The 138498-nt window shown below is 46.2% G+C and overlaps 4 protein-coding genes across 9 annotated transcripts in view; 1 reads left to right on the forward strand and 3 right to left on the reverse strand.

The window, feature by feature from the left end:
- The window catches only part of CAMK1 (calcium/calmodulin dependent protein kinase I), a 61505-nt gene extending 4341 nt beyond the window's left edge, over window positions 1-57164 (forward strand). The window contains 13 exon segments of the mRNA XM_032212034.1: window positions 12703-12878; window positions 12880-12935; window positions 22959-23063; window positions 23065-23088; window positions 35945-36019; window positions 36842-36980; window positions 47761-47887; window positions 50897-50972; window positions 51862-51974; window positions 52091-52169; window positions 54115-54202; window positions 55223-55319; window positions 56434-57164. Coding sequence (XP_032067925.1) covers window positions 12849-12878; window positions 12880-12935; window positions 22959-23063; window positions 23065-23088; window positions 35945-36019; window positions 36842-36980; window positions 47761-47887; window positions 50897-50972; window positions 51862-51974; window positions 52091-52169; window positions 54115-54202; window positions 55223-55319; window positions 56434-56498 — 1074 coding nt within the window. The 5' untranslated portion in view covers window positions 12703-12848 and the 3' untranslated portion in view covers window positions 56499-57164.
- A 3492-nt stretch (window positions 57165-60656) lies between these two features.
- On the reverse strand, window positions 60657-78608 carry OGG1 (8-oxoguanine DNA glycosylase). Of its 2 annotated transcripts, XM_032212186.1 has the most exons (7): window positions 78350-78608; window positions 72886-73259; window positions 70991-71170; window positions 66787-66968; window positions 64938-65085; window positions 62763-62812; window positions 60657-61339 (listed from the first exon to the last, which is right to left on the reverse strand). In XM_032212186.1, exons 1-7 carry the CDS (start codon window positions 78457-78459, stop codon window positions 61235-61237), a joined length of 1149 nt encoding a protein of 382 aa, XP_032068077.1. In that variant the 5' UTR covers window positions 78460-78608; the 3' UTR covers window positions 60657-61234. The 2 variants fall into 2 exon arrangements, with proteins under 2 accessions (XP_032068077.1, XP_032068079.1); XM_032212188.1 differs by having other exon boundaries at window positions 61247-62812.
- Window positions 78609-87733: 9125 nt separating this feature from the next.
- On the reverse strand, window positions 87734-119117 carry LOC116503617 (peregrin). Of its 5 annotated transcripts, none has more exons than XM_032210152.1 (14): window positions 118936-119117; window positions 114856-115471; window positions 112430-113389; window positions 108105-108303; window positions 107111-107245; window positions 105547-105675; window positions 101734-102040; window positions 99623-99928; window positions 96830-97114; window positions 94012-94159; window positions 92438-92574; window positions 92220-92338; window positions 89220-89374; window positions 87734-88601 (listed from the first exon to the last, which is right to left on the reverse strand). In XM_032210152.1, exons 2-14 carry the CDS (start codon window positions 115455-115457, stop codon window positions 88418-88420), a joined length of 3666 nt encoding a protein of 1221 aa, XP_032066043.1. In that variant the 5' UTR covers window positions 115458-115471; window positions 118936-119117; the 3' UTR covers window positions 87734-88417. The 5 variants fall into 5 exon arrangements, with proteins under 5 accessions (XP_032066043.1, XP_032066044.1, XP_032066042.1 ...); XM_032210153.1 differs by having other exon boundaries at window positions 96830-97084; window positions 105529-105675; XM_032210151.1 differs by having other exon boundaries at window positions 92453-92574; window positions 105529-105675.
- Window positions 119118-133979: 14862 nt separating this feature from the next.
- LOC116524030 (N-glycosylase/DNA lyase-like) overlaps window positions 133980-138498 on the reverse strand; it is a 12762-nt gene continuing 8243 nt past the window's right edge. The window contains 2 exon segments of the mRNA XM_032239127.1: window positions 133980-134132; window positions 137515-137588. Of these exon segments, the coding sequence (XP_032095018.1) occupies window positions 133980-134132; window positions 137515-137588 (227 nt within the window).

Below are 138498 nucleotides of genomic sequence, written 5' to 3' on the forward strand. Positions count from 1 at the left end.
CCTCCCACCGGCCAGCTGGTCTTCGGGTCTTTGCCGCGCATGTGCAGGGGGCAGGGCACATGCAGGGGACGCATGTATGCATTTACGGGGGGAAGGGTGCATGCATGGGGGGCTCTCGCATTGCATTTTGGGGCCTCGCGCAGACCCCCATGCCTCGTTTCGGCCTCCAGGTTGGTGCAAGAGACCTTCTAGGCCCAAAAACGGGCATGGAGGTGGGATGTACGATCCCCCTCCCCATGTCCTGTTTGGGTCTGAAAGGTCTATACCAACCTGGAAGCCAAAAATGAGTGAGGGAGGGCAGGGTGCATGTGCAGGGTAGCGCAGGGGGGCACACATAGGAGAGTTGCACACCAATGGGGGGGCACGCAGGGATGTAGGTTGGGCTGCAAGTCCCCCAGAAGTGCCAATCTCAGCGTAACGAGGAAAATCCGACACAGTAGAGATCAATTGGCATCAATGAGTAGGGCTGCCCGACTTGCAGGTGTGACTCTGGGCAGCTAGCATCGGATTAAAAAAAAAAAGCCAAGCCCAGAAAATATCCAGACCACAAAAAGAAAGAAAGAAAACAATATAACAAGCCTAAGGACAATCGTCCCCTTAACCTTTTGTAGAATGGTGTCACATAACACCCTGGCCCAATGCCTGGGTTAAGAGCCAGTTCTTAATACTCACTCTGAAAAAGCAGCAGAGTTGAGTCGTTAGGATATCAAGGCGGAGGGGAGAGGGAGTACAGAGAGTCTTCGACTTACAGTTTGTTTAGTGACCATTCAAAGTTACAACGACACTGAAAAAAGTGGCCCTTTCCCACGCTTATGGCCTTTGCAGCCTCCCCATGGCCACATGATCAAAATGAAGAGGCTTGGTAATGGACTTGTGTTTATGAGGGTTGCAGTGCCATGCGGTCACCTTTGGTGACCTTCTGATCGTAAAATGAGGCCCAACTCCTTGACAACTGTCTCAATCAGCAACAGAAATGTTGGGCTCCATGGTGGTCGTAAGTCGAGGACTATCTGTATACTGTTCCACAGAGACAGAGAAGCCATATATCTTCTAGATCTGGGGTGTCAAACTCAAGGCCCGGGGGACGGAGCCAGCCCACAGGGTGCTTAGATCTGGTCCGCGGTGTTGCCCTGGAAACAAAGGATCAGCCCACAGTGCCTCTGCTGGTGAAAATGGAGCTCAGGAGGGCCATGTGTGCCCCTCCCGAGCTCATTATAGCTGGCAGAGAGTTGCAGGAAGCTGTTGCAGCCAAAAACAGAGCTCGGGAGCCCGTTTTCAGAGTGCTCAGGTCGCCAAAGCCCCCCTGATACAAGTGACGTCAAGCTGGCCATGCCCCCCCCGAGGTTAAACACAACCCTGATGTGGCCCTCAATGAAATCACCCTGTTCTAGGTTCCCTCATATGTCACTCTTTTGTAGAAGGTCGCCAGAGCATATCAACCCCTTTCAGATCTTGTGGGATGGTCGGAGATGAATAGAGATAGGTGGCTCCTCCTCCAACAACTTGGCCACGTGCCGTGAAGAGCTTTACACATGGTAATCCACCTCCTGGAGCCACCACAGATTTGTTCTCTTGTGGCATTGCATGGAACTATGGTGGTGTACCCTAAGGGTGGGTTCTGGCTGGCACTATTGCCGATTCGCTTGTGTGCATGCCGTGTGCATGTGCTTCCTGTGCACCGCCGTGCACATGTGCTTCATGCATGGGTGCATGCGCAGTACAATTACAGTAGTTCTGTGCATGCGCAGAACCCAAAAACAAAATGGCGGCACCTATGGCGGCACCCGGAGACTGATTTGGGGTGTGGCAGGCCTGGGTCACTGGACCCAAGCCGCCAAACTACTATCGGTTAGGCTGAACCAGTCCGAACCATTAGAAACCTACCACTGGTGTACCCATCGCTACCTATGCCACTGCATTCTTGACAAGCTTTGAGGGGTTTTCAAAGGAAGCTCGGTGTAGTAGAGCATGTCGCAACCACCTAAGCAGGAAGTTGTGTCTGTAGATGGCAAGGGCTTGCATAATTCGCTCTGAGCTTGGTCTGTAGTAGCTGACTCAGTGTGGCATGGGGCTGCCTGCCTGTTAATGAGTGTGATTGTGTTTGCCACTATCTCCTTCTGCTGTTGCCACGCCTACTTATACCATCTTATCTCACAGTCTTCTTCTTCTTCGAGTCATATCTGGTGTCAGATGGATAGTTTCTGGGCTCATAAAATACCAGGAAATCTGATAAGATGGCCATAATAAAGGGATAGCTAAATTTCTAGATTGTTTTGTTTTCAATAACAGTCCTAAGAACCACCTACGGCTGCCCGGTGCACAACAAGGTTACTCTTGTCATTAACAATTTGTTCTGAGTATCAACAATAAACGGGCACCCTTCCCCACTAATTTAAAATGCTTTAAAATGTCTTCATTTTGGCCCTTTGAGGAGGGTGGGATCATTTGCGGGCCCCCTTTATTAAGCAGTCCGAGTCAGGGGTGAAATTTAGCAGGTTCTGACAGGTTCTGGAGAACCGGTAGCAAAAATTTTGAGTAGTTCGGAGAACCGGCAAATACCACCTCTGGCTGGCCCCAGAGTGGGGAGGGAATGCAATATCCTTCCCCCAGGAGTGGGGAAGGAATGGGGATTTTGCAGTATCCTTCCCCTGCCAAGCCCACCGCGCCACGCCCACAAAACCAGTAGTAAAAAAAATGAATTTCACCCCTGGCCTGAGTCCATGGTTTATTGTCAGAAGAAGACGATCATAATCAGTGAGGGTCCACTTTTAACTTACTGCTGTAACGAAGCAGAAGCCGAAATTGTAGCTCCATGTTAAAAAATAATTCAATCTTCGGCATCTTTGGTTTTCTTTTCAAAGGATACTATGGCGGCATGATTTTGCCTGAGGCCTAGATTAAATGTTCTCTGATCAGGCAAACAGTAAGTAGAGGCTATTGATACATGGCTACCTCTGTAACAACATACAGAGTTCGGGCTAGGCTCTTGGCAGCTGGTAATCTCCCCAGATCTCTTTTGAGGCGAAGATTCTTTCCTTCCTGGCATATATACAGTACACATTGCTGATTCTGCTCCACACATCCAGCAGCCTGTTTAACCCATTCTATCCTTCTCACCCTTACCTTACCAAACAACTGTTCCCTGCTATATATAGCAACAGCAATAGCACTTAGACTTATATACCGCTTCATTGTGCTTTACAGCCCTTTCTAAGCGGTTTATGTATTGCCCCCAACAATCTGGTTCCTCCTTTTATCGACCTCGGATGGATGATTTCGTTTGGTTTGGTTTTATTGGATTTATATGCTGTCCTTCTCCCAAAGGATTTAGGGCGGCGTACCACATAAAAACACATATGACAAAAGTTAAAAAAGATTAAATAGGGAATCCAATAACCTTCAATTGAGAATTCAAATCAAATTTAGGATTAAATTAAAATTAACAATTTAAAATTAATAATTTATTTTATTCTATTCAGGCCAGGGCGGCTTGCTGAAAAAGGCAACTTTTTAGGGCGCGCCGGAAGGACTGGCGGTCAGGGATTATATGAAGCTCCGAGTGCAGTTCATTCCAAAGGGAAGGTGCTCCCACAGAGAAGGCTCTCCCCCTGGGGGTTGCCAGCTGACACTGCCTGGCCGACGGCACCTTGAGGAGGCCAACTCTGTGGGATCGTACTGGACGGTGGGAGGCTACCGGTGGCAGTAGACGGTCTCACAAGTACCCTGGGCTTAAGCCATGGAGCGCTTTAACACCTTGAATCGCACCCGGAAAACAACCGGCAACCAGTGCAGGCCGCCTAAAAGGGATGTAACATGGGAGCACCTAGGTACCCCCATGACAACCCGCCCGGCCGCATTCTGGATCAGCTGGAGCCTCCGGGTGCTCTTCAAGGGCAGCCCCATGTAGAGAGCATTACAGTAGTCCAGGCAAGAAAGGACAAGGGCGTTAGTGACTGTGCACAGGGCATCCCGATCCAGGAAGGGGTGCAACTGGTGTACCAGGTGGACCCGGTAAAAGCCCCCTCCCCCATTCATGGCCATAAGATGTTCTTCTAAACTAAGCCACGTATCCAGGAAGGCTGACACAGCCTTTTACCAGTCAGTGTCAGAACCTCTCCATTAGATAATTAGGAAAGAAGACCACGAGACTCCGTGGGTAGAAATCAAGTGTACTTTTACTAATTATAAATGATTAAAGGCATAGCGAAGCGAAGACTGATTATTTAGGCGCAAAAGCGATTGATATATAGAATAACCCATTCCTCACCCCTTGGCATCACAGTTACAGTCCAATCATAATTCTCCCAAGTGTCAGGTGTGAGATAACTTCAAAAGGCATCACGAAGATGGAATGTCGGTGCCGTTAGTCCTGGCGGGAATCTCCTACGCATGCGTAGTCCGACAGGCAGCTGAGCTCCAGAACCTTCCTCCAGCACAATTAGTAACCCCTCCCAAATACCATGCCCTCCCTCCCCGTTTCATGGCAGCCGAAGCAACAGCAAAGCAGAGGCTGACATCCGGCTGTCCTCTGGAAAAAAGGCGTTCAGGCCTGGAAAACGACAAAACACAAACAAACAGACAAACAACAAAAACAGAAGAGAAAAAGAGGGGGGGGAGAGAAAGTCAAGGCTTGTCAGGATAAGCAGAATAAAACTGTCGAAGAAGTCGGGGAGCACGGACATGGGACTTGTCCACCCACTCGGTATGAGATGGAGGAAAATGCTTCCAAGCCACTAGGTACTGTATCTGATTCCACCGCCGTCGAGAGTCTAATATTTCTCGAACCTCAAAATGTTGTTCACCATCAATCAACAGGGGGGCAGGTGGTGGGTCCACAGGCGGACGTAAAGATGAGAAACGAACTGGTTTAATGAGGTTAACGTGGAAAACTGGATAAACACGGCTGAGATGCTTGGGTAGCTGCAAACGAACCGAAACAGGATTGATGACCTTGATGATGGGAAATGGGCCCACGTACTTAGGCCCCAACTTCTTAGACTTTTGTGTAGTTTGAAGGAACTTCATGGATAAATAAACCTGGTCACCCACTTTGTACTGGTAAGGTTGTGCACGCTTCTTATCAGCCTGTTTTTTATGAGCGCGATGCACAGCATCCAAAGTACTAAGTGCCAAAGGCCAAATATGGCTCAATCGCTCAATCCACTCAGAGACAGAAGAAACTTGTGGTTGCTCAAGGGGAACTTCAGGAATAGGAACAAAGTCCTGACCAGACACAACACGAAAAGGAGTGAATCCAGTGCTGTTATGGACAGAAATTATAAGCCACTTCAGCTTGCGGCAACAAGTCCACCCAATCATCTTGCTGATAATTGATGAAACAACGTAAATATTGTTCCAGAACAGAATTAGTCCTCTCGCAAGCCCCATTAGTCTGAGGGTGGTGGGTGGAGCTTAGGCCCTGGGCGGAGAAATTCCTTCCAGAAAACAGAAGTGAATTGGACACCTCTATCGGAAATGATGCGATCAGGCACCCCATGCAAACGGTAAATGTGAGAAATGAAGAGCTTAGCAAGTGCCATCGCAGAAGGAATCTTGTGGCACGGAATAAAATGAACTTGTTTGGAAAATAAGTCAGTAACCACCCATATGACGGTGTACCCCTGGCTCTCGGGAAGTTCGACAATAAAGTCCATAGAAATTTCCTTCCAAGGGGCGACAGGGCGGGCTACAGATTGGAGTAGACCTTGCGGTTTCCCTGGTGGTTGTTTAGCGGCTGCACAGACCGGACAACTGGCAACATAAAGTTCAATGTCTTTTTTCAAAGAGGGCCACCAAAACTGCCTCTTCACGAAATGCAGTCTTCACAAATCCAAAGTGACCCGCCAACTTGGAATCGTGAGCCCGTTGGAGAACAATGAGACGAAGAGATGCAGGGACGTAAAGTTTCGCCCCAATCCACGGTAAATCGTCCCTCATTGTGCATTCACCTTGATGCTGCTGGAACCAGTCATCCTGGGGAAGGGCCTGTTTGAGGTCAGAAAGGAAATCTTGAGCTACTTTCGAGCGCGCCTGCTGCTGAGTGACAACCGGAGCAGCAAGGCTGGATGCGGGAACCACGGGTTGAACAATACTCAGCTTAGAGCAGTCGTACTGAGGGAGTCTGGACAAAGCATCAGCCATGAAATTCTTCCCTCCTGGGATGTACTTGAGTGTGAAATTGAATCGATTGAAATGCTGAGCCCAGCGCATCTGCTTAGGGAGAGGCGCCTCGGAGTCCTCAAAGCCTCTAAGTTCTTATGGTCAGTCCACACCTCAAATGGGTGCTTAGCGCCCTCAAGAAAGTGGCGCCACGTGGCCAAAGCCCAACGCACCGCAAATGCTTCTTTCTCCCAGATTGCCCAACGCCTTTCTGTGTCCGTGAGCTTACGGGAGGTGTATGCACATGGTTGTAAATTACCTTGGTCGTTGGTCTGAAGCAAGACGGCCCCAACTGCCACGTCGCTGGCATCAGCTTGAACGACAAAAGGCTTGTCCATGTCCGGATGCTTCAGAACCGGTTCCGCTGCAAAGAGCCGTTTCAATTTCTCAAAAGCAGCCTGACACTCCATGGTCCAATCCAGCGGCTTGCTAGGCTTAGGTTTAGGCCCACCTTTGGACTTCAACAAATTAGTGATGGGAAGCGCAATTTTGGCAAAAGAAGGGGTGAACTGACGATAGAAATTGGCAAAACCCAAAAATTTCTGCAATTGTCTACGTGTATGGTAGCAGCGGCTGAGGGAGGCTCCACCCACCCACCCGACGTAACGCCCTGAGCATTGTGCATGCGCAGAAGATGATGTGCATGCACACACGCCGCGGGTGCGAGCAAAGCGAGCACGTCCGCACGCTCACATTTGCAAACCGGTAGGGAAGGTAAGTGAATCCCACCACTGACTTATAACCATTGCATCCCTGTTGTCATGAGGTTACAATTCAGGATGCTTGGCAACCGACTCATATTTATGATGGTTGCACTGTCCCGGGGTGATGCGATCCGCTTCCGCGGCCTTCTGACAAGCCAAGTCAATGGGGAAGCCAGATTCACTTAGCCACTGTGTTACTAACTTAACAACCGCAGTGATTCACTTAACAACTGTGGCAAGCAAAGTCAAAATGGGTCAAACTCAGCTTAAGAACGGTCTCGCTTAGCAACAGAAATGTTGGGCTTACAATTGCGGTTGTAAATCGAGGACTGTCTGTATCTGGAGAGCCATATATTGCAGCCTAATCTGAACATAAGGGGGAGGGGGAAGCCAGTAGAACAACTCTTGCTATGTTGCTGTAATTAAATGCCATTTGGGTATATGCAAAATAAGCAATATGTGGAGAGCCATATAGGGCTGCTAGCCTGAACATAAAGGAAGAAATCCAGTAGAACTACCCTTACTGCATTACTAAGAATGATTAAAGGCCTCTGGGCCTTTTGGGAATATGTGAATGTCTCGGACCAGCAGCCCATAACTTTGTTTACAGTATCCTGCTAATTTTTCTGCTGGATCCTCGTTGGTAGCTACTGAAAACCGGATGGAAGAAATAAAGACCATTTGGGGGGTAGGGCCAGATACTGAAACTATAGCTCCCCAAAGCCCCACTCATCTAGAGTCAATGATGAGCAATTTGCAAGCTGTAGTTCAGAAATATTGTTACGAATGCAACGGTGGTGAATATCTGTAGCTCGGCTGTAGGATGAGGGTGAAGATTTAGAACAGTGATGGCTAACATTTTTGTTGTCACGTGCTGAAAGCATGCACGCCTGCACCCATAGTGCAATGCACACGCCGCCCCCATGCCCCCCGCCCCCTGTGCATGAGACACCCCCCTGTGCACATGCCCCACCCCCTGCATTCTCCCCCGTGCATGAACCCCCATGCCACTCACCCATTTTTGGCTTCCAGGTTGGTGCAGAAGGCTTTCCAGACCCAAAATGGGGCACTGGGGGGTACATGTGCCCCCCCACACCCTGTTTTGGGTGTCAAAGGCCTCCTACACCAACCTGGAAGCAAAACGTGGTATGGGGGTGCTGTGTGAGCCCCCAAAATGCAATGTGAACACCCCCCATGCATGCCAACCTCCCCGCATGTGCCCCAACACCCGCGCATGTGCGGCAGAGACTGGAAGATCAGCTGGCCGGCGGGAGGTGCCCGGGCCTGCCCTGTGGATCTGGGCTGGGGTGACAGCTGGTGTGCTTGCAGAGAGGGCTCTGCGTGCCACCTGTGGCACACATGCCATTGGTTTGCCATCATGGGTTTAGGAGATGTCAGTTTTCTGATGTTTATAAGATCTTGGAGGTGGGTCAGGTCTTGTGATGATGGGTTAGGGTTGGGAGATCACTTGACAACCCACACCTGAGCCATCACGAAGTCCGTATAAACAGAAGAACGCTGACACTGACATCCCCTAAACGCCTCGCCTGGTAATGAAAGTGGGGGGGGGGGGAATCTCCAAACTAAATCTTCTGACCAGTTCTGGTGAAACGGTAGCAGGAATTTTGAATAGTTCAGAGAACTGGCAAATACTACCTCTGGCTGGCCCTGCCCCTGAACTATTCGCTGCCTCCTGAGTCTCAACTGATCGGCTGGGTCTTCTTTTGTTGCCCTGCATAGGAGAACGGAGCTGAAAAGCAGGTTGGTGGAGTGGGGAGGGAATGGGGATTTTGTATTTGCCCTCCCCTGCCACACCCACCAAGCCACGCCCACAGGACCGGTAGTAAACAATTTTGAATCCCACCACTGACCGGTATAGCATTTTTGGTGAAGATAAAATCGAGAGAGAGTCCCCAGGTGTGTTGAGCCTCTAGAGAAAATGTGAGATATAAAAACAAAATATAAATGAATAACATAGATTCAGGGCCAATCCAGTGACCAACTAGATTTTGTGCTTCAGATGGATGACAGATAGGCCCATTTCAGAGATGGAAACCGACAGTACAAACTTGTTTCCATGTTGGTGGCAGGATAGCATCCTCCAGTGCAGGGGTCCCCAACACCAGATCCGTGGACCAGTACCAGGCTGCAGAATGCCAAAAACCAGGCTGCGCAAATAAGCAAAGGCTCATCTGTGGAATGAAAGCAGCATGCAAAATCACGTCCCCTCCAATCCGTGGAAAAACCCTTCTTCATGGAGCAGGTCCCTGGTGTCCAAAAGATTGTGGACTACTGCCTCAGTCCATTTGAGGAAAGAAGAAAGCTAGTACGGAGGAACAGGGCAGGGTGCCTCAGGGGTAAAATTCAGACGGTTCTGACCAGTTCTGGCAAACCGGTAGCGGAAATGTTGGGTAGTTCAGAGAACTGGTAAATACCACCTCTGGCTAGCCCCATAGTGGGGAGGGAATGGAGGTTTTGCAGTATCTTCCCCTGGAGTGGCAGAGGGAATGGAAATCTTGCAGTATCCTTCCCCTGCCACACCCACCAAGCCATGCCCACAGTAAAAATTTTTACTGGTAGTAAAAACATTTGAATTTCACCACTGGGGTGCACCCCAGTGTAACCTGTAATGCCTTGTCAGATCTCCCTGCCTTCCTGACTTGGAGGCTCCATTCTGTCTCATTCTGGGCACACCCCTGCTCCATCCTTCACTGTGTGTTTTTTTTTAAATCAATACAGTATCTTAGGATATATTAGCTGCTGAAGTGAGAATAGACGCATGGTGGAAAATGGTCATCCCCAAGTTCTTTTTGCCTCTATTTCTCTCCAATTCTTTTGAGATAGAATGGAGCCAGAGTATAGAATAAACCAAGATAAGGAGAGCTAGTGAACAAGCGAGGAAGAGACTGAGATAAACATCCCTCTCACAGATCAAATCCTCTATTCAAATCATTAGCCTTCATTTAATGGGGGGTGAGGTGGGGTGGAAGCACACCCTGGAAGTATCACACAGCTCTGAAAAATAACATGGAGATGCCTGAAACCTAATTCTTCAATACATGCTCAAATCCAAGTGGATTTCATTAAAAATTAGGTGCTTATCAAGAATCTGAGATTCACATCCAGAGAGCTCCGCCGCAGAGGTCTCAAATTATATAATGTTGACTCTGGAGTCTTAGACACTATGGTGCTTTTGTCTTGGAAAATGCTGGTGGGGAGCTTTTTTAAAATCTGCTTTATTACATTCTTTTTATTTCCCTTTTTGAATGGCACATTCACATCTACATGTCTAGATTGAATATGCTCTATTGGTTCTTGCAAGGTTTTCTCTTCTGGATGGGGGAACAAGTTTGAGGTTTTTTACGATGACTGCAAAATAAATATTCACGTTCAGGTGAAACACCAGCAGTGTGGAACACAGAATAGCTTTCTATTGTATGCAGTCTTTAAAAATTGGCTTGTGTTACAAGCTAGTGCTTTGGACTGTGGATGCTGATGTGTGTGTTAGAGAGGCTTTGAGGGAGACTGTCTCTCGGTAAAGAAATGGGAAGTTAGAGATAACTGATGACTAACATTTTACTAGGGGGTTAACAACTCCAGTTCTTTTTCTTCACACAATAGGCGATCATTTCGGTGCAGCATTTTTATTCGGTACCCTCTAACAAGCTTATGTTCCTATGAACTTTCTATTCATAAAAAGCATCATCAGGTTCAGCCACGTTGGGAAAATGACCCATTTTAAAATGCATGTATAAATGTCCCCCTCGTTTCCTTTTTCCTCAAGATCTTCATGGGGATTGTTAGCTAGCATCACTTGGAAAAGGGGGACTGAGGAAGATTCAGTTTCCTCAAAACATTTGTTTTCCGCAGAGAAATATTTCTTTTAGATGGTGGAACATTCTCAGACCAGTGGTGGGATTCAAATTTTTTTACTACAGGTTTTGTGGGCGTGGCTTGGGGGCATGGCTTGGTAGGCATGGCAGGGGAAGGATACTGCAAAATCCCTATTCCTCCCTGGTTAGGCAAAATCCCCATTCCCACCCAACTCCCTTCAGGGCAAGGTTAGTGCAAAATCCCCATTCCCTCCCAACTCCAGGGGAAGGTTAGTGCAAAATCCCCATTCCCAACCCACTCCAAGGGAAGGTTACTGCAAAATCTCCATTTCCTCCTGATCAGCTGGGATTCGGGAGGCAGGGAATAGATTTGGGGTGGGGCCAGGCAGAGGTGGTATTTACCGGTTCTCCGAACTACTCAAAATTTCCACTACCAATTCTCCAGAACTGGTCAGAACCTGCTGAATATTACCTCTGTGTCAGACCTTAAAAAATCACATTTTTGGTTGATCTGTATCGAGCTGTTGAGAAGGTTGTTTCGGATCGAGCTGGGAAGGGACTTCTTTAGGCGGCTGGACATCCTGATTCCTTTAGTCTGAAGGAATGTTATTTGATTACCTGCTTGCGAGTATGTGTACGTGTGTTTGTCTTTTGCCAAAATGCACCTCGCTAACTTGCACTGTGGGAATTTGAGCCAGAGGAACTTTAATTGCACTCACGTGTCAGACCTTGGTTGAGTGAGAAGGGCATGACGATTGTGTCATTACTTTTTAAAATGCTGGTGAACAGCATAATGTGTTTAAAATATTTAAATGATACCCTTGTTTTTTTCCCCCAGCCACAGGCAAAAATTCAGACAATGCAAAAAGCATAACTCTGGTGACCAAACTGTCCCACTCTTAAGATAGCCTTAAGGTAGCCTTTGCTAGAAGCTAGCCAATAGTTGTGGAAATGCTAGCTGGGCTTCTTATGGCAACATGGCACCTCGTCCTTAAACAGTGTGTGTGTGCGCGCGCGTGCGCATGTGTGTGTGTGTGCGCGTGTGAAAATATGAGCAGAACTGACCCCAAGAGACCATGTGGAAAGCACAGGAAGGTGCTGTATTTTCAGTGTTTGCAGGCACTACAGCTGTTTCCATGGAGACAGCTGTAATGTTACCAAACAGGATAAAGTCAGAGCAATATGCTGAAGGGTGCAGAGATAAAGAGGAATTGGGGAAAGGAAGGATGGGATGAAGGCCCAGGAGCTACAGTTCCTCTTAACCTCTGAAAGGTCACAAGGAAGCCTTTGCTGTGGAAGTGTAAGATGGGCCTTTGGGGCTACAACCTCTCAGAGGGACTTTCCAGCTGAGGAACGTTCAGCCATGGGGCAAACGATAAACCGAGGTTATGTGCTGTGCTGATTTTGAGCCTACCCTTCTCAGCCAAGACAATTACCACAAAGGCTGATGTAGCTCTAAAACCTGTTCACTGAAGGCAGAGGGGCATTCAGCCAGTTTCGACAGGTTCTGGAGACACCGTAGCGAAATTTTGAGTAGTCTGGAGAACCGGCAAATTAGGCTGGCCCGCCCCTGCTCTCTCTCAGCTGATCTTCTTTTGTTGCCTGAACAGGAGAACGGAGCTGGAAAGCAGGTTATGGGGTGGGGAGGAATGGGGATTTTGCAGTATCCTTCTCCTGCCATGCTCACAAAGCCACACACGCCCACAAAACCACGCCCACAGAACTGGTAGTAACGATTTTGAATCCCAACACTGACTGAAGGGAAGAGGAAATTCTTGCTTCACGTGAAGGAAGAGAGCCATGTAGTTTATGATAGCTACAGTAAAAAAAAACCAGATTATCTGGGAACACCTTTTCCAAATTCTGTTAAAAGGTAGAAGCTTTCAGGAGCCATAGCAAACTTCATCAAATGCAATTCTCCATATGTATGCGGAGAACTGAGCTGATATGCAGTTTATTCATCGGCCTCGTGTTGCCACCCATTCCTTTCTTCTGCTTAATTTCAGGGTGAAGCCTTCCGATGCCTTTGTTCTAATGCCATCTGCCTGTACTCGGCTAGCTGTACCTTGAATTTACTACAATCCGCCTGTTTCCTCTGCTTCGAGCCAGCCGGGAATTGAACAAACCCAAGCTCTTAGCCTAAGGAAGAACCATGCCTCTGGAAGACGATGAGCTCAGCTGGAAAAAAACCAGCAGAAGACATCCGGGAAATCTATGAATTTCGGGAGGTGCTGGGCACGTGAGTTCTTTCAGCTCAAGGGCAGGGGTCAGCAACCCGCATCTCTGGAGCCGCATGTGGCTCATTCATCCCTCTTATGCATCTCCCTGTCGCCAGTCAGCTCCAATTGATAGAGCTTGCTGTTAGGACAGGTAGAGGAAAAAGGATGCCGCACTAGGAGAAGACTCTTTGGTGGGGGAACCAGACTTCCGGTCGGCTCCAGAATTGAAGGGGGGGGCTTCCAGTTAGGACCTTTGTGGCTCTTTGCCGATCCCTGCTGTAGGGCAATCTGGGTAGAGGCCATTGGAAAGAAAGAAAGAGTTTCATGGGATCCAGTCAAGAGTGCCAGAATTTGAACGTCAGTCCTTTCATCCAAACAAAATTTCCTTTGGGGTTTCCTGCCTGAGTCGTCTTCATTTCAGCAACCTTAAACTAATTTAGAGAAAACCATGATAGGAATAGAATTCTTTTATATTAGGAAGGTATCTTCGTAAATCTTTCCTTATTACCTTATTCCTTATTCCAAATCCCAGCAGTGATCAGCCTGCAAGCTTGTTTATTCAACACGTTGTCACCTAAAACAGAAGCCCTTGTTTCTTGTTTGAAGTTCTCATAAGATTGAAGGGTCATTTACAGGTTATTATATTCTGCGGAACTCTTAACTACACCCAGCAGAAGTAAATACTCTTAAGCTTGTTTACTGGGGCTATCTGAGAGTTAGCTGGAAATAAACCTATTGTTGACTGCTCTCTTGAATTCAGTCAGCTGGCTTAGATCCATTATTTGAAAACTTTTTTTTTTTGTTTGCCAATCCAACTAGAAGCAGATTGGTTAATTCAAAACTGAATCTGTAGAATCTATAGAAGTGAGAAGACTCCGCTTTTTAAAAAGTCAAGCGGGTAATGCAGAACCTTTGGAGCAAAGTGCTGAAAGTTGTAATGCTGGGGAGGCTGTGTGGAAAGAGTGGCTTCCTTTTTAAACAAGGCCCTAGATCAGTGTTGGCGAACCTTTTCGACACAGAGTGCCCAAACCATAATGCAGTGTTTCTCAACCTTGGCAACTTGAAGATGTCCAGACTTCAACTCCCAGAATTCCCCAGCCAGCTGGGGAATTCTGGGAGTTGAAGTCCAGACATCTTCAAGTTGCCATGGTTGAGAAACACTGCCATAATGTGTTTGCAGGCATATGCATGCGTGCGCACATACACCGGCCAGCTGGTCTTTGGGGTTTCCAGCACGTGAATGCATGGCAGCCAGCTGGTCTTCATGCACGCCAGAGTACCAGAAACCCAAAGACTAGTTTGCCGGTGCACATATGCCTTTTTGGGGGCATTTTTGGCTGTTTTTCAGCCCTTTTTCAGGCCATTTTTGGGCAGGCCTTTTCAGTGTTTCCAATGTCTTTCTTCCCACTTGGAGCTAGTCGAACTGCCCCCAAAACGGCCCCCCAAAAGATCTGAAAATAGCCCGAAAAAAATGACCCAGAAAAACGGCCTGAAAACGGCCCCCAAAGGCCTGGAAAACGGCCTGTTCTTTGGCTGTTTTGGGCCCTTTTTCAGGCCCTTTTCCAGCACTCCAGAGCCCGCGAACACCAGCTGGGAAACCAGAAGAGCAGCTGGCAACAGTGCCATAGGTTCGCCATCACGGGAATAGGTAAAAATACCCTTGGGATGCTGGGTTTGAAGCAATTTGGCAAATGTAACGCAAGCAATAGTGCCTTCCTGCCATTGTCTCCTTTAATCTGGCTAACCCTCCCTTTTGGAGTTTGGAGGCGAAATAAAATTGTTGTCGAAACATAAGGCTAAGCCCTCACTTAGTCACCTTTGCCCAAGAATAGACCTCTCCAACTAACGCACCCCAGATATGTTAGAGTTCTACTGTCATATACAGGCAGTCCTCGACTTACGACCACAATTGAGTCCAAAATTTTCTGTTGCTAAGTGAGACATTTGTTAAGGGAATTTTGCCCCATTTCATGAACCAGAGACACGGGAGAGGGTCGGGTATTGCGGTCGTAACAGGGAGGGGCAGATACGGCGGGGACTTTAGGGCAGGCCATTACCGGGGAAGGAGGGTTCGCTACATTGCAGAGATCCCTCCTTCCGGCCCTAGGAGTCCCACTCCAAGACCAGATGGCGTAAGTAGTCAGGACCCTGGTCTCAGGCTGTTGTCGCTAAATGCCAGGTCTGTTGTTCATAAAGCTCCTCTCGTGGGACTTAATTTTAGACGAGAGGGCAGACCTGGCATGTATTACTGAAACCTGGCTGGGCCCAGAGGGAGGAGTCCCCCTTGTAGAGCTATGCCCAGAAGGATTTCAGGTGCTGCATCAGCCGAGAGCCCAGGGAAGGGGTGGGGGTGTGGTCGCTGTCATCCGGGAGTCGTTAGTTCCTCGTAGGGTCCCTGCCCCGGAGATTGTCGGGTGTGAGTCTTTGCTGTTAAAGTTGGACCTCAAGGGTCAAGTGGGTCTGCTGCTAACGTACCTGCCTCCCAACAGCGTTGCAGCAGCCCTCCCCTCGCTCCTCGAGTCGGTAGCCGAGCTGGCAATTGAGTTCCCTAGGTTGATGGTCCTGGGGGACTTTAATTTGCCGTCGCTCGGTGAAAACTCTGATGGGGCGCAGGAGTTCATGGCTTCCATGACAGCCATGGGCTTGACCCAAGTAATTCGAGGCCCAACCCATTCAGCGGGACACATGCTTGACCTTGTATTTCTCTCGGAGCAGTGGATTTGTGAACTTGGTCTGAGGGGGAGTGACATCATACCCCTGTCGTGGTCAGACCACTGCCTACTGAGGCTCGACTTCCGGAGGCCAAACCCCCACTGTAGGGAGGAGGAACCGACCAGGTGGTTCCGCCCCAGGCGCCTTATGGAGCCGTCAAGGTTCCAGACAGAGCTTGGGGTTATTCCTGACACTCTCGCCCACAGTCCGGTGGAGACTCTGGCTGCTGCGTGGCTCGGCAGCGTCGGAGGCCCTCAACCGGATTGCGCCACTGCGGCTCCTCCGAGGCAGCGGATCCCGGAGACCCCCTTGGTTCACCGAGGAACTCCGGGAGATGAAGCGCCGGAGGAGATGCCTAGAGCACCGTTGGAGGTCCGATAAGTCCGAATCGAACCGAGCAATGGTAACCACCTGCACCAGGGAATACACCAGGGCACTCAGGGCAGCAAAAAGATCCCACATAGCCACCCTGGTTGCATCCGCTGAGTCCCGTCCAGCCGCCCTGTTTAGGATAACCCTCCCTACTGAACAAAAGGAGGCGGGGAACCCTTGCAGGGCAGAGCTGAAGAGTATGCCCAATTCTTAGCGGACAAAATTGCTCGGTTTCGGTCGGACTTGGACTCCACCCCCGCAGTTCCAGCCGAGGCACAGGGGGACCAAGTAGAACAGCTCTGGGTTGAGTTTCAGGACGTTACCCCCGGGGATGTGGACAAGGCCATGAGAGCTGTAAGTTCCTCCACCTGTGTTCTGGATCCGTGTCCCTCATGGCTGGTCACGAACTGCAGTGAGGTGACACGAGGCTGGATCCAGGCGGTTGTAACCGCCTCCCTTCGGGAGGGGAACTTCCCCGCCGCACTGAAAGCAGCGGTGGTGAGACCCCTCCTGAAGAAATCATCCTTGGATCCAGCTGTTCTTAATAGCTATCGCCCAGTCTCCAACCTTCCCTTCTTGGGGAAGGTTGTTGAGAAGGTGGTGGCCTTCCAGCTCCAACGGTCCTTGGAGGAAGCAAACTACCTAGACCCCTTCCAGTCAGGCTTCAGACCCGGTTACAGCACAGAAACCGCTTTGGTCGCATTGATTGATGATCTCTGGAGAGCCAGAGATGAAGGACATCCCTCCATCCTGGTCCTCCTTGACCTCTCAGCGGCTTTCGATACCATCGACCATGGTATCCTTCTGCGACGACTGCGGGAGGTGGGAGTGGGAGGCACCGTGTTACGGTGGTTCTCCTCCTACCTCTCGGACAGGTCGCAGTCGGTGTTAGTGGGGGGGCAGAGATCGTCCCCTAGGCCCCTAAATTATGGGGTGCCTCAGGGTTCGGTCTTATCCCCCCTACTATTCAACATCTACATGAAACCGCTGGGAGAGATCATCCGCAGGCACGGGATTAGATACCATCAATATGCGGACGATACTCAATTGTATCTGTCCGCCCCGTGCCAACTCAATGAAGCGGTAGATGTGATGGGCCGGGGCCTTGAGGCCGTTATGGACTGGATGAGGGTTAACAAGCTTGTGCTCAACCCAGAAAAGACCGAGTGGCTGTTGTGTTTTCCTCCCCAAAGATTTGACTAATATTCCACCACTCAGGCTGGGGGGTCAAATTTTACACCCCTCAGAGAGGGTTCGCAACTTGGGAAGTCCTCCTGGATCACAGCTGTCATTTGACCACCACCCTACGGCTGTGACCAGGGGGCATTCGCCCAGGTTCGCCTGGTGCGCCAGTTGCGACCCTACCTGAATCGGGAGGCTCTCACAACAGTCACTCGGGCCCTTGTGATCTCTAGGCTGAATACTGCAATGTGCTCTACATGGGGCTGCCCTTGAAGAGCATCCGGCGACTTCAGCTAGTGCAGAACGCAGCCCGCGGCGAGTGATTGCGGGTGCACCTCGATTCACCCGCATAACACCTATCCTCCGCGAGCTGCGCTGGCTGCCTGTCGATCTCCGGATGCGCTTCAAGGTGCTATTAATCACCCATAAAGCCCTACATGGCAGTGGATCTGGATACTTGAGAGACCGCCTTCTGCCAATTACATCCCTGCGACCAATAAGATCCCATAGACTAGGCCTCCTCCGTATTCCCATCGGCCAGCCAGTGTCGGCTGGCAACCACAAGGAGGAGGGCCTTCTCAGCAGTAGCCCTGACCCTTTGGAACGAACTCCCCGTGGAGATTCGTACCCTCTCCACCGTCCAGGCCTTCCGCATAGCCTTGAAGAACTGGCTCGCCCGTCAGGCCTGGGGATAAGGATAGTTGCCCCTCCCGAATGATGAATGTATGTGCCTACCATTTTATTAATGTTTCTATCTTGATGTCTGTATTCCCCTTTCCCGGTTTTATGTGAGCCGCCCTGAGTCCCCTCAGGGAAAAGGGCGGCCTACAAATTAAACTAAAAAAAAAACAAAAAAAAAAAGAATAATACGTTTCTGCCGCAGTTAAGTGAATCACTGCAGTTGTTAAGTCCTGACCACAGTGGTTAAGTGAATTGGCTTCCCCCCGTGACTTTGCTTGTCAGAAGGTCGCAAAAGGAGATCACATGACCCCGCAACCGTCATTAATATCAACCAATTGCCAAGCACCTAAATTTTGATCATGTGACCGTGGGTGGGGATACTTCAATGGTCATAAAGCATGAAAAAATGGTCATAACTCACTGTTTTCAGTTCTGTTGCAATTTCAAACTGTCGCTGAATGAAACTCTTGTAAGTCGAGGAGTATCTGTATTTTCTCCAATATTCATGACTGCAAATAGATGTGGAAGAGCAGAAACTACCTGCCATATTCTGCAAGAAAAGTACTATCCCTAACTATGCAGCCTTCAGAAGTTACTTCAGATTATTTTTGTGTTAGAAGGTATAGCAATAGCGCTAGCACTTAGACATATACTGCTTCACAGTGCTTTTACAGATCTGTTTAAGTGGTTTACAGAGTCCACCTATTGCCCTCAACAATCTGGGTCCTCACTTTACCCACCTCAGAAGGATGGAAGGCTGAGTCAACCTTGAGCCTGGTGAGATTCGATCTGCCAACTGCTGGCAGCCGGTGATCAGCAGAAGTAGCCTGCAGTATTGCACTCTAACCACTACGCCACCGCAGCCTTATAAGCACAGATGTCTATGGATGCTGTGGGTTTTCACATGTCTCCAGTTGGATTCTAAGAATCCAACCAAGGGTTCTGCGAAAAATCTCAAAAAAATCAAATTTAAACAGATTTTAAAATAAAATCATGCAGGGCCAACTATCTTGTACCAAAATAAAGGTTATACTTAAAAATGTTTTCTCTTCATTTTCAACCTATTACATTATGCAAGCACTCAGCCAATAGGAGTAGATGAAAGAAGTTATGGTTCTTAATAATAAGGCTTAATAAAACCAGGGATAGAGTTAGGGTTCCGTAGGGGGAGAAATGTCTTCTAAAGGGTCCCCTACCCCCCAAAAGTTTGGGAACTACTGGTCCAGGCTTCACGGAATGGATCAGCTTGGAGAAGGTTGGCAAACTGGCCATGAAGGAAAATGGCCGCTGTTCCAGAATACAAAGCTCCTTGTTTTCTTTTGTTAAATTGCCCCACACGTTGCCTCTGGAATTAGAGTCAGGGACTGGTTCAACAACAGATGAATATGAGTTCAGGCTACTCGTGGCCTCAAATATTAGCATAGGATCTTGTAATATTGACAGGAGGTGTGGGCTGCAACTTAAATATGTCACAGTCTCGTCACTGCTGCTATTTTGAGGAAGAGGATTCACTCCAGGTGACTAGTTATTTTAAGCTGGGTGTGAAAAGCTTCACTCTGGAGACAGCAAGGCTGTAAATTCCGATAAGCCGACTGCCATTTTGAAACGGATGTTTCTTCAAAGGAACTGAATATGATCCTTTATGGGTAAAATTAGAGAACAAATCAATATGGCTCCACCTCAAAAAACCCAAAGCCTGTCTGTCCTTTTCCTGTTTCTCTTCCAGCATTGCTGTGCAATAGGGAGCTGGAAACGTGAGGTCCCTATTCACCAATGCTGTTCAGAATAAAGGTGTGGTCAACATACGCATTATTTTCCATAAGATCAGTACACAACAGGCTATTTTTCTCTGACATTGAGTTGTCATGGATCAGAGGTGGGGAACGATGGTTTTTTTTTTATGACTTGTGGACTTCCGCTCCCAGAATTCCTGAGCCAGCATGGAGTAGAAGTTCACAAATCATAAAAGGAACATTGTTCCCTACCCCTGTCATAGACTCTTCTTAAATATGGTGGTCATTTTGAACCTCTATCTTCTGATCCCCGCGTCCAATGGCGCACAAAAACTCATAATTATGGAAATTTTAATGCTTCTGGCAGTTGAAGTTTACAAGTCATAAAAGGACCATTGTTCCCCACCCCTGTCATATATTGTTAGTTGGGAAGTTGTGTCGACCCATTGCAACCCCATGGACATGTTCTTCCAGGCCTCCTGTCCTCTATCATACTCTGGAGTTCCTTTAAGCTCACGCCTACTGCTTCGGTGACTCATCCAGCCACCTCATTCTCTGTCGTCCCCTTCTTCTTTTGCCCTCAATCTTTCCCAGCATTAGGCTCTTCTCCAGTGAGTCCTTCCTTCTTGTTAGGTGGCCAAGTATTTGAGTTTTATCTTCAGGATCTGGCCTTCTAAAGAGCAGTCAGGATCATAGGCTCTGTCATGACCCCTGTCATAGACTCTTCTTAAATATGATGGCCCTGCATCCAATGGCCCACAAAAACTCATGCCATAATTATGAATATTTTAATCTTTTGAGATTTTGGGGTATCTTTTGTTAAATATTCACGAAGTATGGCAGAGTGGTTAGAATGCATTCCTGCAGGCTACTTCTGCTGACTGCCAGCTGCCAGCAGTTCAACAGTTCAATTCCCACCAGGCTCAAGGTTGACTCAGCCTTCCATCCTTCTGAGGTGGTTAAAATGAGGATCCAGATTGTTGGGGGCCATAGGCTGACTCTGTAACCGGTTAGAGAGGGCTGGAAAGCACTGTGAAGCGGTATATAAGTCTAAGTGCTATTGCTATATCACTGATGCAGCAGGGCACAGCTCCTGTTTATTCAGGTCCAGCATTTCCTGAGTTGCCATTGTGCGTATCATACCTTTATGGTAGTTTAAAGAGTATGAATGCGTGTTTAGGGGAATATGGTAATGATCCATATAATAACAACTACGTGTAAGAAAATGAAATGGGAGCTGTTTTGTTTATACTCAGCCAGTCTGGAATGAATGGATGCTGTTGTACCTTACGTGAACTGAGCCCAGCACTCCTCCCCATGTTTCCTAACCCCTGGAAGAGAAAAGTAGGGCGCAGCCCATCCATTAGCGTTTGCCAGCCTTGTTTTTAGCAGTGCAGCTTGTTTTATGTATAAAAAGCATTAGGGGAGCCCCTGTGGATTGGCTCAAAAGCTTATCTAATCCATCATCCTGTTTTCTACACTGGCCAGCCAAGTCCCTCTGGGAAGCCCACCGGCTGTTTGGGAGGTCATGTCATGTTGTTCCCTAGCAAAGGAGGCCTGTTTAAAAGGCTCGTCGGAGATGCCGCATCAGGTCACCATCCTAACCAGATCTTGTTCATTTCCTCATCCAACATAATTTTCCCCAGGCCATAAATAGCAGCTGGCAAGTTGGATTCATCTGGTGGGGCTAAACGGGATGGCGGACATATCAGTGTGTAAATATGGGTGGGTATGGAGATAGGGGTGCACCAGACCTTTTCTCTTCTGTGGTTCTCAAATTAACTAATTTTTCACCCATGTTGTTTTTCCCTGCTGTTCCTCGGGTATCAAATCTGGGCGTGCAATTGGGTCGTTTCCCTTTCATCTTCTTTTTTTTTTTAAATTAAAATTAAATTTATAAATTACCAAGTGAATGAAAATGAAACTAAGGGGGACATGGATGAGGCTAAGTATGGAATAAATTAGAGAGGGATGCGGGAGAAAGGAAGGAAGGAAAGACAGGAAGGAAAAAAGGAAGGAAGAACGGGAAAGACCAGAAGGAAGAAAAAAGGAACGAAGGAAGGAAGGACGGAAAGGGCAGAAGGAAAAAAAGGACAGGAGGAAAGACAGACAGGCAAAAAAGGAAGGCAGGAAGGACAGAGGAAGAAAAAAGGCAGGAAGGAAGGAAAGACAGACAGAAGGAAAAAAGGAAGGGTGGAAGGAAGTAAGGAGAGGAAAGGAAGGAAGGAAGGAAAAAAGAAAGAAAAACAGAAGAACGAAAAAGGAAAAGAAAGAAAGAAAAAGAAAGAAAGAAGAAAGAAAAGCATTTACTCCTGGCTCTTTTCAGTGCTGTAGAATAAAATAATAACATGAGAGCATCAACTTTTTATTTTTGCATTCTTAATAATGTACCAGCCATATCTATAACAACAAACATATCTAATCAGCAAATCCCTTTTTCTCTCTCTCTCTCAAGCACAAAATCCAGAAGAAGCGGTTTCCAAATAGAAAACCGAGTTGTATTTGTATTTGTATTTGGTTATTTGTATGCCGCCCTTCTCCAGGAGTTGGATGTATTCTTTTTCTTTTCCCTACCTCCTGCCAGCACTCCACCAGATGTGATTGCAATCGCAACAGAGAGGGAGATCTGTTTGCTTGCCTACTGCATGTTTATTCTGAACAAAGCACAGACTAGTCTTTCAGGAAAAAAAGGGCGCCTGTTTCCAGAAGAATGAGGGTGCGCGCTTGAATTGTACGCCTCTGGTTTTGAGGTCCAGGTATTTCTCCATCCAAGTGGAAAGAACGCCCTACTTATCCTTGTTCTTGTTCCACTTCTAACCTAGAGGGTGGGATCTCCATCCTATTGTGTGTTTTTCTGCTCTCATCCCCCCCATAGTTTGCAGATTCAGGGAGATCTTACTACCGCTGAGGTTGAAACCGATTGGATCTCTGTGGTTCCATACCAACTTTGCCTGCCAGGTTGATAAGCTCAGATTCCGCTCTTCCTGGCACATTCTCTTTCTCCTTCCTTGCCCAATGCCATCTCTCACATGTTCTCCTATAAATAGCTGAGATTCTGCAGGTTGCTGTGGTGACAGCGGCTGTGTGAGAGATCCAGCCGGGTGTAAGGGGGAGGGGGGAGGTTGGTGCTGAGAAGAGGGCAGAGCAAAGAGTGAGGTCACTTGCTTTGACCCCCCCCTCCCTCCTTTTTACTTTTCTCCCCCCCCCCTTTGCTTTGCTGGGCTGATGGACCTCATTTGCTTCCTGGACTTCAAACATGTTACATCCGTTGGCACTCTGCAGCAGGCGATGCCCATCTAAATGGGGCATCTCCTGGCCAGGGAGGTCTCACTTTTCCTCTTCCCCATCCATCTTGTTTTCCAGAGGCGCCTTCTCAGAGGTGGTGCTGGCAGAAGAGAAATCGACTCAGAAATTGGTGGCCATCAAATGCATTGCCAAGAAGGTGCTAGAAGGAAAAGAGACCAGCATGAAACGAGATTGCCGTGCTGCACAAGTGCGTGGTACCTTCTCCTCATTTCTCATTTTCTTCCTTCCCTTATCAGTCTGGATCGGAAAAATAGATACTGGATCTTTTCCGAACTGGGACCAATCGACCTTGTTTTGGAAAGCTTAAAAGCAAGGCAAACCAGGAGCAACTAATCTCTCTTGCAGGAGTGTCAAACTCAAGCCCCGTGGGCCGCATCTGGTCCATGGGCTGCTTAGATCCGGCCCATGGGGCTGGATTGGAAACAGCGAAGGACCGGCCCACAGTGCCTCTGCCAGCAAAAAGGGAGCTTGGGAGGGCTGCACACAGCCTTTCCCGAGCTCCATTTTCGGCTGCGATAGCCTCCTGCAGCCCTCTGCCAATGAAAACGGAACTTGGGAAGGCTGTGTGTGATTCTCCCGGGGTCCATTTCCCTGGCAGAGGGCCGCAGGAGGCCATCGCAGCCGAAAATGGAGCTCCTTTGCTGGCAGAGGACTGCAAGACATTTGAACTAGCCAAGCTCCTGGCCACGCCCACTCCCCCCACCCAGATCAAACACAATCCTGATGCGGCCCTTAATGAAGTTGAGTTTGACACCCCTGCTCTATTGCATCTGTCCGAGATTTTGATTCTTCACACATCATGAGGAATTCTGGTTAGGAACGTTGTCCTGTTGCTTGTTGCTTCTTTGTCGAGTTGCAAATGTGCAAAGAATGTTACATGTTTGTGGCACATTGCCTTTTTTTATTGCATAAGTGAGCAGCAGGGCAAAGGAGAAATCCTGGCACAGGTAGTCCTCGACTCACAACCACAATTGAGCCCCACATTTCTGTTGCTAAGCGAAACCTAGGCTAACTCCCCATTCTACGACCTTTCTTGCCACCGTTGTAAATCACTGAAATGGTTGAGTTAGTAACCTGGTTGTTCATTGAATCTTGGCTTCCCCGTTGACTTTGCTTGTGAGAAGGTTGCAAACCGTGATCAGATGACACCAGGATACTGCAACCACCATAAATAGGAGTCAGTTGCCAAGTATTTGAATTATGATCATGTGACTATGGGGATGCTGCAATGGTCAAAAACAGTCATAACTTAAGTCACTTTTTTCAGGGTCATTGTAACTTCAAAAAAGTCATTCAATGAACTCAATGAATAAGTTGAACGGTACCCAGTGCTCCGGGCAGGCTCCGGTACGCCTGTACTGGGGTGTACTGCGTGCAACCCATCACTGGTTCCTACCTATTCGGTCCAGTTCAGCCGAATAGGTAGTAACTCCAGCGATCATGTGACCGTACCATTTCTATGATCGGTGGCGCCATCTTGGTTTTCTGTTCTGCACGATCTTCATTTAAAAATGTAATTTTAATTCGCTTTTTTAATGTTGTGCGCCTGTGCAAATTGTTTTAAATGAAAATGCGCACACGTGCTGAGCACGCGAATTTTTTTACTACCAAACCAGTAGTAGTGGCAGCCAGAACCCACCCCTGGGTCTAGCCCTGGAAATTGTATTTCCGGCTGCTTGAAGCAATTTTGTCCTTCGATCAGGCCATTTCTAGCAGTAGAACAGGATTGGAGTGATGGAAAAGCAGGGGTCAGCGACCCATGGCTCTGGAGCCGCATGTGGCTCTTTCATCCCTCTGCTGCGGCTCCCTATCGCCAGTCAGCACCATAATTTTGAGAGGAGCTTCCGGTTTAGTGGGGGGGAAGCAGGGCACACCAGGAGGAGACTCTATGGCAAGGGTGGGTTTTACGGTCAGCTCCACAATTGATAGGGCTTTTGGTTAGGACAGGTAGAGGAAAAAGAATGCCGCACTAGGAAAAGACTATGGTGGGGAAACCGGACTTCCGGTCAGCTCCAGAATTGAATGGGGAATTCTGGTTAAGACCTTTGTGGCTCTTTGAGTGTTTAAGATCACCAACCCCTGGCTTAAAGCATTAAAATACCACAAGGTAAAAAAAAAGGAAAGGGCTAACAGGATTTTAATTCTTTTACTTGAACATTTTGTGTCAAAAACAAATGGGCTACTTTCCTTCGGGGCACGTGAGGAGGGTGCATGAATAAATACACATAGTTGTATCATCACAATTCATGTAGCCCAAGGGTGGGCAGCTATGGCCCTTTTATGGCCTGTGGACTTATTTGCAAAAGTGTTTTTTCCGAAAGTCAAGTGGACTTTCTTGTTTTTTTTTTAATTTGAAAACATTTTGTTTCTCATCCAAAAAGCTTCTTCTGTTCTAACTTTAGTTTCTGTTAGAACTGAAGAAGCTTCTTGGGTGAGAAGTCAAATGTTTTCAAAGAAAAAATGAAGAAAATCAAGTTGCCTTTTTGGAAAAAGCATCTTGGGGATAACCATGACCTGGATGATAGAGAATCTCCATAGAGTCTATGCTGGCTCAGGAATTCTGGGAGTTGAAGTCCACAGATTGTAAAGGGACTATAGTTGCCCCCCTCTCGATCCAGCCCTTTAGTAAAAAGACATTCCTAAATCCACTCCAAGACCTAATGAAAATGTATTGTTTAGGTCTAATTAAATGTGGTCTAAGCCAGTAGTTAGTTCCCAACTTTTTCTAGTAGCCCTAGGAAATGTTTGATTACTCTTCACTTCCCCTATAAAAGTAATTGTGACTTGTAACGTAGTATCCCTAAGGGACCCTCACCACTATTCATTCCACCTGCTGAATTCCATCTCTAATCCACTAAAACATTGAAATTGGGAAAAATTGTCTTACCCAAATGGTAGAGATTAGATTTCTTTCCTTCCTTCCTTCCTTCCTTTCTTCCTTCCTTCCTTCCCTCCCTCCCTCCTCCCTCCCTCCCTCCTTCTCTTTTCCCCCTCCCTCCCTCCCTCCCTCCTGTCTTCCTTCCTTCCCCCTCCCTCTTTTCTTCTTTCTTTTCTTTTCTTTCTTTCTTTTTCCTTCCTTCCTTCTTTCCCTCCTCCTCCCTCCTTCTCTTTTCCTCCCTTCCTCCTATCTTCCTTTCTTCCCCATTCCTCTTTCTTTTTCTTTCTCTTCCTTCCTTCCCTCCCTCCTCCTCTTTTTCCCCCCTCCTCCCCCCCCTCCCTCCCTCCTTTTCTTCCCCCTTCCCTCCTTTCTTCTTTCTTTCTTTCTTTCCTTCTTTCCCTCCCTCCTTCCTTCCTTCCCTCCTCCCTTCCTCCTCCTCTTTTCCTCTCTCCCTCCTGTCTTCCTTCCTTCCCCCTTCCCCCTTCTTCTTTTTCTTTCTCTTCCTTCTTTCCTTCCCTCCCTCCTTCCTTCCCTCCTCCCTCCCTCCTCCTCTTTTCCTCCTCCCTCCCTCCCTCCCTCCCTCCTGTCTTCCCTCCTTCCCCTTTACTTTCTTCTTTCTTTCTTTCTTTCTTTCTTTCTTTCTTTCCTTCCTTTCCTCCTTCCTTCCCTCTTCCCTTCCTCCTCCTCTTTTCCTCCCTCTCTCTTGTCTTCCTTTCTTCCTCTTCCTCCTTTCTTCTTTCTTTCTTTCTTTCTTTTTCTTTCCCTTCTTTCCTTCCTTCCTTCCTTCCTTCCTTCCGTTTGCAGTCCCTTTGCCCAAGGAAGCCTACTTTGAAGTGAGAAGTTTAGAATTGGGTTGAGGAGTGATAGTTCCCCGATATGATATCACAGCCGCTTCAAAGCGAGCACATCAGTGGCCTTCTGCAACAGCCAGATATCCTTTTTTTAGTTACCCTATCTGATGTGGAATATCAGCTTTTCTGAAAATAGTTCAGGTTGGCACCACGCAGTGTTTTCTTGTGACCAGAACAAGCCGTGTGACCATCCATTGCTCATGCTTCCTTAGGGCACCCTATCTGCGTCCTCTGGCAATGACCCCTTTGCTGGCTATTCAACTGAAACTGTCACATTCGCTGTCCATTACGAAGTTGGAGCTCTTCTTAGTGTTACCAAGATCTACTCGTGAGTTTTCAAGTGATCGGTTGCGCTTGCTTGGCATCAACTATCACCAAACGGAGAGCTGAAATGGGCAAGCTGGAAAATTCATTTAAGAGGAAAGAGCTATGCAAATTCTCTGGGACCAATGATTTATTGCTCAAGTAGTTTGTTTTAAAAAGTCATAAAAGAAAACATTAGATAACATGATAAAGGCAACAGTGAGGTGAAAGTACACTTGTTCAGTATCTTATCTGCTGCCTCTAGCTAACAAATGCCAGAGGTGGGTTCCTATTGGTTTGGCCCAGTTTGGCTGAACCGGTAGTGGTATGCCATCCTGGGTCGCAGACTCAGCAGTGACCCAGGCTGGCCACTCCCCCGAACCGGTCCTCCGGTTGCTACCATCGCCATCTTTTTTTTTAGTTCTGTCCATGCGCAGAACAATTTTCATTGAATTGTCCATGCGTGAGCAGGGTGCATCCAGTGCAGAGGTGGGTTCCTACCAGTTCGCACCTATTCGGTAGAACCGGTTCGTCAAATCTACCGAACTGGTTAGAAGAGGTTCCACCAGTGGACCCGGAAAGCAGGCCACACCTACAGAAGAGGTTCCAAATTTTTTTGAAACCCCCCACTGCCCCTCCCACAGAGACAGATAGACTGACAGAGAGAGAGAGAGAAAGAGAAAGAAAGGAATAAATAAAGAAAGAAAAAGAAAGAAAAAGAGTGAGAGAAAGATGAAAGAAAAAAAGATAAAAGGAACAGAGAGACAAAAGGAAGGAGAGAGAGAGAGAGAGAAAGAGAGAGAGAAAGAAAGAAAGAAAGAAAGAAAGAAAGAAAGAAAGAAAGAAAGAAAGAAAAGCATTTACTCCTGGCTCTTTTCAGTGCTGTAGAATAAAATAATAACATGAGAGCATCAACTTTTTATTTTTGCATTCTTAATAACACATGACTGGCAAGCCACTCCCACCAGGTCACATGGGTGGCAAGCCACTCCCACAAAGGAAGCCACACCCACAGAGTAGGTTCCAAAATTGTTTGAAACTCACCACTGATCCAGTGCAAGCATACAAAGCGCGCCGATGAGCAAAGGGCACCCACGAGCGAACTGGCATAGTGCTGGCCAGAACCCACTCCTGGTTAACGCCATATTTAGTTTGCCATTGCTTTTTTCTTTTGTATTGCTGTCTTTCCTTAAAACATCCAGACAAACCATCTGCCAAATTCTTGCAGCTCTATAGATTTTATTCTTTTTTATACTTCAGTTTGGGCACTATTTTTTAAAAAAAATAATTGTATCAGTACTTTGTCCAGTCTGGACTGGTGAAATCTTGTTGAAGTTTTTCAAGATTCTATCTCAGAGGTGGGTTCCTACTGGTAAGAACCGATTCAGCCGAATAGGTAGTAACTCGGCTGGACACGTGACCTTACCGGCTTTCTCATGGGCGGCAACATCTTTATTTTCTGTTCTGGACATGCGCAGAACAATCTTCATTGAAAAAAATGTAATTTTGTTTCCTTTTTAAATGATGAGCACAAGCGCAGACCTTTTTAAGTGCAAATGTGCACGCACAAAGTTTTTTGGGCATCGAACCGGTAGTAGTATCCGCAGGAACCTACCTCTGCTCTAATTATCTTTAATTAAAATATTCCCTGCTCGCTGTATCTGTTTTTATTGCTTCCTGCTAATCATGGTAGAGATGTGGTGGCTCAATGGCTGCTTTGTCAATCAGAAAGGTCGGCAGTTCAGCGGTTCGAATCCCTAGCACTGCGTAACAGAGTGAACTCCCATTATTTGTCCCAGCTTCTGTCAACCTAGCAGTTCGAAAGCACGTTAAAAATGCAAGTAGAAAAAATAGGAACCACCTTTGGTGGGAAGGTAACAGCGTTCCCTGCACCTTCGGCGTTTAGTCATGCCGGCCACAGGACCACAGAGACATCTCCAGACAGCTCTGGCTCTTCAGAAATGAGCACCGCCCCCTAGAATCAGGATTGACTAGCACATATGTGCGAGGAGAACCTTTACCTTTAATCATGGTAGGAGGAGAGCTGATTTTTTTTCCTCCTGAATTGCACCTTGAATAACTTCTAAATGTCCTTAGTATCCATTTCTTTCACTATGTAGCAGTGGTAGTAGAAGTTTTCAATAGTTGCCCCCCCCCATCTCCTCTTTTTCTCATATAAAAATGACTATTGTAGTGTGGTGCCAAGGACTTGGTGAAGGGTGTTTTTTAGTGGTGAAAATCATTTTTAGGATCTAAATTTGCACATTTCATGAATTCCTTTGAGACCATGTATAGGTAGTCCTGACTTACAACCATTCGTTTGTTTAATGACCATTTGAAATTGGAAGGGCATTGAAAAAAGAGACTTGTGGTCATTTTTCACACTGACAACGATTGCAGCATCCCTATGATTACATGATCTAAATGTGGGTGCTTGACAACTGGTTCATAATGACTTTTGTGACCTTCTGACAAGCTAAGTCAACGTGGAAGCCAGATTCCACATTTTATTCCCTTAACAACTGAAGTGATTCACTGAATGACTGTGGTGGGAAAGGTTATAAAACAGAGCATAACTGACTTAACCACTGTCTCGCTGAGCAACAGAAATTTGGGGCTCAAAATATGGCCATAAGTCGAGGACTACCTGTAATTTCCTGCTACCTGGCATAGAAACATATTTATTGTATCATAGAATAGAATAGAATAGAATAGAAGAGAGTAGAGTAGAGTAGAATAGAATAGAATAGAATAGAATAGAATAGAATAACAGAGTTGGAAGGGACCTTGGAGGTCTTCAGTCCAACCCCCTGCTTAGGCAGGAAACCCTATACAGACAAACTGGTTGTCCAACATCTTCTTTAAAACTTCCAGTTTTGGAGCATTCACAACTTCCGGAGGCAAGCTGTTCCACTGATTAATTGTTCTAACTGTCAGGAAATTTATCCTCAGTTCTAAGTTGCTTTTCTCCTTGATTAGTTTCATATTTAGTAGTGATCTTTACACAATTAATGCTTATTTACTTTAGATCGTGGGTGCTTTACTTTTGGCTTGCCTGGCTTGTATTTAGTGAAAAAGAATTGTTTTGGGCTGCATATAAGATATATAATATATTTTTTTAGAATCACATAATAATGTTAAAAGTTTACGATCTTGTGGGGCCACATTATTAGCTGTCCAATCTGCCTGCAACCGATAGTCACAGGTTGGTTATTCCTGCTTTAGATAACACTTCTGTTGAAGTGCCCTTTCAAAAGCAATCAAAACCAAAGCCAATTTGATATCAACAAACAGATCTGCACAACAATGTATTGCCAATTTTTTTTTAAAAAATGCTTGTATTCTTTCCTCCCTTTCAGATCTACAGTGATTTCTCTAGTTCCCGTTTAGCATTTCTATTGTCATTTCTGTGCCATGGCTCATTAATTCTTACCATAAACAAGCAAATTGGGGTAGCAAGGGCAATAATTGTAATTCCCCAGTTGCTTGCGTGGAAAGCCTTGCATCTTGATTAAAGAATCTAAGTGACTTTGCGAGGGAAGGTAAAGGTTTTACATGGGGGAAACAAATGAAAAGATTTGGAGGCTGTGTTCAGGAGACAGCTTGAATCCCAAAGAGATGGCTGGGTTTTCAGTCTGGCATGCTTTGAGCCTTAGCCTTATTCGGTTAATTTATGCAACAGTATTCACACAGAGAACTTTAAGCTAATGGAGTAATCCATGGTTAAGTTAACAACAGGGAAACAAGTTAGAAACAAAAAGGAACTTAATTGGTCATTTAAAAAGCAAATGGAAATCAAGGAGTGGATTCAAATGAGGTTTATATATGTTAGTTACTGTTTCTCAGTGGGGCATCTATTAGTACCAGTCCTTTGTTACAAATCAGTCAAATGTTCTTGATCTTCTATGGGCAGGGGTGTCAAACTTAAGACCCGTGGGCCGGATCCAGCTTCCAACTGGCCCAGGGGGCCAACCTGGAAATAGCCAAGGACCAGCCTGTGGTGCCTTTGTTAGTCAAATGGGGTGTGGATGGGCTGTGTGCTTTTTCTTAACTTATGTGCTTTCTCTCTTCCAAGCTCTTCCAAATCTCATTCTTTGGCTGCTGCCAAATTTTATTAAATTATCCTCCAAACGTGGTCTCAGTTGACAATATGACAAAATCCTGGCCATGGCATTAAACCTTCCAACCACTGAGGAATAAGACTAACTCTAACAATGTCATAGTTTTGTGGGGCAACTTCTCCCCATCTGAAAATAACAAAAATGCATATAGTAACGTGAGTGCATAATTTATTTTTGCTGCTGTGCAGGACAGGTAATCGTCGACTTATAACAATCCGCTTCGTGACTCTCCAAAATTACAAGGGCATCGGAAAAAGTTACCATATTTTTCGGAGTACAAGATATACCTTTTTCCCTCAAAAAAGAGGCTGAAGATCTGGGTGCGTCTTATACACCGAATACAGCATTTTTTTGCCTCCCAAAGCCACATCCCCTTCACCAAAATGACCATGCAGAGCCTGTAGAAGGCTTTCAGAGAGCTCCTGGGCGCTGGTTAGGACAGAAATGAGTGGAAAAAAAGGCTGGTTTTTGCTTAATTTTGCCCCCCGCAGCCCCCAGGAGTACTCTATAAGCCCTAAAGACTATGCATGCAATTAGTTTGAACAAAAAATGGGCCCGTTTTCGTGAAGAACGGGCCATTTTTTGCTCATTTTAGGGGGGCACCCCCAAGAGCATTCTGCAAGTCCCCTAAAGGATATTCATGCCTTTTTTGGGAAGAAAAGCGGGTCCGTTTTTGCAAAAAATGGGCCGTTTTGGGGAGGTTTGCAGAGTGCAAAAACCTTTTTTTTTTTATTTGCCTCTTCAAAACCTTGGTGCATCTTATACTCCAGTACATCTTATATTCTGAAAAATATGGTTTACAACTGTTTTTCACAGTTATGACCTTTGCAGCATCCCCATGGTCATGTGATCAAAATTAAGATGTTTGGCAAGTGGTTCATATTTATGACCATTACTGTGTCTGGGAGTCATGTGTTCCCCTTTTGCGACCTTCTGACAAACGAGTCAATGGGGAAGCCCAGTTTATTTAACAACCGGACTACTAACTTATCAACTGCAGTGATTCACTTAACAATTGTGGCAAGAAAGTTGATAAAATGTGGCAAACCTCACTTCACTAACATCTCACTTAACAACAGAAATGTTGGGCTAGATTTCTCTCCTTAGTTCCAGCAATTCGTCTCTCTTTTCTTCTATACTTTGAAATCTGGGATAGAGCTCCAGTCCATCTATCTCCCCTTTCCATATTCCACTCTTTCCATTTCCAACCACGCTTAGTTCACTGTCAGTATCAACAATTTTCTTGTCTCTTTATTTATTTTTTCCTTCAATTTTTAGAACTCTGACTTCCACTTTCTTCATTTGATGAACATCCTCAATTTTTCCATCAAATTTTACTGTTCTACGATCTATGTTCTCCAATCTCTTCTCAATTTTCTCTGTTACTTCTAATAATTTTTGAATTTCAAACATAATCTTTTGCAATGTAAAGGTTTCTTTTTCATGTTGCACCATTCTTCCAACTTGTAAACACTGCCACTCTGGCATTCAAAACTTTTTATTAAATTTAAAGCAAGTTCATTTAGAATCTTTCAAGACAAGGCTTTGTTTTCACTCCACTCCAGCTGCCAATAAAGATCCTGAAGAGCACCTATATAAACAACCCATGCTCTTCTCATTATCACTCTCTGAAAACAAGTTGAGGAACCTTGAAATGCAAAGTCAAATGATCAAAGTGAAAAAAGAAAAAAAACAATATTTCCAAGCCTTCCAAGCCTCCAGTCTCCAAGTGGCAATGTTACTTCCTTTCCCTCTGTTATTACAGCCCTCTTTGTATTCCTTTTATATCTTCTTTATATTCCAGGCTGAAAGAAAACAAAATTCTTAAATGGAGCAAAAAAAAAACCCATCCAATCCAGCATTATAAAAATAAGGAAAAAGATTTTAATCCATAGGTATAAAAAAGAATATAAAAAGTGGAAGAAAAACTAATCCATTCAATTTAAAGAATAGGAAACATTTGCAAAAGTTCCATCCATAAAAGAATATTTTAAAAAAGGATAACACAATGTCTAATGTAACTTAATTTCGCCGCTTGTTCTCTTCTGTTTTCAAATTTAAGTCCATACAAAACTTACTAAGGAAATAACCAGAATACTAATGCCACAAATGGCAAGAGACATAAGACTGCACTATTACTGGAAAGACACAGGTTGATGTAATGAAGGCTTATAATAAAAAATTAAGTCAAATTTAGTTAAATTTAGAGCATTATGTATAAAATGAAGTGAATGGATATAGTTAAATAATTGATAATGATAATAATTCATATATATATATTGTTTTGATAAGAGGAAATTTGATATAAATTGCAAATGGTGACTACGAAAGGAGGCTTAGAAACTGTTATTAAATATAACCAATTTTTATTTAGAACATGTTATAAAGATGTAATGTTATTGGATGATATTGGGAAGAGCTAATGGAATACCATTATGTACTTTTGCTTTAAATCTGGAATATTTTATATAAAAGGATGTAAAAACAATTATAGTCAAATGAAGGTTGAGGTATGATGATAGTTACATATATAAATATATTTTATTTATATATGATTTGATATGAATTGTAGGTGATGACTGTGGAAGGGATGTACGGACGTTTTTGTAACCAATTGACACACTTTCTACCAGTGACATGCAGTGAGCTTCATGGCTGGTGAGGCAAACGCGATAGCCCCGCTGAAGCCCCGCTGCCGCGGCCGCCATAGAGCGGGACGTGGTGACAGGGCTTTAAAGTGGTGGCAGGGCCCTGGCGGCAGGGCTTTAAAGTCCCGGTGCCACGTCCGCCATAGAGTGGGATGCAGCGGCAGGGCTTTAAAGTGGTGGCAGGGCCCCGGCGGCAAGGCTTTAAAGTCCCGGCGCTGTGTCCGCCATAGAGCGGGACGCGGCAGCAGGGCTTTAAAGTGGCAGCAGGGCCCCGGAGGCAGGGCTTTAAAGTCCCGGCGCCGCATCCGCCATAGAGCGGGACGCGGCGGCAGGGCTTTAAAGTGGCGTCAGGGCCCCGGCGTCAGGGCTTTAAAGTCCCGGCGCTGTGTCCGCCATAGAGCGGGACGTGGCGGCAGGGCTTTAAAGTGGCAGCAGGCCCCCAGCGGCAGGGCTTTAAAGTCCCGACACCGCATCTGGCGGACGCGGTGCTAGGACTTTAAAGCTCTGCCGCCGGGGCCCTGCCGCCACTTTAAAGCCCTGCCGCCGGGGCCTGAGCGGCCATGATTCCCCCTCCCCAGCCAGCCAGCCCACCCAGACCATTCCTTCCCCGGTGCGGCGAGCTCCAGCGGGCTGGATGCGGGTGCAAGGGGCCTGGCAAAAGAAAGCAAGCGCCAGCCCTCCACCACTGTGTCCAACAGGCCAGGCGTCTCGCGTTTATGGCAGACATAAATGCGAGATGCCTGGCCTGTTGGACACAGCGGCAAGAACGTCCCTACCGCTGCCGCGCTTTGCTGCCTCGCCCCCCCACCTCCTCCGACCCCACCGCTGTGAAGAAAGAAACACACGCACACACGCACACAAACAAATTCCTCACAATAAAAAATTACAAATTAAATTACAATAATTTTGAATCCCCCCCTCCCTCCATCCGATCCACATACCTTTTCCAGCTGTGGATTTCAATTCTCCTCTTGTCTGCCCGCTATGATGAAAATGTAAAAAATTAAATAAAAAAGCAACTTACAGGGCGGGGCATAACCTTTTCCTAGGGGGTCACAGCAAGATCGACAGCAGTTTACAACTTCCGCGACACCTCATTTTAAAGCCCATAAAAAACTGAATTGAATGAGCTATTAAATGTTAAATTTGCTTTAAGAATGGCTGGAAAATTCGATTCGGAAGAACAAAGGATCATTGACAGAATAAAATGCATTGCCTTTCGAGAGGCTCGCGATGCTGGAGCCAGATCTCAATTCGCCAGATCTCAATCCGGCAGAGAACATTGGGGCCATAATTAAGGATGAAGTGGAAGCTCTGATGATTCAGGAGCAAGGTCAAAATCGATATTCGGTTGAAACTTTGAGAATGAATTTGGAAACTGTGTTGAAAAATCTGGAAAATCGAACGGAACTGTTTGAAGATTTGTTGTGTTCTTATCCACCTCGTTTGAATGCTGTTCGAAGGGCTAATGGTGGTCATACTGACTATTAAATCGTGTCAATAAACTCAGTTTTTGATGGGCTTTCGAATGGTGTATGAATTATTTGTGTTGTTATTACAAGTGTTGCTGTGACCCCCTAGGAAAAGGTTATGCCCCGCCCTGTACTTAGGCACGATTTGCTGCTCCCAGATCAGGAGGTGGGAGAATCAGTTGCCTCCTTTGCATAAGGAAATTAACTCTGAGCAAGGGTTAAAAGGCGAAAAATTCCTTATGCAAAGGAGGCCCATAGTTCTCTCGTCTCCCCCTGCAGTTAGCACTAAGCAGACTCAGAGTCACTGTGACTCTGGAGTCTGGCAGCAACTACCTTAGCCTTTTTAATTATTTTAATTATTCTTTTCTTTTCCTCATGACACTGGTGAGGCCCCGCCTCCCCTGCCTCCCCTGACTGCACCTCCCCGCTTTCTACAACTTGTAATGGAAGGTGGTTTTGTGGGGTTTTTTTGTGTGTGTTTTGCCTGTTTGTGTGTATTCAAAAATAAAAAAAACCTTTTTAAAAAAAAAAGAAAAAGAAATGTTGGGCTCAGCTGTGTTCGTAACTGGAGGACTATCTGTGTTCAATAACACTGTGTCCCATGAAGAGTAACGTTTGTATTTTACATGGCAAGACATTTCTGAGCTGATCTATAGAGGATTTTTCTTTTCCAATAATATCAACATTAGAACGTATCGAGGCAAAATGAAATAGATTTCCTTAGAGATCTGTAGCACTTCCCAATTAAAATGTCTTTCCCCTCTTGGCAGAATCAAGCATCCGAACATAGTGGCCCTGGATGACATCTACGAGAGTGGAGGGCAACTCTACCTCATCATGCAGCTGTAAGTTGAAAATTTGGGAAGGAGGAAAAACGGACCTGTTTGTTGTTGTTTTTTTCCCAAAAAAAGGGCATGAATAGCCTTTAGGAGGCTTGTAGAATGCTCCTGGGGGTGGGGGTGGGGCAAAAACAAGCAAAATACAGCCCATTTTTTGTCCAAAGAAATGGCATGCAGAGCCTTTAGGAGGCTTATAGAGTGCTCCTGGGGGTTGGGGGGGGGAATTGAGCAAAAAATGGCCTGTTTTTTTGCTCATTTCTGCCCTCCCCAGTCCCCAGGAGCTATCTGAAAGCCACCTAAAAGTTATGCGCGGCCATTTTGGTGAAGGGGGCAGGGTTTCGGGAGGCAAAAATTGTTGTATTCAGTGTAGAAGACACACACAGATTTTCAGCCTCTTTTTTTGAGGGAAAAAGGTGCGTCTTATATTCCAAAAATATGGTAATTCAGCAAGATTCATTTATATAAGAAACTTCTTTATATACAATACCCATTGCAGTAGAAGCCGGAATCAGAACTCAGAATCTAGAAGGACAGACAGACAGACAGACAGACATATCAGTGAACCTAAGCTCTGAACCAAAAAATCCTGATTGGCTGACCTGTTTCCATGTCTATTCCAATTCATGAAGCCTTATACACTGACAAATTGCTTCTCCTTTGTTGGGTGTGGTAGAGATACACCAGCAGAGTCAAGTTAAGCATTTTCTGAATTTTTGATATGCCAAGCCTAAAAGGTTTACCCAATCACATCATTGACCTAATCCATGTTGGAGGGTTGCAAGGATCTGTCTGCATAGATCTTACTTGTATTCTCTCTCTTTCTGGCAGGGTTTCTGGAGGGGAACTTTTTGACAGGATAGTGGAGAAGGGATTTTACACAGAGCGGGATGCCAGCAAGCTGATCCGCCAAATCCTTGATGCTGTTAAATACCTGCATGACATGGGCATTGTGCACCGCGACCTCAAGGTGGGTTGATGAACGTGGCCAGGTGTATCTGCATGTTGTAGTCCTCCTCCCATTTAGAGGTATTCCCACAAGCTATTTACTGAGGGGTAAACTAAGGACAAGTCCTGCAATTGTCAATGGAGATTCTTAAACTTCCAGGTCATGGTGGTCCCAAAGGTGCTTTTTTCAAAAGGCAACTGGACTTTCTTTGTTTTTACTTGAAGATGCTTCACTTCTCATCCAAGAAGCTTCTTCAGTTCTGACTGAATGATAGAGAATGGAAGGATTTATATTCCTTGGAGTCCTCTGGTCATTAGTGCTAAAGGATCAGATGTTGTAATGCTAACAACCAGAGGACTGCAAGGATTATAAACCCTTCCATCCTCCCCCATTCAGTCAGAACTGAAGAAGCTTCTTGGATGAGAAGTGAAACATCTTCAAAGAAAAAAAAAGTCCAGTTGCCTTTTGAAAAAGCACCTTTGGGAATTCCTGCTATCAGTTGCTATATGGGGATTTCTTTTTATTTTTAAAAAGCAGGTAAAGGTATTCTTCCAGTATAAAATAGCCAATGTCCTCCATCCTTCCTCTCCCAATTATAGTTACAGTATGTGTGTGATGTTAACATTCTCCTACACTTAAAGATCCATGCCAAGTTGTATTTATTTAAATATATATTGGCTCATCCCTATATTATTTGTTATTTATGAAAATCCTGATGATAAAAAAATATAAAAATGGCATTTGATCTGGCTGTGAATTGCTCATTTCTGCACTTATTGATCATAAATGCTCCGTACTGAAGAAAACAATAAAACACTTTTCTAAAATAAAAAAAGTAAAAAAAAGTCTCAATTTTCTCCAAAGCACCTGAGGGCAGGACAAGAAGCAGTGGGTGGAAATTAATCAAGGAGAGAAGCAACTTAGAACTAAGGAGAAATTTCCTGATAATTAGAACAATTAATCAGTGGAAAAACTTGCCTCCAGAAGTTGTGAATGCCCCACACTGGAAGTTTTTAAGAAGATGTTGGACAACCATTTGTCTGAAGTGGTATAGGGTTTCTTACCTAGGCAGGGGGTTGGACTAGAAGACCTCCAAGGTCCCTTCCAACTCTGCTATTCTATTCGAAAATCTTCCAGCAGTGATGTTGGAAATGTATAACTGGAGAGTTGACTGTGACGAGCTTAAATAAAAATGTATAGAAATAAATCTTATGACCATTTTTTATTTTCTCAAAAGCTGTCTGGTGGGAATCCGAATAGACATTTCTGCAAAGAAACTATTACTTGATGGAAATCAGCCTCTCTAATTCACCTTGTAGAACTAAATGGTGGTTATTGTGGGTTAATAGCAACCAGATCGATGGAGATAGGGAGTGACTTGCAGCAGGAAATCAGTTGTGATAAACCTCCAACCTGAAAAACCTTCAGATTTATTTTAGGTTTTAATTGGTTTTAATTTGGTAAGTGTGCACATGTTAATTCTGGGAAATTCAAAGCCAAAATGTTTAAACTAAAGTGCTTAGTTCTAAAAACAGATAAAAGAGAGAGGGAGAGAGACGACAGGCGTTGATTAGATGTGGTTATCCATAGATATTATATCTGTAGAAAGAGAGCTGCAGGAATAAAGATGACATAGTGATTGGGTGACCTCCCAAAGGTCAAAGTGCGAGATGGATCTTGGAGTCCTAGTAGATGATCACTTAAATATCAGCCAGGAGTGTGTGGCAGGAGCCAAAATGCAACCCTTGATTGCATAAACAGGCGTAGAGACAAGATCATACGAAGTATGAGTACTGCTTTATAAACCTTATTAAGACCACACGTAGAATACTGCATCCAGTTTTGGTCACCACATTATAAAATGATGTAGACACTTTGAAAAAAGTGCAGGGAAAAGCAACTAAGACAATTAAGACCCTGGAGACTAAAACATATGAAGAATGGTTGCAAGAATTGGGTATGGCTAGTCTAGGGAAAAGAAGGACTAGGACTGACATGATAACAGTATTCCAGTATTTGAGGGGCTGCCACTGAGAAGAGGGGATCAAGTTATTTTCCAAAGCCCCAGAAGTCAGGACAGGAAACAATGGATGGAAATTAATCAAAGAGAGGAGCAATCTGGAATTAAGGGGAAACTTCCTAACAGTGAGGACAATTAACCAATGGAAGAGCTTGCCTTCAAAAGTGGTGGGTGCTTTGTCACTGGAGGTTTTTTAAGAAAAGGCTGGACAGGCCACTTGTCTGAAATGGTATCGGGTCTCCTGCTTGAGCAGGAGGGTTGGACTAGAAGACCTCCAAGGTCCCTTCCAGCTCTATCCTGTATGTACCGTATGTAAATGTGATATAGATTCTAATAAATAAGGAGGAAGAAGCCGTAGGATGCACAAAAAATGTTTACACTTATAACATCCTGTTACTCTCTTAATCTAGCACATGTAAAGAGAGAAAATGAGAAAATGTAATTATTAAAAAAATGTATTTGTGCACTGATCAGATAAATATATTACAGCTCTCGGGAGTTGCAGGCCAACCTTTTCCTTTATACTTGCAGAAATGACAAACGATAATAGTGGTTTCATATGAACAGTGCCAAACAGTGGCTAGAAATGCAAATGTTACAAATTGCTGTACATTTGCCCAGAAATTCTAACCCAATGCAGTTAAACTGAAGGTCAGACGTTGCCAAATATGCAAAGCAAGCCTTACCTGCCACTCGTTAGAATGTGATGGTGCCAATAATTGCTACTTTCGGTGTCTGAAGATTGATTGCCAAGGCAGGATTAGAAAAGCCCCCGAGATTTGTGAAGAAGGCTCTTACTGGGCAGATGTATAGATATTTATTTCATTTTAGAAATATAGCTCCATAAGCTCAGTTTCTTCTCATCTTTGTTTCGGAAGGGATATCAGGCAAGCTGGTCCTTTCCAGATTGAGGAAATGCCCTGCATGTCCTTTCCTTGTTGTTAGAGACATTTAACTATCAGAATGACGGAAGCATAAACTTCTACTGTTTGTTCCACTTGAAAAATATAGGGGTGGGTTTTTCCTTCATACTAACAAGTCGGATGGGATGGGGTGGAGTGGAGTGTGGAGGTATAGGGTAGAGGAGTCTTCACTGGCCAGGTCAAAGAGGCAGACATTCTTAGCTTATTCCTCTTTGATTTTTTTTCTCAAGAGAGGGGAGAGAGAAAGAGAGAGGGAGATGGGAGAGAGAAAGAGAGAGGGAGATGAGAGAGAGCTCAGAGGGGGGGTGCAAGGAGGAAGAGAGAGAAGGAGGGAGAGGGAGATCAGAGAGGGAGCGAGGGAGAGGGTGTGAGGGAGGGAGGGAAAGAGAAAGAAAGGGAGAGGGAGGGAGAGAGAGAAAGAGAGAGGGGCAGAGAAAGAAAAAGGGAGAGAGAGGAAAGGAAAGAGGGAGCGGGAGAGGGTGTGAGGGAGGGAGAGAGAAAGAAAGAAAGAAAGGGAGAGGGGGAAGAGATAGAAAGAGATGAGAGAGGGGCAGAGAGAGAGAAAGAGGGAGAGAGAGATAATGAGAGAGGGAGATGAGAAAGGGGAGGGGGGAGGGAGAGAGAGAGAGGAGAGGGCAGAGAGAGAGAGAAAGAGGGAGAGAGTGAAAGGAAATAAGACAGGGGGAGAGAGGGTAAGAGGGAGAGAGAGAGGGAGAGGAGAGAAGGACAGAGAGAGAGAAAGTGGGGAGGAAAGGAGAGAGGGGGATGAGAAAGAGGGAGAGGGTGTGAGGGAGAGGGAGTGAAGGAGAGAAAGAAAGAGGGAGAGACAAAGAGAGGAAAGGAGAGAGGGAGATGAGAGAGATGGGGAGAGGGAGAAAGAGAGAGGGATGGTGTGTGTGAGAGAGGGGGAGAGAAGAGAGAGAGAGAGAAAGAAAAAGAGAAGGAGAAAGAGAGAAACAGAGAGGAAAGGAGAGTGGGGGGGGGGGAGAGAATAACCTGAAATGATAGCTCTGTTAGCTATCTGGACCTTGGAATCTGACCCTTGTTAAATGTCAATAGTTGTTCAAGGTGATATACATTGTAAAAACCCACACACATAAAAACTGATTACAAGACTAAGAAAAATAATATTATTCCGAAGGGCATTAAAACTGAAAGGCCTCATAAAATAGGGAGGGGCCTTTCTGAGATGTTTGCCACTCTCCCACCCCTTCTGTGGGCACAGCTGCTGCTTATTTGACATGGGCTCACCTGCGGCTCTTCCTCTGGTCACCCAGAGTCATTCCCACATACCCTTACAGGTAATTCTCGACTTATGACCGTTCATTTAGTGACCATTCAAAGTTACAACGGCACTGAAAAAAAGTGACTTATGGCCATTTTTCACACTGCTGCAGCATTCTCATGGTCACATGATCAAAATTTGAATGCTTGGCAACTGGTTCCTATTTATGACGGTTGCTGTGTCCCGGGGTCACCTGATCCCCTTTTGCGACCTTCTGACGAGCAAAGTCAATGGGGAAGCCAGATTCACTTAACAACCATGTTACTAACTTAACAACTGCAGTGATTCACTTAACAAATGTGTCGAGAAAGGTCCTAAAATGGGGCAAAACTCACTTAACAACTGTCCCATTTAGCAACAGATTTTTTTTGGGGGGGTCAGTTGTGGTTGTAAGTCGAGGACCACCTATACAGTGAGTGATGTTTTCCCTGGGTTGTAAATGGTCCTCTCCCCTCACTCATTTCCTTAGGGGCGACTTAGTTCTTAGTTCTTAGGTTCTTCAGCTACATTTGTAATTTCCATAAATTCTGTGAACTTTGGTAGTCGCAATTTGACTACTCAGGGTGGTGGGTTAATCTTCCTCATGGAACTTGCAAGAGATTTCAAATAAACGGTTTCAGTTCTCTTTCTCCGAACTGCAATTCTAGTCCTTGTGACAAAGAGTGCATGGACTGCAAAATACAGGAATTGTGGAATAGGAGAAAAAAGGAACCTGGGTAAAGATTTTCAGCTTTTAATTTTTTTCTTTTTTTTTTTAATGGGAACCTCTGCATGTTTTCTGCAGGACCCTTAGGCAGTGCAGGTTATGTTTTTCTCCTCAGGTGCATGCAGTTTACATAAAGGGATGGCCTGGTCTTTGGCCCCTCACAAATGCCACAAATGAATGAGCACACAGCCAATACTTCCCGGGGGCTGCTGATCGGCAAATGGGATCAGCCCAGATGCCGTATGCAGCTTTCTATATTCTTCATCTATCCTTCACCTCTATGCCCGAGGCTGTCCCAAAAATGAAAGAGACACTCTCAGTGGTAGACCAAGATGGGGAGCAATACAATACAATAGTAGACCTTGGAGGTCTTCTAGTCCAACCCTCTGCCTAGGCAAGAAAGCTTATACTGTTTCAGACAAATGGCTATCCAACATCTTCTTAAAGTCTTCCAGTGTTGGATTGGATTGGATTTATTACATTTATATGCCGCCCTTTTCCCCGTAGGGGCATTCACAGCTTCTGGAGGCAAGCTGTTCCACTGATTAATTGTTCTAACTATCAGGAAATTCCTCCTCAGTTCTAAGTTGCTTCTCTCCTTGATTAGTTTCCACCCATTGCTTTTTGTTCTACCCTCAGGTGCCTTGGAGAATAGTTTGACTCCATCTTCTTTATGGCAACCCCTGAGATATTGGAACACTGCTATCATGTCTCCCCTAGTCCTTCTTTCTATTAAACTAGACATACCCAGATCCTGCATTCGTTCTTCATATGTTTTAGCCTCCAGTCCCCTAATCATCTTTGTTGCTCTTCTCTGCACTCTTTCTCCACATCTTTTCTACATCGTGGCGACCAAAACTGAATGCAGTATTCCAAGTGTGGCCTTACCAAGGCATTATAAAATAGTATTAACACTTGACGTGATCTTGATTCTACCCCTCTGTTTATGCAGCTTAGAACTGTTTTGGCTTTTTTGGCAGCTGCTGCACACTGCTGGCTCATATTTAAATGGTTGTCCACCAGGACTCCAAGATCCCTCTCACAGTTACTATTATTGAGCAAGGTACCCCCTATACTGTACCTGTGCATTTCATTTTTCTTGCCTAAATGCAGAACCATACTTTATTCACCACTGAATTTCATTTTGTTAGATAGCATCCAATGTTCAAGTTTGTCAAGATCCTTCTGTATCTTAAGCCTATCCTCTGGAGTGTTAGCTATTCCTGCCAGCTTGGTGTCATCTGCAAATTTGATGAGTTCCCCATTTATTCCCTCATCCAACTCATGGGATGGGGAGGGGCAGATATGGCGGGGACTTTAGGGCGAGCCATTACTGGGGAAGGAGGGTTCGCTATGTTACAGAGATCCCTCCTTCCGGCTCTATTAGTCCCACTCCAAGGCCAGATGGCGTGAGTAGTCAGGGCCCTGGTCTCAGGCTGCTGTTGCTAAATGCCAGGTCTGTGGTTCACAAGGCTCCCCTCGTCCGGGACTTAATTTTAGACGAGAGGGCAGACCTGGCATGTATTACTGAAACCTGGCTGGGCCCGGAGGGAGGAGTCCCCCTCGTTGAGATGTGCCCAGAGGGTTTTCAGGTGCTCCATCAGCCGCGGGCCCAGAGAAGGGGTGGGGGTGTGGCCATTGTTATCCGGGAGTCTCTAGTACCTCATAGGATCCCTGCTCCGGAGCTTGTCGGGTGTGAGTCCCTGCTAGTGAAGTTGGACCTCAAGGGTCAAGTGGGCTTGCTGCTAACGTACCTGCCTCCCAACAGCGTTGCAGCAGCCCTCCTCTCGCTCCTCGAGTCGGTAGCCGAGCTGGCAGTTGAGTTCCCCAGGCTTATGGTTCTGGGGGACTTCAATTTGCCTTCGCTCGGTGAACACTCTGACGGAGCGCAGGAGTTCATGGCTTCCATGACAACCATGGGCTTGACCCAAGTAATCCGGGGACCAACTCACTCAGCGGGTCACATGCTTGACCTCGTATTTCTCTCGGAGCAGTGGAGTTGTGATCTTGGTCTGAGGGGTAGTGAGATCTTACCCCTGTCATGGTCGGACCACCACCTACTGAGGCTTGACTTTCGGAGACCAAACCCCCACTGTAGGGAGGAGGAACCGACCAGGTGGTTCCACCCCAGGCGACTTATGGACCCTTTGGGGTTCCAGACGGAGCTTGGGGTTATTCCTGATACTCTCGCCCGCAGTCCGGCGGAGACTCTGGTTGCTGCCTGGAATTCGGCAGCGACGGAGTCTCTTAACCAGATTGCGCCTCTACGGCCGCTCCGAGGCAGTGGATCCAGGAGGGCTCCTTGGTTTACTGAGGAACTCCGGGAGATGAAGCGCCGAAAGAGACGCCTAGAGCACCAGTGGAGATCCAGTAAATCCGAATCGAACCGAGCACTTTTAACATCTTGCATCAGAGAGTACATCCACGCAATCAGGACGTCCAAGAGAACTCACATTGCCTCTCTGATTGCTTCCGCCGAGTCGCGCCCAGCCGCCCTGTTCAGGATAACCCGTTCCCTCCTAAATAGGAGGGATACGGGCGATCCTTTGCAGGGAAGGGCTGAGGATTACATCCAATTCCTCGCGGACAAAGTTGCTCGGTTTCAGGCGGACCTGGACTCCACTTCTGCAGAACCAGCCAAGGCACTAAGGGATAATCTGGTAAACCATCGCTGGATTGATTTTCAAGCTGTTACCCCTGAGGACGTGGACAAGGCGATGAGAGCTGTAGGTGCCTCCACATGCGTACTGGACCCGTGCCCCTCCTGGCTGGTTGTTAACAGCAGGGAGGTGACACGGGGCTGAATCCAGGCGGTTGTTACCGCCTCCCTACGGGAGGGGGTCTTTCCCCCCACTTTAAAGGCGGCGGTGGTGAGACCCCTCCTGAAGAAACCATCCTTGGATCCAACCGTTCTAAACAACTACCATCCAGTCTCCAACCTTTGTGGGGAAAGTTGTTGAGAAGGTGGTGGCCTTTCAGCTCCAGCGGTCCTTGGAGGAAGCCAGTTATCTTGATCCATTCCAGTCAGGCTTCAGGCCTGGCTACAGCACTGAAACCGCTTTGGTCGCATTGACTGATGATCTCTGGAGAGCCAGGGATGGAGGCCACGCCTCCATCCTGGTACTCCTTGACCTCTTGGCGGCTTTCGATACCATCGACCATGGTATCCTTCTGCGACGACTGCGGGAGGTGGGGGTGGGAGGCACTGTCTTACAGTGGTTCTCCTCCTACCTCTCGGACAGGTCACAGTCGGTGTTAGTCGGAGGGCAGAGATCGACCCCTAGGCCCCTTACGTATGGAGTGCCGCAGGGTTCGGTCCTGTCCCCCCTTCTTTTCAATATCTACATGAAACCACTGGGCGAGATCATCCAACGGCACGGGATAAAGTACCACCAGTACGCGGACGATACACAGTTGTATCTGTCCGCCCCGTGCCAACTCAATGAAGCGATGGACGTGATGAGCCAGGGCCTTGAGGCTGTTAGAGACTGGATGGGGTTAACAAGCTTGTACTCAATCCAGATAAGACCGAGTGGCTGCTATGCTTCCCTCCCAATAATTGGCCAAGTGTTTCATCTCTCAGGCTGGGGGGTCAAATGATACGCCCCTCAGACAGGGTCCGCAACTTGGGAGTCCTCCTGGACCCACAGCTGACTTTTGAACACCACTTGTCAGCTGTGACCAGGGGGGCATTTGCCCAGGTTCGCCTGGTGCACCAGTTGCGCCCCTACCTGAACCGGGAGGCTCTCACAACAGTCACTCGTGCCCTTGTGACCTCTAGGCTGGAGTACTGCAATGTGCTCTACAATGGGGCTGCCCTTGAAGAGTATTCGGCGACTTCAGCTGGTCCAGAATGCGGCCGCGCAAGCGATAGTGGGTGCACCGCATTTCACCCACGTAACACCTATCCTCCGCGAGCTGCACTGGCTGCCTGTTGGTCTCCGGGTGCACTTCAAGGTGCTGGTTGTCACCTATAAAGCCCTTCATGGTATTGGATCTGGGTACTTGAGAGACCGCCTACTGCCAATTACCTCCACTAGACCGATAAGATCGCATAGATTAGGCCTCCTCCGAATTCCATCAGCCACTTGCTGTGCCAATATGATGTATCCAATAAACATATCCTTTAAGGAACCTCCCTCCCTCAGGGTTTTGATTTCATTACTCGGAACACTGACACCTAGAGCTGGAAGAGACCTAGAGGTCTTCTAGTCCAACCCCCTGCTCAAGGCAGGAGACCTTATACCATCCCAGTCAAATGGTTGTCCAGAAGGCAGAGAGGAGAGAAGGAGAAGAAAAGAAATGTGGATCATAAAACAACAGCAGCAGCAACAACAACAACAACAAAGCAGATGGCAATGCAGAAATGTGCTAAGAATTTCTGGTCTCTCGTTCCCACCTGCTGCCTTCCCAATCTGCCTCTTGGAACAGCCATTTCAATGTGTGTGGAGCATGTAGTTTGCTGGAACGGCATTGCTGCCGCCTATGGGGTAACGAGTAGATTAGATTAGGTTAGAATAGAATAGAATAGAATAGAATAGAATAGAATAGAATAGAATAGAATAGAACAGAACAGAATTCTTTATTGGCCAAGTGTGATTGGCCATACAAGGAATTTGTCTCTTGGTGCATTAACTCTCAGTGTACATCCAAAACAACAAGCGATGTCATAGATCATAAATCATAATATACAATCCTAAATCATAAGATACAAACAACAATTATTGATAAATCATAATATATCAATAGGGGAAGGTAGTTTTGGTTGCCACGATGTAAAAAAAAATGCTGAGACTCTAGAAAGAGTGCAGAGAAGAGCAACAAAGAGGATTAGGGGACTAGAGACTAAAACATATGAAGAAAGGTTGCAGGAACTGGGTATGTCTAGTTTAATAGAAAGAAGGCCTAGGGGAGACATGATAGGAGTGTTCTGATATCTCAGGGGCTGCCACAAAGAAGAGGGAGTCAAGCTATTCTCCCAACTACATGGGTTAATATCTTTAGGCATAAGACAATCCTGAGGAAGTTAGATGTTTAGCAGAGTGACGGCGTGGGGGAAGAAACTGTCAATGCATCTAGTTGTTTGGGCATGCGATGCTCTCTAGCGGTGTCTTGAGGGGAGAGGTTTAAACCGTTTAGGTCCCAAAATATGAGGGGTCTCTAGATATTTCCTCAGTTCCCACCTGCTAAATCTGCCGCTTGGAACATCTGTTTCAATGTACGCAAAGCATGAAGCTTGTTGGAACAGCACTGTTGCTGTCTTTGGGGTAACCAGCTGAAGATGAAATGGCCACTCTTCTGCTGTTGCTTGTGGATGAATGCATAAGAAGTGGGAGGGGGCTCCTCCTGCCTGAGGCTGGGTCTCACTTGTCAGCTGTTATTGACCCGTACTGATACCACTGTTGATTTTTAGAAGCTTTTAGTTGTATATATAGGAGGGTGTGTTTGTTTGCATGTATGTTTCCGGGTACCATCCCTTTGATTCTGCCCTTATCTCTGTTTCCTCTTGGCACTGTTTAGAGGGATGGAATCCCAACCTGTTTCCTTGCTTTGAACTCCATCTTTGGCTCCTTTTAAAAAAACGATGCTTATCTTTAAAGCCAGCTGGGCTCAGGCTATTTTTTTTAGTTGATTTTAATTTTATTCCAGGAACTTATTTTCCACAGTCTGTTTTTGTTTTCAGGTTTATTTCAGGTTTATTGTATTTTATAAGGTGGGTATTTTTGGTTCCCCCCCCCCCCAAAATGTAAAGAATTTGATTTAATAGTCTACGATGGTCTGTTTGTACACAGATTTGCCCTGCATTCTGATAAATCTGTTCAATCCTCCCTATTCTGCCTTCTTGCTTCCTTCCAATTTCCCATCAGCCTGAGAACCTGCTGTATTACAGCCTGGATGAGGACTCCAAGATCATGATTAGTGACTTCGGGCTGTCGAAGATCGAAGGCTCCGGCAGTGTCATGTCCACAGCCTGTGGGACCCCTGGCTATGTGGGTGAGCAACCAGGGTACCACTCTTCATGAAATAATACAAATATTTGGGGAGGGGGGGAGAGCAAAAAGCCAAACTAATAATCAATCTTATGGATCTCAAGCGTTCAGCTTCTAGGGATTGTGTAGGAATATTCATCAAGGTAAATTACTACCTATAACACAGGCAGATGAAATAGTGAAGATCAGAGGTGCTATTCAGCAGATTCTGACCAGTTCTGGAGAACCGGTAGTGGAAATTTTGAGTAGTTCAGAGAACTGGTAAATACCACCTCTGACTGGCCCCGCCTGCATCTATTCTCTGCCTCCCAAGTCCCAGCTGATTGGAAGGGAATGGGTTTTTTGCAGTAACCTTCCCCTGGAGTGGGGAGGGAATGGAGATTTTACAGTATCCTTCCCCTGGAGTGGGAAGGGAATGGAGATTTTACAGTATCCTTCCCCTGGAGCGGGGAGGGAATGGAGATTTTACAGTATCCTTCCCCTGGAGTGGGGAGGGAATGGAGATTTTACAGTATCCTTCCCCTGGAGTGGGGAGGGAATGGAGATTTTACAGTATCCTTCCCCTGGAGTGGGGAGGGAATGGAGATTTTACAGTATCCTTCCCCTGGAGTGGGGAGGGAATGGAGATTTTACATTATCCTTCCCCTGCCATGCCCACCAAGCCACGCCCACCAAGCCACACCCACAGAACCTGTAGTTAAAAAAAGTTAAATCCCACCACTGTTGAAGATGTATTAAGGATACAAAATCGACCACAACATTCCGCCAAAATTCAAAATGAGATTATATTGTTCCATCATCATGGACTGGAGAAAGAAGTCGATGACCCAACCAATAATCTAATTTAGAGGTGCAATAAAACAAATATGCGGGAAACTAATCAAGGAGAATTTTCTCCTGGAATCCAGGAGGAACTTCCTACCAGTGGAACAGCTTGCCTTCAGAGGTTGTGGGTGCTCCAACACTGGAGGTTTTTAAGAAGAGAGCTGGACAGGCACTTGTCCGAAATGGTATAAGGCAGGGGTGTCAAACTGGATCTCATTGAGGGCAGCATCAGGGTTGTGTTTGACCTTAGGAGGGGGGCCAGGGTGGACATGGCCAGGGTGGGCATGGGCAGCTCGACTCCACTTGTGTCAGGTGTGCCTGAGGTGGCCAGCAAAAACAGGCTCCCGAGCTCCATTTTTGGCTGCAACAGCTTCCTGCAACCCTCTGCCAGTGAAAATGGAGCTCGGGAGGGCTGCCTGCGGCCCTGGAAGAGACACTGCGGGATCTAAGCACCTTATGGGCCTGATCCAGCCCCCAGGCTTTGAGTTTGACACCCCTGGTATAGAGTCTTCTTGAACAGGGGATTGGGCTAGAAGACCTTCAAGGTCCCTTCAGCTCTATTCTGATTGAATGATTGCAGGCAGAGGTGGTGTTTTTTTTCTTTAACAGGAATTCTTTTTCTAGTTTCTATTTCATTCTCCATCTAGGCACTTCCATCCTTATAATTAGTATCTTTCTCCTTTGCTCCTTCCTTTTAAAGAGACTTATAATGTTATTTGCCGTTCTTAAATTGCCCCTTTTGGGGTCATTTCCATTCCAAATTAAGAAGGATTTTGTTGGTCTTTTCTTTCTTTCTCTGGAGTCCAAGTAAATTAAAGCATTCAATCTTTCACGAAAGGTTTTCCTCAGGAAGAGTAATTGATAAACAAAGGGCTAATTCAGGATTTTCACAGCCATGCCATTGACTGGGAAGTGGGCAGAGACGGCAGTGGCTTTAAAAGAAAGGGGCAGGAAGGAAGCTACCAAGGAGATATTTCTGTTATAAAAAGAATTCATTTTGAGTAATCCTGTGACAGCAGTCGATTCTTTGAGACAGGAATTGCCAAATAATATGGCATTTGTTCTATTGTGCTATGTTAAGCTTTTAAAGCTTTAAATGTCACTTGACTGAAAATTTCATTTCAACATACCTTAATCAGATACCTGTAGGTATGTTGGACCTGAGATGGGATCAGATTTGAAGGCATGAGCCAGTGGTGGGATTCAATATTTTTTTACTACCAGCTCTGTGGGCGTGGCTTGGTGGGCTGGGCTTGGCTTGGCTTGGCTTGGTGGGTGTGGCTTGATGGGCATGGCAGAGGAAGGTTATTGCAAAATCCCCATTCCCTCCCCACCCCACTAACCTGGTTTCCAGCTCCGTTCTCCTGTGCAGGGCAACAGAAGAAGATTCAGCCGATCAGCTGGGACTCCAATCAGCTGGGACTCAGGAGGCAACGAATAGATTGGGGGCAGGGCCAGCCAGAGGTGGTGTTTGCTAGTTCTCTGAACTACTCAAAATTTCCGCTACCAGTTTGCCAGAACCGGTCAGAACCGGCTGAATGCCATCTCTGCATGAGACCTTCCAATGACCTCCATAAAAAGGACTGAACAAATGTTCCGAGCCAGAACTGAGAATTATCCGGGAGGAAGATGGAAGGTTGAAATAAGTGTTAATAGACTTTTGATTACTAGCTCAATTAATGATATAGCAACTCTCAGAACTGGGTGAGGCCATCTGTGGCTTCCTAGGTGCTGTTGAAGTATCATTGCTAAATACCAAATCTGTAGACTGGGTCTATTGGAATCCAGTATCTGAAGGCCTTCTACCATATCTGAAGGTATCTAGTGCAGGGATCAGCAACCCGCGGCTCTGGAGCCGCATGTGGCTCTTTCACCCCTCTGCTGCGGCTCCCTGTTGCCGGTCAGCTCCACAATTGATAGAGCTTTTAGTTAGGACAGGTAGAGGAAAAAGGATGCTGTACTAGCAGGAGACTCTATGGTGGGGGAACCGGACTTCCGGTCGGCTCCAGAATTGAACGGGGAGTTTCCGGTTAGGACCCTTGTGGCTCTTTGAGTGTTTAAGGTTGCAGACCCCTGCCCTGGTGTAAGTGGTATATTAACCAATAAGTATTAGTGGACATAGCAATATATTTTGGTCTCTAATCGTTGCATTCTTTCTTTCCTGTTGCTCCCTCCTGATGTGGCCCAGCTCCTGAAGTCTTGGCACAGAAGCCTTACAGCAAGGCTGTGGACTGCTGGTCTATTGGAGTCATTGCCTACATCTTGTATGTATCGAGTGGAATTGTGTGTGTGTGTGTGGGGGGGATAAACAGGAAGATAGGGAGGAATGATAATACTGCCTGTTGCTTTTAAAACATCTCTGTCTAGTTGTATTGAACGATTTGCAAACACGATCCTGTCCCTTTGCCCTCCAGGATACATTTGGCATTTGCATAGCTGCTTCACTGGTCCATTGTTATTCTTTTGCATATGGCTTTTAATTTTATATGATTCTCTTTTTTGCAATTTGGAGGACAGGAAATTCCACTCCCTTTGATCACGACGTGGTTCTGCCTTCTTGCTTCCACCCCAATTTTACGGCTTTTGCCACAGTTGTTGATCATAACTTTGCAGTTGTTGTGAATCATTTAGTTGTTAAGCAAATCTGGTTTCTTCCATTGGCTTGTCGTTATCCCAGGATGTGGCCACCATCACATACATAGATGCTGGGTGCCAAGCAACCAAATTTTGATCATATGGCCATTGCAAAGCTGTGATGGTCATAAGTGCAAGGACTGGCAGTGAGTCAATTTGTCAATGCCATTCTAACTTTGAACGGCCACTAAATTGGTCGTAAGTTGAGGACGACCTCTATTTGGTATTTACCTATCTCTACAGCAAAGCTTAATTAACAGCTCAATATTTTATCTTCCTTTGTTCCTTTTCTTCCTCTTCTCCTTTCTGGATCCAGATATAACCAGTTCTCTCTCTCTCTCTCCCCTCCTCCTCCCTCCCTCCTTCCCTCCCTCCCTCCCTCTCTCTTTCTCTTCTCCCATTGAATATACTTCTCCTCCTCACCGTTTCACCTGTTCCCAATCTATATTCCCCTCCCTGCAATATGGACCTCTAGATTTTATAGTCACGCATGGCCTGTCTCCCCCTCTTTTACCTCAGATTGTGCGGGTATCCCCCATTTTATGATGAGAACGATACCAAGCTGTTTGAACAGATCTTGAAGGCTGAATATGAATTTGATTCTCCCTACTGGGATGACATATCGGATTCAGGTGAGGAAGAGATAACTTAAGTTTCTTGGGATGCCCCGATCAAAAATAAAAGTTGGATTCCGCAGCGGCTGTAATGTCAGCGTTTGCTTCTCATTCGCCTTCCTTTTTGCTTCCAGCCAAAGATTTCATCCAGCATTTAATGGAGAGGGACCCCAAGAAGCGATTCACTTGTGAGCAAGCCCTACAACATCCATGGTAAGGTTTATCACTACCCTTGGCTTTTGAATTTTATTTAGGAGTAGCTAGGATAACCCGGCATTGCCCAGGTATGTATTTATCCCTATCTTGTATTAGAAGGAGCCACCTTGTGGAGTACTGTAAAGCTGTTACCATGGTAACTCCACTGTGCTATACAGTAGAAGCCATTTTAAGGCAGTACAGTAGAAGCCATTTTAAGGCACAACAGGCTGTATCTTAACAGAACGTGACTCCACAATGCACACCATCACTGTCAAAAGTACTGTAAGTTGACACTGTAGATATAATTCAGTCCTTTTCATTTCAGTGGCCCAGGCGTTCTGGAGTTATGCTGGAACACACACAGATGAACACACACACACACACAGAGACACCCCGAGGGGTGTTATGGTTGTTTTACCCCCCACAGTATTTGTTTCCAGAGAGTAAGTCATCTGTGTACCAAGTTTGGTTGAAATTGCTCGAGGAGTTCCAGAGTTATGCTGGAACACACACACACACACACACACACACACACACACACAGCCATTTATATATATTTATATATATATTGGCGCAGCTTTGATGCTTTTCTGTGTTTTTATTCCTTTTTTCATATTCAATACTTCCACTGACCTCATCCATGGCCTGCCATCCAGGCCCACATTTTTGCTTCTGATGTTCTGTTTATCGCCATCAAATCTCAAGTAAAATGTGCAGCTTTAAAAATAATTAGATATTCGTGCATCTTTAGTTTGTGCCACTAACAAATTTCTGGTCACAAATAGCGATCACACATGAGCCTGGTACATTGCAATCATCCTCAATACATATTGATTGCCAAGTACCCAGATTGTGATCACATAACTGTGGGGATGTTGTGACGGTCGTAAGTGGGAGGACCAATCATAGGTCATTGTTTTTCAGTGCCATTATCATTTTGATTGCTAAATGAATGGTTTTAAGTCAGGGATCACCTATAGGAGTGATTATATGGCTATTTTGAGCCACGGTGGTGCAGTTGTCAAAGTGCAGTACTGCAGGCTACTTCTGCTGTCTGCTGGGTGCCTGCAATTTGGCAGTTCAAATCTCACCAGGCTCAAGGTTGACTCAGCCTTCCATCCTTCCAAGGTGGATAAAATGAGGACCCAAATTGTTGGGGGCAATATGCTAACTCTGTAAACCACTTAGAGAGGGCTGTAAAAGCACTATGAAGAGGTATATAAGTCTAAATGCTATTGCTATTGTTATTTTGTCCAAAACCAATTTAGAATGTGCTATTGCATACCCATCTTATCACCTGGCAGGAAATGAAAATTTACAGAAGAAATTAAAAGTAAAGTATTCCTTGATTTAAAGAAACAGGAGTACCCATGCACTTGGTTTTTAAGAAGTTGAAAACTTTTAAAGAACTTTTTAAAAAATGTAAACACTTTTTAAAAAGACTTAAAAAGAACTTTAAAAAACTTAAGAGACTGGACAGCCACTTGTCTCAAATTGTTTAGGATCTCCTGCTTGAGCAGGGGGTTGAACTAGAAGACCTCCAAGGCCCCTTCCAGCTCTATTTGGATTGACTTATTTCTTCTCCCTATTATGTCCTTTCTTTGTTATCGGCACAAAGTCTTCTATAACAGAGTTCTCAATTTCATTTGGAAATTGAAAATGAAAGTTTTATATTTATTCTGCTTGCTTTTATTTTGTTTGCAGAAGTTATCTTTGTTGCATAATTTGGTGTATTCTGAGGGCATTGTATATTTAAAAAAAACATACAGCTTAAAGTAAAGTTCTGTAAACATTAAGGCTAAAATGACCCCAAAATAAAATAACCTAATGAATTTCTTTGGGGAGTTTGTCCATCAATTGCGTAACACCATTGGCTTCTCTTTAATAGCTGCTCCTTTTCTTACCTTTCGTGGAAGTGGGGTGTCTGCAAAATAGGAAGGAATGTTTTCTCTCTTCTCAGGATTGCTGGAGACACCGCGCTAGATAAGAACATCCATCAGTCAGTCAGTGAGCAGATCAAAAAGAATTTTGCCAAAAGCAAATGGAAGGTGAGGATGGCCAAAAGATGCTTTTAAAATTATTCCAGTGCTTGTTTTGTTTGTTTGATTTTTATACCCCTTTTCCTGTAGAATAGTATGGACATCAAGTGGGGGAAGGCTGATGAGTTTATAACTGGTGATGTTCCTATTCCCTGTCTTTCCCAGCATCGGTTAAATAAACATAAAAGATATTTGTTGGGTTTTTAAAGAGTGTGGTGGTGAGGTGGTTAGAATGCAGGACTGCAGGCTACTTCTCCTGACTGACAGCTGCCAGCAAATATGATGGCTATTGGAACCTCTATCTTCTGATCCTGCATCCAACAGCCCAGAAAAACTCATGCTATAATTATGAATATTTTAATGTTTTGAGATTTTTGGATATGTTTGTTAAATATTCAGGAAGTGTGGCACAGTGGTTAGAATGCAGTACTGCAGGCTACTTCTGCTGACTGCCGGCTACCAGTTCAGCAGTTCGATTCCCACCGGCTCAAGGTTGACTCAGTCTTCCATTCTTAAACGAGGACCCAGATTGTTGGGAGCAATAGGCTGACTCTGTGAACCGCTTAGAAAAGACTGTAAAGCACTACAAAGCGGTATATAAATCTAAGTGCTACTGCTATTGCTATTGCTGGAAACTGCCCCAGAGTCTTCTGCTACAAGATGGGTGGCAAATAAATTCAATAAATTCAATTGATCAGTCAATCAATGTTATTGACAGCGTGGGGACAGAAACAAAGGAATGAACTATTAAATGTTTTGCTCGCTTGCAGTGGTCAATTAACCATTAAGCAGACTAAGCATGTGCTTAGGGCACCAGGCCCAAAGGGGGCACCACTAAGTTGAGAAAGAAAGAAAAAACACCAAAGATTTGTATAGTATGTACAAAGGAGGGGGGGGGCACCAAGATTTGTCAGTGCTTAGGACACCAGTGAGCCTTAATCCGCTACTGCTTGCTTGTCCGTGACAGAGGACATTTGCTTGGCTTTTCATTTTCTCTCCTCCTTTCTCCCCTCCCCACATCCCGTTCAGCAAGCCTTCAACGCAACAGCTGTGGTGAGGCATATGAGGAAACTACAACTTGGGACCAGTCAAGAAGGACCTGGCCAAGCCATGCAGGAGAGCAACGGTGAGAAGTTACGAGTGTCTCTGTGTGGCCTTTCTCCTCAAAGCCTTTCCTTCTGTCTGTGAGCATTGATGTCAGTCGGCCAGCGGCAACAGCAGTGCCGTGTTTGATCTTTGCTTCTGAGCCTAGTTGTTCTGCTGCCAAAACTTACCGATTAAAGCTGACCGTGCGGGGGACAAGACCCGTGACCCTAGTCCAGAGGTGTCAAACTCAAGGCCTGGGGGCCAGACCCGGCCCATGGGGTGCTTAGATCTGACTCACGGGGTTGCCCTGGAAATAGCGAAGGACTGGCCTGTGGTGCCTCTTCCAGCGCAAACAGAGCTCGCGAGGACCACGCACAGCCCTCCCGAGCTCTATTTTCGCTGACAGCGTTGCAGGAATCTGTCCCAAAACAGAGCTTGTGAGGACTGTGTGTGGTCCCCCAAGTTCCGTTTTTGCTAGAAAAGGGCTGAGGGAGGATTTTGGCCTACTGCCAATTACCTCCACTAGACCGATACGATCACATAGATTAGGCCTCCTCCGAATTCCATCATCTAGCCAGTGTAGACTGGCAACTACCCGGAGGAGAGCCTTCTCGGTGGCTGCTCCAACCCTCTGGAACGAACTCCCTGTGGAGATTCGGACCCTCACCACCCTCCAGTCCTTCCGCGCCGCCTTAAAGATCTGGCTGTCCCGGCTGGCCTGGGGTTAAGACTCTAACCCCACTCAAATTTGTGTGGCTGTTGTGTTTTTTAATATGTTGTATTGTCTGTATGTTGAAAATTGTTTGTCCTTCCCCCCCCTTTTTTTGAACTGTGAGCCACCCTGAGTCCCAGCAGGGAAAAGGGCGGCATACAAATAAAGGGAAAATGAAAAAATGAAAAAAAAAATGAAAAAAAAAATTTGCAGCCAAAAATGGAGCTCAGGAGCCCGTTTTGACTGTCAGAGCACTGGGGCCAATGCAGGCATCGTCCCCCCGTGACATCATGCTGGCCATGCCCCTCCCTGGCCACGCCCCCCCTCTCAGGTCAAACATAACCCTTATGCAGTCCTCAATGAAATCGAGTTTGACATCCCTGTTCTAGTCCACCTGGTCTTGACTGTCCTTTTCTCTCTCCCTCCCCTTTGTCTTCTTCAGGCTCGGCTACTAATAGCAGTGAGGAATCCTTGGGGAATGGCTCTCACTGCCAAACTCAGGACTGAGTGTTCAGCAAAGGACAGAAGACTAGATGGCAGAGCCAGCAGCAATCCTAACTGAGTGGGCAGCCCCAAGCCCTGTTGCAAGAGCTAGGGAAGGACCTGGGACCACCCTCCCATCTTCCCAGCAAAGTATGGCCGAGTCCCGCTGCAGGGGAATGGAACCTGCCCCCCCTCCTATTCATTGGCATCCTCCACAATCCGGAAGTGGAGGGTAGTATTTTCCCGAGTTCCACACTTCCCTGGAGATGCTTTGTCCGCTCCCGTTCCACTCCTCATCCCAATCCCACCTTGTTGGTTGCACCAACAATATCCCTCCTATCTCCCCCATGCTCATTCTTTACCTGAAGACAGCAATGATGCCATCCTCTTTGGCCCATCATGTGAGTGGCTTAAGTCTTGGAAAGAAATATTCAAGACCCCTCTCTGGCTTCCTGCAGCAGCCGCTCAAGTGGGGGTTTGCTCTCCAGCTGTGCACACCATCACATCGCTTGAGGAAACCAGTGAGAAACACCACCCCCCTGCTTCTCCCACATGATCCAACCAAGCCAACCCCAAGGAAAATGAGGACATAAATATACCGTAACTGGCCCTTGGCTCAGTTGCGTGCAGTGTTGGAGAATAAAGATGGTTTGTTTGCAGAGAGAAGTGTACGGTGGCTTGTAGCTTTCCACTGAGGTGATCTATTGCTGCTTCTAAAGAAGGAGAATCTGTTTTTCTACAGTCAAATAAAGGAGCCAAGGCAGCTTTCCTCTGGAGGTTGAGAGGCCACGGCTATCCTGAACAGTATCTACAGAGGTTGTCTCAACCATCAAGCCAGGGGTCCTCAATCTTGGCAATTTCAAGACTTATGGACTTCAACTCCCAGACTTCCTCAGCCAGCCATGCTGCAGGTTGGATACCATGCTAGCTGGCTGAAGAATTCTGGGAATTGAAGTCCATAAGTCTTAACGTTGCCAAAGGTGGGGATCTCTGATCCAGGCCATGGTAGTCCTAAAGGTGTTTTTTTCAAAAGGCAACTGGACTTTCTTGAAAACATTTCGTTTCTCATCCAAGAAGCTTCTTCAACTTGAGAGAACGAAACATTTTCAAGGGGTAAAAAGACCAAGAAAGTCCAGTTGCCTTTTGGAAAAGCACCTTTGGGAAATCCTGAGCTCCCTCCTGCCCCAATCCCTTGGGCCAAGAAAGCCAACAAGAAGAGAAGGCGGACAGGCCCAGTGAGAAGAGAGGAAGGAGGTTGGGAGGGGAAGGGAGGCAGAAAAGAGCACAGACTTACATACCGCTTCACAGTTCTTTACAGACCTCTCTGAGTGGTTTACGGAGTCAGCCTATTGCCCCTAACAATTTGGGTCCTCATTTACCCACCTGGGAAGGATGGAAGGCTGAGTCAACCCCGAGCCTAGTGAGATCCGACCTGCCAAATTGCAGTCAGCTGGCAATCAGCAGAAGTATCCTTCAGTACTGCACTCTAACCACTGCGCCATTGTGGCTTCAGCAATACTAAAGGGTCATGGCTTCCTTGGCACCAAGCCCTGCCTCTTCCAATATCATTTTGCCAATTCTGGAAGAAGACTGGTGATGTTTTAAGAGTGGTGATTTTGCTGTCCTCTTAAGAGTTATCCAAACGAGAGAAAGATGGTAACAGTTTTTTCAGGTGGTCACAGTACAAAGTGGGGGAAAGGCAGCTGGGATGAGATCTTTTCAATACTTCCTAGCAGCTGTAAAATTATCTTTAATATTTTGGGGCTAGGAGAGGGAGGGTGGAATTTAAAGTAAGAATAAACTCATACATTCATGTATGTCTCTTTGACTTCTCTCTTAAAGTTGCATGAGCTAGGAGGGGGTTAGTGGAAGATTTAATTTGGCAATTCTCTCTTTGAAAGTAGTGGAGAAACTTTCTAGTGAAGATTCCACTCTTAAAATGCTTTACCCATCTTCCTCCATGGCAGACTTGGTGCCATTTATCTGATACTAGCTGATAACCCGGCATAGCCCAGGTATGCGTTTATCCCAATCCTGTATTAGAGGGAGCCTCCTTGGGGAGTACTGCAAAGCCGTTACCATGACAACTCCACTCTGCTGTACAGAAGCCATTTTAAGGCACAACAGTCTGTATCTTAACAGAACTTGAATCCAAAATGCACACTATCACTGTTAAAAGTACTATGACTTGACACTATAGATATAAATCAGTCCTTTTCATTTCAGCAGCCCAGGCATTCCGGAGTTATGCTGGAACACACACACTCTTACCCCCACAGTATTTTTCTCAAAGAAAGTAAGTCATCTGTGTACCAAGTTTGGTTGAAATTGCTAGAGGCAGTTTCAGAGTTATGCTGGAACACACATATACATACAGAGAGAGACATTTATATAGATTAGATAGATAGATAGATGATAGATAGATAGATAGATAGATAGATAGATAGATATAGATGATAGATAGATAGATATAGATATAGATATAGATAGATATAGATAGATATAGATAACCAGGGCTTTCCCCATGGTTCAGTCTCTTCTCCTGCCTGGTTTGAAAGCTTACAGCTCTTCATTTTCTCACGTTGATCTTTTCTTCCACCCTCTCAGTTGAAGAGGAACTTCGTAACTCAGACGTTTCTATGCTGCTGCTTGTTTGTGTGTTAAAAGGGAAGGACACACAAGGCTGAACATCACTACAGGTTCGCCAAAGGCCAGCCCCAAAAGGCAAAACCATCATTGAGGGATGTTGGCCTGAGATGAATCCAGTTGGGTTGTAGGCCCATTTTTAGGAATTAACACACAGATGGTATTCAACCGGTTTGGACCAGTTTGGGCGAACTGGTAATGGCAAACTGTGGGTAGGCCCATCCATCCGCCCTGGCTCAAGAACTTCATATGTAGCCTTGTTTTTTACCACATGCATATGTGCGCACTGTATGTGTGAGCAAAGCACATGTACGGAAGGTTGCACGTATGGACGGAAGGCGTGCAAGTGTGGTACACCTAAGTGAATTCCAGCACTGAACTAATGTGAAAAGACAAACCATGCTAGAAGAGACCTAAGGGACAAACCAGGATTGTTTTATTAGGATTGATACAGCACTTAGAAATAACTTAGAAGCACTTTATAAAAGGATAAAAATAAGTAGATCTTTGCCCAAAACCAGTAGAAATGGTCGAAGACAAAAGGAAGAAATGGATTTGGGCAAGAGAGCATATATATATGTAACAGTTTTCTAAAACAGTACACAGTAAAAAAAAAAAATAGGCCACAGCCAGACCAGGTTGCATTCTTTAAAAATCTCTCTTCTGACAGTGAGTTTCAAGGAAATGTTGCCTGAAATCAGAAAAATGCTCGGTTCGGCTGCAGCCATGCTTAATCGTTTGGGTTTAGGAATCTAATTTACGACTTCTTTATAGACGCAAAGAAAATGAATGAAAGCGCAAAAAAGGTAGATATTACAAGGGATTGAATATTAGGGGTAGCGTTCTAAATACATGGGGCAGCAAAGGAAAATTGGAGCTGTTGTGTCACATATACATAAGCAAATGCAAAAAGATAAAGGAGTTGACTCAGCATCTGGATGAGCATCAAAACATCACACCAAAAATGAAACAATGTACCTTTTAAAAACACCTTCCTATTAATGCTGGATTTTGGGACCACAAACACTGTTGCCATTTCAGTAAAACCGCTTGGAAATCAGCCCCATGTCCAATGACCAGTGCTTCTTTTAGAACAAGGGTCTCCAAACTTGGTGACTTTAAGAGTTGTGGACTTCAATTCCCAGAATTCCTCAGCCAGCCATGTTTTAGAATATCCTCATTGGCAAAACACAAATCAGCTGGAGATGGCCTTCCCTTAAAGTGCAACTCCCTTCATTTCCTCAGGTGTAACCTGTTGAAGAGGGCTCTTGAACTCTTATCAATCTCAGAGCCAGGGGTGAAATCCAGCAGGTTCTGGAGAACCTGTAGCAGAAATTTTGAGAAGTTCGGAGAACTGGCAAATACCACCTCTGGCTGGCTTCAGAGTAGGGTGGGGATGGAGATTTTGCAGTATCCTTCCCCCAGGAATGGGGAGGGAATGGAGATTTTGCAGTATCATTCCCCAGGAGTGGGGTGGGAATGGAGATTTTGCAATATCCTTCCCCCAGGAGTGGGGAGAGAATGGAGATTTTGCACTAACCTTCCCCTGCTATTCCCACCAAGCCACGTCCACAGAACTGGTAGTAATTTTTTTTGAATTTCACCACTACTCGCATCTATTTAATGGGAGTCCAGATTGCCGCCCTCCCGGCTGACATTTGTTACCTCTTTCCAAACAATGATGCTTTTGACATTCTAAATATTTGACATTCTAAAGCCCCAGGCAAGAGATAATGACTCTCCTATGGCCTGCTTGAAAAAATTGCCTTATGCCCAGTACCAACGCACAGCAAGCCTATCGCGATTACAAAAGTCACAAGGAAAAAAGCAGGAAACGTTCTACTGTTTAAAATACACGGCAGCTCCATGAGATGCTTCGGCTACAAGCAACCTCTGGTGGGAAAAAAGACAATAAAATCTAAAAAAACCAAAAGTTAAGAGCTGCCGACTGAGGGACCCCCGCAACAGCCTCGGTCTTCCTCAGTGGGTCACAGAACCCTTATTATTCTCAGCATGGGTGATTTCTCTCTCTGGCTCCAGCCATTAACAGGAAAGCTCTTCTTCCTCGCCTGTATATCAGTCCCATAAATAAGGTGGAGCTGCAAGAGAAGTTACTATGTCAAGGTGGAGTGGCTGCTCTGAGCCACTTTGATGCAACGGTGTTTGGCGTTCGGATCTGTGGTCTCTTGGTTTTTCCTTAGGTCGGCGCAAAAAAGGACCTGGCGAGAGAGGGAAAAATCTGGATGGCACAAAGGGTTAAAATATATATATATATTTTAATGGGACATATCAGGTATGGCTGCAAACATCGAGGTCACCTGTGGGTGGCAGCCAAGAGGAGATATTTTTTCCTGTCTCAGTACTTCCCCCTAGTGATTATTCAAATTTTTGCAACTTCCAAGGAGATCAAATCAGTCAATCCTAAAGGAAATCAACCTTGGCTGTCCTTTGGAAGGACAGATACTGAAGCTGAAACTCAAATACTTTGGCTATCAAATGAGAAGAGAGAACTCATTGGAAAAGACCTCGATGTTGGGAAAGACTAAAAGCAAAAGGAGAAGAAGGGGACTGATTAGATAGTGCCATCGATGGAACGAACATGGATTTGGGCAAACTCCGGGAGACAGTGGAGGACAGAGGGGCCTGGCACGCTGAACAACGACTTATCTACTAGAAATTGTATTCCCCCCTTTTCCTGGTTCCTGTTTCTAATCCCTGAGGTAATGACTGGATCCTTGGAAGTCAAGCGATCAAACCATGATCTGCAGATCCTCTCAATTTCTTTCCAGCATCCACCTGACCTGCATGTAGCTAGAAAGAGAAAGTTGCTCCACTTCTACTTCTGATGGCCTCAATCTTCATCTGCGTCACTGCGGAAAGCTTCAGCCAAGAACCTCCATCTTGGCTGCTTCCGTCTTGGTATATAGAACAAAGTGGGTTATATGCAGGGGTGGGATTTACTCACCTTCCCTACCGGTTTGCAAATGTGAGCTACCTGTCTGCACATGCGCTCAGCGTTCCGCGCATGTGCTTTGGCTAAAAAAAGGGCCTAAATAGGATGGCATAGAGCCGGGGCTGGCCAACCCGCAATTTCCACTATCGGTTTGGGCGAACTAGTCCGAACGGGCAGAATACTTCCTCTGGTTATATGAGGGGATATGTCTACAAGGAAAAGGGAAAGGAAAAAGGGAAGGAAAGGAGAAAAGGAAAGGAAAGGAGAAAGAAAGGGGAAGGCGAAGGGAAGCTCTATATAAGTGAGCATGTGAGAGAAGAATCTATTCTGGCCCACTGTGGGTTTTTGTTTTCTTAAGCCCAACTTAGCAACTACATAGAAAAATCCATACAGTTTTTAGGTAACATTTTTAGAAAGGATTGTTATTGGCTTCTTTCTAGGGTTAGAAACCCAACTAGACTGTGTGGGTTCCACCTCTACCTCGAGGAAGAGAGACTTCCTTTAAAAAAAATGAGAATTCAGATTCTAGTGTTGTTGAGCTAAAATGGGTCCTGCAGTTTCCTAATATAACGGAGAGAGAAAGTTTATACAGCATATATAAAGATTCTTCTAGTCAGGCATCTTACCTCCTCTGGCAACCGTGGGCACCGAGCAGTAATGGGAGAAGAGGAAAACTATTTCATACTTACCGCTTGCGCCCATCCAGAATATGGTCCCCAAAGGCTGCGGAAGAAATTTCCTGAAGGTGAAACAAACTTAAATTAGAATGTGGTAAAGAGCAAAGTCCACAGAGCTGAAACAATGGAATAAGGGCTGATTTCCAAAATTAGTTCACATCCCTTCCCATATTACTGTATTTCAGTTCTAGGGGGCTGCTGGAAAAGAAATTAAAAATTTAACAGGACTTGTAAGTTAAAGTTAAAGGTTACCCTCGCACATATGTGCTAGTCATTCCAAACTCTAGGGGGCGGTGCTCATCTCTGTTTCAAAGCCGAGGAGCCAGCGCTGTCTGAAGATGTCTCCGTGGTCATGTGACCGGCATGACTAAACACCAAAGGTGCATGGAACGCTGTTACCTTCCCACCAAATGTGGTTCCTATTTTTCTACTTGCATTTTTACGTGCTTTCGAACTGCTAGGTTGGCAGAAGCTGGGACAAGTAACAGGAGCTCACTCCGTTATGCAGCACTAGGGATTTGAACCGCTGACCTTTGTGATCAATAAGCTCAGCATCTTAGCCACTGAGCCACCGCGTCCAAACTTGTATCAAGCTTTAAATATCTATTGATGGTTCTGCATGTATCTAGATAACCAAAAGGTTTCCTGTCCCAGAATATCCAGAAAACAATCACTGCTATTTTAAGGGGTTTTTTTCCAAACTAAAAGAGGCTTTTACAGAGTTTATTTTTGCCATTTTATTTGTATTGCCATAAATTTCATATTGTTTCACTGCAGTCATGGGTTTATATAATATGATGAGGGTTTATTATCATTCTATGATTTAAGATGCTTAAAAATAGAGAAAGAAAAATAAACATCCTATCAGTTAATTACAATTTAGAATGACAACATTCCAAGGATAAAAATATTCGGCTTTTCATCCAAGAGGATTCTACATACTTGAAACCCTTCATATGTTGGAAAATACATTTTATTTATGGAGCTCAACTTTGTTTAACTTTACTCCTCTGAAACTCATTCAGTCTATGCTTTTAGGAAGTGCCTAACAGTGTCCCAATGCTGGACTAAAACTAGAGGCAATGCAAGGGAAGACCAGGTAAGGTGACATACCCCGTTTCCCCGAAAATAAGACCCCCCTGGATAATAAGCCCAATCGGGCTTTTGAGCGCATGCACTAAAATAAACCCTCCCCTGAAAATAAGCCTCTCCTAAAATATTGCAATGTAGCAGCAGCCATGAGGTGACCACGCTCATCTCCTCCTGCACCTTAAAAATAATAAGACCTCCCCGTAAATAAGGCCAAGTGCTTATTTCGGGGGTCAAAAGAAAATAAGACCATGTCTTATTTTGGGGGAAACACGATATCTAGCTTAGCTGCTGACCAGCTATCCTTCCTTCCACCGAGACTATCCTTTGTAACACTCTCTGACAGATAGGAAAATTCATGGAAATAAACTTTGCTTGAGGAACTGCTATTTATAATTCCTCCCTGCTTCCTGTAAGGCTAATGCCCTCCAGTTTTATCAGAGTTTATCAGTAGCTACTACAGGAAATAAGATGTGATTGATATCGGTCTGATCCCTCACAACTGTCACCTCCTGTTTGGACTACTGCACACGCTTCATATGGGGATGTCCTTGAAGACATTTGGAAACTGGACCGGACCAGAATGCAGTGGCACACAGAGAGTTTTGGGTGTCCTATGGTTCACCCAAGTAATTCCACTGCTGTGTGAGCTGTACCAGCTTCCAGTTGCTTTTCGGCTGCAATTCGAGGTGCTGATTATTACCTTTAAAGTCCTACATCGTACAGGGATAGGTTACCTATGGGACTGCCTCTCCCTGAGCGTATTTCCTACCCCTACTACGTTAGATAGGCTGGGTGCGCTCCAGTTCCCTCTCCTACAAGAGTCTTGGGGGCAAAGTGGTCAGCATGTAGTATTGCAGGGAAACTCTGCCGGCAGTCGGAGGTTCAAATCTCCCCCCGGTTGACTCAGCCTTCAGTCCTTCCGAGGTCGGTAAAAGGAGGACCCAGATTGTTGAGGGCAATGTGCTGACTCTGCAAACTGGCCAGAGAGGGCTGTAAAGCACTAGGGGGCAGTATATAAGTGCTCCGTGGCTGTCGCTCAATGTTGCTATTGAATATGGTTACCGGCAAGCAGGACCTGTTCCAAAGCGCCCTCACCAATCTCTCGATGAACACGCTCCGTCACACTGCGGGCCCCCATCCCCAACTCTTGGCCATAGTAACGTTTGGCAACCTGCCATATGTGGGTGTCCACTGGTACAGCTTCAGTCTTGTCCAGGGCCATGAGACACACACAGTCAGCCACCTGCAAGGGAAAAGAAATGGTAACAACATATCAAATTTACGTGACACCCTGTTCTCTATATCAAGGGTCCCTTTTGGGACCAGGCTGCGGAAGTGGTTGGTGAGAGTGCCCGGGAGTGTATGCATCCCCACTTGTGCGAGCAGTGGGCAGGCATGGGTGCACACTCTCCATTTGCACAAACAGCAGGCGTGCGTACACGTCACTCGTTTGGAGCCCTCCCCCTCCCTCCTCCTGGCCCAAGCTGCAAAGCCAGAAAGGTTGGGGAACTCTACTTTATAAGTAAGAATTCCAATAACATAAAAAGGTAAAGGTAAAGGTTCCCCTCGCATGTATGTGCTAGTCGTTCCTGACTCTAGGGGGTGGTGCTCATCTCTGTTTCAAAGCCAAAGAGCCAGCACTGTCTGAAGACGTCTCTGTGGTCATGTGCCAGAATGACTAAACACCGAAGGCGCACGGAACGCTGTTACCTTCCCACCAAAGGTGGTTCCTATTTTTCTACTTGCATTTTTACATGCTCTCGAACTGCTAGATTGGCAGAAGCTGGGACAAGTAATGGAAGCTCACTCCGTTATGCAGCACTAGGGATTCGAACCGCCGACCTTTCTGATCGATAAGCTCAGCATCTTAGCCACTGAGCCACCGCGTCCCACTCCAATCCCATATGACATATTAAAGCAAGTCCCCCTAATCACAGCAACAAACAATAAACTTTGCAAATAAATGCAGACAGCATTCCAAAATAACCCCAAACCCTCTTCAGATGGGGAAGCCAATCTAGCTTCTAGAGCAGGGGTCTTTTAAGACTTGTGGGCTTCAATTCCCAGAATTCTGGGAGCAAAAAGTCCACAAATCTTAATGTTGCTAAGTTTGGGAGACCCGCTGCTCTAGTGGGAGGGAGGCTGATCCCCAGAATCGGGGTCATTATAATGATTGCACACTTCTTCAGTTTCCCTGGTCTCCATGAAATGTTTTCCTGAGGCTGAACAAACTAATAGGCTTATTCTAGCTGGAAAATACCACTGCTATTGTTTGACTATCAGAGATAATCAGAAGTAGGACCAAGGAATAGGGTGTATTTGGCTTTTGCCTTAAGCCAACTGGGGCCTCAAATATGGGCCACAGCTAAGTTTTTACTCAAAATAACAGTCCATTGTTTAATTGGGGTCTCAAACTCAAGCCTTTGCTGTGTTTTTCCAGTTATAACCCACTGTTTTGTGGCATAAATGGTCATTTTTCGTTCTGTTATATCTGAAGCCTCAAAAGTTGGAATTGGCCTAGGGCAGGGGTCGGCAACCTTAAACACTCAAGAGCCACAAGGGTCCTAACCGGAAGCCCCCCTGTTCAATTCTGGAGCACGACCGGAAGTCCCGTTCCCCACCATAGAGTCTCCTCCTAGCACAGCATCCTTTTTCCTCTACCTGTCCTAACCGAAAGCCCTATCGATTGTGGAGCTGCAGCAGAGGGATGAAAGACCCACATGCAGCTCCAGAGCCACAGGTTGCTGACCCCTGGCCTAGGTGTTTCTGGATCTCGGGATGGGGAGAGAGGGGGCCTTGATCATCTCCCACAGCAAAAACAAAGCTACCTCAAACCCTTTTTTACAAACCGCACCTACATTTTCCCCACAAATAGGTACAACCGAACCCACACGCTTTGGCTGAACAGCAAAACAGGGATGGAGGGAGCCAGGTTTATGCTCACCTTGACTCCCACTCCTGGAAGGGTGCACAAGGCATGGCGGGCCTGCTCATAAGGGACAGTGCGCAACTGCTGAAGGCCAGCAGCCCCACCCAGAGTCTTCATGACAGCTCGGGCGCTCTCGCTAATAAACCGCGCCCGATAACCGAATCCCAGGTCCCTCAGCCGAGCCTCTGTATCTGCTCCTGCAAGAAGTGGAGACATGAAGCCAAATCCAGAAATAATTCTATTTTCAAGAAGAAATAGAGCTGCCCCTCGAAGGGGTGAGCGGCATATAAATGTAATAAATGAACAGGCAGTGCAACATCAATCAACTGCCTAACAATGAGAAACCGACAGCTTGCAGCCAGCTACTAAAGGAACAATCGAGCAACACCATCATTTTAACGGAGATACCCTACTCCAAATTAAGATTTCAATCAGGGAAGGATTAGTTTTGTTGACTTTAGTCCTAACAGTAGATCTGCTACTCTTCTCGCCAAATCTTTCAAGAAACTGTTAAAGACCTCTTCGTTAAAGTAGGAAAAAAATAATCAGAATTTTCCTTTGGTAAAACAAATAGAATTTCTGCTGCAGGATGGATCTTGGTCGGTCATCTCTGGGATGTATTTTATTTTCTTATAACTTGTTTCAGTTACCTAAGCCACCAGTTTACCTGGTTCATATTCTAGCAATGAGCAATAACTATTAAGCAAAGGTGTCAATGGGGAGGGCATCAAGTCACTCTTCATTGGCACGTCTTTAAACATGTAACAAATCTTTGCCCAAGCAACAATTCAAAGTATCTTTCAAGGAAGATTTGTTGTTGTTGTTAGTTGCGAAGTCGTGTCCGACACATCGCAATCCCATGATCAATGTTCCTCCAGGCCTTCCTGTCCTCTACCATCCTCTGGAGACCATTTAATCTCACGCCTACGGCTTCAGTGACTCCATCCAGCCACCTCATTCTCTGTGGTCTCCTTCTTCTTTTGCCCCTAATCGTTCCCAGCATGAGGCTCTTCTCCAGTGAATCCTTTCTTCTCCTTAGGTGGCCAAGGTGTTTGAGTTTCATCTTCAGGATCTGGCCTTCTAAAGAGCAGTCAGGGTTGATCTCCTCTAGGATTGACCGCTTTGATCGCCTTGCAGTCCAAGGGACTTGCAGGAGCAAGGTTTAGTTTATGAGACTGAGTATCTTCTCCCACTTCCATTCATTCTTTCTGTATGATGGTAAGAAGACTAGACAGGCTCAAAACTGACTGTGGATGTCTACATTCCCAACAATTGTCAATTCCCTTTTAACATTAAACTTCCAGCACTTCCATGTGCAATCTTACATTGACTTTCCCTTCGGATCATTGTCCATTTGGCTGTATTCCTCTTTTACAAGCCTGAATTAACAGTGGATCCTTTATTCTTGCTGAGTCGTGTTCCCAAGCTCTTAAAAACATTTCTTCAATTATATGACCTACCATAAATTAAGAGGTCTTAAATAACTGCTGAATTGGTCTTCAGAGAGTCATACTGGGAGAGAGTACAAAATACATGGCTCTCGAGAGTTTTCCTAGCTGCAGATTGCTGAGAGATTTTGGTACTGGTGGTATACAAAGTGGAAAGTCCTGTTGTGGTAGGAATTATGACTACAACCAGGGGTGGGATTCTACCAGTTTGGACCAGTTCGGGCGAATCAGTAGCTCTGACTATCAGCTGGGAGCGAACCGGTTCACTCCGACTTTGAAGTGGGCCCCTGTGCTATATTCAACTATATTTCGTTTTCCGAAGCCCAGCTGATCGGCGTGACAGAGTGAATTGCTGTGCCTCAGCTGTTTTTCTCGCCAGCAGTAATGCTGAAGGTAAGTTTTTGCTCAAGTGTCAGATGTGTGTGTGCGCACGAAGTGCGCGCTCAGCGAACCAGTTGTTAAACCGGTAGGATCCCACCCCTGACTACACCTAAGGTATGTGGAGGTTTAATTTATTTACTGTATTTTTTGGAGTATAAGACACACTGGAGTATAAAACGCACCAAGATTTTGAAGAATTTAAAAAAACATTTTTGCAATCTGCATACCTCCCAAACTCTCTGCATGCCTCATTTTTTGTGAAAAATGGGGCATGCAAAGAGTTTGAGAGACCTGCAAAGTGATCCTGGGGGCTAGGGGTGGGACGAGCAAAAAACGGCCCATTTTTTTGCCAAAAAAAGGGCACACATAGCGTTTAGGAGGCTTGTAGAGTGCTCCTGGGGGCAGTGGGGGAAACGATTGAAAAACGGTCTGTTTTTGCTTGTTTTTGTCCCCCCACCCAGCCCCCAGGAGCACTTTAAGATAGTTCTTAAAATACATTTACTGCCTGCGGCTTTTGAAAGGAGTGTTTTTTTAAAAAAATGCTTCCCCTCAAATTGTTGTGGCGATCCGATGGGAATAATCAGGGATGAATCAACCATTCTCTTTACATCCTTTCTAAAAAGTTTTTTTAAAACTGATTTAGGGGATTTAATTTTTTTTTTTTTTAAAGGACACCGGCTTTTCATTTCAGTAACATCGTCATCTTTGAAATTGCTGTATATATATTTGTGCTTGTGTACAGGGCTTTAATAAAAAGATTTTTTAAAAACCCTCTGCACGGCCATTTCTGCAAAGGGGGTGGGGTTTCGGGAGGCCAAAAACACTGTATTTAATGTATAAGCCGCACCCAGATTTTCACTCTCTTTTGGGGGGGGGAGGTACATCTTATACTCAGAAAAATACGGTACCTATCTCTTTATTATTTCAGAAATAGCTCCTTTGTGATTTAGAGCAGAAGTATAGGAAAGTTGCACATTGAGTCAGCCACCACTGTGACTCTTAAAGTAGAAACAGATATCAGAAACCAGACCAAGGGTCCTTCCTTAGAGTTAAACAGAAGAGTGGGAAAAGAGGAAATTGCAACCAGGGCCATCTGAAACAGGAAGGTTAAAAGGAGAGTTCCCACACTCTCCCCTCTGGCATTCTGCAAACACTCCAAAAGATGTTTGACGTCCACTAAGAACTTCCCTATGTGTGGTGAAGGGAAAGGATCGGTCTCTGTGTGAGGAAAGTGCCAGTTTTTGCAGGCCCAGTGCTTGTTAAGCATAAAGGTTGCTTGGAGGAAAGAAACAGGTGTAGAGTTGGAGGAGAAGGAGGAGGGAGAGGGCAGATGCTTCAGATAAAGTATCTGCTGCCAGAGTGTCCAACCTTGGCAGGTTTTAAGACTTGTGGACTTCACCTCCCAGAATTCCCCAGACAGCATGAGGAATTCTGGGAGTTGAAGTCCACAAGCCTTAAAGTTGCCAAGGTTGGACACCCTTGGTCTTCTGGATTACCTAATCAGGCCTGCCTCAGTAAACTCCTCCTCTGGTGCCTGGTTGAGACTCAACTCCTTGCCTGTGCTGCTACAGGCAAGCCAGCACCCATAATAGTATGTGGGAATGATTTTTGAAGATGAGGAGGAGGAGGAGGAGAAGGGGGGCGGGGAATACACACAACCAGGGGAATGGTTGGATAAAAGGCAGATTTCCTTGAAGCAGGAATGTGAATGTAGCACAAAGGTCTTTTGATATGGGGGAAGAAGAAGAGCACTTCTTTTGATGTAGTCTGGAGGCGTTTAAGAAGAGATGGACAGCCATTTATCAAATACTAGCCGGTAACCTGGCGTTGCCCAGGTATTTATTTATAGGGGGAAAATATCCGGACCAAACATAATTTCTGATGTTGAATTTTCCCCTTTACCAGAGGGAGCCCCCTTGTGGAGTACTGGGAAGCCATTATCATGGCAACTCCACTGCACTGTACAGTAGGAATCCATTTTACGGCAGTACAGTAGAAGCCATTTTTAAGGCACAACAGGCTGTATCTTAACAGAACACAACACACACACCGAGGGGTGTTGGGGGTATCTCATCCCCACAGTATTTGTTTCCAGAAAGTAAGTCATCTGTGTACCAAGTGTGGTTGAAATTGCTCGAGGCGTTCCAGAGTTATGCTGGAACATACACACACACACAGCCATTTTTGAATATATAGAAGAGAAGGAGATTGTATAGGTCTCCTGCGAGAGTAGGGGGGTGGACTAGATGACCTGCAAGGTCCCTTCCAACACTGTCATTGGTGTATCCTTTTGGGGATAGAACAGAAAGCGGAGAAGCAGTCAGAAGACGTAGGTGGGATGGTTTGTGGAGGGAAAGGCCGCAAAGCAACTGTGAGGCCTAAGGTTTTACCTGCCATTGCTTGCAGTGTGGGGAAGGCATGATAGGTCTTGGTATCCAGCTGGCAGAGGCGGCGCCCAAAGGCCTGGCACAGGTGTTGAATCATGTTGGTGATGCGGGACAGGTGGTTGTTGGAGGTGCAGATGAAGGAGAAGAGGCACTCCACTGGGTCCTGCCGCAGCACCCGGACACCTGGAGAAATAAAGAGCCACTAGGTCTTTTTCTGCCATCCATTTTGTATGTTTCTATGTTTCCTATCACTAGTCACATGCTTTATGTTTAAGCTAAGAAATTCAGTTTTCCTTGCCGCTGAATTATACTGTGGTTTCCGATTTCTAGATTTTCATGGTACTAGCAGTAAGCTGAGAGAGAACCCTGAGCAAGAAAGCCTCACCAATAAAGGAGAATATTTGTAGCTCAGGGTTAAAATGAGGGGTCCTTGGTGCTCGCTCTTTAAGCGTGGTTGTATTTCTTGCAGACGTTTCATTATCCAACTAGGTAACATCATCAGGGCTGCATTTTTTTATCTGCAGTGCAGGTAATAAAATGTTTGCAAGAAAACAACTAAGTTCAAGGAAGCCTCACTTTGGGATCACCTGCCTGCCCATTTTCAAATCTCCCCCTGCCAGACAAGGACAATGTTCCCTAAAATGCATAAAAATAAAGACATTTAAGAATTCAAATTCTGCGCTCTCAATATAAGACACAGCTTTGCTGCTGGTCAGTTAAAAGATAAAAGTAAAGTTTCCCTTCGCAGATATGTGCTACTCATTCCTGACTCTAGTCTAGGGGGTGGTGCTCATCTCTGTTTCTAAGCCTAAGAGCCAGCGCTGTCCGAAGACGTCTCCGTGGTCATGTGGCCGGCATGACTAAATGCCGAAGACGCATGGAACACTGTTACCTTCCCACCAAAGGTGGTCCCTATTTTTCTACTTGCATTTTAAACATGCTTTCGGACTGCTAGATTGGCAGAAGCTGGGACAAGTAACAGGAGCTCACTCCATTAGGCGGTGATAGGGATTCGAACCGCTGAACTGCCAACCTTTTTGACCGACAAACTCAGCGTCTTAACCACTGAACCACCTCGTCCCTTACACTGATTATTGCTGGTCAATTACTCTCCACTAAATAAAACATCACTTAGTTCTAATTCGTGAAAACAAGCGCTCACATACAAATTAGGATATTGTTACTGAATTGAATTGAATTTTATTATTTATATGCCGCCCTTCTCCGGGAGGGACTCAGGGCGGCGAACAACTCAAAAGGGGAAAAGGGGAACATAGAACAGAATACAAGTAATTAAAATAGCCAAGAATCACACAACCACACGTCGAGAGGGGAGGGGAACTCATCAACCCCAGGCCTGCCGGTAAAGCCAGGTTTTGACGGCTTTTCGGAAGGCCTGGAGAGAGGTGAGGGTCCGAATCCCTGCGGGGAGTTCGTTCCAGAGGTCCGGAGCTGCCACAGAGAAGGCCCTCCTCCGGGTAGTAGCCAGATGACATTGGCTGGTAGACGGAACCCGGAGGAGGCTAACCCTGTGTGATCTAATGGGTCTTTGGGAGGTAATTGGCAGCAGGTGGTCTCTCAAGTACCCAGATACTATTTTTTCATCATGTAAACCAGTGGTAGTCAACCTGGTCCCTACCGCCCACTAGTGGGCGTTCCAGCTTTCATGGTGGGCGGTAGGGGTTTGCTGCAGCTCTGCTTTATAAATTTTATAAAGTTACTTCCCTACTTTATAAATCACCATTACTGTGGAACCGGTGGGCGGTTAGAAAATTTTACTACTAACAGAGATACAAAAGTGGGCGGTAGGTATAGAAAGGTTGACTACCCCTGATGTAAACCAAACTCATATATTTTTATTGTAGCAGTGCATTATTCTCCAGTGCTAGTTTGCCTACCTGGGAATTTAACACCTATTTCCCGGAAATGCGAGTCAACATAAGACCAACCCTGGTATAACCCAGATACATTTACATGTAGTTGGAAATAGTCCTGGAGGATCTGAGAAGGAGTCATCCCATCTGTTCCCCGGGCCAACTCTCCAGACAAATGGCTGCCCGGACGTTCGCTTGTCCCAGGACGATTCGGTTCTGGCTGTGTTTGCTTCCTGCTCTTCTTCAGGGGAGGTTCGGAGAGGCCTTCTTCTTCTCTGCCACCGTCCTCCTTTTCCTCTTCATGCAAGGTATACCAGAGATGTTCCTCAGACTGCGTGAGAGTCCAGACTCGTCCAGCCAGCACGCCAGTCCAGTAGCCGGGGCTGGTTTCAGACCACCTGAGAAAATCACAGGCTTGGTTAGCAGCAGAAACAGCCAAGGTGTTCTGACCTAGGCTTCATGAGAAAGTATAAATCATACTTTTAGTCCCCAAAACCCTCTTTTATTTAAACGGCTGTGAATTATGGTAATTCACAGCCCATAAGGATTCACAAACAGTCTGTGAAGAGTCCGACAGATGTCTGCTCGAGTTGCCAAAGTCTTTCAGGGGAATGTTAATAAGCACCCACCTTTAACTCCCTTGAAACACTGCCAGAGACCTTTTGCAAGGCCAAACGTAGCACAGAGTCAAACGGAGCTTCTCAGAGTTTGAACCAACCAGAATGAACTCATTGCTTCCTGCAGAGGCTCACATCCCTTTACTCCTCTTTTATGACTTAGGGGAGGGACCAATCATCTCAGTGGTGGGTTTGAAAAAATTTTGGAACCTCTTCTGTAGGTGTGGCCTGCTTTCCGGGTCCACTGGTGGAACCTCTTCTAACCAGTTTGGTAGATTTGACGAACCGGTTCTACCGAATAGGTGCGAACTGGTAGGAACCCACCTCTGAATCATCTCCAAGCCTTACTCCCAAGTTACCCCCCTTTTTCTTCTTAATTGTTCTTGCCTTCTGGCAGCTCTGTGCATGCGCACACTGGGAACAGGCTCCCCCTGTTCTTCTGCCTCGCTGATGTCAGCACATAACTCCCAGATGGCCCTGGTCCCCTCTCTGCCTCCGACACAGAGCCCTCATCAGAGCCTTTCCCAGACTCCAGGACTGGCCCATGTTCCTCCCCAACTCCCTTACTGTCCGAATCTGCTGCCAGCTCTGCAAGCCACCAACGGACTACAACACAAGGCTCATCTAAAAAGAAAAGGCTATCCACATCCTTCAGTCAATTTAGGTAATCCCCCACGTACAACCACATGAAAAAGTGAATTATGGCCACTTTCACACATGGCCATTGTAGCATCCCCCGTGATCACGCAATCAAAATTCGGATGCTTGGCAACTGACTCATATTTATGACAGTTGCCGTGCCCTAGCGTCATGGGATCCCCCTTTTGCGATCTTCTGACAAGCAAAGTCCACGGGGAAGCCAGATTCACTTCAAAACCATGCGACTAACTGAACAATTACAGAGATTCACTTAGCAACTGTGGCAGGAAAGGTCGTACAATGGGGCAAAATTCACTTAACAACTGTCTCACTTAGCGACAGAAATGTTGGTCTCAATTGTGTTTGCAAGTCCAGGACTGCCTGTACCTAGATATTGTTTATGTCTATTGAGGACTGATTTGTCAGGGTGCCAGGCTTCCAGGTATTCTCCAGTGTTCTTGGACTTTTTCTAGGAGGGTCAGAGTTTCCCAGTTGAAACTATGATCAAATCTGTCCATGTGTTATAAGATTCAGGAGTGTTCCTTATGTTGTAGGAAGTTATCACCCACCCCTCTCCCAGAAAAATGAAATATCCTAGGAAATATGGAAAAGGCAGAATATTATATTTCCCTGGATGTGAAAAGGAAGAAGCATGTTTTATAAAGAGAAAATAGCTCCCTGCAGCTTCCTGCCCCCACACGCTTTGTCAATGGGCCATTAAGAAGGCCAACCTAGTCCCTTTACATAATAAAGAGTTCTCCCCTTCAGCTCCAGGGGGATGGGATTAAAGCATGATAATATTGGCACTTTACCCAACTCACCACATGGCATCTGAGAACTCAACCAAACCTGGATTCAAAACGCAGCCTAGAGAGTTGCCCCTGCATGGCCCCAAGGGAGTCTGACAACCAATCAGAATACTAGCTCAAGATTAAAGGCCAGAGAGGGCATAAAACTAGGGACTCAGCTTCTCTTCCTTCCTTGCCTTCCCTTCTCTTTTCTCCACCAACGTTGAAGCATGTGATCACCTTTTCTGTTCAGGGCTCAAGCCATGTGGTCCTGTCCACCATTAAAACCATCTTTCCAAGCAGCCTCCATGTCTCCAGTGTCTTTTTTCCCCACTTGGAGCCGAATCCAGAAGGATATTTCTTTTCAACAATGTATTCTGGCTGCTAGTTGGTGTCCATGGAGACCGGGTGTGCTAAAACACTATGTATAGATTTGGTACGGTGTGGTATGTCCAGTTCTTGGAAAGCATCTTCACTTTAAGTATTAATAATTATATTAGATTGCATGATGGTACTACTAACATTTTGCTAGCATGCAAAATGAGATAAGAAAAAAAAAGGAAGCTTCTTATATCTACAGTAGTGAGTTTGTTTTCCAACTAACTTGATAGCTTTTCTGACAGCTGCTCTCCAATCAACTCTGATTAACTCTCTAAACTGTTTGAGCAAATAACCAGTGATAGCAGCCGGCTTCTACCGTTAAGCTATTCACGTCCCCAAAGTTATAAAAGTTATTATTATTTCCTGCCTTTTATCTATGGAGCACTCAAAGGTAAACAAGCTAAGTTATTATCGGCTTAACATGCAATTACCTTTATTAGTGGTGCAATTCAAAAAATGCATGGTTACAAGGTACAGGATTAATTCCCTTATTGAAAACAGAAGGAGAAATACATTTATTTCTGGAAGAAAGGCACTCCGTTGCTCGCCACTGACCAAGGAGAAGCTTCTTCCTCATATATCCTACAACTGGGGTTCTGAGGGTACAGGCAATTTTAATGTTATTTATTTCTTTAAAGCCTTAGGTATGGCCACACCTGGAATACTGCATCTAGATTTAGTCACCACCACATTACAAAAAAGATGTTGAGACTTTGGAAAAAGTGCAAAGAAGAGCAATTAAGATGATTAAAGGCATGGAGACAAAAACATGAAGGACGGTTGCAGGAATTGGGTATGGCCAGTCTAGAGAAAAGAAGAATTAGGGGTGACATGATAGCAGTATTCCAGTATTTGAGAGGTTGCCATAAAGAAGAGGAGGGGGGTCAACTTATTTTTCTGAGCACCAGAAGTCAAGAAACAATGGATGGAAACTAATCTAGGAAAGAAGCAACCTGGAATTAAGGAGAAACTTCCTAACAGTGAGGACAATTAACCGGTGGAACAGCTTGCCTTCAGAAGTTATAGGGGCTTCATCACTGGAGATTTTTAAGAAAAGACTGCACAGTCACCTATCTGAAATGATATAGTCCAGGGTCTCCTGCTTGAACAGGGGGCAGGACTAGAAGACTTCCAAGATCCCATCCAGTTCTATTCTGATTATAACCACAAAATATACAAATAAAATAAAACTGATGCGCAGACTAAATTTTGTTACAGCCCCTAAAGAACTTCAGATTGGGGATGAAAGTCAATGTAATGCAATTTGTCATTTAGAGAAACAGTCTCAAAGGTGTTTTTTTTTTCAAAGGCAACTGGACTTTGTTTTTTCCTGAAGATGTTTTGCTTCTCCTCTAAGAAGCTTCTTCGATTCTGACTGAATGGTGGAGGATAGAAGGATTTAAATCGTTCGGTCAGAACTGAAGAAGTTTCTTGGATGAGAAGTGAAACATCTTTAAGGAAAAACAAAGTCCAGTTGTCTTTTAAGAAGACGAGAAGGATAATAGTAATACAGCCCTATTCCATTGGTAATACCTTTAGGCGTAACAGTGCTGGGGGAGGTAGGTGTTTTATTGCAGGCTACTTCAGCTGACTGCTAGCTGCAGTTTGGCAGTTTGAATCCCACCAGGCTCAAGGTTGACTCAGCCTTCCATCCTTTCGAGGTGGGTAAAATGAGGACCCAGATTGTTGGGGGCCATAGGCTGACTCTGTAAACTGCTTAGAGAGGGCTGTAAAGCACTATGAAGCGGTATATAAGTCTAAGTGCTATTGCTACAGCTATTAGCAGAGTGATGGCATGGGGGGAAAACTATTTTTGTGCCTAATTGTTTTGGCATGCCATGCCTTATAGCAGCATCTGAGGGGAGAAGTTGAAATGGTTTATGTCCAGGATGTGAAACGTCTGTAGACAGTGTCTCTTTCTGGCTCGTGCAGTACACAGGTCCTCAATGGAAGGCAGGCTGGTTACAATTGTTTTGTTCTGTAGTCTTAACTATTGGACTGCGTTGACGTCTGTACCTGTCCTGTTTGGTTGCAGATTTCCCCTGATGCAGATTTTTCATAGGTGTGTAAAGTGATCTATGAAGTCCTTGGGGCTAATTGGACAATGAAGCATCTGCAAGTGAGCAACCAAGCTGTGAGAGTAACAAGAACTCCCCAGTTCAACTCTGAGCTACATATCTTGTCTTCTATTGCAGTGATCTCTAAGGTTCTCTGACAATAGCAGCATGAAGAGAATTCAGGGAGCCAATGGCTGTGCCCAGAGCGACGGATTTGTAGCTCAAGGCTTCAGCTCCATGAAGCCAAGATTACACGCCTAAAACAAAAGAGCTCAAAAAGACAGTAGATTCTACCGATGCTTCGAAGAATTAGAAGGGCTTTTTATTATTTAATGATATTGTGGCTTTGGGAGGGGAGGGAGAAAAGGGGCAGCACCGTTTGCAAAATGCAAGTGGTAGCCGCCCCTTCCTCCCCCCTCCCCCAAAAACCCTAAGGAGTGCCATCCCCTTCTTTGCAAAAAGATGGGTTTTCATCCTTCCTACAAGTGGTAAAGCAAAAGGAATCCCTGCGGATTTTACTTCGCCAGTCCTTACCAACTATAGGGGGCGGTGCTCATCTTCCTTTCTTTTACAAATGGAGGATAAACCATAATAATAATGATGATGATGATGATTAGAGGTTGTGGATGATGGGAAAAGGCCGCAGGAGCATTGCTTGCACAAAGCAGAATATATACCAAGAGAGCCTGGCCAACATCTCTCGCTCTTCCCCCCCCCCCCCCGCGAGTCTGTCGGGGCTTTTATGCATGCATTCAAAGCGCTTGCTTCCTTCATCAGCAGGCCTCCGTGCATCCCCAAAGCTGCACAACCCTGGGGCGTAGCCAAGGGGGAAGCAAGGCAGCAAACCCAGAGAGGGGCAAGTTAAAAAATGACTGCGGCGGAGAAGCCAACCAAGGGCGAACGGCGATGCAAAGAAAGAAAGAAAAGGGCCGAGGGGAAAATTTAAGGAGATGCTTTCGAAAAAGGTTGCAATTCCTGGCTGGGAGCCGCCAGGGGGCGCACTAACCGGAAGGTCTGCCCGCCACAGAGTACCAGGTCAAGGCGGAGTTCGGTGCGCGGGCAAGGCAGGGAGCGCCAGGGAGTCGCTCGAGGCAGCTGGGTCGGCCGGGGGTTCATGTTGTGCCTTCTGCTGTCCGCTGTCCTTAGGGATGAGCGCGCTCCGGCCGCAGCTCTGGCTGCACCAGTTTGGCGCAAAACCCGTACCTCCGAGTCCGTAAAATCACCATAGAGAGCGGCCCCTGGATTTAGAGGAGGGGCCGCGCAGGGGTAGAGCGGGGCAACCGCTTTCCGCTCTAGGGCTGCGAGGGGAGGTCTTTATGGTCTGTTTGGGCGGAAGCCCGGGTCTTTGGGCACAGAAAGGATTCTTCCTGTCCGCGGGTTAAGGCTAGATAAGGCATGAAAAAGGTTTTGTATGGATGTTGCAAGGCGGATGGGAAAGGAAGCGGCCCTTTTAGCCGAGGACGGAAATGGAGCTATCGTTAACTGGGCAGTAGATGGTAGCACAATTTTCCTTGAACTGGATACTCTTTGCTATAATCATAGTTTAAATATCTAGCAAGAGTTTCAGGCAGAAAACTATTACTATTATTACTATCATCACCATCATTATATACTTTATTCATTAAACATGAGACTCAGCCAACTGAACATTCAAAAATGCATCACAAATACTAATTGTTGTTGCTGTTGTTGGCAAGCATCCTTTCAATTATCCTTTCTTTTCTTGTCAAGCATGGGGGTTAGAAAGTTAGTCAGGCCCCGATTAGGGGCATTGTTGTTATTCTGAGGTTTTTTTTAATTCTTGGCAGCCTTTTTTGTTGTTTATTTTGGTTTATAATTATTTATATTGTTTTAAATTCTCTTCACCCACCCAGATTCACCTTGACAAGCCATATACATTAACATGCAGTGATATTTAAGCTATTGATAAAACACATTACTGCTGCCATTTCAAGGTGATCAGCCCTTAATCTGTCTTGTAAAAAGTGCCGAAAGACACTTAAATTAAACACTTGATCATAGAGTTTCTCCTGTGTGCTGCTCCGGGAATCCAATCATGGGTTAACTTAGCCCTCTAGCCTTGAGACTGAGTATGCAAATTTCAAAGTCACGCCTCCTCTGACTGGACTTCCGTTTCCATTCAGTTTCTCTTACTCAGTCCAAGCCTACAGACCTATTTCAATTCTCTCTTGACTAATTGATAATTTCTCAGGATTAATACTGGATTTCCTTGGTTTTCATTGTGGATTTCTTGCTGGTTGGAGGTAAAGCGGCAGTTTTCTGCCAGCCGATTCCTCTCTCACTACTCCCTTTGCAGGGATATCGGATTACTGCAGCTGGAGCGTGGGGCGATCTTGCCGTTCCCAAACGGCTTCTCCGCCTGTCCTCCCTTTAAGTTCGGCGCGCAGGGAAGCTGAGTCTCTCCAGCGCCGCCTTCCCACACCGGATAGCACCCGCCTACGGGCGCGGTCAGATCCGAAGCTGTGGCTTATCGGGGCTGTTCCTCTCCTCCCCCCTGCCTCCCTCCCTTCTGCCCTCGCTGGAGCGGCTGCCGGAGGATTGCATGGATCGGCTGTTTGGGATTTCTCCCTGCCGTTTCTTTTAAATTTCGCGCCTTTGATGCCGGCTGCCTTATTTGGAAGCAATTTCACGCATGCGTGATAATGTCTGGGGATGAGAAGGCAGAATTATTCGCGCGCTTGAGTCTGCGCGCTGCTTTCGCCCCTCCCTTTTCCCTCACTCGAGGTTGCTGACTCAGGAAGGAGGTCGCTTCTCTCTTTGTCTCTGCTTCCACGTGGCGTTCTTGGCGAGTGCTTTGCAATTGCATTCCTTTGTTTCGCTGATTGAGCTCTTTCAAATTCATACTATGGCTGATCAATCGGTAGTGCAAGGTACTGTCGGGCCAGTTTCTGAGCCCCGTTCCCCTGGCGAGGGGGGGGATAACCCTGGGCCTAGCAAGGCCACGACCAGGGCTTCCAGTAGCAGGCCTCGAGCCTCATCTACTGTTCGGGATAAGTCGCACAAGCGCAAAGATAAGGCCAAGGCTCCCCCCAAGGCATCTGGGGCTCCCATTTGTTCCCCTCCGGTTCTGATTCAGCAGCCTGTTTCTCCGGTGCGAGTCGTTGAGCAGGGTTGGTCCCCTGATATTCAGCTTCCCCAGGCCCCTCTTCCTGAGGTAGGGGTTTTCGGGCCTCAATCTCCCCCAATTATTTCTGAGGCTAGTGGGGCTTCTCTTCGTTCGCCTCCACGTGCTGGGCCTTCTGCCACATTCACCCCCACAGCTGCAGGCCTCAGGCCTCTGGAGGGCCAGGATTTGGGCCTTCCTGCTGATTTTTACAGCATGATCTCAGAGGCTATTTCCAGAGGGGTGGATGCGGAATTAATGCGTAGATCCCAGGCCTCCAGGCCTACTATGGCCTACTCGGGCCTAGCTCCTCAGGCACTGCAAGGGGATTCTTCCATCCTGCAAACGGATCCTCCTTCCCCTTTCCCCTCTGTGTTTAGTGCACAATCTCCTTTAGTGGAGGAAGGCGAAATCCCGGATAGGGATTTTTCTGGTGATGAGGGCCTACCTATGGATCAGCCTACTGCCCCTGGGCTCTTCAGGCACACTCTTTTCAAGTCTCTGCTGTATAAGGCCAAGACTACCGCCCACATGGGGGAGGCGGTTTCTGGAGAAAGTGCTGCTGTGGGCCTGGATGCCACCGAGCGGCTCTTTGCTGAGCAGGTGGCCTTACAGGATTTTATCCCATCTCCCAAGCTTTTTCTTGATTTAATCCAGAAGCAGTGGGATGAGCCGACCGCAGTTAAGCCTCCAGGGTCTGGAGATAGGAAACTTTACACATCTTCCCCAGAGTTGGAGGCACTCCTCCAGTTTCCCACGGTGGATGCTCCCATTGCTGCTCTTGCTTCACCGGCGTTAATTCCTTCTGAAATTTCAGAAGGTTTGAAGGCCGAGGACCGCAAGGCCGAATCGGTCATTCGTAAAACTCATCAGGCAGCGGCGTGGGCCTTACGTTCCGCTACTGCAGCTTCCTTCTTTAATAGGACTTCCTTAGTTTGGCTGAGACAACTACAGGAAAGGCTGGACCCGGAGGAACTGCGCCTCCATCAGGATGTCACCAAGCTGATAGCGGCCTTAGAGTATTCTGCAGATGCCACCCTTAGCACGGCAAAATTTGCATCCCGAGCCGTGGTTTCCAATGTGGCCTCTCGCCGCTTGCTCTGGCTTCGCCACTGGCAAGCTGATGTCAAATCTAAGTGGCGCCTAGCATCCACGCCCTTCAAGGGCGGGGCCTTGTTTGGTGCAGTGCTGGATCCCATTCTCATTGAGACTCGGGACAAACGCAAGGTGCTTCCCTCCACCAGCGCCCGTGTACTTAGGAGGCCACAGCCTTATAGTAGGCGGCAGCCCTTTCGGTCTGGGGACTCGGGGTTTACTTCCGCCCCCTATGTCCCCAACTACACCAGGGGGTTCTCCCAGGCACAGGACCGTGCCCAGGACCGAGCTGGGGCCAGAGACAGGGGGCGCCAGCAGGGTCAGGCGCAGAGTAGACGGTCCTTCCGAGGAGCGGGCAACCGTTCCTTTCGTAGATACCGCTGACTCGCAGGAGGTAAGGGGCCATAGGAGGACGTCTCTTGGCCTTCGCCCACCAATGGGCAGAGCTCACATCAGACGCCTGGGCCCTTCAAGTGGTGAGCTTGGGTCTCACTCTAGAATTTCTATCCATTCCCCCGAGGAGGTTCATCAGGTGCCCTGTGCCCAGGTGCCCGTCGAAACGGCGCCTTATGGACGCCGAGATATTCCATCTTCTCACCATCAGGGCCATAGAACAGGTACCCAAGGGGCAGGAAGGCCTAGGGTTTTATTCCATCTTGTTCCTGGTACCAAAGAACTCCGGGGGATGGAGGGCAATCCTAGATTTGAAACAGCTCAATCAGCATATCAAATACCAAAAATTCAAAATGCAGTCTCTAAAGAGCATATTGGCTTCCATCCGCCAAGGCGACATGATGACTTCCATAGACATCAAAGAAGCGTACCTCCATGTGCCCATTCATCCGGCACATCGGAAGTTCCTGCGGTTTCACTTCAACGGCCGCCATTATCAATACCGGGCCTTGCCATTCGGCCTCTCCTCGGCCCCGCGCACGTTCACCAAACTTCTGGCAGTGTTGGCAGCTTCCCTTCGCTCAATTCCAATACGCATCAATTGTTATTTAGACGACGTGTTGGTGTTGTCGCCTTCTCGAGATCAGGCTCTCCGAGACCTACAGGTCACGATGGACTCATTGCGAAACCATGGGTTTGTCCTCAACCTGCCCAAGAGCCATCTGCGTCCAACCACGTCCCTCCTTCATCTGGGAACCACCATCAACTCGATGTCGTGCGAGGTTTTCCTGTCCCCGGAAAGGAGGCAGAGCATATACCATCTGGCGCATCATGTGCTATCTCAACGGCGAGTACCACTGCTGTCGCTGTCCAAACTGCTAGGAAAGATGATCTCCTGCATCGGCGTGGTGCCCTGGGCCAGGTTCCATGCGCGCCCTCTCCAGTGGTTTCTGCTGCCCTTCCAGAGAGCGCATACCAGTCATTCCCACATCAAGGTGCAGCTTCCGGGCAAGGCCAGGCGGTCCCTGCATTGGTGGATGTCGTCCAGGCTCCTCCGGGGATGTCCATTCAAGGAGCCGGACCGCGTTCAAGTTACAACGGATGCCAGTTTATTTGGATGGGGGGCCCATGCCCTGGACAGAGTGGCCCAAGGTCGCTGGTCAGATCAGGAGCTGACGAACAGCATAAACTGGCTGGAGTTGCGGGCCATCCGTCAAGCTCTCCTGGAGTTTCGGGACATTGTATCTCATTGCCATGTGTTAATTTTGACCGACAATGTGGCCTCCAAGGCCCACATCAACCGCCAAGGGGGAACACAGTCCAGAGCTCTGATGCTGGAAGCGGAAAGGTTGTTCCATTGGGTGGAGCCCAGACTCTCATCGATTCGGGCGGAGCACATCTCGGGCGAAGCCAACACTCAGGCGGACTGGCTGAGCAGAGCGACTGTGGATCAGGGGGAGTGGCAGCTCCACCCCATTCTCTTCCAGGAACTCTCTCGCCGCTTCGGTCTACCCGAGGTGGATCTGTTTGCTCACCCGCACAACGCGCAGCTTCCCCGGTTTTACTCCCGATACCAGACTCCGGGGGCGGAGGGAGTAGACGCTCTACGCAGTCGGTGGCCGGCCGGCCTTCTTTATGCCTTTCCTCCTCTCCCGATCCTTCCGTCGGTCATTCAGAAGATCTTGACGGAACAGGCGGAAGTACTGCTGGTCGCTCCGATGTGGCCCAGACGTCCCTGGTACGCAGACCTCGTCCATCTGTCCGTTTCGCGTCCTTGGAGGATTCCGGACGACCGGATTCAGCTCAACCAAGGGGCTCTCCTGCACCCGAGCCCTCAGCTGTTGCAGTTAGCCGTGTGGCACGTGAGCGGGCGATGCTAGCGGCCCTTCACTATTCGGATGAAGTAATTTCTACCATTCAAGCGGCCCGTCGCCCGTCAACTACCCGTATTTACGAGGCTACCTGGCAGGCCTTCTGTTGGTGGTGCCGGCGCACCGGGGTCGATCCCATCAAGGCCTCGGTGCCCCAAGTTCTGGATTTCTTGCAGTCCGGCCTCAACAAAGGGTTGGCGCCAAACACGCTTCGCCGTCAGGTCACAGCCTTGTCGACGGTGGTCGGGGGTGGCCAAGGCCGCTCCTTATCTCAGCACTCGCGGGTTCGGACCTTCCTTAAGGGTGCTTCCAACTTACGACCGCCGACGGTACACCGTTATCCCACGTGGGATTTGACCTTGGTTCTCAGGGCCCTAACAGCTGCCCCCTTTGAACCTCTCCATTCCATCAGCCTCCGATTATTGACGCTCAAGACGGCTTTTCTGGTGGCCATAACATCGGCCAGGAGGGTGTCAGAGCTAGCAGCCCTTTCTGTTCGTGCGGATCTTTGCATCTTCCACCCGAACAAGGTGGTGCTTCGTTTGGATCCGACCTTTCTTCCAAAGATAAACTCGTTGTTTCACAGAACTCAGGAACTTGTCCTGCCGGACTTTTGTCCTCACCCGTCTCATCCGCAGGAACGCCAGTGGCACCATCTGGATGTTCGCAGGGCTCTTCGTCGCTATGTGAAACGCACTGCGTCGTTCCGACGATCAGAGGCTCTGTTCGTCTCCTTCCAGCCGTCTTCAATGGGACAGAAGGTGTCCTCCCACACCATCGGCCGATGGTTGAAAGCTTGCATTGCGTTGGCGTATGACACCCACTCCAGACCGGTTCCAAGGCGGATCACTCCTCATTCCACCAGGAGTGCGGCCACCACAGCGGCCTGGGCGACGCAAGCGTCTGTAGAAGAGATTTGCAGGGCGGCCACCTGGGCGTCGCCCTCACCTTTTATTCGCCACTACAAGATTGATGTCTTTGCCTCGGCTGAGGCGTCCTTTGGGCGGAGAGTGTTGCAAAGGGTCCTTCCGTCTGCGGAGGAGCCTGACCAGCCTAGCTCCCGCCCTGGGACTTAATTGCTTTGGCATATCCCATGATTGGATTCCCGGAGCAGCACACAGGAGAATGACCGTTGTCTTACCTGAACGGTCCTTCTATGGGTGCTGCGAAGGGAATCCAAACCCGCCCACAGTTTCGGCTGGTCAGGGCTCCATTTTGATCGTGACTCTGTGACTTTCTTATTCTGACTGGACTCGACTAGGTAGTGCCGGATGGCCTGCGGCTTGATTGACAATTGACATATTGTTCCTTCGGTGGACTTCGTACGAGAACTGAATGGAAACGGAAGTCCAGTCAGAGGAGGCGTGACTTTGAAATTTGCATACTCAGTCTCAAGGCTAGAGGGCTAAGTTAACCCATGATTGGATTCCCTTCGCAGCACCCATAGAAGGACCGTTCAGGTAAGACAACGGTCAGTTTGATCTTAACAACAGCAACAAAAGCTACATTTCCACTTCTTTTAGCTGATTAGCTGCTAAAATTGACATTAAGAATAATAGGGTCACATCAAATAAATATGTTGGGCATTGAAGCAGAAGATGGAATTCATTTCCATGGTATATAACATTTTGAATTCTGGATTCTTGTAAGTGATGCATTTTCTTTAAATTCATCCAAATTGATGAAATTAGTGGGAATATAATGCACATTTAATTTTAAATCATTATTTTCATTATCAATCATCCAAATATACATTTCATTAAAAATTACTATAATTTAAATAAGATATTTATTTGATCTTTGGGTACAATAATTCACCTTTTCCAAGGCCAGATTGCAAATTGTGTGGAATCAAAGCTCTTACTCAAGTTTTTAAAACTCTTTATACTTGTGAGGATTCTTTGTTTTTCAAAAACTGGACACGTCACAGCATACAAGATAACTGTCAAACTGCTTTATTGTGGTACATGCTTTTCCTAATAATACTTGCCCTGGGTTAACTCCATCCTCCTAGATTTTGAGAGCTGATGTAGCCATGTAAATAATGATAGTTATTCCTTATAGCAAGTAAGTCTTAAAATTTGTATAGTAGCATACAACTTTTGCCTTTCTCTAAAATTCTTGTGTCTTGGGATTAGGGCCTACCTCAATGTGGTTTGTCTTTTTCTGGCTGCTATCGAACTCCAGCCCAAAGTCTTAAGCCAAGTGCCAAGTAGAAATTACCCCATGATGGGTTAAATGTCTGTGGAGATTCTCAATCATCCAGGTCATGGTTATCCCAAAGGGGCTTTTCAAAAGACAACTGGACCACAGTGGATTGCTTACAAACACTTGTAATCCTGGCAGTTGATTGATTGCCCTTTCCCTTACCTCCTGCAGTAATTGTACATTTCCAAACATCACTTCCTGCTTCATTGCCTCCTTGTTGTCTTCTTATCCTCCACCATTTCTCCACACACTCACTCTTTTGTAGGCTAAGAGCCTGGGTGGGGTGAAGCTGCCTATGGATGTTGGCAGGGTGCTAAAAATGCCAAGATTTGGTTCAGTTAGGTAGACACCTGAAATATCAGTGTGTATTCTTTTGAGTAAACTGCATAGGAGAATTAATAAGCTAATTCCCTTTGAAGTTTCTGGGCCTGTAAAAATTTTACTGCCTTTGGGACAAAAAGCATGAGTTTAGCCCTAATGAATTGGTGATGAGGATGGTTGGAAGTGGGAGGTGTTTCTGCTTTGCTGCTGTTGCTTTTTTCAAATGCAAGCAACAATCCCAGCTTCCTTCTCGCACATTAGGGCATATTATTTATTTATAACTAGCTGATAACCCGGCGCTACCCTCTTTCCATGAACGTTGCCGCAATTTCTAATGTAGGATTTTCCCCCTTACCAGATGGAGACCCCTTGTGGAGTACTGTGAAGCCGTTACTATGGCAACTCCACAGCACTGTACAGTAGAAGCCATTTTAAGGCAGTATGGTAGAAGCTGTTTGCACAACAGGCTGTATTTTAATGGAACACACACACCAAGGGGTGTTAGGGTGTCTTACTCCCACAGTATTTATTTTCAGAGAGTAAATAATCTAGCGAGGTCTCATTCGCCATCTTCAGGCTGTGAGACCTTGCTGAAACATTGCCAAGACAATCTCAATCTTACACTCCCAGTGAGAGAGAGAGAGTGAGTGAGTGTGTGTGTGTGTGTGTGTGTGTGTGAGAGAGAGAGAGAGATTATATTAGATGAAATGATTCTCATGCAGTTTAGTTCATCTAAAAAGACACTTTAGGAAAAAAGGGGGGGGGAAGTAAATTAAAGATTTCTTCGGAAATACAACAAATGAAGCGACTGCAGTGGAAGGAAGGGTAGGTGCAATATCTAAATATTGGATGAAATGAATAGATTTGACAACAATCCTTCCAAAACAATTAGAAGCTTTTTTTTTTTAAAAAAGAACCATATACGTATTTGGCACTATTGGTCTAAAATGTGACTTTATGAATAACCTGAAAACAAGTTGTTCTGCTAATATCTTCAAGTTCTAACTTTGTCATCTGGATGGGAAGAGCATTGAGAATAATTTGCTGAGCCCTTTGAAGGAAAAATGAAGCTTCAGTGCAGTAAACTAAAATACAAGGAATGATGAAAACAATTCTTTAAGCCATTTTTTTCTACAAAGTGAAATCATTATCATTTCTAGATATTAAATCTTACGTATGTTGCTAATGCTCCATAAAACAATGGTGGGGGGGGGGATGCTAATCCTGATAACAGCATAGTAAAGATAGCTCGATGATTTAATTGAAGCCAAGAAAACACACAAAGAGAGTCAGCACATCCTATGAGACCAGAAAAACCCAGAGATTCCCTTTATTCATTTCCGCAAACATTATTTAAAAAGGCAAGGAGCCCACTTGGTTCCAAAAGAGCCATTTTATTTTCTAAGAATCAATAGAGATCTTCTTTCTCCAAAATAAATACAAGTACAAATGCCCTCCCGGCTGCAGCAGAAAGAGCCGGGTTTCTACAAGGGGGGGGGAGGGGGTCGAGGGAGGGAGGGGTCAGGCAGAGTCCAAAAAGCTATAGTATCAAAATGTGCAAGTGAGAAGACGGCGGCCCTGCTCTGCAGAGTGACGGTAGGGCTGGGCCAAGGAAAGGCTGATAGATCTGGACAGGTGCTATGATGCAGGGAAACGGGGGCCAGACTCTGTATGTTGGGAGGGGTAGGTGTACGGAGCAGCCCAAATAATTTACATTCTCCCACTATGATACAGTATCTTACAAAAGTCTAGAGCCTTAAGACCCAGAGGGTTAGGGTACTGCCCATAGGAGCTATGCAGGCAGCTGGGTATTGCTCGTGCAGCTGGTCAGGGCAATTCCAGGCATGGAACAAGGAAGGGCAGGCTGGCACAAGAGGTAGGCTTTGCCCACGTGAAGGGCACAGTGCTCTGTGGGTGTGCCCAGCACACTGGAGGAGCGGTTGGGTGCTCTGTGCGTGTTCCTGCAGCAGCCAGGCTTCCCAAGGCTGGAGCTCCCTGCTCCCTTCTCCCGTACAGTCCAGCTGCACTGAGTGAGCACCCAGGGCGGGAGCCCCTCGGAGGGTCAGTCACTCTCGCTGGAGTCACTGGTCTGCTCTCCTTGCACCTTGTTCCGGTGTTGCATGGCTCGGTGATAGGCAATCTGGACAGACTTGCGGATGTTGGACTTGCGGCCTTCCAGCATCTTCTCCTTATCCAGGTCCTGGTTTACGCCAAGGGGCACAAGTTTGGTGCGGGGCAGCCATTGCCTGCAGGAACGGAATGTGCGAAAAGTCACTAGAGCTCGGTTCACTCCCAAAACAAGAGGGCTATTCTGTCCCCACTCTGTTCCCGTTCTTGTCAATTAATTCTCCCAGCCTCGATTGAGCTCTGTTCCTTTCTTGTAGTTTTTGATACCTGGGAAAGAGTGAGCTTCAGCCAGGGGTGGCCTGCTGGGGGTTTGCAGGGGTTCAGGAGAACCTCTAGCTAAGATTCTGTGCAGTTCAGAGAACACCCAAATCCCACTCCTGGCTGGCCCCGCCCGCCCCTCCCCTCCCAGGAGTCTCCATGTGGCCTGTTTTGAATGCAGGTAAATGCCGGACGCACGTGGAGGCTCGGTGAGGGGGAAAAATGGGCTTACCGAAAGTTTGGGAAGGCTGAAAATGGGCCCATTTCCAGCCTCCAAAAGGCCCCTGGAGCCTGGGGAGGCTGTTTTCACCCTCCCAGAGGCTCAAGGAAAGTCCACGGAGCCTGGAGAGGGCAAAAACTTCCCCTCGACAGTGCAGGAGACTGACTAGGCCACGCCCATCATGGCCACGCCCACCCAGCAACCGGATAGAGAACCCCTTGCTAAAACTTTTGAAGCCCACCCTGGCTTCAGCCCTTACCAGGTGCGCTTGTTGTCGAAGAAGAGGACCAGGTAGAGATGCTCCCGTGCTTCCTGAGTCATTTGCTCTCCCAGCTTCAATACCTCCAAGGGGGGCACAGGAATGGGGACACCATGGTGGAACATCCCTTCCCGGGGCATCTTCGGATCAATGATCTGCCAAGAGCAGGAGGGAAAAGATCAGGCGTTGTGGGGGGGGGGGGAGAACCATCTATTCAATGTGTGGTAAGGAGAGGTTTGCAGAAAAGGCAGGTTAAAAAGGAATCAGATCCAGGTTATATGTCTTGAGAATGAATGTGGCACTGTAGATACAAAGCCATACTGGAAACATTCATCTATAAACTCCAATCTGACCAGAGTTCACTGAGTAGTCTTCTGCTGTTAGTTACAGAAAATGGGTATCCTAAAACCTTAACTTTCTTCCTCCACGCAAACAAGTTTCTCATTTCTTATCACCTTTCCAGTCTCACTAGTTCTCATCGTCTCCAGCTGACATATCCAACCGTCAAGTCAGTAATGATGGAAATTGTAATTCCATCTTTAGATTCTGCTGTGTGTGGAAAACGTGCCACTGCAATACTGCAGTGACTAACCTCAGATTTTGTGTGTAGGAAAAAATAATAATTGCCACCCTGCTGTTTCCATTAGGATTGTCCTTAGGCTAGGAGGTTCTGACTGTGCAAGTTATATCGTTTGTAACATTGCAAATACACTGTTCAGTAAGGATGGTATGGAATGGTATCAGCAGGGCCAAATCGACAGAATAATGTTTCTCAACCTTGGCAACTTGAAGATGGGTGTACTTCAACTCCCAGAATTCCCCAGGCAGTTGCCAAGTTTGAGTAAACCCTGCCATAAATGTCTGTAAGAGATTCTCGGTCATCTAGGTCATGGTTGTCTCAAAGGTGCTTTTTCAGAAGGCAACTGGACTTTGTTTTTTTCTTTTGAAAAGCAAAACGTCTTCAAAAGATGAGAAGTGAAATGTCTTCAAAAGAAAAAACAAGAAAGTCCAGTTGCCTCCTGAAAAAGCACCTTGGGGTCCTGACATAAGTGGTACAACTGAGGTCTCAAATCTCAAACTTTCTGGTCTTTACAGTCTAGCCCTAACCTGTTCCCTTGAGATAGTGGTGGAGTACTTTCCGTTGCTTCTGCCAATCTTCTAAGAAGACAGCTCACCTGTTGTCTTTCTCTCTAAAACCTCTGGTATCTGAGTTCCCATAATCCTACCAATTTTCTGGTGAAAGGTAAAAGCATCACAATTGCTGTAATGGCATTTGTCGTGGCCGAGGTGGCGCAGTGGTTAAATGCAGCACTGCAGGCTACTGCTAGATCAGCAGTTCAGCGGTTCAAATCTCACCGGCTCAGGGTTGACTCAGCCTTCCATCCTTCCGAGGTGGGTAAAATGAGGACCCGGATTGTTGGGGGCAATATGCTGACTCTCTGTAAACCGCTTAGAGAGGGCTGAAAGCCCTATGAAGCGGTATATAAGTCTACTGCTATTGCTATTGCTATTTGCCATCAAGTAATTTTCAACTCCTAGCAACCATATAAAGCCCTTCATGGTATTGGATCTGGGTACTTGAGAGACCGCCTGCTGCCAATTACCTCCCACAGACCCATTAGATCTCACAGGGTTGGCCTCCTCCGGGTGCCATCTACCAGCCAATGCCATCTGGCTATTACCCGGGGGAGGGCCTTCTCTGTGGCAGCTCCGGCCCTCTGGAATGAATTCCCCGCAGGGATTCGGACCCTCACCTCTCTCCAGGCCTTCTGAAAAGCCGTCAAAACCTGGCTTTGCCGGCAGACCTGGGGGTGATGAGTTCCCTCCCCTCTCGACATGTATGGCTGTGCGACTGTTGTCTACTTTTATTATTTGTATTTTGTCTTTTATGTTCCCCTTTTTTCCCCCTTGAATTGTTCGCCGCCCTGAGTCCTCCCGGAGAAGGGCGGCATACAAATAATAAAATACAATACAACCATATAGAGAGATCTTCTCCTAGCCATAAGGTGCCATATAATTTAGAAGAATCAGTATTGCTCCACTACCCTCTGAAGGAGATAGATCAATTTCAGAAGGGATAAAGAAGAACCAAATTTTAGAAAGAAAAATATAGAAATCATTGTTTTCTACTTTTAACATTTTAAAAATGTAGCGATTCAGGATCTAACCTACAGGGACAGACAATATAAAGCAGCAGCAGAAAAATGTGTTAAACTGACCCCCCCCTGTCCCCCGAAAATAGGCAGTGATCTGATGTAATTCCACAAGGAATTATAGTTTTACTGAGCTAAAAAAAAAACCTATGGTCTCAACATGTTTGAAAGGTGCACAGTCTCAGAGTGTGTGCAAAAATAAAAAGACGACTGGATTTAAGCATACACTGTCAAAATAAATTAAACTTTAATGCAGATTCTGCCTAAAATATTTATCTAGTTCTTAAAGTTAACCAGTTTCTCAAGGCAAAAGTGCTTCTTTTGCCTGGATCGTCTCTGGAAACAATTATTAGAGCTTTTCAGGAGATGGTGCACCCCAGTTCAGGCACAGCAATTCCGTTCCCCATTTCCCCAGGGTTCTGCCTCTGAATTTTCAACAAAACAACTCCTTTTTTCTCCATCTGGAAGGGACCTAGCAGAAGTTTATATTCAAATCCAGATGCTGACTAGCACTTAGAACGGCAGGAAGGCTGCAGCATTGTGAATACTAGCTGGTGTTTCACAAGAAGTTCACTCTTTGTATCTATGCATCAAGCTGTAATGTATTTCTACTTTCTAGTTAAACGAATACTCAGTAATGGGTGCACCATCACCGGGGGTTTTCAAGAAGAGATTGGAAAGCCATTTGTCTGAAACAAGGTCTCCTGCTTGAACAGGGGGTAGGACTAGAAGACCTCCACAGTCCCTTCCAACTCTGTTATTCTATAATTCTGATAATTCCCACTCTCTTTCTCTCTCTCACAGCGATGCATACAAATATATACACCGGGTGCACATTATAACCTACCAAAGCTGGATATGATGGGTAACCCCGGCATTTGGCCCACACTAAGTCCAAGGCATCCAAAGGAGAATCTTCATCTTCAGAGAGCCACCCGGCTGATCGGCTGATACTCTTCCGGACTACTGCACAAAGAGGAAGGGGAAAAGGAGAGGGTCTGTGTCAACCTTTTGCCAACCTAGCCCTGATGGGGAAACCAGAAGAAATTGCTATCCTATACTCACTGCCATGGCCCACACCTCGGCCGGTCCCCACCGAATAGGACTCGTTTTCCGTCCCTGACGTGTCTTCACTGCTGTCCTCTGGGAAGTTTACACGGGAGAAAGAAGGCTTCCCTCTACCTTGCTTGGAAGGAGTAGTGCTGCAAAGGAGGAATAATTGTCTCAGTGGTGGGGCATTAAACCACAACAAAGGGGCCGAAAGGAAGAACGGCGCTAGGAGGAGTGAAGGCTGAGGATAAGGGAGCCCAGAAAGCCCTTTGTGAACTTAGCACAGGAACAACGAGGCCTCCCAAGCAATTGGCAGCAGAACATGAGGAAGCCAGATGAACAGGGCAAGTCCAAAGAACCTTTAATCCAGTACCTTGTTTCCCAGGTTGGTTGCGCAAAGGAGTCTTGGAAGGTTATAGGCAAATGGGCAGAAGCTAAGAGCTATGGCCCGCTGAATGCTTTTGCTCAACAATTTATATTTTGAGATGTCTTGCCTGTACTGTAGATACTAAAAATCATAGCTATCAAGACTCAAAGCCATGGAGTCTTGTCTAATTTTCCTCCCAAAGCACATCTCATTGGAAAGATGCAACTGTTACAGAGTGCCAGCAATCTGCCCCATACCAGTCCTTGGCTTTCCTTGCTAGTAAGTGCCACTTGGTCTGTTCTATACTATCCAACCTATCATATTCAAAGAGCATTCCCTATCAGAACAGACAGAATACTTTAAGAGCCATGGTGGCACACTGGTTAGAGTGCAGTACTGCAGGCTACTTCTGCTGAATGCCGGCTGACTGCAATTTGGCAGTTCGAATCTCACCAGGCTCAAGGTTGACTCAGCCTTCCATCCTTCCGAGGTCGCTAACTGGGGGCAATATGCTGGCTCTGCAAATTGCTTGGGGGCAAATATGTTGGCTCTATAAACCGCTTAGAGAGGGCTTTAAAGTACTGTGAAGCAGTGTATAAGTCTAAGCGCTAGACATTTCCATACATTTTAACGTAACAACAGGTAAGTAGAAACTGTATTTGTTGTTATGTTAAAACATGTATGGAAATGACAAAGCCAGAAAGGTCGCTCTATGTCCAATGTTTAATGTATATTCAATATGTATGTATGTATGTATGTATGTATGTATGTATGTATGTATGTATGTATATATATATATATATATGTGTGTGTGTGTGTGTGTGTGTGTGTTTTATTTGTGCTGATAAATAAATAAAGGGAGACTAGTATAGATCTATTTCAAGCTATTTAGCTCTCATCAGCTAGCCATACCCTTACTGGGATTTGAACCTGGGCTATATTACATACTAGGCAGACAACTTAACCATTAGGCCACAGGCTCTTATCCGTTATCAGCGAAGCCAGGGTGAAAGGTATCTATTAGATTTTTACAACCCCTGGTAAGAGGAAGGGGTATATATATATAAAGACTTAAGTGCTATTGCCCTTGTGACAACGCGCCTTTAAGGAACTGATAAAAAGAAACAAACATGGCAGGTTTGAAGAACGATGGGACTCAGGATTACAGGGCTGCCGTGTGACACAAAGCAGGGTTTCCTGGGGCGACTGGGTGTTCTGGTACCTGGTGCGATCTGAAGCTGCGCTGCTGGTGCTGGTGCTGCTGGACTCGGAATCGGAGCTGCTGCGTGGGAGGTTGTAGCCGCTGCGGTAGACCAGGAAGCTCTTCTTGACTGGCTGGCTGCCGCTGCTGAAACCATTGGCTGGCAGGTCTGGAGGGAGAGACGGAACCGTTAAGAGAAAAGCCCCCGTCTAATTGCTCCAGTAAAGCAAAAGCTTCCTGCCAGGTCTACCATCAGGCAAGGATGGATGAAAGTTTAGGTTCACAGTTCAAGAAGCAAAGGCGGTAAGGTATTAAGGCATCTGTCTGCGCCTGGCTTCTACAGGTAGCCCTCAACTTACGACCGCAACGAGACCAACATTTCTGTGGCTAAACAAGACAGTCGCTAAGTGAGTTTTGCCCCATTTTACCTTTCTTGCCACCGTTGTTCAGTGAATCATGCAGTTGTTAAAGTCAGTAGCATGGTTGTTAAATGGATCTGACTTCCCCCATTGACTTTGCTTGTCAGGAGGTCGCAAAAGGGGATCCCACGATCCCTGGGACACTGCAACTGTCATAAGTAGGAGTAATTTGTCTACAACAGTCATGTGGAACACTGTCACAAGTCATTTTTTCCAGGGCTGTTGTTAACATCAAACGATTGCTACATGAACTGTTGTTAGTTGAGGACTTCCTGCACCGCAAAGGTAGGCGGCTTGGGGAAAAAGAGGCTAAGCTTCTGCTTTAAGAGGCTAACACTCTTGTCCGTCGATCATCCCCAACTCTGTTTAATAATTTATTTTTGAAATGTTTTATTTCCTCATTAAATATGAACCTTGCTTCCTGCTTATATAGGCACTCCCCTTCGATTCTGTTGAGTGCCTATATAAGCTGAAAGGCAAGGCATATAATTAATAAGGAAATCTTTTTTTCCCTCCCCAAGCCATCATTACTCTCCGATAAACATGTTCAAGCTGCTTCCGCATGATTGACTCCTAGTGGGGCCAAGCACTGGACTTCCATTGTAGGCTCAATATGGAATCCCCACAGACTGCCTCCAACTCAGGCAGGGAAGACTTAGCATTTTTAAATATGTTTCAACACTGCATGTACATTTTTAAAAAAAAGCATTAGTGAAATCAAGGGAAGTGGGCTGCAGCCTTACATCAGAATAACATGTTTGTCCACAGACATATGAAGGTACTAGCTGGATACCCGTGCTCTGCTACGAAACTATGTGAACAGGCTTGATAAATCGACACTTACAGCTTGAAAATTAATTAGTAGTTATGATTGGCCTCTCCTTTACCCTTCTCTCCCTCAGGCTTGCCCCACAGAAGGAGAAGCCTCTCCTTTCCAATCCCACTCCTCTCCATCAGGCTGGTCCCATTGATCCTATCCTTTCCCCTTCTCTCCCATAGGCTTACCCCACAGAAGCCTCTCCTATCCTATCCCCTTCTCTCCGTCAGGAATGCTCCACAGAAGCCTCTCCTCTCGTATCCCCTTCTCTCCCTCAGGCTTACCCCTCTCCTGTCCTAACCACTTCTCTCCCTCAAAGTGTGTTAATAATAATATAAGAAATACTAATGATCTGATGGTCATTTTGAAAAATCCTTTCTTAGCGAGCACCTAGAAGCCAAGAGGAACATATGTGCCAAATATCAAGTTTGTAGGCTTTACAATTCTGGAGATTTTGTGATAGCGCATGAGTGGCATTTTGCTTATATATCTATATATCTATATTATATCTATATTATATCTATCTATATTATATCTATATTATATCTATATTATATCTATATTATATCTATATTATATCTATATTATATTATTATATTATATTTATATATATATATAGAGAGAGATTTTATATATATAGCTATAGATATAGATAGATGATAGATAGATAGATAGATAGATAGATAGATAGATAGATAGATAGATAAGATTCATTAGTTCATTAAATTCCTCTCTAATTTATTGCTCAAATTATCTATATAATGAGAGGCAAGAAAAAGGCGGCATTTAATTACTCCCATTGAGAGCTCTGGCTGAGACTAAGAGAGCTGTAGTCATCATGTCTGGAGGGGTGTCAGATTAGGGGAAGGCTTAGATTGTATAAGCATATAGAATGTATCCATAGAAGATGCTACTCCTAGGTTCCCAATATGGATTTTTTTAAAGAAAAAAAGTTTGAACTGTGACAGGGTTCATAAATCATGATGATTAGTCTGATTTAGACCTACCAAGTTGTATAAACACAGACATTTGGACTTATTCAGTAAAACATGATTCAATAAGCCATGCTAATGTGATACACAAAGTAAACATTTATCTATCGGCTGTACACTGAGCTCATTTATATGACGGCCCTTTTCCTTCACAGTGACGTTTTGAATTAAAACAATAAATATTTATCCAGTTGCCTTTATCAGTACTGCACCTTTAAAGTCAGATCCTCTGCAGATTTACTCTCATTAAGAGCCACTACATTCCCAGAGAAGGGAAGTTTTTACAGGAAACCAAACACCTCTTCCTTCATAAGAGCCGGGGTGGTGCAGTGATTAGAGTGCAGTACGGCAGGCTACTTCTGCTGACTGCCAGCTACCAGCAATTCAGCTGTTCGATTCTTACTGGCTCAAGGTTGACTCAGCCTTCCATCCTTCCATGGCTGGTAAAATGAGGACCCAGTTTGTTGGGGCAACGTGCTGATTCTGTAAACCGCTTAGAGAGGACTGTAGAGTACTGCGAAGCAGGGTATAAGCCTAAGTGCTAAGTGCTATAATGCACATAAGGTAGAACCAAGGTCCGGCACTCAAGGTTTCCCAGCAGCTTCACTCACCAATCGGAGCATCCTCCACCGATTTGTCGCTGTCGCTGTCGGAGCTGGAACTGGGGCGTGGGCTCCTCACCCGCTTACGCTGCCGCTGGGATCCCATGATCGGGAGCTGAGGCGGCCCCACGGGGCTGTTCCCGTGACCTGCAGCCAGCTGACTGTCACGATTCTTGGGGGGGCGCCCAGGACGCTTTGGGGGCACGGCGGTTTTGGGATTCTTCTTGGAGAAGAGCACCGATGTTCTCCTGCCGACTTCGTGTGCTGGGGTGGAGGAGGAATTGGGGCCAAGGCCTGGAATGAGGTGGAGGCTTTGGTTTAGAGGAACAACTTGAGCACTCTGGGGCCAGGAGCCTTCTTCCAGAGACAAGGGCAGGTGGTCCTTGGTTAACCGTAGCAATTGGGATCATTATTATTGTTGTTAAGTGAATCAACAAGGGTCATTAAGCAGGAACATCACATGGTCACCATTTACAACCACCTTTCGGCTTTCCCACTGGTCTGGCTTGTTGGAAGCCAGGAAAAAAAGTTGCAAATGATAACCACTTGACTGTGAGATGCTGCTATAACCAGAACTCTCAGGACTGGTCGTAAGTACCACTCATTCAGTGCCACCACAAGTGCAAATGGTCACTGAATGAGTAGTCATTAACCAAGGACACTGTAAGTTGAACAGTTGATTTTTAAGAGGGTGTTCAACCTTTCCGCTAAGGCGCACCGGCCAGCTGGTCTTCAGGTTTCCAGCTTTCTGGTGCTCCAGTGTGCTTAAAGATCAGCTGGCCGGGGCACATGTGCGTGCTGGAAACCAAAAGAGCAGCTGTCAACGATGCATATGCCCACAGAGAGGGCTCTGTGTGCCACCTCTGGCACGCATGTCATAGGTTCACCATCACAGCTCTAGATCCATCAAGTGCCTTCTTAACAACACTGTGATATAATTAATAGACTTGATCTGGGGAAATCTCCATTCAGCTGTGATGCACTTTGCGTAACATTAGACTAAACATCATCTTTCAGGACTGGGCTATGGACAAATCACTTCATGCTGCTTGGGTTTTCTTAAAGGACAAGCAAAGAGCCGAGAGACAGAATTGGAAGACCTCTGGAAGATGCCATTCTAACATCAGACAAGCATGGCTGACCAGCTTCTGCTAAAGTAGTTTGCAGAAGGAAAACGTTCTGCAATTGCTGAGGCAGACTTTTCCAAGCGTAGGTTCAGTGGCCTTGCCCTAACCTAGGAATATTGTCCCATCTTCTGGAAGTGGCACAAAGCCTTCTCTGCATCCAGGAAACAACATGTTTTAAACCGTTTTTTTCCCCGTTATATGTTCGTTATGTGTCTTTTTTTCTCTTTTTTGTAAGCCGCCCGGAGTCCTTCAGGATTGGGCGGCATATAAATTTTATAAATAAAAGAAATAATAAATGTTAGGCTATTTTTGTGAAAACAAGGTTACTGATTCCAAAAGGTTCTCTTTCAAAAATTAGGCAAGCTTTAGTGACAGCTGTCTTCCCGTGTGTAACTCAGCAGAGTAATAAGGGCTGGATGAGAGGAGCTTCTGGAAGGAGCTTCAGGAAGATGGGCCCCAGGGACAGTGAAAAGCTAAGGAAAAAGGCAGGAGAAATACTGATTCCTCTGAAGAAAAGGGATCTCGGCATCTTCTAACCCTTCCATTTCATTGTTATCTGGGGAACGACGGGAAATGTAGTTCAACGTGTTTAAGGAAGCGAGAATCTGTAGCTCAGGGATGAACTGTGAAGTCCTTGGAGCTCTCTGATTTTGATCGTTTGCTTGCAGACATTTCACTACCCAGCTAGCTAACAGTGTCAATACGCTGATGACGTTACGCAGTTGGGTAACAAAATGCCTGGAGGGGAACAACCAAGCTCAGGGAGCTCCAAGGATTTTCACGTATGAAAGATGCCACGTTGGAGGAAACCCAGCTAGGCTAATTCCCCATAGAGATTCTCAGTCATCCAGGTCACGGTTGCTCCGAAGGCATTTTTTCAAACGGCAACTTGGACTTCCTTTCTTTTTTTCCCCCTTGAAGGATGTTTCGCTTCTCAACCAAGAAGTTTCTTCAGCACAGGGGTGTCAAACTTGATTTCATTGAGGGCCACATCAGGGCTGTGTTGGATCTCAGGGAACCGAGGTGGGAGTGGTCAGCTCAACGTCACTCATATCAGGGATGCCGTGGTGGTCCGAGCTTTCTGCCAGCTAAAACGGCCTCCTGCAGCTCTCTGTCAGCAAAAAACAGAGTGGGGGGGGGCATGCATCGCACACCTAGGCCCCGTTTTTGGGCACAACGGCCTCCTGCAGCCCTCTGCCAGTGAAAAGGGAGCCCAGGGTACTCACATATGACCCTTCTGAGGTTTGTTTTTGCTGGCAGAGGGCTGCAGGAGGTTGTTGCAGCCAAAAATTGAGCCTGGGAGGGCCGCAGGCAGCCTCACAAGCTCCATTTTCACTGGCAGAGGCACTGCGAGCTGATCCTTCTCCGTTTCCAGGGCAGCCTCGCAGGCCAGATCTAAGCACTGTGGGCCGGAGTTTGACACCCCTGTTTCAGCAGAACTGAAGAAGCTTCTTGGGATGAAAAGTGAAACGTCTTCATGAAACAAAAACAAAACAAAAAAAAAAGCAAAGGAAGTCCAAGCTGCCTTTTGAAAAAACACCTCCGGGAGAAACTAGGCTAATGTGGCAGGACTCTTGCATTCCCAAGAGATGCCCCTGCAAGCTTCCAGAGAGAAGGAATGCCCCAATTCCGCACAGGGACAAGCAGCTCCAGGCTTGCTAGCCTCACCACCAACCTTTGCTGGTTTCTTGGCTGCTGCTCTCCTCAGCGGCGCTGTCGGTTTGAGGGTCCTTCTCGCAGGGGTTATGGGTCGGCAGAATGATGTGTGGCAAGTGGCCGTGCCCATCCCTCCCTGTCTCCCGCTGGTGTGCCAGCTTGCGCCGCAAGGCGGTGATCTCCTTCTTGATCATCTTGATTTGCCGGCAGCGGCTCACGCTTTGCTTCCCGGCGCTCACCTCGGGCAGACGCTCGAGCAGGAGGTTCAGCTGGTCTTCCAGAGGCAGGTGCTTTTGGTTTTCTGACAGCAGCAGCCGCTCCTCATCTGGGGGGGGAAAGGAAACATCTGCTTTTACGAAATCTTTGTTTTGTTTTGTCTTAAAAGCGCCCAAAGTCACTTGACTGTGAGACGGGCAGCATATAAATTTAATGCGGAGGTGAATTCAATTAATGTTTTTCCTTTAAATGTATTAAATGTGTAGACCGCCCAACTCACAGGTGGTGGCTTTCAGATTCTTAATACAGGTAGTCCTCAACTTAACAACCAATCTATCAGTGACCGTTCAAAGTTACAATTGCATTGAAAAAAGTGACTTATGACAGTTTTTCTCACACTTTATGAACATTGCAACATCCCCACGGTCACGATCCAAATTCGGACACTTGGCATCTGGCTCGAATTTATGATATTTGCAGTGCCCCAAGATCACGTAATCAGGTTTTGCAATCTTCTGACAAGCAAAGTCAACGAGGAAATCAGATTCATTTAACAACCCTGTTACTAACTTAACAACTGCAGTGATTCACTTAACAACTGGTACAAGAAAGGTGGTAAAATGGGGGCAAAATTCATGTAACAACCCTCTCGCTTAACAACAGATGTTTTGGTCTCAATTGTGGTCGTAGATCGAGGACTTAAAAGATCCTGAGCTCAGCTAAAGGACAAACCATTCCTTCTCCTGGTCCTTCTCATGGCGGAACGGCCTCTGAGAACCTCCACTCTGGAGGCACAGCTAAGATGCAGAGCAATCGTGGCTGTCCAGAGATTGCTAAATCACAATTACCAGCTGTCTCAGCCAACAAGTCTAGCATCGAAGAATCCTGGAGTTGTAATTCAACCGCATGTGGAAGAGGATAGTATTCTGACCTCAAGGTTTGAGTATAAAAACACTGTAGCTTTCCTTTCTAATCAAGGAGAGAAGCAACTTAGAACTAAGGAGGAATTTCCTGACAGTTAAAACAATTAATCAATGGAACAATTTGCCTCCAGAAGTTGTGAATGCTCCATTAGTGGAGGCTTTTAAGAAGATCCTGGATAACCATTTGTCTGAAGTGGTACAGGGTTTCCTGCCTAAGCAGAGGGTTGGATTAGAAGACCTCCAAGGTCCCATCCAACTTTTTATTCTGTATTCTGTAACTTAATTAGCTTTAGTGAGTTACCTTTTATCGGTTTATCTCATAATGGTCTTGCTTCCCACAACCTATGCTCACTCCTATTTCTTCCAGTGTTATCAAAATTTCTTAAACAGCTTCCAAACCACTTGTTTTGTTAATGTTTCTCTTTATTTCTTAGATTTTTATATAAACGTGCAGAGGGGAGGAAAAGATCCATGATACTCTATAATAAACTAAAATAGTTTGGCCATTTCTGGATTCAGAATTCAAAAGAAGTCTGGACTGAGTTTGGATCGGGATCATTTGAATGATCATCATCCTAGCAAGCAAGCAAATGAACAAGCCCAGAAAACATCCATTAAGAAGAACATTATTACATTCTCCATCTTTTGCATTGATTGGCCAAGGCAGATAAGGAAGCATTGGTTTAAGATGGATTACGATGAATGCACCCACAGGGCGATAAATTGCCACACTAATTTTTTTTGCCTGGGCTAATTCTCTCCCCCAATGTTCTCTGCTCTTTCATCCCTAAATGTTTCCCTTCCGCCTGACATTTTATTGGAACTGAATTTCAGGCAGAAGAGTTCTAAACTTCCTTTTCATATATCCCTTACTCCAATGCATGGCAGTATTACATCTACATGCTCTTCTGCTCTAATACACTGGAGCAGGATTTTTGGCCGTACCGTTGCTCCAGAAGGGCCCTGCCCACCTCTGAGAATGAATACTAACCGTTCTCGGTGCTTCGCAGAGGAGCCTCCTCCCCAGCCATGGGGAAGTGCATGCCGGTCTCAAAGTCAATGCCCATCTTCTCAGCTTGCCGGCGTGCTTGTCGCAGCACTGCACCCCCTTGTTCCCGCAACCGAACAGCTGCCCGGTAGAAGATGGTGTCTTTGGCATTGTACTTCAAGCAGTTGCTGACTATCAGGTTGAAGTCCTCCTCAAACTCATCCAGGTTCAGGTAGCGATAGGCCTCCAGCTTCTGCTTCATTGTGTAGAAGTCCATTGGTTTCTTGATGTGGTCCAGGTAATCTGGGACCTGCAGTGGACAAAAGAGCAGGGAGGCTAAGAGGCTGGGATCCCACCTCTGGGGCAGTCCTGCTCCAAGAAAAGAAGAGGTTAGAGCAGCCTTCAAAATGGCTTCAAAGCTCTTGCCCAATCTGGAGCAATGTCCCCACGTAGAAGGGGTACTGCCATTCCCTGTGGGCACATAAGACACGACGCAACAGGCAGTCAAGAAACACACCAAGAGCAAGCAAAAATCATTAAAAAAAAAATATCTTGAAAGGACTGCTTGTTTTTCAGGGAATAATGCAGCACGTCAGAGTGAAATAGGCAGGCTCATTTTTGGATGTCAGTGGATTAAGACGCTGAGCTTGTTGATCAGAAAGGTCAGCAGTTTGGCAGTTTGAATCCCTAGCGTCATGTAACGGAGTGAGCTCCCGTTACTTGTCCCAGCTTCTGCCAACCTAGCAGTTCGAAAGCACATAAAAGTGCAAGTAGAAAAATAGGGACCACCTTTGGTGGGAAGGTAACAGTGTTCTGTGCACCTTCAGTGTTTAGTCATGCTGACCACATGGCCACAGAGACGTCTTCCGACAGCGCTGGCTCTTTGGCTTTGAAACGGAGATGAGCACCGTCCCCTAGAGTTGGGAACGACTAGCACATATGTGCAAGGGGAACCTTTACCTTTACCTTAAAAACTAGCTACTTAGGGTTGACCATCCTTAATCCACCTGGAAACAGAAGTTCTCAATTTTTTTCCATTCTTCATAATCTAGAGGTCCGCCTATTCTGGCTCTGATTTCTCAGTCTCAACGCACAGCTCGTTCAATTACTGGGTCCTCTCCAAATCTTATGCATGCTGACTTTTTTCCCCAGCGAAAGGACAGAGAGGTAAACTGGACATTTTAAAATCAATGGTTGCTACAGCAAGGGGGGGGGGGAACCATCCTCTTTTTTTAAAAAAAAAAAGATGTTACACAGTGGGTTTCCTCACTCCAACCAACAGAAGGAATGATCTAACTCTGAACCAATGGTTCATTTTGACTGTAAAGAGATGGTGTCTTTTGAAATTCTATTGTATTTTGATTTGCGGGTTTTTAATATGTGGAAATGAGGGGGATTGCTTCATTTACTGTATTTTTAGACAAAGGGAAAAAAAAGTCTTCTCTTCTTAATTCTTTATCGTAAATAGCAAAACGGTCCTTCAATAAAAAATTCTCCTAAATAAAGCAGGTGAAAGGAGATTATTACCAAATCCATGGGCTGTAATTAGATTCTCAGATATTACAGGGAAAACATTGGTATCAGCTAAAAGTTAATACTGTACAGATTTATTGCAACAAGGTGCTCAGAGATTCCCTGCCATGGGAAAAGCAATCCCCTTGACTTCGTCACCTGTAAGTTATGACCCAGCAATTAAAAAAAAGAGAGAGATAATTGATCCACCTAAAGCAACTTGATGATTAGCCTACCATCACCAGCCATGCAGGAGGAGCTTGCTTACCTGGGCCTGGGGAATAGCTGTGCAAAGCCTGCTGCTTGAATGAAGCAGCCACCTCCAACTCCCATTAAATACAATAGTTGCCATGGTTAGGAATGGCAGAGGCTGAAGGCATTTGAACTGGGGAAGGCTGGAGAACAGTCTCAAGATTACAATAGCACTAGCAATAGAACTTAGACTTAAATACCCCTTCACAGTGCTTTACAGCCTTCTTTTAAAGGGTTTACAGAGTCAGCCTATTGTCCCAACAATCTGGGTCCTCATTTTACCCACCTCGGAAGGATGGAAGGCTGAGTCAACCTTGATTCTGGTGAGATTCAAACTGCCAAATTGCAGTCAGCCGGCAGTCAGCAGAAGAGCCTGTAGTGCTGCACTCTAACCACTGCGCCACCATGGGTCATAAGAATGTAATTGGGAAAGTTCTGAGAGCTGATGGCATTCCAGGGGGAGGGTGGGCTCAATCGTTTATTAGCAAATTAGGCAGCCATTCATTGGTTACTGCCTATGGTAGGTGGGAGACTATTGGCTGATCCCCAACACCTAAGCAGGAACAGACCTGTCTATCACTTGGATGGGAGACTAGCAGGAAATCCCCGGGCTACAGACTAGACTGGGAAGTCACATCTTGAAAGAAATCAAAGGTAAAACCCATTCTGGTAGAGAGATGTATCCTGAGGATGGGCTCTAGTACAAGTCCAAAAGCTCAGAAGACTAAACCCTTGATCCCGGTGACCAACCCCGATTGGATCCTGCAACATTATCCTGGGACAGATATATTTGCTTTCATTCGTAAGCCACTTTTAAGCTGTTGTCAAGGAACCTGTATGGATGGGACCATATGATCTAGCAGGAGATGAAGTTAATTTGGGGAAGCTTTTGCTTTTAACAGGGTCCGAAAAGGAAGCAGAATAGTCATACTAGGTCATATATAAATTCCATCTGAGGGAAATAGGAAAGTAGAAGAAAACAGCCTTTTCTGGCTGGACTATACAGCACAGATTAGCAGATCTACCCTGCTCATAAGGAAGACTGGCTTCTAGAGCAACTTGAAAGTCAACCAGGATTGGGACAACCAATGTCAGTCTATCCAGAGTCACCCAATCTAGGGAGGAATGAGTATTGGGATACTCAAGGAGGAGCCACAGTACTTCTGCTCCTTCACAGAACCTTCCCTCTCCATTCTCAGCCTTCCACTGTGATTACTGATGACCCCAGAAACATCACCTTACATCTAAACTCCAACTGAAATACCAGCTTCAGCCAGAACCAGAACCGAAGCGATATCCAAACCAGTGTCTGGGTGGCATGGTGATGGAAGTGATGGAAATGAACCCAAAAGAGCCAGGTTAAAAAAAAAAAGCCCACCTTTAGTCCAGTTAGTTCTGAGAGAGACTTCTAGGCCAATCGCTGACTCCTGGCCCAGGCTACCTAACGGGGATGTTCTTGAAGGACAAAACATGGATGAGGGAACATTGTCTACGCTGCCTTGATCTCCTGGAGAAAAGTTTTTAAAAAGTAAATAAATAAGAAACCAAGACAGGGACCCCTGAATGGTGATTTCGTTCTGACAACAGGGCCCAAGCTAGAATCAATGGTCATCCACTGATGCCAGGATTGAGAACGGGGGCTAAGAGGAAGAGCACTTGAGGGATCTACTGCTCATGCACATGCCATGTATGAGGTGAAACATACAACTTGGAATAGAAATGCATACTAAAAACCACTTGAGCCCAAGCATTCTCTTCCAGGACCATGAGAAAATCCACATTATGATTGCACAATGAAACAAGGAGCAGCGATTTAACGTTTTAGGCCAACAGGCCCAATTCTCTAAGGTTTCTCACATTCCGTATTGGGACCTGGATGCTACTAGCCGGCGTGGCACGTGTAACTGCTTGGGCCTAGCCACGAGGGTGTGCGGAGTATCTTGAACAGAGAATAGGACCAGCAAGCCGCAAGTCCAGCCCCTCGGCCGGATGGGAACAGAGCAAAAGATAAATTGGGGGTGGGGGGGTTCTTACTTCGTAGAGTTCTGTTACCTCAGACAGCGGGACCGGCTGGCTGAAGATGTTGCCCGTGTCCTTCTCCTGGAGCTGCTCGAGGGTCCGGCGCAGGAGGATGAGGAACGGAGTCAGCTGCACCTCCAGGGCCACTTGCTGGATTTTAATCTGGAAGATAAGTGGAAGGTGCTACTGAGCACGTGGCGGCCAAACCACGTTGGTTTGCCGTTGTTACCTTGGGGGCCTCTGAATCACCGTGGGGGTTAGAAAGCAGGAGGGCCCAAAAGGGAGGCCGAGCTCAAAGGGCACAAGCAGCGTCTTGTCTTACGTTAGCAAATCCGTTATCGGTTTCACTCTCAGCTTCCATCCCTGAGACCTGTGCCCACAAACCTGATAAATACCTGTGTTTCCCCGAAAATAAGACTGGGTCTTATATTAATTTTTGCTCTAAAAGACGCATTATAGGGCTCGTTTTTTCAGGTGATGTCTTATTTTCAGGGAAATACAGCACTAAATGCATCTGTCTGGCTGAGGATCTTAACTGGGACTTATTTTGTGGGGGTAGGTCTTATATTACAAGCATCCTGAAAAATCATGCTGGGATTTGTTTCTCGGTTGGGTCTTGTTTTCGGGGAAAGGGTGCAATCTCTAACCCAATACAAAGCCGGGTTCAAACTTTCTAACCACAGGGGGTGGGGTTTTTTTTGTATCAACTGGCTGCTCTCTATTTATAAAGGGAGGTAACATGCCCCAAAGCCTTCTTGTCACCTTCGTGACCTGAGTGCTTATAAGCCCCTCAGAGGTGCTCCCGAGCACCTGAAATGATGAGCTGCAAGGACATTATCAGTCTAATAAACAAGCTGGCTTTTGGGCAGCTTGCCTGATACGACTGAGCTTGTTTTTGTGAAACCCCCAAGTGAACCTGCGCTGAGCCTCAGGGACACTGGCTGAACGCCACTCCCCAAGGAGAGGCAAAGTTGTAGTATGCACAGCCCAGAGCAGGCTTTGTTTGCATCATGGAAAACAGCCCGGCAGCAGGTAGAGAACGAACACCTTCTAGGTAGCAACAGCACTCAGACTTACATAGCACCCTATAGTGCCTTTCAGCCCTCTCTAAGCGGTTTACAGAGTCAGCACATTGCCCCCAACAATCTGGGTCCTCGTTTTACCGACCTTGGAAGGAGGGAAGGCTGAGTCAACCTTGAGCCTGGTCAGGATTGAACTCCTGGCTGTGGGCAGAGTTTGCCTGCAATACTGCATTCTAACCACTGCGCCACCACGGCTCTAAATGCAAATCAGATGGCCCCTTTCTCCCCCCCAAAAAGCAAACCCTTCTTTGTGGTTGAATTCATTGCCTTCTGCGGTTTCCTTTATCCTCCCAGGGAAACGTCATGCCTTTCTCTGTCAGTGTCATCCTCCAATTAAAAAAGGCCTAGAGGGCAAAAAATCCGCCATCTCCTTTCCTTTAAAAGCCTCCAATCGCAGGTATTCTTGGGAGCATCCTACTACCCCTTCCCCCCTCTCCCGCCATCCCCAAAGTCATTCAGAGGAGAACTCCCATGCCTTCCCCCCCCACCCCAACTCCCTTCCCTGGCACAGTTACCGTCTCTCTCTTGAGCTTCTCCCGCTTGCGAATTAACTCCACCAGCAAGCGCGCTCGTTCCAGGTCGTGGCGGAGGCGCTGCCAGGACTTCAGCTGCTCTTTCAAGGCCCAGTTCTTATCCTCTGTGTTATCTCGCTGCAGGAACATCAGAGTCTATGAGAGGAAGGGGCATCCCTGCCAAATGCCAGGCTGCCGTTGCTTGTAGAACAGCAGCAAATCAGCTCCTGCCAGAGTTGCTGCCAGGAGCCAAAAGGAAGTGGAGCATGGCAAAAGCCACAGCCGTGTCGGGTGGAATGTGGCAGGCCCACTTTCGGGAAACTGTTCGCTTTCTCCCTCCCTCCCTTGTCGCAGAGGAAGGAAGGAAAGTGCAAAGGCACTAACAACTTGACATCAAGTTACCCTGCTGGGTTCACTAACTACCATTGAGCAGCAACTACCGTACGGTATTCAGGATCTCAGAGGAAGTGGGCCTCCCGTTCCATGATTCTCTAGGAGGAGATGCCAAGACTGAACATGGGGCTTCCTACCTGCAAAATACAAGTCCTTGGCAGCTAATCCCCCAGCTCACCTTGCTTTGAAAGCTGAAATTTCCTCCCTCCATAGGAACTGGGAAGCCTTGTCAAACAAGGCTCATGACGGTTCCCAAGCCAGCCCACGTGGCTGCAACCCATCCAGCACGGAGAAACCGATGGATAAACTGAGCCGTTGGGCGAGGCTGCTGGATGGGCCACTCTTGGGAATGGCTGGAAAACTGAAAGCGAGTCAGGCCTCGGTCACGCTACGCTCTTTCCTGTGTGACTGTTTTTATCTCGTGGATACATTTTAGCTGCGGTTATGAGTTGGGGAGCCATACCAGTTGGTTAAGTCAATAAACGTAAGCCTTTGCTCTCGGCCATGTGCACCCAGTGGTAGCAAGGGCTCTTCCACAGCAGGGACATATACACCCGTTCCCTTTTCATCCACCCTTGCCCGAAAACTCAAGTGAAAGCCGTACCTGCTCAGTCTTGGCCACTGGAGGAGGAGGAGCCGGCCTTCCTTGTTCACAGTTCCTATGTGACTGCAAGTGCGTTTGGAGCCGCCGCAACAAGGGGACTCCATTGCGGGATTGCCTCTTCAGAGTCCAATAACTGTGCAACCTCTGCATGAACTGACTCTTTCGCTGAAGGGTCAAGCGGTTGGTGATCTTACTAAGCCTGCAGGGGAAGAAGAGTGGGGTCAGATAGGAGATATCACAAAAGGCCAGAATCCTACCAGACTGTTGAGAAAGGATGCTGCAGCGGCGCTGGTCAGGGGCAGTAGATAAAACAGAAGGATTCAAATTCTGCATTCAACCAGAATAATCTTAGTGTCAGGTCTGCCATCTTCAGCATTCTTCGCTTCGCTGGCATCCTGCCTTAAAACGCGGGAAGGGATAGAGGTAGGAGGGGGGAATGCCAGGGTGACAGGAAGCAGAGCAGCCAATCCAGAGCAGACTGGCTGATCAAAGTCGAAGCTGTGAGAACTCCACCAAAGAGGCGGCAAACCTCAAAGCCATTCCCAAAACACCTGATTCAAATTTCCTTGGACCCTGATGGGACTGGTCAAGGGGGGAGGGAGGACCAGGGAAGAGGGGAAAATGCAGGCTTTGCGCGGGAATATTCAGATCCAGCTTTGCTTATGCTGTAACCACTTCATTTTTTTTTTTTTTTTAGTAAAAGTAAACCTTTCACTTCCAAAAATTGGACTCGAGAGTCTTTCTTTCATAAAAGTTCAAGTCGGGACAAGCTTAACACTTAGAACTACAAAGGCAACTTTCAGCACTCAGCTTGATGGACCGAACAAGAGCAAAAAAGGCTAATGAGTAATTCCAAAATCCGTTGGGTGAAGACTGAAGGTATTGTTGTCAACTACATCATTCCCCGGATCGTAACAGGTTGGGAAAGATCGCACAGTGAAACATCTAAGCTGTTGAAATATCACTTCTGCTAAACTTTCACATGTCCTGCTTCACAATCACCCTCTTAGGTACTATTAGAGTCAAAAATCTACTGACGATTTCAGTGAAACCAAGTTTAAGCTTTTAATTGTTTTATATTTATCTTTTTTTTAAAGATAAGACTACCAGTCATTTAATAGTGATATGGGCAACATACAAATACAATAACAGACAGACAGACAGACAGACAGACAGACAGACAGACAGACAGACAGACATAGATAGATAGATAGATAGATAGATAGATAGATAGATAGAGAGAGAGAGAGAGAGATACATACATACATACATACATACATACATACATACATACATACATACATCTATATTCTTAAGTAAGGGTTCATCTGGAATTAGAAGACAGGACAAAACCTGTCCAACAAGTTTGTCTCACACGTACTTTTCCTAAGTAAGGTGTAACTAATACCATCCAAGGTACCAACATTAAAATTTGGTTGCAGAGACTAAGAAGGATGAGAGGAAAATAAAATAATTGGGTGCTGATAGTGGCAGCTACAGTTCAACTAACACTCAATTTGACATAGTTTCAAATATCTCCTCGGTTTCATTTCAGCAAGTTACCAACTCTCAGATTAATTCCACTTGCAGCTGCTGCTTACTTCCTGTCCTGGAACAAGTCACAAATCCCTTCCAGTGAACAATGCCAACAGCTACTAGTCACAGCAACACAACCATTTGCCCAAGGAAAAGCATTATAGCAGTATGAAATGCTGTATGTGCTGATTGCCTAATCTTTAAGCTACAGAGGAAGGAGCGCTTAGTGAAAACCTGGTTTTATTAACCCTGGAAGGATTGATTTAAACAGGGCGACAGTATATGAGTTGTGAGGAATACATTGGGGGGGGGGGGGGAATTCACATGACAATGATCAGAACAAAGAGGAACAGAAATCGTAACCATTTGCTGCCACCTAGTGCTCATTTGGGTTTTTACAACTTAGCTACAGTAAGCCCTATTTTAAAGCACTTTTAAAGCAAAGCCACAAACACTGAAAAACTACAGGATCACCAGGAATCTGAAGTATAGTTAGTCCTCAACTTATGACCACAAACAGCCCAACATTTCTGTTGCTAAGTGAGACAGCTGTTAAGTGAGTCTTGCCCCATTTTACAACTTTGCTTGCCACAGTTGTTAATTGAAATCGCTGCAGTTGTTAAGTTAGTATCCCGGTTGTTAAGTGAATCTGGCTTTCCCCTTGCTTGTCAGAAAGTAGCAAAAGGAGGATCCCATGACCTTGGGACACAGCAATGGTTATAAATATGAATCGGTTGCTGAGTGGCTAAATTTTGATTACCTGATCATGGGGACGCTGCAAAGGTCATAACTGTGAAAAACGATCACGAGTCAACTTTTTCAGTGCCAACGTAACTTTGAACAGTCACTAAGCGAACTGTTGAAACTCGAGGACTACCTGTATAAAAAGTACCCTCCAAAATGTGCAGCTCATAGCATTCTCAATCTATGCAAAACAGCTCTATAAGGAAGAGGAAGCCTTCGGGAAAATGAGGTGCCATTGGTACAGGCAATGCCCATTCACCCAGGGGTGCGAGTCTTCGGTACATGCACGCGGAATTGAAAGGAGGCTACATAGGACATCTGGAGCCACAACCTGTTCAGGTGAACCGATACGAACCAGCTGAACACTACCTCTGCATTCACCTCACTTTCAGTCCTTCTCCCCAACACCAGTTAGGATTATAACAGTGGGAGGGCAGCATGTAGACAGAAGGAGAGGCCAAACCAGATACATCTGGGCTGCTTTCTTATAAGAATTTCGTGGGGAGGGAAGTGCCAAATTAAAGAACAAGGTCAAAAGATTCTAGAAAGCAACTCTGTTTAGCACTGCTGCCAAACTGATTGTGCAAGCAGCGGCTTTGGGTTCTCAGTCCATTAATACATTTCTCAAGAGATCTGAAAGCAACTCCAATTCTGCTTTAAAGAGGACGTCGGATGCGTGGAGTCCACAACGTACAACCATTTGCTTAATGACTGTTTTAAGTTACAACAGTGCTGGGGGAAAAAATGATTTATAATTGGTCCTCACATTTATGACCATTGCCGCGTCCCTATAGTCACATGATCAAAATTCAGGTGCTTGGCAAACAGCATATATTTAAAAACTTTGCACCATCCCACAGTCGCATAATTGCCGACTTTCCAAACCATCGTCTGACAACACACTCAATGAGGAAGCCAGAGTCACTTAACAGTGCAGGTAGTCCTCAATTTACAACAGTTCATTTAGTGACAGTTCAAAGTGACAACGGTGCTGAAAAAAGTGACTTATGACCATTGCAACATCCCAATGGTCAGCTGATAAAAATACAGGCTGTTGGCAACTGACTCACATTTATGACGGTTGCGGGGTCCCTGGGTCATGTGATCCCCTTTTGCAACCTTCTGATGAGCAAAATCAATGGGGAAGCCAGTTTCACTTAACAACTTCATAACTAACTTCACAACTACAGTGATTCACTTAGGAACTGTGGCAAGAAAGGTCGTAAAATGGGGCAAAACTCACTTAACGACAGCCATTTGGAGCTCAATTGTGGTTGTAAGCCGAGGACTACCTGTATATGATTCACTTAAGAATAAGAGCAAAAAAGCTTGCGAAATCAGATTGCAGAACTCATAGTCACCACCATGATGGTGATTCCAATCCCAATTGTGGTTGTAAATCAAGGACCATCTGTTTATTTCCTGCATCTGAAATGATTGCTTAGAAGAAGAATGAACAAACCCTTCCAAATGCTATTTTCCACACTAACAAAACAAAAATATGTTATCTTACTGGAAAGCCAAGCAGAGAAGAAATCCAAAATATTCTACATAATGAATTTCACCAAACACAGCCCCCAAGGAGCATAGCAGCTATACCTTCAGACAGATATACAGGTATATTCAAAGATTACAAGGGGGGAAAGGAATAGTTCAAATTCACGCTTAGCTGCAACGGTTTCCGAATGATGCTGGTCAACCTCTCTTATTGTAACTAAATATGTACAAATGTTATCACTATTTAAAATGCTACCAAATGTATCTCTACTTGGAGGGGGCTATTTTATATGTTTATAAAATGTGCATCTTACTTTATTTTAAGGAACACTGCTGGTGTAACTGGTGCAACTGCAGACAAAGACAGTTCTTACATGCATTCCTGATTAGCTGACCAAAACGTAAGATCCCTCTGAATCTAGCTCTTCTCAGTTTCAGAAAATCCCCAATGGTAATCTCATTGTTACAAACAAGGCGGCACTCCAATGGCTCTATTTACATAGTTGACATGTGTCAAATAAAGAAGCTGAGAATGACAGCTGCCGTACCTGTGGGGAGGTATACAGGGCACTGACACCACCGGGGCAGCTGCTCTCTTTTCAGCCAGAATTTTCCTTGCCTTCTTCATTTTGATCCGGGATTTAGCCTTGGCCCTTTTCACCTTCTCTGAGCTCCAGCTTTTCCCATCCTCTTCTTCCTCCTCTTCTTCTTCCTCCCCTTCGCTATGGGAGAGGGCAGGCAAGCGTCGCATTGAGCCGGGCGGCGTGTGGATGTCACAGTAAGCTGTCTTCCGGACACTAAACGAAGTGCCATTGGCCCCCGTTTCTCGGACAGGCTCCATTTTCATGTAGAGCCCAGCCTGCTGAGCACAGGTAACGTGGAAGGCTGTGTAGCAGTTAGCTTTGTGGCACTGTATGCAGGCCCCAGAGCCTCGCTGCTTGCAGATGTAACAGGTCAGCTTCCAGCGGGCTGGTGGGATGTGTTCTATGCTGTCTATGGGCTCCAGGAACACCGTGTTCGCAAAACAGACCTCGGGGATCCAGAGGGCACACACCACATGGGCCCAACGACCATCGTCCGTCTGTTTGAAGGCGCCGCCTTTGTTTGGACACAGTGCGCAGTCCACAGCCCTGGAAGGCGACTGCAAGCAGCGGCGGCACAGCCACTGGCCTTCTGGGATGTAAGGGACCCCATAGCATTCCTGGTGCACAGCCAAGTTACACATGTCACAAAAAAGGATGACGTTGCTATTCTGACATTCCCCGTCGTTGCAAATGCAACAGACGGCATCCTCGTCTACCAAGGCATTTGGGTCACCTTTGTTGTGACTCTCAAAATAGGATTCCTTCTCTAGCCGGTCCATTAGATATTCAAAGATCTCCTGAGGAATTGGGCTGACACCTTCTGTCTTCCGACGTTCGTTCATAATGTCCAACCAGATGTAATCTTCCTCATCCATGTCGTACTCAACCTCCTCATCCAGCTCTTCTGCTGACTTCTCAATGTATCTAAAAGGAGAGAGAGAGAGAAAGTGCAAGGCTGAGGAAAATGGGAGTCTTAGAAGGTTTACAGAGCTGCTATCTATTACTGAGCATCCTTACACTTACTTTAAGCGGTCTGAAAGGGTTACCATCACTTCACTGCCCTGCTCCAGTAAGTTCTAACTCGGCCTGGTTCCCTTCAGGTTTTCTGGATTTCATTTCCCAGAATCCTAATAGTTAAAAGTCCAATAGCGGTGCCAGAGAGTCTCTAGTCAAGTTGGCCAAGGGTCAGTTATTGCTTTCTCTGATTGCAGAACCATAATAATGAACCCCACATCTAGTTGTACTTTATCTCTGCCCTACACCCATCTAACCTGGAGAAGGTTCTAATGATGGGAAAGGTGGAAGGAGACAGAAGGAGAAGAAAACAAACAGCAACGTGGAGGGACTCAGTGGCAATGGACGGAAGTTAGGTTAAGTTAGGTTCAGATTATTATGGAGAAAAATCTATTTATGTGGCCACCAAGAGTCAACACCAACTTGATGACAATCCATCCATCCATCCATCCATCCATCCATCCATCCATCCATCCATCCCCCCCCCCCCCACAGCCATTAGAAGTCACAGTGATATAACAAAGCACAAATGATACAAATCATGTAATTTGTGTCAGTATGTCATGGTGCAAATGCCAAAAAATGTGCCTTTTGCTTCATTTATCCCACAAAGTCACGACCTGTGTGATGTATATGTGTATCTCACTTTTTTTCTTCCTTAGAAAGAAAAAGCCATGTCATAATAGGAAACCTTTAAACCTAAGATCTCCTGCTACTGAAACTGAATGGAACAGGCTGAACAGTGTTGTTACAATTGGGGGAAGGAGACACAATGTATCAGTTTCATTCTGTACCAGATACTTTTCTAAATCAAAACAAGAGAGGGAAGGGAATGGAGAATATCTGTTTTTTGTGACCTTCAGACAACAAAGCCAACTTTGGGGAAGTCAAATTCACTTTAGCAACAGTGTTACCAACTTAACAACTGCAGGGATTCACTCAACAACTGTGATATAAGAAAGATCGTAAAACAGGGCAAAACTCCATTAAGTAACAACTATCTCACTCAGCAGCAGAAATTTTGGCCTCCACTGTTGTCTTAAGTCAAGGACTACCTGTATCGCAATGGAGTCACTTACCAAACAGAAAGACCCTTCTTTCTGTCCCCCCTTCTGTCTTCTTACTGCCCCCCCTCCCCTGAAAACAGATTACCTTGGTCTCCAAACTGGAACAAAGTGCAGTCAATTCAATTCAATTCAATTCAATTTATTAGATTTATAGGCCGCCCAATCCCGGAGGCTACCTTATGAGAGGGAAACACATCCTGGAGGAGCCCTCCTCTCCCTACCTGAGACTCCAGATTAAAGGATCCTCTGCCCCTCCCACTCAAGCTCTCTGAGCCACGGGACTCTGCTTGCGGTGAACTGACTTATTACCTGTAATAAGAAGTGGGGCGAGGTGGGGCATCGGGGGTATCCTGGTCCAGCTCTCGGTACACAGCCTCGGGAAGCTTAGGTGTGTTGCCAGCTGAGGCACTGTGGTGATGGTGGTGGTGGTTGGAATCCTTGCGTTTCTCCTTGTTCTTGTGCTTTCCGGCTTTGGGAGCCACCGAGGGCGTTTCCGTGTTCTCCTTGTTGCTGTTGTTCTCCGGAGCCTCCTCGGGAGTCTCATCGTCCTCGGACACCACATCCAAGTTATCAAAAATGCTGATGCGATGCACGCGGCCATGCAGATCCACCTCTACCATGCGCTGAGCTTGCGCGTAAGTCATAACGTCCCGCCCTGGGGACTGCGAAGTCTCGGAGGGGCTGGGCGACTGCTTGTTGGTTGCGCGGCCGTGGCGGCCTTTCTTTTTGTGCTTGCGCAGAGGGGTGTTTTGGGGTGGCGGTGGATTGTCATGGTCGTAGTGGTAGAGATGGTACTCGATGCCACTGTAGCTCTTGTAGATTTTGCGGCAGGTGTCCACAGGACATTCGTAGGGTGGCTTGGTTGCCCGCAGGTTGTGGCAGAAAGTCTTCACGTCAAAGTCCACCCCCATGGTGACCCTTGGCTCTGTAGGGAAGGAGCAGGAATGGTTAGGTTTGCCACATTAGCCACCCACCAACACCCAGGTGCAAAGTGCACAGGCTTTACCAACGCTCCTGAATTCCTAGGACGGAATCTGTTTAACCCCAATTGATTAAGCAGAGCTGAAACCAGAAAGGCAAATGGAGACCTGGATGATCCAGAAGATCAACTGGTCAAACAACTGCATCAGAACAAGTATTGCAGCCATGTTGTAAATATGATGGGTATATCTTTGCATGTCTTTTAAAACAAGCATTATTTGTCACCCTATTTCTTCCAAATTATTGCTAAATTTTGCAGATTGATAGTAGCACTATCAGGAGACATCTTTAATTACAATCAATCCTTACCACCTGCTGTGTGTTCACCAACAAAATTCATTGTCCTGCGTACCCAGGGACCAGAAGGACCTACCTGCCAATCTGCTTCTTTTCTCCTTTAAAAAATAATCTACATTTTCAACAAAATTCTCCTTGTATCTTCTTGCCTTACTTGAATACTTGCAGATCCTACTGTACACCAGTCTCATAGTGTCAATTTACACAGCACAGTGAAGATATGTTAATAATTGCGGTCAACACACAAGTGTGGCCTGAGATATGCAAAAGAATTGCAACGATCCCTCACATCCAAACAAAAATATCCTGCTACAGTCTGTCAAATTTCCAAGTTGAGGGTTTATATATCTTTATTAAGAAAATGTATACAACCGCCCCACTCACGGTGACTCTGGATGAGTCATATTGTTTTGAGTGGCTATCACACTTTATCAGTGCAATTGTGATATGTAGAGGGATTGTTTTGAACACTAAGTCCTGTGTTTTCTTTCTGCTTCAGATAAGGATGCTAATTTCTAAGCCTGGAATGTTGCTGCTGCTACATTACAGTTTATACTGGAAATAAATTCTCGGAGCTGTAGAATTCAGCACATCTTGAAAACAATACTGGGTAGAAATCTGTACTAAACAATTAGTATCAAATGGCACCACTTTGTTAAACTTGGCTGATTGCAAAAAAACTAAGCAGGTCTGGACCTGGTCGGTATTTGTATGGGAGACCATAGATCATAGAGCTGTAGATTGGGATGGGAAGTCAAGAAACATTTTTAGAAGGCAACGGTAAATCTGTGTTTCCCCCCACCCACACACACACACAAAAAAACCCCCAAACCCCAACCCCTTCTATCTGGACATATTTATGAGGTCGCCAGGAGTTAAACTCTACTCAAAGGAGATTTTATTTTTAACCATCAATCAAAGATGCGAAAAGGATACAAGTTTGAAAATAATCCCATTCTCAGTTGCATAAGGAAGATTATCCACATGCTATTTGTACTGAATTAAACTACATTATAGGAAATGATTCCAGGAAAGATTTCCCCAGTGCAGACCTGTTTTAGAGGAAGCATTTCGTTTGCCTTTCTTTTCAAAAGTAAATTCTTCTATTTGTTTTTATGCTGAAGCTTTACTGGCTTTATTGAGACAGCTGAAGCTAACACTCTTATATTATTAACGATGTTCTTCTCTGTCTTTTTAATTCCAAGCCTCTGGGACACTCGGATCATGTTCCCAAGTGAGGAGGAAGGAAAGAGGCTCCCAGCCCAGTCCCAAGCATACCTTGCTTTCTCACACACCTTTCTTCATCCAGCAGGGAGCCATTTGGCTAGGCAGGGAACAGGAATTAAGGAGGATGCATGGGGAGGATGAATCAATCACTTCACAATTCTGTTATAACTACCAATACCCAGCCTGGAGCAAACCCAATGGGCACTTAAAAGGGGACAGATAGTACCAGTGGGCATTTAAAAGGAGAGAGGTAGTACTAGTGTTATTCTGATGGTAACTTAGCACCCTTGCCAAGCCACCCCATTACCTTGAGAAGAAATCCCACTAATCTCATGCTGATTCCTGTAGCTCTGTCAAGGAAGGGAACTGACTGAAGACAATCTGTCAGCATGCTAAGGAGGATTCCCCTTTACTGACAGTTCTTGCTAATCCCATGTTTTCCCTCTTGCCTCTTAAGAAGGATGAACTCAGGATGGGCTCCCCCATCGCATGGTTAACCACAGCTATGCACAAGGCAGAAAGAAAGGGAGAAGGGGGGAAAATATGGGAAGGTGAAGTGGAGGAATGCCAAAAGTTGTACTACTTCTGACAGTTCAATCTTTCTCCGCAATCTCGCTACCAGCAGGGGAAAAAATGACAGTTAAGACAGAGGATGTCGGGTATCGCTCCCGGCGGCTGGGATAAACAGGAGAAAATATTAAAGAGAGTGCAAAGAATGACAAGCACCCTCTCTGCCTATGCCAGTTCACACACCGCCTTCCTAATACCCGCAGCACCTCTCTTTTGGCATCCGAGCTCAAATTAAAAAGAAAAACCTTCCACTGTCTTCCCATCCCCAGATTCTACCTGCAGCTCTTAAGGAGGGAAGGACAACCGACAGAAAAGGGAGCTGTCAAAACTCAGGCTCAGTTTTGTTTTGGTTTTGTTTTCCAATTCAAGAGAAATCATGGGGGGGGGGGGGGATATACCAGAGAGGAAAAAGACAGGAACAAGAGCTTGCAGGAGAAAGAGAAAGAGAAAGAGGGAGAGACCATTCCTTCTTTTAAGCGCGTTTGCAGCCACCCCTGTTGCACATCTGTGCTAAGAAGTTTTTTTGGGGGGTGTCAACAGCAGAGTTTTCCCCAACCGGCGGCCTTTCACGCGTGACTCCCCCAAAAAACGGAAGGGAGAAAGGTAAAAAGTTTCGAGGTCCGGTCCATCTTAAAACAGGCAAGCTTGGCTTGAGCGGTAGGCGGACGGCATCCATCGCGCGCACCCCTGACTTCCCAAACGGGCGGCTGATCCCACCGCCGCCCCGGAGATGCTACCTCTCCCCCCCCCCCGCTTATCACCTGCCACTCCCCCCAAAGGCCTGAAAGGGGGGGGCGCAATGTGGGAGCGCAGAGGGTTTCCCCACCGCAGGCTGCTTTCCTACCAACCTCGCTCGCCCCATATTGTGAAGCGGACGAAGCTCCAGATTTTTTGGGAGGGAAGGGAGGAGAAAGACCGGGGGGAGGGGAGAGAGAGAGAGAGAAAGGCTGTCACGCTAACCCCGTAGCGGCCCGCCGCCTTCCCGCCTCCTGCGGGAACCCCCCCCCCTGCCATGCACGTGCGGCGGCCGAGCGGGGCTCCTGGGGAGGGAGACCCGCGCCAGCCTCCCCGCCACCTGCCGCCGCGACCTCTCTTAACGGGCGGCCCGCTTCATTCCACCCGCCCCGCCTCTCCCGCGCAGCCTCCGGGCGGTGGCGGGAGGAGGGAGGGAGGAGGCCCCTGCCTGTCCCTTTCCAGGAAGGGAAGAAACTGCTGCTTTCGGGGGTCCCCCTCCCCGAGGCCGTGTCGCTCCCGCCGCCCGACGGCGCCTCGCCCAGCCAGCCTCCCAGCCCTCGGCGCGCGCGGATCTCTCACCGAGCTCGGCTCAAGCCCCGGCCCGGTTGAGGCGCGGCGGCTGCAGAGCGACTCCAGCGGCGGAGGGGCCCATCGGCCCAACCCGGCCCGGACAATGGAGGTGAAAAAGGCTCCGGCGGCGGCGGCGGCGGCAGGAGAAGCGGCGGCGGCAGCGGCGGCGGCGGCTCCTGCGCGGGGAGGCCGCTGGGTAAAGCGGCGCCCTGGCAACCGCACTTTCGCCACGAGACACGGCTGGGCCCGACGCCCGGCTCTTCAAACACCCCCCAACCCCCAATCCCACCGCCACCGCCCTAATCCCGGCCTCGGTTTGGCGGCCTCGCTTCGACAAAAGCCTCTTGGAGTCACACACACCCCGTGGGCGAGGAAGCGCCCCGCCGAGAGAGCAAAGCGGCCGGGCCGTCAGGGGCGAATCTGCCGCCGCGGATCGCCAGGCTTTGCGCGCTGGCTGGGGAGCCGGGAAAGGGGCGCTTGCCGAGTCCTCGCGGGCTGGAGGTCTGCCCGGTGCCGGGAGTCACGTTGTTGGAGTGGAAGCCTTGAGGAGGAAGAGGAGGAGGAGGAGGGTGGTAATTGGATTCCAGAGTGGCCGGGGAGCTTCTCCCTCGAGAAGTCGTTTGTGTGTGTCTGTGTGTGTGTGCGCGCGCGCGTGTGTGTAGGTCTGTTGCCAGTTTGTCTGTGCATGTGTGTATGGAGGTCGGTTGCCAGTTTGTGTGTATGTGTAGGTCGGTTGCCAGTTTGTGTGTATGAGGTCCGTTGTCAGTTTGTGTGTATGGAGGTCGGTTGCCAGTTTGTGTGTATGGAGGTCCGTTGCCAGTTTGTGTGTATGTGTAGGTCGGTTGCCGGTTTGTGTGTATGAGGTCCGTTGCCAGTTTGTGTGTATGGAGGTCCGTTGTCGGTTTGTGTGTATGAGGTCCGTTGCCAGTTTGTGTGTATGGAGGTCCGTTGCCAGTTTGTGTGTATGGACGTCGGTTGCCAGTTTGTATGTGTGGAGGTCGGTTGCTAGTTTGTGTGTTTGTGTGGAGGTAGTTTATTTTTGGATCACACTCATTAAAGTGGTATTTGACTTCCAGAGAAAGAAGGAGAAAAAAGAAAAGAAAACCCGCTTTGATGCATGCCTTGAGTGCCTTCAAAGCATTTCGTATTCATTCGGCTGTCATGTATTATCCTGTCATGCATAGAAATATAAGATTTCCTCGGTCAGAACATTGAGTTTACAGAATTGTGAGAAGTCGGGGAGGGTGGTATTTACCCAAGTTGGTTCTGTTAAGTGCAGTAAAATATAATAGTAAATTTTGGGGATGGGGGCAGAATGATACAAACTAGTGTTACTAGCGTCCCTGTTCTCCAAACAGTTTAGAGATGTTTCTACTTGAATAGGTATTTACTTGGCAGAAAACCGAGATGACCTTTAAGTTGGACCACACCCTCCAACTTTAATGAAGGCCTGACTTAAAGGCATAATTAATACCTGTAGGTTACAGAATATTGTGAACTTCACAAGAAATGAAAAGAGAGAATAGTGAGAAGCAGATAGTCTATGTTGCTTTCTAATATAATGCAGGTAGGTAGGAATGGTTTGTCAAGTGATTAAGTGCCCAGGCAGTTGCTTCTTTTGGATCCAGAGACAATGAACACCCCAGTAAACAAAGGGATTTTAAGCTTTATTGTTAGCTCAAGCAAAAAGATTTAAAAGCATAACAAAAAGCATACATACTAAGCAAGATAACAGCTAACTTCTCTTACAGGCTGCCAGGAGCTCCTTAATAACAATAGCAGAGGTAGCCCAACAACAGCCAATTTTCACAGTACCTAAAATGTTGGTTCCCTGCATAGGTTCTTCATTAATAACAAACCCACAGTTTTTATCAAAACCTGACACCATGACTTCCTGGTCCTGCTATGTTAAGGAGACTGCAAGCCGTGAATTTAACTGAATGGCACCTGACTGGGATGGGAATTGAGAGTCAGACTTTTTGGTGGGTGAGGGGAAGCTTTGAAGATATATGGAAATAATCCTTCCATCCATCCCTTCTCCTTTATTCAGCAAGCTCGAATGAAAAGCAAGCAGACTAGCTAGCCCAGAATGAATGCGAAACTTCTAGACTTTTCTTAATATGAAGGTAAAATCAAAATATGTCACTAAACAGGTTGGAATAACCGGGGTCTTCCATATTATCACTACAATGTAATGATCCAAGGGATAGCTTTTTGAAAGCAGTTGTGGAGTCCCCTGATCTACAAGGCACAGTTACCACATGAAATCTGGGCCACAGCTTGTAGACTTGCAGGAAGATGTGGAAAACATTGGAGGGAAAGTTAACTTGCTCATGCTTCAAAGACTGCCTTATATTTGCTGCCAAGATTAGTCCTTCCAAAGCAGTGCCTCTCAACCTTGGCAACTTGAAGATGTGTGAACTTGAGTTTGCAGAATTCCCCGGGAAACCTGACTGTGTGAAGTCCTGAAGTCTATATTTCTTCCGAGCCGCCACGGTTGAGAAAAACTGCTCCAAAATATTGCAAATAAGGTGGGTTTTTAGTTTATTCTGTTCATGCAGCAAGAGATGATACCTTCTCAAGGATACCTGTTTGTGGAGTGCCAGTCCTATGAAAGCCTTTTAAAAGTTGAAAGACAAAAAATGTTAGATCAAACAGTATTTTAGTTCCCATTATTCTGCAAGAATGAGAATGAAATCTCCAAGTGTTATAATGATGCACTTGAAATTGTAACACTAACTGGTTTTTAAGTTGCATATTTTATTTTATTAAATCAGTCAATGCATATCATTTAATTTTTGTATTGTCCTTTTTTTAAAGTATACATTGATTAGAGCAGGGGTATCAAACTCAAGGCCCTGGGGCTGGATCTGGCCCATGGGGTGCTTAGATCTGGCCGGCAGGGCCACCCTAGAAACAGGACTGGCCCACAGTGCCTCTGCCAGCAAAAATGGAGGTCATGCTTCATTTTCGGCTGTGACAGCCTCCTGCCACCCTCTGCCAATGAAAACGGAGCTCATGGGGGACCATGTGCAGCTCCCCTGAGCTCTGTTTCTACTGGCAGAAGGCGGCAGAAGGCCATCGCAGCTGAAAATGGAGTTCTGTAGCTCGTTTTCGCTGGCAGAGTGATTGGGCCACCACAGAAGCCACATGAGTGATGTCAAGCTAGCCTTGCCCACCCTGGTCACGCCCACGCTGCCCTCCCCCAAGGTCAAAGAACCCTGATGTGGCCCTGAATGAAATTGAGTTTGATACCCCTAGATTACAGGAACAAATGCTAAGAAAAATAAAAGTCACATATTAATCCTGTTATTTGAAGAAATCTAAGATATTCTAGGTTCTCCAGTGTTATTTTTCAAATTAAATCTTGGCTTATAATTTGTTGTATATTTAAAACATCAATACTACATGAATGATAACTTGACCTTCTATGAAAATTTGTTTCACATGGCTGTAGGGATGCTGTAATGGTTGGAAGCACTAAAACTTATCTAACTTTTTTCAGCACCATTATAACTTCAAATGAATGATTGTAAGAGTATGAGGTCTTCTGTGCATCCAGACTTTGTCAAATAGATATATAATTAACCCTTTGTGCTTTTGTTAGACTTACCAAGGTTAATTCTGAGTTTGGAGGATACTGATACTGTTACAATTTGGCATGAACCAAATTGTTTCTGTGATTCTGAAATGGATAGTAGCAGTCCATATTATTTGTTGCGTAGTTTTGGTCTCATGATGAAGTTTAAGAGCATGGTGGCTCACATGGTTACAACCCCTGGGTTTGTCAATCAACAAGCCCACATTCAAGACCTGAGTGATGCTGCATGATGGGGAGAGTTTCCATCATTTGCTCCACTTCTGACACAAATATGAATGTAGTGATGAAACAGGGTCTGTCACACCTGGACCATCACATTTGTAGCTTATAGTTATTAGTTAAAGGTAAAGGTTCCCCTCGCACATATCTGCTAGTTGTTCCCGACTCTAGGGGGCAGTGCTCATCTCCGTTTCAAAGCCAACGAGCCAGCGCTGTCCGAAGACATCTCCGTGGTCATGTAACCAGCATTACTAAACACCGAAGGCGCACAGAACATTGTTACTTTCCCACCAGAGGTGGTCCCTATTTTTCTACTTGCATTTCTACATGCTTTCGAACTGCTTGTTTGGCAGAAGATGGGACAAGTAATTGGAGCTCACCCCGTTACGCTAGGGATTCAAACCGCCGAACTGGTGACCATTCTGATCAACAAGCTCAGCATCTTAGCCACTAAGCCCCTTTTATATAGTTATTATTCTGTACCAATTGTCATGTACCATGCCATTTAATTCCATGATATATACTCAGTGTACTTGTGGGTGATTACCGTGACAGGAATTTGGTATGGCATTGAAGATCTTTCAGGGATAAGTATGAATTATTACATTACCCAACCGTAGTCCCATTAAAAAAGGCAGTAACTACCATCTCTTTTAAAATCCACTTTTAAATGTATTGGGAACAAAGCTTCCAAAAGATGGCACTGTGACTTTAGCCATCCCTAGTAACATTTTGCAGCTACAGCTGGGAATTGGAGAAGGCTCCCCAAAGCAAGAACAGGGCAATTGCACCTTGGTTTTCTGTTGCTGGCTTTTAATTAACACAACATCTTTGGAGACTTTTCAAGCAAAAGTCATTACACACCGGAGATTTACTGAAACAGCTACTAAGGAAACATCTCTCTGACATAAGCAGTGCAAGGAATGAAACTTGCTGGGATGACAGATCATCATTTCCACTGTGAAGTTGTTGTGAATGGAATCCAGGGTAGAAATAAAGGTACCAAGAAAGGAGAATATTTGTAGCTCAGGCTTGAAATAAGGGTCCTTGGTGCTCTCTGAACTTGTTTGTTGTCTTGCAGATGTTTCATTACCCAAACTAGGTAATATCAGTGCTAACATCTGGACCATGCTGGCTCAGGAGTTCTGGCAATTGAAGCCGACAGTTCATAAAGTTACTACAAAGTTGCCCACCCCTGCTGTAGGTTGATTGCAAGCAAGCAATGGTGTCGTGCTGTGAAATTAGGCTGAAGCTGCCATAACTAAAGATGAAGCAAATTCAAATACATAGAGGACAAAAAAAATCAGGAATCTTATCTAAAAGATCCTTTGGGTGAAGTAAATAAGAAGAAAACAAGTCCTTAAGAAAAGAAAGGAGGAAAAAAACAGAACTAATTAAACTTCTTGAACAAGAAGTGAAACTTCTTCAAGGAAAAAAACAATCCAGATGATGGTATCACCACCACCACCACCACCACATGCATCAGTTTACTCTTACTTGAACGAAACCACATTTGCCGTTTGGTTGACCATTCACTCCAAAGAGGTTTTTCCTCAGCTCTTCACAATCACATCGTTTTTACTACTGTGAATAACATGATATTGGCCAGTCCAAGACAAGATCATTTTTGAACCAATTAAAAAGCACCACCAGTCCCAGCACAGATCCTTAACGATCACATCTTCCTACCTTTTGTCAAGAATGCTGCCCGTTTGTTCTACTCTCTGCACTCTGGTTTTTAATCAATTGATGTTATGCCTTTGGAGAGCCTGTTTGGTGTAATGATTATGGCATCATGCCAGGAGATCGGGAGTCCTAGCTGGCTTAGACATGAAGCCAGCTGGGTGACCTTGGCCTAGTCTCCCTCTCTCAGCCCTAAGAGGCAGGACAAAGCACTTCCAAAAACCTTGCCAATAAAACTGCAGGGATCTGTCCAGGTAATGGCCAGGAGACAACACTGACTCAAAGGCAGGTGGGGAAAGAATACATCTTTTGGGGAATTCTTGTGTTGTCAAGGTGTAACAAGTTACCATACAAATGGTGTTTTTCTCCTTCCTCTGCCTCTGAGATTGAAACGAAGATTAGATCTTTATAGTACTGAGCAGGTGGCTTCTGAATTGAGATTATGGCATTGTTTTTTAGGGCGGATTAAGGCTCCCTGGTGCCCTAAGCACTGACAAATATTGGTGCCCCCCTCCTTTGTACATACTGTACAAACCTTCATTTCTTTTTTTCTTTCTCAACTTTATGGTTCCCCCTTTGGGCCTGGTGCCCTAAACATGTGCTTAGTCTGCTTAATGGTTAATACCCCACTGCATCCAAGCTCTGATTTCGGCATTTGTGTTTTAACAATTGCTACTCTATTTCTCCTATAATGTTGTCTTTGGTAGGGGATCTAATGCTTCTCGGATGTGAAATGACCCATTTCAGTCCATTTCAGTTTGCTGACGCACAGTCTTGACTTCGCCGCTCCAACAATAGCAGCTTTGCCTCAGTTTGGGTCTTCTGACACGACAAGTATGCAATGTATACATATATTGGCAGCACTGAACTTTGTAGTTGTCTCTGACACATCAGCAACATGATTTCAGTGTTAATCCCGCCATGTCACAAATATCAGTGGTACTCGTACTTGCTCCCTTCTCTTCCACTGTCCTTTCTTGGATACCTTCTGACTTGGAAGGCTCATCTTCTACTACATGGTAGTCCTTGACATCCAAGAGTTTGTTGAGTGACCGTTCGAAGCAGGGATGGGTTCCTGCCAGTTCTAATCTCTTCTATAGAAGAGGTTCCACAAATCTACAGTGCAATTTAGAACCGGTTCCAGCTCCCTCCCCCAACCCGTCCGGACATCATTAAGATGAAGAGTGAGAGGAGGAATTCTGGGAGTTGAAGTCCACAAGTCTTAAAGCTGTCAAGTTTGAACACCTGTTTTTTTCCCCTAAAGGTTTAGGGGTGCAAGGGTCTTGTGACTTGACAGCTTTAAGACTTGCGTGCTTCAATGCCAGAGTTCCTGAGCCAACATTTTGGTTGCTAAGCAAGAGCGTTGTTAAGTGAGTTTCACCACATTTTACAAGCTGGCCATACCCACCCAGTCACATGACGGCCAAGCCACTCCCACCCAGTCACATGCCCAGCAAGCCACTCTTACAAAGCAGGCCACACCTGCAGAAGAGGTTCTAAAAAATTTTGAAACCCACCACTGGTTCGAAGTTACAACAGCACTGAAAAAAAGTGATTGTTTTTCACACTGTTACCCTATGGTCAGTGATCAAAATTTAGATGCTTGGCCACATATTTATGATGGTTTTAGTGTCCCAGGGTCATGGGATCATGTTTTGCGACCTTCTGACAAGCAAGGTCAATGGGAGAGCCAAGTTCACTTAACAACCGTGTCACTAATTTAACAAGTACAGTGATTCACTTAGCAACTGTGGCAAGGTAGGTCGTAAAATGGGGCAAAACTCACTTAACAAATGTCTCACATAGCAACAGAAATCGGGGGCTCAATTGTGGTCATAAGTTGAGGACTACCTGCATCATATTGACATTGCCCTGGTTCTCAATGGGCAGAATATTGGACTGGGTCACCATTCCAAAAAACAGTACAAGTAGTCCTCAACGTACGACCACAATTGAACCCAAAAGTTCTCTCGCTAAGCAAGACAGATATCAAGTGATGCGCCCCATTTTTTTTGCTTCAGTTGTTAAGCGAAACACTGTGTTAAGTAAATTGTGCAGTTGTTAATCTAGCTTCCCCGACTGACTTGACTTGTCAGAATCCGGCTGGAAAAGTGGCAAATGATGATGACATGCCAGTTGCCAAGCGCCCACATTCTAATCACATGATCATGGGGATGCTGCAACAGTCGTGTGAAAAATGGTTAGGTCATTTTTTTTCCAGTGCCGTTGTAACTTGGAATGGTCATTAAACAAATGGTGGTAAGTCAAGGAGTATCTAAATAGACATAGCAATAGCAATATAGCAGTTAGACTTATATACCGCTTCATAGGGCTTTCAGCCCTCTCTAAGCGGTTTACAGAGTCAGCATATCACCCCCACAGTCTGGGTCCTCATTTCACCCACCTTAGAAGGATGGAAGGCTGAGTCAACCTTGAGCCGGTGAGATTTGAACCGCTGAACTGCAGATAACAGTCAGCTGAAGTGGCCTGCAGTACTGCACCCTAACCACTGCGCCACCTCGGCTCTTTACCGAGGACATGTTTTTATAAACTAGATATTTATGTTGTGGATTTTGTGAATTCTTGTACTCTGTCTCAGTATTTCTCAACCTCAGCAACTTGAAGATGTGTGAACTTCAACTCCCAGAATTCCCTCTCCTGCTGGCTGGGGAATTCTAGGAGTTGGAAGTCCACATATCTTCAAGTCACTAAAGTTGAGAAACACTGCTCTGTCTCAAAGTTGGACATATAATTTGACAAAAGAGAGCTGAGATAAAAGAGCTTCCTCTAAGTTTGGATAGATTTGTTAAATATATCTTGCAGGAAGAAATACAAGAATGCTGAGTTGAAGTAGATCACTCCTTTGTTAATTAGACCACATAATGCTTCCTGATTTTGGTAGCTGTGTGGTACACATGAGCATACAGCACAGATGGCACAGATTTTATCCTGCTATTGCAAAGACCTGTTTGTTCCTTATAAACTAGCTTGGGACACTCCATTAAGCAGCATTAGCTTACAATCACTGCAATATATACTTGGCTTAAAGTTATTTATCCATTTTCTTTAATAGTGACCTCATTCTCCCAACTATTATCTGCTTCTTTTTTTTCCTGCATTCTCCATTGTTATATAAGGCATTCACTGTTCCAACACTGATTATGATTCAGGAATTTGAGCACAGAGCAAACGTTGAACACATTTGGTTAGAGAAAAGCGGAGAAGAAATATAAAAGACATGATGGTAGATATGTTAAAAATTGGCATACAAGGCAGAAGATCTGGATAATAGCCCAAGGGACATCCTACAGAGCAGTAGGATATGTGAAAAGGATCTGAGTATACTTGTGGATCACAAGGTGAACCATAAGCCAATGGGATGAGGCTGCCCTGCCCCAAAAAAGAAAATGCAGGTAGTCCTTGACGTATGACCACAATTGAGGCTAGAACTTCTGTTGCTAAGTGAGATACTTGTTAATTTTGCCCCATTGTATGACTTTCCTTGCCACAGTTGTTAAGTGAATCACTGCAGTTGTTAACCTAGTAACATGCTTATTAAGAGGACCTGACTTCCCATTGACTTTGCTTGTCAGAAGGTCACAAAAGATGATTAGATGACCTCTCCCAGACACTACAAACTGTCATAAATATGAGTCAGTTACCAAGCATCTGAATTTTGATCAAACAAACATGGGGCTCTTGCTGTGGTCATAAGTGTGAAAAAGGATCATAAGTCACTTTTTTCAGTGCTGTTGTATCTTTGAACTGTCATTAAATGAACTTTTGTAATTTGAGGAATTTACTGGTTTTGATTCTCATTTTATTAAATATGCATTATTAATACTGGTACAACTTTAATTCCATCTCCCACCTCCAACTTGCTCTCACATTAATATTACAACAGTAAATTGTTCATCCTACAGTAGATGGATTGGAGGGCCAGGGAAATATGCCAGGGAAGACTTGAGAAACAGGGACAAGAGGTGGAGGAAAATAAATGAGAAGGCAAATAAGAGACTTAATCCCCAGATCCCCTGCCTGCCCATCAGCTGTGTGTTCTGACCGAGGCTTCCCCAAATCACGAAGCAGACTCTTTGTCCAGTCAAAAAAAAACCTTTTATTAAGTTACTGTGAATTCTGCTCATTCACATCCAGCAAAGTCTTTCAAGGGTGAATTTACAGTCACAGATCTTATCTAGCTTGGAAGCTACTAGGCCGATATCTTCAAAACTTGACAAGGAGTCTCAGATTGTCACAAACCAATTAAGTGAACTAATTGTCTCCTGCAAACTCCACTCCCCTTTTGCTCCTCTTTTATTTGCTCTGGGAGGGGCCATTCACGATCCACCTGTGGCATTACTCCCAAGTCGCCCCCTGTTCTTTAGCTGTTCCCTTCGTCTGGCACATGCGCACACTGGGAACAGGCTCCAGCTGTTTGTCTGCCTCACTGATGCCTAACTCTGAAGGTAGCTGATAACTGCATATGGCTCTGGCCCCCTCTCGGCCTCCGACACAGAACCCTCATCAGAGCCTTCCCCAGATTCCAGGACTGGCCCATGTTCCTCCCCAACCTCCTCATCGTCCGAGTCTGCTGCCAGCTCCACTGGCCACTGGTGGGCCACAACCCTGTGTGCTGCCCCGAAACCAGCAATTGCTTACCTGCTCTAAGGTAACCCAGGAACTGAGGCCCTTCCTCTACATTAACTGGAGCTCTTTGGACAAAAATGACAAAGTAGTGTTCAAGTTAAGATTGAGACAGAAGCAGAGCTTTGTCCTCCTCCTGCTCCTAGCGAATGAGCTGAGGCAAACATCCTGCCAGATGCTTCTGTGGTAGTGCCAGGAAAGCTGTGCTCTCCTTTCAGGAAAAAAAAGAACTAAAGTAGGCCACCCACCCCGCAGAAGCGAGAATTCCCCCCCCCCCCAGCTGCTTGCTAGTTTCAAGCAATTGAACCTCACAGGCCATGTGCTAAATAGTTATCCCTACTGGAGTGTTCTCGGGACTGGAAAACAGGACTGGTTTGTTTTTTTTAAAGCAGCTTGTGTGTCCAAAACCTCACTGTTTCTCCCAAGCTTTTAACCAGCTGAAATTGTCATTCTGGACCTGAGCTGGAAAAGAAGGTATACACAGAGAGAGAGAGTGAGAGATAGAGATAGAGAGAGAGAGAGAGGGAGGGAGGGAGAGAGGGACGGAGGGGGGAGAGGGGGAGGGGGAGGGGGAGAGAGAGGGAGGGAGGGGGAGGGAGGGGGAGAGGTGGGAGAGGGGGAGGGGGAGAGAGAGAGAGGGAGAGAGAGAGAGGGAGAGAGAGAGAGAGAGAGAGAGAGAGAGAGAGAGAGAGAGAGAGAGAGAACGGTCCTTTTATGAATGGTGGACTTCAACTCCCAGAATTCCATGGTCCTTTTATGACTTGTAGACTTCAACTCCCAGAATTCCATGGTCCTTTTCATCTGGGAGTTGAAGTCCACAAGTCATAAAAGGACCATGGAATTCTGGGAGTTGAAGTCCACAAGTTGAAGTCCACAAGTCATAAAAGGACCGTGGTTCCCCACTGCTGACTCTGTAGCAATCTCTGAACAGATAAAAAGAAAGTATGTGGGAAGAATGGGGGGGGAGGGGGGTTTGACAGAGAATAGAGAAAAAAATAGTAGTTCTCATGATTGGCATTCCAATAGACCTTTCCCAGGGTGCTTACAAACCAGTTCTGAAGTTATGATGGCTAAATCCCTTCCTCTCGTCATGTGACCGCATGTTGGGCTTCAGCATTTATGGCCGTTTGCAGTGTCCTGCAGTCATGTGATGGTTTAAGTCAGTTTTGCCAAAAAAATGGCCTTTAAAATGGCCAGAGGGGAACCATTGGTTTATTTTGCAACCGTGGAATTCACTTCACGACTGGTGCTCATTTGACAACTGCGTTTTTTTGCTTACTGATCTCTGCAGCAAAGGTTATAACATCCAGTCATTTGGGTGACTTGTTTTAAAATCGCTACAACTTATCATCGTGATGGGCATTACAGACGTAAGTTGAGGACTACCTTTATTCCTTGCCCACAACTCAGCAACTTAGAACTAAGGAGAAATTTCCTGACAGTTCGAACAATTAATCAGTGGAACAACTTGCCTCCATAAGTTGTGAATGCTCCAACACTGGAAGTGTTATTGACCTGGCTATTTGAGAGACTGCCTTCTGCCGATTACCTCCCTTCGTCCCATCAGATCGCATAGAGTAGGCCTCCTCCGAATTCCATCCGCCAGTCAGTGCTGACTGGCGACTACGCGGAGGAGAGCCTTCTCAGTTGCAGCTCCGACGCTATGGAACAATCTCCCCGTGGAGATCCGCACCCTCACCACCGTCCAGGCCTTCCGCACAGCCCTCAAGATCTGGCTATCCCGTCAGGCCTGGGGATAAGACTTTACTCTCGCCCCTCCCGAATGTTGAGTGAATATTGTGTTTTACCGCTAATTATTTTTACTCACATTTTCTTTTTGTGTTTTGTCCTGCACTCCCCTCCCCTATTATTGTAAGCCGCCCAGATGAAAAGGACCATGGAATTCTGGGAGTTGAAGTCTACAAGTCATAAAAGGACCATGGAATTCTGGGAGTTGAAGTCCACCATTCATAAAAGGACCGTTCTCTCTCTCTCTCTCTCTCTCTCTCCCCTCCCCCTCTCCCACTCCCTCTCCGTCCCCCTCCCTCCCTCTCTCTCCCCCTCCCCCTCTCCCTCCCCCCTCCGTCCCTAAGAATTTATTACTTGGATTTTATTCACCCAAATTCCTGTTAACTGTGCTTGTTGGAAAATCCCAAATGTTCCCTCTCTTTTCGACCTTTCAAATAATTTCTCCTCCACGGTCTCCCTTCTATCCTATCCAAACATATTTCAGATCATAGCCTTTTTCTAAGATGTTGACATTGGATCTTCTCCAGTGGTGGGTTTCAAATTTTTTTAGAACCTCTTCTGTAGGTGTGGCCTGCTCTGTGGGAGTGGTTTGCCAGCCATGTGACTGGGTGGGCGTGGCCAACTTGTAAAATGTAGTGAAACTCACTTAACAACGCTCTTGCTTAGCAACCAAAATGTTGGCTCAGAAACTGGTCTTTGAAGCACGCAAATCTTAAAGCTGTCAAGTTACAAGACCTTTGCACCCCTAACCCTTTAGAATCCCCCCCCAGGGGTGTTCAAACTTGGCAGCTTTAAGACTTGTGGACTTCAACTCCCAGAGTTCCTCCTCTCGCTCTTCATCTTGATGATGTGTGGACAGGCAGGGGGAGGGAGATGGAACCGTTTCTAAACGGCACTGTAGATTTGTGGAACCTCTTCTATAGAAGAGGTTAGAACTAGCAGGAACCCACCCCTGATCTTCTCCCTGAGGAAATGCACCCATCGATGGAAAAAGTCCCCACCTTCTGCTAAAAAAAGAAAGAAAAAAGAAAGCGTCAACCTGAGTTAGAACTGGTAAGGAAAAAAAGCAAGGAAATTTCTGTGCCAGGTACTAGTGTAAATTTATGTTAGCTTTCCCTTGTTTTAATTCCATGTTGTAACTTCTTGTCCAGAAGTATCCTCATCCCACATATTCTCAGACTCGCAATGCATGTGGCTGCAGCAGACTGGCAATTTGCAATGAATAAAATATGTCTGAAAACTTACCGCTGTGTTAAATGTAAGTAGGGTTGGGCAGAGAGATCCTCTCTCTTGAACACATCCTCCCCCCCTAGTCTGAGAAGCCTAGAGATAGTGACCGGGACTGACCAAACAGAACTGAATAACAGAGTTGGAAGGGACCTCGGAGGTCTTCTAGTCCAACCCCCCCGCCCCCGTTCGAGAAGGAGACCCTATGCCATTCCAGACAAATGGTTGTCCAGTCTCTTCTTAAAAGCCTCCACCCAGTGTGGGGAGCGCCCACCTCTTCTGGAGGCAAGGTTCTACTGCTTAATTGTACTCCCTCTTAGGAAATTTCTAGGCTTAGAAATTAGTTCTAGGCTGCTTCTCTCCTTGATTGGTTTCCATCCATTGTTTCTTGTCATGCTTTCTGGTGCTTTGGAGAATAGGTTGACACACACACACACACACACACACACACACGGCTCTCTTCCTTGTGGCAAAACATTGGAACACTGCTAACGTGTCACTCTTTGTCCTTCTTTTCACTAGACTAGACCAGGCGTCTGTAACTTTAAACATTCAAAGAGCCATTGGAACCAGTTTCCCACAGGAAAAAAAAACACACTGGGAGCCACAAAACTTGGATGGGCGTGGCCAACTTGACGTCAGTCTCAATCACGTGACTCTTTCCCTCCCTCTCTCTTTCTGTCTCTTGTCTCTCTTTCCCTCCCCCCTCTCACTCTTTCCCTCTCTTTCCTTCCCTCTCTATCTCTTTCCCTCCCTCTTTCTCCCTCCCTCTTTCTCTCCCGCTGGGGCGGGAGGCAAGGAACCTCTGAACTGGTGCTGGGTATTGGGAATCTGACCTCTGGAAGCCGACGAGCGCAGTAGCAGTGCACCGAAGATCAGCTGGTCGTCGAAGAGCCGAAGGGGGAAGGGGGGCATCATACCACTGGTGGCTCTGCAGGAAAAACAACTGACATTTGGGAGGCGAGAGAGAGCCAACAACGATGCTGATGTTGCCTGTGGCAAGTGGGGCAGTGTCGCATTGTGGCTCTGCATCGTAATGGGCTCCGGGAGGAGAGGACCCTGTCTCCCCCATTGTGAAGCGTGCTAAATTTCACTTTGTTGTGCAAGACGCTGATAGCGTAGCGGGCAGGCCATGGAGGCAGCAACAGCAAATATACCACAACGGAGGTGGAATGCTGTTTCGGCAAGTGCAGGGGCGCTTCGCTTCCACACTAAGGCTCCGGCCAACACCACGACAGGGCGACAGCTCTTTCATCCCTCTGCCGCGACAGGGAGCCGCAGCAGAGGGACGAAAGAGCCACATGCGGCTCTGGAGCCGCGGGGTTGCAGTCACCCGGACTAGACGTACCCAATTCCTGCAACTGTTCTTCATATGTTTTAGCCTCCAGTCCCTTAATAATGTTATTGCGCTTTTCGGCACTCTTTCCAGAGTAAAATAGAATAAAATAGCCATATGAGAATATAAGAAAAGATAATAACATAATTATAAGATTGCCATATGAGAACCTGGGACCAAGGAATACTTTATTGTCAATAACCAGGCAGAAAGAGGGCTGCATGGCACCTTATTAAACAAACTGGTCTGGAAGCAAACACAGCTCCAGGATTCCCAGCGCGCTTCGTCTTCTTCTGAACTTCCTCTTTTGAGGCTCTTGCTGTTTTATGAACCTGGAATCATCTCCTTGAGATCCTGGGTGGAGCCAGGCTTTTTGTGCTGGTGTCTCATCTGGGGTGTGTGAAGCATGGCATTCCTATCCTGCCCACTTCCCGATTAGTGAACTTCCTGTCCCTCCCCCCCACCCGCCCTGAACTAGCCAGTTCTGAATGAAAGAAAGGGAAAGCGCCCCTCTCGCCTAGGTGGAAAGCATCTTCCCAGTCCCAGCTGGAGCAGAATGATCTGCATTGGCTTCAGGCTGTGGAGAAGACAGAGCTACTGTGGTCTAGCAGAAAGAGGCTTGATGTCCCGGGTCTTCATGTATGAAAGCAGCTGCTCTGGGATTTCGGCTAGGACATCTTTCGCCAGGCGTGCCATGCTTAAAATGTGGTTGCCGGAATGGTCTACGTAGTCTCGGAAGGGCACAAACTACAACAGCAGGAAAGACACAAAAAGGCAGCGGGTGCTGAATTAGATTCCCAAGTCCGGTGCAATCTTCTTGGCTATCGATAGCAACAGAAGAAGGAAAATTTTGTATTTCCCAACTCAGTTTACACGAGAGCTGAATCGTGACCCGACAAAAGCACTAACGTAATAAGCACGCCGACAACACCGCGGCGCTAAAACCGCGATGTCAAAAGCGCGCCGACAACAGCGTGCCGACAGAAGCGCGATTTAATTTAAGGTAAGGTTTACGGTTATGTTTAGGGTTAGGTTTAGGGTTAGGTTTAGGGTTAGGTTTAGGGTAGGTTTAGGGTTACGTTACAGCGCGCTTCTGTCGGCGCGCTTTTGTCGGCGCGCTTTAGGGCTAATTTGTCGCTCATTCGTCGCGCGGTTTTGTCACCGCGCTTTAGTCACCGCGCTTTAGTCAGGCGCGCTTTTGTTGTGCGCGCATTTGTGGTGGAACCGAGCTGAATACCCACCCATACTGTACAGCAATATCATTTAGGTTTATATACCGCCCCATAGCACTTTATAGCAGTTTATAATGTAGGAACATTATTTACATATTGCCCCTAACAATCTGGGTCTTCATTTTACTGACCTCGGAAGGATGGATGGCTGAGTCAACCTTGAGCCAGTGAGAATTGAATTCCTGGCAGTGGGCAGAATTAGAATCGAACTCTAGACTGTGGGCAGAGTTTGCCTGCAATACCGCACTTTAACCACGGCACCACCAGTACCCATTTCTGTTGCCCTAGAAATATGTAGATCCACTCTATCCGTCATATTGCCAATATTTTAATTTCTTTTCTTATGCCCATTAGCAATTCAGGTCTATAAAACTAACACTGAGATTGATCATAGCTCATCTGCAGGTTTATAAATTTGCAAGAAAGCTAAGATGCTCAAATAAGTACGGTATTTTCCAGACTTAATTCTTTTTTAATTCCTAAATCGCAGCCATGAACAGCAACTAAAATCCTGCTACTTCTCTTGGAAACATGAACTTTGCACACTATCCTTTGCACTGCAAGGATAAGTTAATACTGTAAAATCATATCAAAATAAGTACCGTATTTTAGGCTGACAATCTAATCTGGATGAGAAAGTAAGGGTTGATAGCAATAGCAATGCCACTTAGACTTATATACTGCTTTACAGTCTGTACAGCTCTCTCTAAGCGGATGTCCAGTCCTCTAGGTCATGAAGGGGTACCTTGATCAGTACACAGTGTTGTATAAGGCCGCAAACACATATGACAATCATGGCAAACATTTTCATGTTAGCATGTAGAGAAGTGCTGATGGAAATGCAAGAGAAAATATGGTGTTGGTTAGGACAAGCAAAGCACACTCCTTCCAAAAACACCTTCTCATGGACTTGTGACGCAATAGACCCTGGCTGTTCAACCAATAAGACACTTAGAAGTTTAAGAAATTTTGATAACACTGGAAGAAATAGGAGTGAGCATAGGTCGTGGCACGACAAAACCGTGCTCGACTAAGCCGCGCCCGATTTAAACCGCGTTGCTGACGTCATCAACAGGGCGACAACAGCGAGCGCGGAGAAAGAAGGGTGCTTTAAATAGCGCTTTGAAAGCAAGCCGATTGAACTTAAGGTAAGGGTTAGGTTTAGGGTTAGGTTTAGGATTAGGTTTAGGGGGGTTAGGTTTAGGTTAATTTTAGGTTTAGCATTTACAGCGTGCTTCTGTCTCCGCGCTGTTGGCGCCCTGTTGATGACATCAGCTACACGGTTTCGTCGAGCGCGGTTTAGTCGAACGCGGTTTTTGTGGTGGAACCAGCATAGGTTGCCGGGAGAAAGACCATATGAGATAAACCGATAAAAGATAACTCGCTAAAAGTAATTAAGTTAAGAATACAGAATAACAGAAGGAAGGGATCTTGGAGATCTTCTAGTCCAACCCCCTGCTCAAGCAGGAGACCCTATGCCATTTCAGACAAGTGGCTGTCCAGTTTCTTCTGAAAAACCTCCAGTGGTGGAACACCCACAGCTTCTGAAGGCAAGTCTTTCCATTGATTGATTCTTCTAGCTGTCAGGAAATTTCCTCCTTATTTCCAGGTTGCTTCTCTTCTTGATTAATTTCCATCCACTGTTTCTTGTTCTGCCCCTCTGGTTCTTTGGAAAATAGATTGGCTTCCTCTTGTGGCAGCCCCCCAAATATTGCAAGACTGGTCTCATGTCATCTCAGTCCTTCTCTTTTTTTAACATCATTGTCTTGGTAATTATACCCATTACCTCATAGAAACCTCCCCCCTCCCAATATCCCACCACACTAATCAGTTATCTTGCTCTATCCAAATATGTATATATTGTAATTTATCCGCCTACCTACCCCTGCCCTATCCTGTCCTTTATTTCCTGCTTTCTAGCTCATCACAATCGTGTGGCACAGCTGATTTCCCACCCGCCTTGCTGTTTTACTAACTGTTGCCGACCTGGAAGGCGCATATACATATACACATACATGTGTGTGTGTGTGTGTTTCTGTGATTCTATAGCTTTTGTGATTATTGATTCTGTACTTCTGGATTCTGAGTTCTGATTCTGGCTTTTACTGCAATGGGTAAGTTTCTTATATAAATGAATCCTGCTGAATTACCATATTTTTGGAGTATAAGACGCCACCTTTTTCCCTCAAAAAAGAGGCTGAAAATCTGGAGGTGGTATTCAGCCAGTTTGGACCGGTTTGGCTGAACCGGTAGCTCTGATGATCAGCTGGCTCCGCCTACCTACCCCTGCCCTATCCTGTCCTTTATTTCCTGCTTTCTAGCTCATCACAATCGTGGTGGCACAGCTGATTTCCCACCCACCCCTCGCTGTTTTACTAACTGTTGCCGACCTGGAAGAAAAGCAGCTGAGCTTCTAAATGCTCCATTTTCAGCACTGTGCACAAGTGCTTTAGCTGCATGCGTGGGCAAAGCGCTTTCTCACCGAACCGGTTGTTAAACCGGCAGCATCCCAACCACTGTTATAGGGGTGTTTATATCTGCCCTCTTTCATTTCACTTTCACTCCCTCTGGTACCCTATGAAACCATCCATATTTCACGAGAATGATGTGCTGTTTTAAACAATTTTTTTTTGGGGGGGGGGGAATTTCCCCTGTAAAAGTAGATCAGAGTGAACATCCTCTGTTCCTAACAAAGGCTCCATGATCAGCATGGGGAAGGCTCTCTCAGGGGATAGTTTTTTGCAAAACTCTTGATGATCATCAGTTAGAAATCCTAGCACCTCACTCCTTGCATAGATTGACGCTGTTAAGAGAAACAAGTCGGGAACAGGACAATTCATCACAGAAACCTTCCTTTGGCTCATTCTAACCAGCCAGATTCTCAAAGAAGAGTTTACCTGTACAATGTCTCTCTCAGCATAACGGCCCCTGGAGGAGACCCGTACTTCATCTCCATCCAGCTCTTCCATAGCTGATGATACAAAAAACAAACAAACACAAGATCTTAACGTTTGTTGCCATCTTCCAGGAGAACTATTACTATACTGACACTGCTTGACACAGCTGGAGAATAAATCTTAAGGTCCTTAATTCTGCATTTTGCTCTAGCTTTGCAGAGGATAGGATAGAATAATAGAGTGGAGTGGAGTGGAGTGGAGTGAAATGGAGTAGAGTAGAGAAGTCAGAGTAGATGTAGTGTAGAGTAGAGTAGAATGGAATAGCAGAGTTGGAAGGGACCTTGGAGGTCTTCTAGTCTAACCCCCTGCTTAGGCAGGAAACCCTATACCAGTGATGGCGAACCTTTTTGGCACCGAGTGCCAAAAAGGTCACGCAGAACATCGCGTATGCACATGAGTGCTCGTTGGGACTGTGCTCTGGGAAAAGCCAAACTTCCAGGTTTCTAGCGGGCAAGCGCACCTGGTTATCGGCACTGCTGCATGCGCGAAGGACAGCTGATCATTGTGCGTGCATGTGCACCAGAAACGTGGAAGACAAACAGGTAAGGCCTGCGCGACATGGCTTCGTGTGCCACTTTGGGCACATGTGCCATAGGTTCGCCATCACGGCCCTACACCGTTTCAGACGGACAATTGTCCAACCTCTTCTTAAAGACTTCCAGTGTTGGAGCATTCACAACTTCTGGAGGCGAGCTGTTCCACTGATTAATTGTTCTATGAGGTTTTGCTTATGGATGCATCCAGCCAAGGATTGGGATGCCAGTCTTGATGTCTTGCCAACCTGCACTCCCCTCAAAACATCCAATCCACTCATTGAATTTCTCAGACTCAATTCCCCGATCACTCACAATTCATCTGAATGAGAAACGACACTTACCCCCAAACTCAGCAGGGCCCACTCCCACGATGATGACAGACATGGGC

This window comes from Thamnophis elegans, chromosome 2 (genome assembly GCF_009769535.1).
Source record: "Thamnophis elegans isolate rThaEle1 chromosome 2, rThaEle1.pri, whole genome shotgun sequence".
NCBI lineage: Eukaryota > Metazoa > Chordata > Lepidosauria > Squamata > Colubridae > Thamnophis > Thamnophis elegans.

What these genes read in the sequence shown, in the direction of transcription:
- LOC116503617 (XM_032210149.1), bottom strand. Translation starts at nt 115,457, where the DNA reads ATGGGGGTGGACTTTGACGTGAAGACTTTCTGCCACAACCTGCGGGCA. An exon ending in ACCCATCATATCCAGCTTTG is followed by an intron (nt 89,375 to 92,219) that starts GTAGGTTATAAT and finishes TGCTCTTGGCAG; the next exon opens with ATCATTGATCCGAAGATGCC. An exon ending in TTCGACAACAAGCGCACCTG is followed by an intron (nt 88,602 to 89,219) that starts GTAAGGGCTGAA and finishes CCGTTCCTGCAG; the next exon opens with GCAATGGCTGCCCCGCACCA.
- OGG1 (XM_032212186.1), bottom strand. Translation starts at nt 78,459, where the DNA reads ATGAACCCCCGGCCGACCCAGCTGCCTCGAGCGACTCCCTGGCGCTCC. An exon ending in TGTGGCGGGCAGACCTTCCG is followed by an intron (nt 73,260 to 78,349) that starts GTTAGTGCGCCC and finishes TGATTTTCTCAG; the next exon opens with GTGGTCTGAAACCAGCCCCG. An exon ending in CACACTGCAAGCAATGGCAG is followed by an intron (nt 66,969 to 70,990) that starts GTAAAACCTTAG and finishes CACTTCTTGCAG; the next exon opens with GAGCAGATACAGAGGCTCGG.